This window comes from Bolinopsis microptera, chromosome 12 (genome assembly GCF_026151205.1).
Source record: "Bolinopsis microptera isolate Bmic1 chromosome 12, MBARI_Bmic_1.0, whole genome shotgun sequence".
NCBI lineage: Eukaryota > Metazoa > Ctenophora > Tentaculata > Lobata > Bolinopsidae > Bolinopsis > Bolinopsis microptera.
The window spans coordinates 233535-371059 of record NC_087083.1 but is presented as its reverse complement, the minus strand read 5'-3'; the positions used below and the strand labels follow the sequence as shown (position 1 = coordinate 371059).

The 137525-nt window shown below is 38.1% G+C and overlaps 5 protein-coding genes across 15 annotated transcripts; 2 read left to right on the top strand and 3 right to left on the bottom strand.

Annotated features, from left to right (window-relative positions):
• Positions 1-2706: 2706 nt before the first annotated feature.
• Positions 2707-19678, bottom strand: LOC134823834 (uncharacterized). 3 transcript variants are annotated; one of them, XM_063835431.1, is made up of 13 exons: positions 19556-19678; positions 15773-15885; positions 15079-15381; positions 8593-8769; positions 6375-6444; positions 5678-5813; positions 5388-5531; positions 4986-5133; positions 4574-4711; positions 4057-4331; positions 3708-3850; positions 3432-3538; positions 2707-3306 (listed from the first exon to the last, which is right to left on the bottom strand). In XM_063835431.1, exons 2-13 carry the CDS (start codon positions 15863-15865, stop codon positions 3217-3219), a joined length of 1824 nt encoding a protein of 607 aa, XP_063691501.1. In that variant the 5' UTR covers positions 15866-15885; positions 19556-19678; the 3' UTR covers positions 2707-3216. The 3 variants fall into 3 exon arrangements, with proteins under 3 accessions (XP_063691501.1, XP_063691503.1, XP_063691502.1); XM_063835433.1 differs by having other exon boundaries at positions 15733-15885; positions 19556-19665; XM_063835432.1 differs by lacking the exons at positions 15079-15381; positions 15773-15885; positions 19556-19678 and adding an exon at positions 12614-13074.
• An 8027-nt stretch (positions 19679-27705) lies between these two features.
• LOC134824472 (uncharacterized) lies at positions 27706-35322 on the bottom strand. Its single transcript, XM_063836376.1, has 6 exons — positions 35241-35322; positions 34755-34944; positions 34283-34442; positions 34045-34074; positions 33376-33473; positions 27706-28863 (listed from the first exon to the last, which is right to left on the bottom strand). Exons 1-6 carry the CDS (start codon positions 35320-35322, stop codon positions 28353-28355), a joined length of 1071 nt encoding a protein of 356 aa, XP_063692446.1. The 3' UTR covers positions 27706-28352.
• Positions 35323-36147: 825 nt separating this feature from the next.
• LOC134824600 (mitochondrial carrier homolog 2-like) lies at positions 36148-62988 on the bottom strand. Of its 8 annotated transcripts, none has more exons than XM_063836507.1 (12): positions 62959-62988; positions 50444-50559; positions 48460-48561; positions 48020-48169; positions 46282-46424; positions 45903-46011; positions 45642-45734; positions 41993-42092; positions 41662-41769; positions 41135-41209; positions 37733-38059; positions 36148-37325 (listed from the first exon to the last, which is right to left on the bottom strand). In XM_063836507.1, the coding sequence occupies exons 2-12, from the start codon at positions 50546-50548 to the stop codon at positions 36988-36990; spliced, it is 1650 nt and encodes a 549-aa protein (XP_063692577.1). In that variant the 5' UTR covers positions 50549-50559; positions 62959-62988; the 3' UTR covers positions 36148-36987. The 8 variants fall into 8 exon arrangements, with proteins under 8 accessions (XP_063692577.1, XP_063692576.1, XP_063692580.1 ...); XM_063836506.1 differs by lacking the exon at positions 50444-50559 and adding an exon at positions 49706-49844 and having other exon boundaries at positions 62959-62985; XM_063836510.1 differs by lacking the exon at positions 41135-41209.
• LOC134824096 (uncharacterized) lies at positions 59312-61516 on the top strand. 2 transcript variants are annotated; one of them, XM_063835814.1, is made up of 2 exons: positions 59312-59528; positions 60225-61516. In XM_063835814.1, exons 1-2 carry the CDS (start codon positions 59462-59464, stop codon positions 61361-61363), a joined length of 1206 nt encoding a protein of 401 aa, XP_063691884.1. In that variant the 5' UTR covers positions 59312-59461; the 3' UTR covers positions 61364-61516. The 2 variants fall into 2 exon arrangements, with proteins under 2 accessions (XP_063691884.1, XP_063691883.1); XM_063835813.1 differs by having other exon boundaries at positions 59313-59528; positions 60219-61516.
• On the top strand, positions 61768-124616 carry LOC134824471 (uncharacterized). Its single transcript, XM_063836375.1, has 30 exons — positions 61768-61886; positions 63014-63126; positions 90595-90683; positions 92456-92562; positions 101043-101106; positions 101333-101399; positions 101887-101969; positions 102093-102162; positions 102480-102636; positions 102905-103026; positions 103323-103457; positions 103613-103705; positions 104065-104156; positions 104378-104434; positions 113659-113720; positions 114070-114219; positions 114496-114567; positions 114673-114766; positions 114922-115045; positions 115687-115791; positions 116276-119022; positions 121090-121148; positions 121725-121785; positions 122068-122166; positions 122319-122442; positions 122583-122811; positions 123004-123161; positions 123331-123438; positions 123591-123695; positions 123819-124616. The coding sequence occupies exons 1-30, from the start codon at positions 61843-61845 to the stop codon at positions 124235-124237; spliced, it is 6009 nt and encodes a 2002-aa protein (XP_063692445.1). The 5' UTR covers positions 61768-61842; the 3' UTR covers positions 124238-124616.
• Positions 124617-137525: the final 12909 nt, after the last annotated feature.

Sequence of the window (137525 nt, the reverse complement as noted above, 5' to 3'; positions counted from 1 at the left end):
GCTAGCTGCGAATGATTGACATCGTGAATCAATTTTGAGTTTGACCTTAACTTTAAATATTTACCATACCATTAAAATCGAAATCTGAAATCAGTATTTACAAATGTTTATACATTTGTATATACAGAACGGTCGAAATCTAATCACTAATCTAAAATCTTGCCCCAAAACGCGCGCCTAATTGCATAATATTAATTTACTGGGCCGGGCCGCGCTCAGCCTGTCATTCCGCCTAATCTCTATTCGTTTATGAACATAATAGCCTGAGGTCCCCAGGTAAAATATTAATATGTTACATTACTTTTACTTTATGCTCTACAGTCGATTTCTTCTTCGAAATTTTTCTAAAAGGGCCCCTGACAGTTGAAATTTTCCTGATTCAATGTATTTCGAACGTTGACAGTTGATTCCGAATTACCCCACATGACATGACATATAATAGGTTGTATCACGTTGCGACCCCCACGGTCGTTTCACTATGTGTAGCGTCTTCGACGCTACAGGGGGAGCCGCGCACTTCGTGCGCGGCGGGTCATACAACGTATGACAAATAATAGGGTTAAATGCTCCCTTAGCGAGATATCGACAAAAACTGTCTCGATCACGTGATATACAATATATAACCAATAATATAACGCCGGAAGTTTGTCTAATTTCCAATTTCTTGTTTCAGTTAGGGATCGGGTTATATAATAAACTAATAGAGTTGGGATCAAATAATATGGTTAGGCCGTTATGGTTTCGGGTAGTCATTCAGAGTCACCTAGGGTAGAGGACGTGTTTAAAATTAAGTTACGTGAAAGTCAAGTGTAGATTGATTAATCATCATCCCTCGTCGACGGTCTTGGATCAATATATTATATTTGAAACACATATTTTACGACTACGAGTACGAGTATCACCTGTTAACAAAATTTGTCCGTTGTTAAATTAAATAAATTAACCCGGCGCGTATTATTTTGTCATTTGAGTGGTACTTACAGATCATATTCATAAGGTGTCTGGGTGCCACTTCGGCCCCCTCCCTTTTTTATTGTTATTGATAACTATTGTTAAAAGTGAAAAGTGAAAATGAAAACGCTTTGACATTTGACTTTGAGCTAGGAACTCCAAAGTTTAGAGGCACATTTAGTTTGACAATTCAAGTGATTTCCCTAAATTTAAAGTTGATTGTTTACAATTTGAATTAGGCCGAGTTATGATCATTTTAAGATTTGGTGGATACTTGTGACTTGATCCCGACACTTAATCAGTGCTCTCCATATATTTTTCAAATAAATAGATATTTTAATTGATGTTTTGGGACAAAGTGAGAGTCTCCACTCAGTTTTTCAAACAAATAGTTGTCGACGTTTCGGCCCACGCCTTTGTCATGGACGAGAAGTTACAATTACAAATTACTTCTTAAAATTACATAGCTCAATAAATGTCATGTAATACTAATCAATTTGTAGTCAGTATAGTGTTGTAATTAGTTTAAACTAATTATACAACACTACAAATTTATTACATTTATTGAGCTATGTAAGAAGTAATTGTATTGTAACGTCTGTAACGTAATACTAATTGTATTGTAACGTCTCATCCATGACAAAGGCGTGGGCCGAAACGTCGAAACTATTTGTTTGAAAAACTGAGTGCATGGAGACTCTCACTTTGTCCCAAAATATCAATTATATGAACGACCCACTCAAAAAACATACTATTAAAATAAATATTTTGTTGCGCAAAAAAATTGCTTTTAAATAAAAACGTTTCTAGACCTGAAATTAATTTGGACAGCATTAAATTTTCACAAATTTTAATGCTGTAGTATAAGGGAATTTAGGGCAGCACTCAGCCTGTGATTCCGCCACAGCTTTAAATTTAATTTGTTTATGAACAGAGAAAGCCTGAGGTCCCCAGGTAAAAAGTAATACTAATATTATATAGTACATGGAGCGGAAAAGAGTGAAAAATCCTAAAAATAAAAGCATTTTTATTTATAGCATAGATTCATCACAGCCCTTTGTTCTTTACCCTAATTCCTATATGCTATAACAATAGGAGTATGTGTCAAATTAAGTCTATAATTCAACAAAAAAGTAATTGGGATAATTTATTTCTACAAGTACATGTTGATGTATGATGTAAATTGTAACTATTTTGATTTCGACAGATTTCTTTTGTTAAATTTAGTTGAATCCCTTTTATGCTGGTTTTAATATTAATTGCACGCTACACTTTATTTTACCTGGGGACCCCAGGCTATTATGTTCATGAAAATAATAGAGATTCGGCGGAATGACACTGACAGACTGAGCGCCGCCCAGTGGCAGTAACACTTTATTGTAATTGTATTCATGGATGTAATTGCAACAATGGAATTTTTGGTCGTTATGCTCCCACATTATTAATCTGATATAAATCCACTTTTACATACGAGTACGACAACTTGAACTAGCGCCTCATCGTTATAATAAGGCTGACGCTAAAGAAAATATAACACAGAGCCCACTATATTTAAATAGGGCGATTAAATTATTCTCTGTAGATAAACAAGGAATCTGAAATATCTATAGAGCTATATATAGACTTTATTAGTGTACTATTAATAGCACGGCCTAATTTCATTAGAAATAAGTACTAAAAGACCAATCCGAAACTATAGGCCAGATTTTACGCGGCTGTGAAAAAGTACTAGCAAACAATTAATACAAACTGACTCCTGGCATTGTAAAAAATCAAAATACATTTCACATCATTGATAAATCAAAACAAAATTGTTGCAATTATACGAATATACGACTTATTAAAAACATTGTCACACAAAAAACCGGCTTCTTTAAAGAAGATATGAGCGTATTATTATCATTAAGTATATTCATACTATCTGACACGTGTCTTACACTGTGAGGGTGGACCAGAATCATGTTAACGTAACGATTACTTGCAAGGTAGATAATCTGGCAAAATTATAAGAGAAGCAGTTGTTTGGACGACGTACAGGTCATTATGGCCCACCCTAATGTATAAGTCAGATAAACTGAGTGTGAGAAATCTGTATTAACAGTTCTATAATTGAATGTGTATGCAAATAACTTAGTGATGTATTGAAAATAACATCATCACCATCAGTCGGTCTTTTGATTCATTCACAACTTCAACAAAACAAACGTGTATCAACAAGCTCTCTTAAAATGATTTGAAAGGAACTTTGAGTGTTAGAGAAGATTGTCAATGTCCTTCGATACTCTGTTTTATCGAGTGGATCTGTTGGGAATCTGAACATGCGATAACTGAGTCGAGCTTTAGTCGCTTAGCTTCCTGAAATGCAGGAGTTATTGAAACACAAGGAAATATTTTTATTAACATATATAAGGGCATTTGTTTTCAACTTGGATAAACGCCAGGTTAGCATTAATTAAAACAACAGCTGCAGACAGTATTACCTGTAATGAGTCGTTATCTAAGTCCTTGTCATCGTCGAAGTGGTTTGGTTCCTCATCTTCTTCCGCTACATTGCGGGGTGACACTGGCTCTGATCGCGGTGAAGTTCCTGTAAAGTGCAGTTCAGAGATCGGAATTTAGTTGTAATAATTGTCGTGCAATGGTTGATCAAGTTCCTCTGGAATTTAGGCCAATCACAAATAATATTCGTTCGGAGATTTAGCCTTGTCCACTATTTGCCTACCACACTATATAACATATATCTAATGTTTTTATACCTGATTCTTGATCAGGACTTCTTATTTGCTGGCGAACACGTGACCTCTTCTCTTCTTCTGATTGGTCCACTTGATCAGAGGTCTTTCTCTCTTCTCTTCGGCTTGGAGACTGCGGTTCTAACAGTAACTCCGACAAACTTGACCTGGAGAATTAAAAGGTTAATAAATGTTTTATTGGATCTAGGATCGTCATATTCTAGTACGCAATTGGAAAGACTAAGCAAGTACTTAGTGCATATATGGTTTTTGAATAAATTACTGCCTTATAGAATTAAGATAAAGTCGATGCACAAAAAAATGCAATTTTTTTTCTTAGCAAATGGAAACAAAGAGCAAAATATTCGCTCACTGCTGCTGCTGTACTCTATCAAGATCCAGAACATTCTGAGGAGAACTGATCTGGTCCCCCACCTCCTGCACTCCGGGAGACTCCAATGAGGCCATTGGTGCGTCTCTCGGTGCTGTCATGGTAACCTCACGTGATGTTATGTGAGGCTCACGTGACGATGTCATGGTGACGTCACGTGTTGCTAGCTCGGCTAGGTCGTCCATGCCGCGTGTTAGATCTAAGTTTTGGAAGTAGAGGTCAGGTCGGTGGAGATCACTGGGCGTTTCAAACATCATCTGAGGAAGGATAAACATAATTTATAAATAGCAGAATAGTGTTAGTAATCAGTACATGCTGCAGCTGTAAATAGTGAATACTGCTTCTACTCTTTACAACTAAAATTTATATAAATCTCCATAAATCTTACTTAGTAACGGTTACTTAGTAACGGTTACTTAGTAACGGTTACTTAGTAACGGTTACTTAGTAACGGTTACTTAGTAACGGTTACTTAGTAACGGTTACTTAGTAACCGTACCTTTCTATAGCTAGGTTGGGAAGGGTAAGTGTGTCTCATATTAGATCCTCTAGTGTCCGGGAGAAAGGGAGGTTGGAGCTGATTCAACAAGTTCATCCCCAGGTAAGGAGGATGTGTCATCAACAGATGGGGCTGAACCTGAATTAATAATTAAATGAGGTTTTTATATCCTGCTCATATGATTAACCAAAAATACAAGGAAGGTGGTTGACCATGTCAGCGCGGCTGGCTGTGATTGATATGAGCAAATGATAAAAGTGAACAGTGCAATGAAAATATTTCAAAATATTTCAACGTAACAATAAATTACATTTCACCATCGCACCCCAAAATGTCTGACGTATCACACAGAAGAAAGTGAACAACTGAGAAACTAAAACAGAAAAACCCAAGCCTTAGTGTAATGACCCACCAAGTTGATCTGGTGTCTGTTGTCGGAGGGATGTTGCTGCTGCATGATATACTGATCTGGTTCTGTCTTCATCACCATCTCCTTCGCCTCTTCCTCATCTCCGGACCCACAGCTGCTTCCTTCGTTCTCTGTGTCCTTCTCTCCTCCACTGCGAATATAGCTAAAGATAATTCCTTGTGTTTGAAATACTTTGTGTTTGAAATACTTTGTGTTTGAAATACTCTGTGTTTGAAATACTTTGTGTTTGAAATACTTTGTGTTTGAAATACTTTTGGGAAACATTTTTAACGAACTTTGACTTGGACGGACCGTAAACGAACAGACTTCATTTAAATGGACAATCAAATGAACGCTATGGCCTCCAGCATTCAAATAAAGTCCCGTTAAGGTACAGTTACGTACCGTTTTGATTTAGTCTCAGCGGCTCTGTCTCTTTGTCTCCGATTCTTAAACCAATTCGAGACCTGTGTTAGGGTCAGACCTGTAGACTCTGCTAGTTGTCGCTTATCGTGGGGGCTCGGGTACTTGTTCTGTGCGTACCAGTCCCTGAGGGAGACAGGTTGAAAATTCAGAAAAGTAAAATTTAAGAGCATTTCACTAGTTTCACTAGCCTTTTTATTGCCGCATCAGATAAGGAAGCCTTCCCCCCCCCCCGGCCCCCTCAGCCCCCCAGCCTGAGTATAAACACATACCTAAGTCTGTTGCGGCTCTTCTCCTTGAAGCAGTAGGAAGTCTCCTCCCCATCCCAGATAGTAGCAGGTAAAGGATATTTCCTCCTTATCCTGTACTTATCTACAGCCCCCAGGGGTCTCCCTCGCGCTTTCTCCGCTGAAACGTTCGTTAGTTGAAAAAGATAATTTTTTAGAAAAGACAAAAAGGAAGGAACTGTGTTCCGGAAAGTCGTAACTTAGAAAGAACGACTGGCCCTTACTCCAACCTTAACTTGCCCTATTTTTCTTACTAGTCAAACCCAATCAATTTTAAGAACTTTTTTATCACTGGTCGAAAGTGTTCCATTTTGCCGACTCTGGTACCCTATGATGCTTATTGCTCACAGCGGTGAGGTATAAAGCGTACAATAACGGGAAAAGACCATCTCACCACGATTCATATACTTAAAGTTAAAGTTAGTCTTTTCTCAGATTTGAAACGTTGAAAAATGTACTTTGCTACTCAACATCAACTTTGGGTTCGTCAACCTTTTTTCATGTACAATTTTAGAGCAGAATAGTTTTTTCAGTGGGCTAAACACCAATAAATCATCACATATCATTTGAGGAGAAGGGCGTGCGATTCCTTCAGACTATGATGAGGTGGACTACCAGACACGTGACGGTCACGTGCCTGGTGATGCCACTGAAACAAAACACATCTTCTGATAGTTTATACCTTCAATGTAGTGAGATTTGAGCCAGATTTGTTGCAGCTTCGCGTGAGAGTTTGGTGAGTAATTCCGACTCTGAAACGAGGAAATGGTTAGATTAGTTTATCTTAGATAAGTTTATGCTTTATACCAGAATTAAGTCTAGAAGTGGGTTATAGAATCATGATTCTACCTACTGAAATGAGATAGCTTCCAATAAGCACTACCCCCGAGCACCAGCAGGTAGGAATGTAATAATGATAATTCATGAATGAAGTCTGCTAAGCAAGGCTTATAACGTGACCGTATAAAATATCTTTTACTCTCTCAACTACATTTTAATCGAATTAAAATCTAGACTTTGTCTTATCATTCTATGAAACAATGTACAAGTGTTCGCAGTGAATTGAAAGTGGAATGAACTGAGATAAAATGAAATGAAACAGAGTAATTACACCCATCTACCCAACATACTTTAAAAATATAAACAAGCTTTACAAACCCTAATGTTATAATAACCACCTGATAACACACAGATAACACACCTTTTTATAAGTACAGGTGAAACTAAAACCGCAAATACCAGCTGCCCGACATTTCACTCTTCAGCAGCTTGCCAGCCAGCTGGTATACTTTATACTGATAACGAACACACAGCTCGCAGTATATTGTACTGGGGAGGGGTCTTTGTGGTAGAAAAACTTTAAAATTGGTGAAAATTGATTACCAATTAAATTAAATACCATAGCAGGTCACTCACAAAATTTACGTTATGCTGTTACGGTAACCAGATGAACCCTGTTAAAGCCTGCCGATAAACATGCATCTGATAAGTGATAACGATAAGTGATAACGATTTGGTTTATCCAGTATAAATTGTTGGGTTTCCTTTTAAACAAAGTTCTTATAAATGTGCAAAACCGCTCCCCCTTTAGCGTACTTGTACATTTTCTGTGAGGCAAATTGTATTTAGATTGTACTTTATTGTGCGTCTCCCTGATTGACAACTACAAGTGGTACAGGGGGGACTGATACTTATTACACTGTTGACAGACATTGAGAAGTGACACACGGTTAACACGCTGCTAACACACGGTTAACACACGAGTTAACGCACGGTTAACACAAGGTTAACACAAGGTTAACACAAGGTTAACACAAGGTTAACACACGGTTAACACACGGTTAACACACGGTTAACACACGGTTAACACAAGGTTAACACACTGGGCACTGCTAACACACGTTTAGTCATGCCCACTGGACATTGCCCAGCCATATGTTTTGTATTATGTGAGAACTTCATGATTACTCAATTCTTTCTAATGAATGAGATAAATCGGCCGCCAATTAATAAGGTTTCTAATTCATCCGGACACTGGTGGAGAGGTAAATCATATTTTCTCTGGCACGTGACAGCGATTAACCAATCAGCTATGAGCATTGACAATCAACACCCAGAATCATTGCTCGGTGTCAAATAATATAGTTCATCAGCTCCCCACCAGTATTCAGATTCCATATCTTAAGGTCACACTTTCGTTGGAGTAACCACTAAATTAACGAGTGAAAACAAACGTTTTTTATCGTTACTTCAATACCAGATAACGGGTGGACATATTTTCACACCTCGACGTTTCGTCACCAGGGACGAAAGAAAATCGCGATTATTTTGCCCAAAAATCGCGATACCGCGACAAGCCAAACAGACGACACATAAAATGTGTCGCAAAGAATGGGAAAATCGCGATCCCGCACATGCCGCGATTTCCTTTTGTCCCTGTTCGTCACACCACGTTCAACCCAAACCCAAAACCTTTGCCCGAATTACATATTATAAAGTCGTGAATGAAATGCCCATCCCCTCTCCCAATCCTTCCTCTCCCTTCTCAAGATGCCCCCCCCCCTTCTCTCCCCCTCCCCCTCCTCAAGATGCCCCCTCTCTATCTCTCCCCTTTCTCAAGATGCCCCCCTCTATCCCTCCTCTTTCTCAACATGCCCCCTTCTCCCCCCTCCCCCTTCTCAAGATGCCCCCCCCCTCTCTCAATCTCTCCCTCTTCTCAAGATGCCCCCTCCCCCTCCCCCTTCTCAAGATGCCCCCCCCCCCCCTCTCTCAATCTCTCCCTCTTCTCAAGATGCCCCCTCCCCCTCCCCCTTCTCAAGATGCCCCCTCCCCCTTCTCAAGATGCCCCCCCCCCCTCTCTCTCCCTCACCCCATCAATCCCTCTTCCCCAGGTTACTCACAGATAATATCCTGTAAACTTCAGCGTAGTTTCCCTCGTTAAAGCACACCTCCGCCCTTGCCTTCAGAACACTCTCGTTGTTCATCAGACTATTATCATGACAGGGCAGGGTCCAAAGGAAGGCTGCTAGCCGCTTTATGTTGCCGCTTTGCTGCAGTGCCTCGCATACACACGCCACCTGTCAGAAGTACATTTTAATTATAATTATACGTATTTAACGTACTTTATTACGTATTTTGATGTGAAATATACGTTAACTAAGGCGTGTTTTTTTCACTGATTCACACATTTTTAAATTCTTAAAGTAATCAAATGAGATAATTCTTGATTTCGGCATAATCAGTACAAATCAACACCATGCATGGTATTTTTACGATTTGGCATTGAATGGCCTGTAGAGTGAAGAACTTAATCTTTAGGTTGTCCATCCAGAAATTAATTTCAACTTAAAAGTGTCAAACACTGAGAAAATACTATTAAAGGACCAGTTAACTGAAAAATTTGTAGTCTCCAATTTGGCTAAGATTTAAATCAGCTGTGACAAACTGGTAAAGAATCGTATCGCCGAAAGAACCAACTCTCTATCGTACGTGTAACGCGTGTTATTGCAATAATAAGCTGTGGCCTCGTGACGTCATAAAGTCCCTCAGTGCGCGCTTGCATAGCGTAATTTACATTACAAATGTTTATCATCGTCAATAAAACACATGTAACTCACTCAAATTTTAGAATTATGACTATTACCCTAGTTCTCCAAAATCCTTATAGTTTTGGCTATAATTCTAACTAAAGGAATAGCTGATTGGATGTACAGTGCTCACGTCATGATTTTAAACAGTGATATAGGTTCTTGAACAGTGGCGGGTGAATGTACGGTTAGAAAGTTTCTGCTATTACAACTTATGTCATATGTGATAATTTTGGATTGCTTTCATTGCTTAATTACACAAGCAGCTAGGGAGACTGTACCGATTATTTTTGTCCATGAAACTCTAACGAATTTAGAAAGGATCTAGATAAGTAGGAGTTTGTTCAATTCCGAGAGCAATTATATTTATAGCATATAGCGAAATTTAAAACTTTAATCCGCATGTGTCAGCCAGTACAGGAGACAAGAAGTCTGGCTACTTTACGGCCGTTCCTCTGGGACCATTAGTAGAAGTAGCTTCTATCAGAACAGTGCCGTGGGAACAGAATTCCCGCCAAAATACCCGGTCTCGGGTCTACCAAACAGTGATACTGTTCGGAGTGTACGGTGTGCAGTGTGTTTTGAATTAGACTTACGGCTTACCTAGTTGTTATCCTAATTGCATTATCATCGGTACATAACATAAATAAACTACTGGTAAGTTTAAATACCAAGTGCAAACGTGTTCAGTCAATCGACCCACTGAACAATTATAGAATTTCCAAGACCCTATTATTCTCTGGCCATATATTACGGCACGATCGATTGTTAGATGGCTAAACGACCAACGTTATAATCTATACAATTCTAAAACTATGAGCTAGCACTTTAATCTAAAAATACACTTTTAATATTACTCCTGATTTTTACATTTCACGTAAAACATTGTCGCCACAGGTTGATCATGGACACTAACAGCTTAATTTGAGATAAATGACTTATGAGTTTCTCTAAAGTTAACTCTTAAGTTGTGTACTCCAGTCATTTATGGACATTTATGGAAATGAACCTGCAAATGTTCAAATACTCACGAAACTTTGCACAGACCTTCCTGAAGGTATGAATAAACGATTTTCGTTTGGAGACATTTTTTTGACCGTGGAAAAAACCCAGGAGGGCCACGCCCATATTGACCCAATAACGTAACCGACCCCTTGCTTCTGAAGGTCGTAGAGGCTTCAAAATAGGCTTAAACGAAGCCGCATTTGCATGTTTATATAGGAGTTATTGAGCAACACATGGCCTAAAATCCTTACTTTTCGAGAAATTCGCCAAAAACCATTTTGGGCGTGGTGCTAAGCCCATTTTCGATAGGATCGTGATAGAGTCTTTAGACAGGGTGCAAAAGAACCGCAATTAGCATATTAATATATGACTTACGAACAAACATATGCCTTAAAGTGCTTACTTTTTCAGTTATAGGCGAAAAACTGATTTTCGGTTCCAGAAATCATACAAAACTATGGGTATCTGGTAACTTGGGCTATGAAGGCCCTAGGGGTTTTTGAATGTGTGCAAATTGTGCAGAATGGCCATGTTTATATACAACTTATGAAGCAACATGTACCCTAAATTACTTACTTTTCGAGTTATTTGGGGGAAAAGATTGTATTATGTCCATTTTCTACCTGTAAAATACATTCTCACGAGCTCTTCTGCGCGCGGGAGGGACTTTATGACGTCATCGCCAAAATAATACAAACGCTATTTACACGCGTTAGAGAGCAGTTAGAGATTTAGGAATTTCGACTCGTTGCTTAGTTTGCTATTTGTCACAATCTGTCAAAATATGAGGATAACTTTTTTTTCAGTTAACTGGTCCTTTAATATTTCCCTTACAATCCACCCCACCGTATAGATCTACCAGAAGTGCGCATTTTCTCTACCAGAAGTGCGCATTTTCTCTACCAGAAGTGCGCATTTTCTCTACCAGAAGTGCGCATTTTATCTACCAGAAGTGCGCATTTTATCTACCAGAAGTGCCCATTTTCTCTGAACTATCCTCCGCCTGTTATAGTACTACAATATTTGTCAGTTTGTCACAGGAACCGTTTAATGTACACGTAGTACTGTGTATGTGCGGAGTTGTCGACACTTGCTATAACTTCTGTACAATGTTCTCAGTGATATTAGTCTGGTATACACACCTGCAATGTGTCTTACATCCCGTACAGCGATGGAGCAATGTGAGACTAGACGTGTTTCACAGGAAGCATACCTATTGATTTAACCTATTTATAGGTTACACTAATTCTGAAACCTATTTTCAGGTTTCTGATAGTTTATTTTGAACCTGATTGCTTACATCATGTACAGTAATGGAGCAACGTGATACAAGTCGTGTCAGGGTTTCGCAGAATAATAGGTTTTACAGGGCATATCTAGAAGATGTGTAGTAGTTGTACAGCAATACGAAGGTAATGGGACTACTATTATAATCTAGAGGTTGTTGGAAATGGAATCCTATCTTTAGATTTATAACTGGAAACCTGTCTGTAGGTTTTACTAAAAACTTAGTATGTTTAGGTTTATATGCTGATTTATTTTGAACTTTTTCAACGGTTAAAATGAGCGTTTAAACTTGATCAACTGACAATGATTCAGCGAGTGTCTACTCATCAAAGGGATGAGGAAATCACATCATCAATATTTGATCAATAGAAATTGACGAGTACACAATCTCAGCACGATAATTAGAATCACACGACAGATATTGATTGCAAAAGTGTACGTTGTAACCCGAGATGGCAGATCAGTGATTGAATGTTGGGGAACACGTCCTGTAAATCACCGTTTTACGGTGATCCCTTGTAAATCACCGTTATACTGTGGTGGTGAGCCACTAAAATTATCACCGTGTGATAATTCCGTATCAAACAACAATATCACCGGGCAAATCACTGGTGTTATATCACCAGGGTAACAAGATTCGCCGTTAATAATTAGGATTTCATTTCAATCACCAGGATCACCTACAAATCACCAAGATCACTTTAAAATCGTCTACAAATTACAAGGATCACCTACAAATCACCAGGATCGTCTACAAATTACAAGGATCACCTACAAATCACCAAGATCACTTTAAAATCGTCTACAAATTACAAGGATCACCTACAAATCACCAAGATCACTTTAAAATCGTCTACAAATTACAAGGATCACCTACAAATCACCAGGATCGTCTACAAATTACAAGGATCACCTAGTAAAAATCACCAGGATCACCTACAAATCACCAGGATCACCTAGTACAAATCACCAGGATCTCCTAGTAGTAGTATAACAAATCATTAGGATCACCTAGTACAAATCACCAGGATCATCACCGTACCTGTCCCGCGGTAAACTTGAGATGCTCGCCCACATACGGCGTATCATAGATCTGCTGTCCCCCACCACCCCGCTGATCCACCGGCGACGAAGACGAATGGTGGTGATCAGACCAATGCTGGTCTGGCTCTGGTGTCGGTGATCTCAGGGGGTCGTCGGCGGCGGCGGATGTCGTCGTCGGTGGCGGCGGTATGGCGTGTTGGTAACTGTGGTAACGCGATCTAGTGTGAATAGGGGATCTTGACATTCAGCTGCTACGGGCCGCTCTCTGCTGTGTCACTTGATATAGTAGTAGTAATACGATAGGTGCTCAAACACTATGCTTATGTTACGCAGTATAGCTGACACCCAATACACTGAGATTTAGGGTTTACTATTTCAGCGCCAGGAAGAGCGAAAGCTACTACGGTTACAACAAGTACACGGCTGGGTGTATCAAATAACTGCTCTCCAGCTCTCAGCGAAGGTCTTGTCATCGCCGAGCGCCTCTTCCACGAGGGTTTCCCGCCTCCTCCACGGACCTCTCTCCAGCCCGGCAGAAGCCGCGTCATGTGTGTATCACGTGGTGTCCATGGTAACTCACGTGCACCGAAGACTGGGTTAGCACGGCTTATACAGAGTCACGGGGTGCGGGTTTTGGTAATGATTCAATTAGTAGAACTGATAAGAGCGATGAGTAGATGGGGGTAAGACCCGGAGCCCGGGGTCCCCTGCATTTCTCACTCTCAATCCACGGCCAGACCTCTCATCCTATCTTCTCATCAACCTTTCTTTCTCTCTCGTCAACCTCCCACGACTATTTTCGTTAACACACCGTCTCGTCGCTGTGTGTCGTGTTAAAGTCCTTGGCCCAGGGCCCAGGCTGATGTGGCTATTGTGGTGTTATTTACTCCGCAAAACATAAATTTACACGATAACACTTTGGGTCACGTGACTGCGAGGATAATTCTCTGTGTAATTTGCAGGGCTCCCTGGGAGAGTGAGAGAGGGAGGCAGAGAAGGGGCTGTATAATTCTCAGGGGCTCATTTAATTATCTTTCCTGTTTTTTATCACTGGTTGAAGTTTTTTGTTATCTGTTAGCTCTGTTTTCAACAGTTGAAATAGAAGTGTCGGAGAATAAGCAGTCGCAGCACAAAGTCACCCTTATAACTGGATAATTCAGATTCACAGTAATCGATCGTTTATTATTATTATTTAGCATTACCACGCACAAGAGACTTATTGCCAATTAACACCAATTAACACACATTCCTTCACATTCTTCAGCTAACTAACGCTCGATCTTCAGCGGACCCGTCAGAGACAGCAGTCCCTGAGTAATCACCTTCAGCCCTAGAGTCACCTCTCACCCTCTCTTCAGCTCTCTCTATCTTTCTCCGGCTCATAAATTCAATTTGGTGACTACTTGGAGTTTCTACTGAGGTGTATTGATCACTGATCTCAAAGCTCGACTTCAGGATGAAATCATGTGCTTTAACTGATTAGCTTGAGAATGTAACATTGAGGAAGGTTACATTTTTGACCCTCACAAGAGACAACAGGGGAAATGTTATGACTTTAAACAGTCTGAGCCAGAAAGAGAGAGGAGTTGGAGACAGTTTGAGTTAGGGGATGGAGGGAAGGGAGGTAACGCAGGGAGGGACAGCAAAATAGGGATAATATGGGCCATTTTGTATCAGCCACCGTACGTTATCCATATGGCGCCTCATACGGCCTCTAGGCGGCCCCTATACGACCTTTATATCAATATGGTGATAGTATAGTGAACGTATGTTGGCCTTATGTTGACCGTATTTTGGCCGTATGTTGACCGTATGTTGGCCGTATGGTAGCCGTATGGTGGCCGTATGGTGGCCGTATGGTGGCCGTATGGTAGGCGTATGGTAGGCGTATGGTGGCCATATGTTGGCCGTATGATGGCCGTATAGTGGCCGTATGATGGCCGTATAGTGGCCGTATCATGGCCGTATCATGGCCGTATGGTGGCCGTATGATGGCCGTATGGTGGCCGCATGGTGGTTGTATAGAGGACGTAGGGGGTAATTATCATAGTAAGAGTGATCAAGATTGATAGAGGGATGGAAAATCTGGCTGAGGCACCTATTCACCTAGTAAAAACGGCGGCGTACAATAATAGCAGATAGGAAGAAAAGGGACGAAGAAAAATAATATGGGAAAACGGGTAGAAGTATATACAGTATACACAGATGGGATGATTATAACGGGTAGAAGTATATACAGTATACACAGATGGGATGATTATAACGGGTAGAAGTATATACAGTATACACAGATGGGATGATTATATGTGGGTATAGAGGACGGTAGGGTTTAAACACGAAAGGGAATGGAATAAGGAATGGATAGAGAGGAGAAAAGAAGACAAAGAGTAACGAATTAAAAATAGGTATTCTGAAAAAGTGCAGACAAAACTATCTTTAATCATCTAAAATAAATATAATCACCTGTATCTCTATCAATTTATCAATCAGTATCTTTTTCTCCTCCTCTGTCTTAGCAATATTATCTAACCCTCCGACACCCAATTTCTGCAACAGCTTCTCAGCTGAAAAGATGTTATCAACATCCGGAGGTGGATCGGAGTCCATGTCAGAGCTGATCGTTCCGGCGTTTTGAGATGGATTCTCGTTTTCAATCCCCGTGATGTTAAGGGTTTCAGTTGTGGCTGAGCTTGGACCACTGGAGGAGAGAAGGTCGGCTCCTTGTTTCAGGATTTCGGTTGAAGCGTTTATAACTGCTTCGAACTCCTGTAAAATAATTATGGTAATTTTAAATTAGAATTAGAATCTTCCTTTGATTAATCGTGATGATGTTAATATTCAGTGACAACATCTAATTTGTATACCACTCATTTTTGAATTTATCATCGGTTTTTATTATATTATTACCACGACCGTCGTTAATAATTCGAAGTAAGTTGTCTGTAAAACTATTAGATATAAAATTTTATGGAAATGAACTGTTTGTAAGAACGGTTGCAGAGGTTATTCACTATGAAAATTAACCCGTCCAATAGAATCCTTTGTTGGTTTTGTCCATAGAATCCTTTGTTGGTTTTGTCCATAGAATCCTTTGTTGGTTTTGTTATGAAAATGAACCTGTATTATAATATGGCAATTAAACTGTAACAAAACAAACCTGTTCGTAAGTACGCTTGGAGGTGATGTTCAAGGTATCCACATCTACATCAACCTCTGTTTCCTCCTGCTTGATCACCACTGTAGACGACATCACGGGAGATGTTACTGGTCCTGGTTAATAATGTTGAGTTAGATGGTTGTTCACCAGCCACCAGGTGAATGCAGTTCACCTGCACCTCCTATAAATTGTTCGTTATGAACAGTGTTTAGTTATCACCATCACCTCCTGTTGGCCGGAAAAACATATTGTGTATTTCCTTTCGTGCGTCCAAATACAACACATTAAAACTCATTACTGAGGCTTCGTGTTGAAGAGGAGATATTTGTACAGAATCAGACCAAACAAACTTACAAAGCACACATTGTTTGGTTCAACTGTGGAATGTGGATAGAACAGAAAGTTCAGCGGGAGGAGTTATCCTGTTATATAAACAATATACATAATAAACAATAAACATGATCAGGGTTCAAGTTTATACAATTTCAGACAAGGGATTAGAGACGTTATGTGATATGAAATTAACACAATTAAGTGCTGTACCATTTTATAATGGATTAGAAAATTCGTTGGCTATAACGAATAAACTGGATGACCCCAACTAGCTGGTAGTGACTGGTGGTACTAGCTGGTACTCGTACTGCAGTCTACAACTAGCTGGTACTCGTACTGCAGTCTACAACTAGCTGGTACTCGTACTGCAGTCTTTACCAACTAGCTGGTACTCGTACTGCAGTCTACAACTAGCTGGTACTCGTACTGCAGTCTTTACCAACTAGCTGGTACTCGTACTGCAGTCTACAACTAGCTGGTACTCGTACTGCAGCCTTTACCAACTAGCTGGTACTCGTACTGCAGTCTACAACAAGCTGGTACTCGTACTGCAGTCTACAACAAGCTGGTACTCGTACTGTAGTCTTTACCAACTAGCTGGTACTCGTACTGCAGTCTACAACTAGCTGGTACTCGTACTGCAGTCTACAACTAGCTGGTACTCGTACTGCAGTCTACAACTAGCTGGTACTCGTACTGCAGTCTACAACTAGCTGGTACTCGTACTGCAGTCTACAACTAGCTGGTACTCGTACTGCAGTCTACAACTAGCTGGTACTCGTACTGCAGTCTACAACTAGCTGGTACTCGTACTGCAGTCTACAACTAGCTGGTACTCGTACTGCAGTCTACAACTAGCTGGTACTCGTACTGCAGTCTACAACTAGCTGGTACTCGTACTGCAGTCTACAACTAGCTGGTACTCGTACTGCAGTCTACAACTAGCTGGTACTCGTACTGCAGTCTACAACTAGCTGGTACTCGTACTGCAGTCTACAACTAGCTGGTACTCGTACTGCAGTCTACAACTAGCTGGTACTCGTACTGCAGTCTACAACTAGCTGGTACTCGTACTGCAGTCTACAACTAGCTGGTACTCGTACTGCAGTCTACAACTAGCTGGTACTCGTACTGCAGTCTACAACTAGCTGGTACTCGTACTGCAGTCTACAACTAGCTGGTACTCGTACTGCAGTCTACAACTAGCTGGTACTCGTACTGCAGTCTACAACTAGCTGGTACTCGTACTGCAGTCTACAACTAGCTGGTACTCGTACTGCAGTCTACAACTAGCTGGTACTCGTACTGCAGTCTACAACTAGCTGGTACTCGTACTGCAGTCTACAACTAGCTGGTACTCGTACTGCAGTCTACAACTAGCTGGTACTCGTACTGCAGTCTACAGCTAGCTGGTACTCGTACTGCAGTCTACAACTAGCTGGTACTCGTACTGCAGTCTACAACTAGCTGGTACTCGTACTGCAGTCTACAACTAGCTGGTACTGGTACTGCAGTCTACAACTAGTTGGTACTGGTACTGCAGTCTACAACTAGCTGGTACTCGTACTGCAGTCTACAACTAGCTGGTACTCGTACTGTAGTCTTTACCAACTAGCTGGTACTCGTACTGCAGCATACAACTAGCTGGTACTCGTACTGCAGTCTACAACTAGCTGGTACTCGTACTGCAGTCTACAACTAGCTGGTACTCGTACTGCAGTCTTTACCAACTAGCTGGTACTCGTACTGCAGTCTACAACTAGCTGGTACTCGTACTGCAGTCTACAACTAGCTGGTACTCGTACTGCAGTCTACAACTAGCTGGTACTCGTACTGCAGTCTACAACTAGCTGGTACACGTACTGCAGCCTACAACTAGCTGGTACTCGTACTGCAGTCTACAACTAGCTGGTACTCGTACTGCAGTCTACAACTAGCTGGTACTCGTACTGCAGTCTACAACTAGCTGGTACTCGTACTGCAGTCTACAACTAGCTGGTACTCGTACTGCAGTCTTTACCAACTAGCTGGTACTCGTACTGCAGTCTACAACTAGCTGGTACTCGTACTGCAGTCTACAACTAGCTGGTACTCGTACTGCAGTCTACAACTAGCTGGTACTCGTACTGCAGTCTACAACTAGCTGGTACTCGTACTGCAGTCTTTACCAACTAGCTGGTACTCGTACTGCAGTCTTTACCAACTAGCTGGTACTCGTACTGCCACAGTCTTTACCAACTAGCTGGTACTCGTACAGTCTTTTCGGTACAGATTCCACAATAGCACAGACGCGACCCCAGGTCATTAACTAGCATGAACCCGTCTAACCCTAAAGTGGTATCAAGACTCAAGGGACTAAAATAATTATTAGCACTAAAAATTCTTGTTCCTTGGCCAATTTGTATTTTGTCATGCTGATTTGAAAGAAATTAAAACATTTGAACCAGTCAAAAAGTTTAAGTTGTATATCTTTTACGGTTTTTGCGGAAAGTCGTGTTTGGTGAATAACGGATGCCCCTTGCGGCTTTGAGATCTTGGGCCCAATCAGTATTCGAACTCGTAACCTCAGGAATAATAGGCCGGTGACTGTAGACTATAATCATAGACACTAATAGACCTGTGAGTTTACCGATTAAAAAAAGGCATTACAAATAATTATGGTGATATTCATACGAACGTGAGCTCATATACCCAGCACTGAGCACAGTGCTTCACCAAATAACCAGGTTCCCACACAGCCTGCAGCTATAAGTTTTAAGGTAATTAATCAAGTTAATGACTTACTTAATTAGTTATAATAGTTTCCGGAAAGGAGTCATGTGACCCATTAATGGTCATGGTTGCAACTTAAGTCGCTCAAAATGTGTGTTTATTATGTTGCTGTTTGCAAAAAAAACTTGTCGCACATATTCTAACTGCTAATTGTTATATTATCATTTACTAAATTATCAACTATCAAATTAAACCATCGAAAAACCATACAAAATAAAAACACCAAAACTGACACATATTTTAAAATATTTGGTGCAAATACAAAGTTATATCTAGATGCTGCAAAGTCTAAGAGAAACGCCAGAGTTTATAACCGCTAATGATTTAAACCTGATGACATTATAAACTAACGATAAGATTATTTGTTTTTTTAAGTACCTAAAAGTACGTGAATTTAGATCGTTTCGTGCGTAAAGTGCGTAAAGTGCGCACGAACCAACTATGCTTCAAAATATTCGGCGCATTTAAAGCTACATCAACATGCTGCGACTTCAAACGCCACGGTTTGTAACCGCTAATGTTTTAACGCTAATGACATTATAACTATATGCTAATGATCGGCAAGTACAGTCGTCAAAACACCATCATCTTTCATTAGTACTTTTAATTGTGTTTACAATAACCCCGTCTGTAGTCATTAGTGTCAAGTGTGACAGCGGTTGCACACATACCAATTACCTGAACTTTCTTCAGTCTGAACACAAGAAAAGTTTATTCCCGGAGGATGGGTTTTTAGGGATCACAGTCGCTGGTTGTCGTGATCTTCTGTGACAGCCATAGAACTGGCTATATAAGTAAGCTGTAAGTCACAGTAAGTAAACTGTAAGTTATATTACTTAATACCATTATTATATTATATTACTTATAGTTATATACAGTAACTTATATTACTGTAAGTAAACTGGCTATATAATGAATTTGAATTATGTCGGTCAGTTTCATTGATTGCGATGCTTATCACATTGCGTCCAAGACGCTTCTGCCTACTGTGAATTTTCGATCCGTACAACGAAATTTAACGGGAAAGTGACGTTATTCAATTAAAATTAAAAAGACATTAACGCTCTTCGACCAAAATTGTCGACAAATTTTCAGTATTAATGAGTTATTTATTTTAACGGGAGAGTTCAGATTCAACGAAATACGCCGCTTTTTTAAGAGTTTGACCGTGAATTAGGGACAAGTTGGACTATCACAATTATGCCAGAATTAGAACTATGATAACCACAAAGCAGAAAGGAGGACGGATTTTCTCCCCCTCGATTATTGAAACTAAACTTCTCGACAGTAACTTTCCATCTTTAATGTCAAAGTCATAAACGAGGGTTAGGAACTTAAGATACATAACGTCATTTCTATTTTAAAGTAGCGGGAGCCGGGAAAAAGTTAAAACATTTCGACATTTATCAATAGGTTAAATAATCATACAGACAGTACAAACATTGATAAAAGCTATATCAAACCGTAATAATCCACTATATATAAGTATAACCATATTGTGTATAATATCTAGATCTATTATATATATCTTGATGCTGAACTGGAAGTTGATGTTAATAACACGGCCGGTGTTCTAGTAAATAATGTACAGCTATATAAAATGTATAACTATATAAAAATGTATAACTATAGCCATGTAACCAGTACAGATATAAAGGTATAATCATTATCATGATGTTATTCACACCAAAACGTTAATAATTCCTGGTCTGGGCCTGGTCTAACTCTAACTCTAACAAAGCTGCTATAAAATTCCAGGTATGCGTGGTTTTAGGAGTGCAATCTTGAAGGATCCTTTGTGGAGTTCCGGTTCAGAAATAATTTATAAATAATTGTATAAATACAATTGCAAACTGGTTTAAAAGTGCAAAACCTACTTTTACGTTTAGAAAGTTCAACCGTAAAATTAACGATTCTAAAACTTTTTCGTGTCACTCATTAAATCGCGAACTATAAAAAGAGTAAAAGCTCAAATTAAGACATAGGGACGAAAAACGAACGGTTACAAAAACTGCCAAATCAGCCAAATTGTGTAGATTGCATTATACGGGGAATGGGGATAACATTATTTTCATCTTATCTCTTCTAAACTTTATAAGGAGCTAGCAATGGGCAACAACCCGAAAAAGCTGAACTAAAAACCCAAATACAAAGTAACACATTTTACCGATTACAACTCTGAAGTCACACCAGATTACAGTCTCACAGCGAAACTATACCTCAACAACATACACAGCAAAATTGTATACTGTATATTATACTAAATAACGGAATAAACTCAACGCTGCTATCCAATCTTTCTCTAAAAACAGAATCACACAAGGCTTGCAGTATATTCTGCACCAATTTGCTCTGTCGAAAGAAATATGTACTGCACAACAACACTACAATGGAGGTAGGATAGAAAGCTATTGCAATATGTACTGCACAACAACACTACAATGGTTGTAGGATAGAAAGCAACATATTGTACTACACAACACAACAAATGAGGGTAGGATGCTTGCGGAGGTAGGATAGAAAAATAAAATTGTGTCCGGCTTAAAGGCGCACACTACTGTGTGATTCACAGAGTTGTAAGCAGTGCAGCCTGGTGAGATAGCCGGAAACGTAGCTATCAAATTACCTGATGAACTATCCGTACAATTAGATTACAAGTTGGTCACGTGACAGTTTGGTAACTATTGCTGTGTGAGGGCAACTGTGGGGGTAACTGTGCAGGTGTACACACTGTATATGTATACTTGTATTGATGTACTCTATACTGGTTAACACAAACGCAAGCTATACAATACGAGGACAACTCTGTACATGCTCAATGTGAGAGAGAGAGGGAGCGGTGTGTCACGTGGGCTGCTCTGCGTGTCACGTGATCTCATATCAAGCTGCGTTTAGCGCTGCCATAGCTACCACGTGACAGTTGCTTAGTGCGCGTCACGTGGCCCACGTGCAAGCTATTTTGTAATATGATAGTTGTGCTGGTGGACGCCTATATTAATTAAACATTTGCTTGATGTGTGAGCAAATGGGCCGATACATGTACATATTATAGTGCACTCACGTGACAGCAAGCCAATAGATTATATTACAGTATTACAGTTTTACTATTTACTGGCGTGCTCCACGCACCGGTGGTTAATATTGTAATGCTATGACATGTTTGTCGCGTTTTTTTTTTTCACAGCAACACCTGCGGGCAACACTCGCAACGTAATAAAATAAAAATACCACGAGTATGAAAATAATACAAACGATTTTAAAACTTATCTATTGATCTCTCTCTCTCTCTCTCTCTCTCTCTCTCTCTAGCTCTCTCTCTCTCTCTCTCTCTCTCTCTCTCTCTCTCTCTCTCTCTCTCTCTCTCTCTCTCTCTCTCTCTCTCTCTCTCTCTCTCTCTCTCTCTCTCTCTCTCTATCTCTCTCTCTCTCTCTCTCCCACTGGCTGAAAACACAAAGCCCGGGAGTGGGTGTCAAGTGTCGAGGAAGTGGCAGATCAGCCCCCTTTTAGTATAATGACCCAGCAAATTGCTTGGCAGGGTTAGCCATAATTCTCAAGATTCTGCATTTAGTGAAACCTGAGAACGAGAGACAATGACCACAATTATTGTGATCTGATGAACCCATGAGCGATCAGTCAGTGCGATTCTTTGCAGCAGCACGCGTATATGTGCATTATATAATATATATGCATTATATGTGCATGCTATACAGGATGGAGGGTATAATATAACTCTCAATATTAAAAAGTATCACGTGCTCGATAATTGAAAGCTTGTGTATCTGTATACTCTCGCCCTGTGGAATGTTATGTTATATGTGATATGTGAAAGTTGAGCTATTATAATGACAAAGATGAGCTCCACGTGTGGGAATATATTTGTACAGTATGTTAATGTACATGTATTACTATTTTAAGTATTGCGCTAATATAGAAAGAGTAACCTCTTCAGCTCTTTCCTCCCCCTGTTTCTCTCACTATTGATGTTTCGGCTCTTTTCTCCCATTATTGATCAATCGACCATCTTTCTCTCCCTCTCGATTTTTTTGCCCTCTTTCTCCCCTTCTCTCCATCTCGGTCTATTCGCCCTCTTTCGATTTTTATCTCTGATCTATCGGCCATCTTTCTTTCCTTTTCGATTTATCGACCCTCTTTCACTCCCTGTTGATCAATCGGCCCTATTTCTCTCCCTGTTGATCAATCTGCCCACTTCACTTTTGAAGAAATGCGTTGTAGCAAAGTATTTAAGCTCGCATTGTAGACTTTAAGAAGGCTTTCGACAGTGTACATCGTGGGAAAATGTCCAAGATTCTAGAAGCTTACGGCATTCCAGTCAAAATCGTACGCGTAGAGCTTATACGGCTCATGTACGAGAAGAGTGAAGACAATGGCCAAAGTTGAAATTCCTAACTCCAGACGGAGAAACGGAATTGTTCGAGATACTAGCACTAGGTGTGTTACAAGGTGATAACTTAGCACCTTACCTCTTTGCAATAGGCATCGACTACTGTATGAGGCAAGCCATAGGTGATGATGCGGAGCGACTTGGACTCACTCTCGAACGTAGAAAAAGCAGAAGAGTGGAGCCCAAGATCATCACCGATGTGGACTGCATGGACTTTGCAGATGATATAGCACTTTATATATCTGAGGACATGGACAAGGCTAACGAGTTCCTGCTCTGAGTAGAATCGGCGGCAACGAGCGTGGGGCTACACAAAAACGAAGGCAAGACCAAGGTTATGACATTGAATAAGGAGGATCGATCTATAAGTGACCTCCAAAGTCGATCTGGGAAAGCAATAGAAAATGTGAATGATTTCATCTACATAGGTTCCTGAATTGAGAGCACAGATAGGGAGATAAGGGTTAGAATTAGAAAGAGAAAAGCATGGAGTGCCCTACTGCATAGTGATAGACTGAAGGATATCTGGAAATCCAAACTCTCAAACTCAAAGAGCCTGAAGATTGGATTGTTCATAGTGGCTTGTGAGTCAGTACTGCTCTACGGATCAGAAACCTGGACACTGACAAAGCTCAATACAATACAAGAGAAAAGTTTGGACGGGACATACACAAAGATGCTGCACGTATGGTGCTGGGTATCTCATGGAACTGGAAGGACAAGGTCAGCAATATAACTTAGTATGGTAGCCTTCCAAGGCTGTCAAACAAGTTACGAAGCAGGAGATTAAAAATGGCATCAGACATCCTGAACTGTTAGCCAGTGATTTAGTTTTATAGGAGCCTATGCATGATAGAGCACAGCAAGCCCGACCAAGACAAAGCTACTTGTTTATGTTACTGGAGGAAGTTGGGACAAACTCTAAAGAGGAACTGCGAACCCTGATGCGGGACAGAGATATATATCAATATGGAGGGCGTTATCTGACGTAGATTAGGACTTAGTTCCGCCGGGGTTCCGCCATAGTAGTAGTATAATAGTCGTAGTATGGTAAAGCTAGTTACCTTAAGAACGACAAATTTAGTCTACCATAAATTTAGTCAAACTTTTGACTAAAATTGTTGTAAACCAAATTTCATGCTCATTTAGTCTCAAGACTAAATTTTTCGGCGACTAATTTTAAAGCAGACTCGGCCAAATTTTTAAGCAGACTCGGCTAAATTCTAAATATTTTTGTAGCATATACGGAATCACGATTTTTCACGTTTGCCGCAACAAATCGCAATTTTTTCAGATCCAGTTCTCCGCGACAAATTGCACATTTCCTTTAAATCTGAAAACCAAATTCGCCTATTTTCCTTCAAATCTGTGGGCCAAATATTGCGTTTTCTATAAATGATATTGATAAATCTATAAAAATCTGAACATGCTGAACGCCTAATTTTTTCAGAGACGGTAGATTATCAAATGTTACATATGATCTCAAAACATGAGGCAAAACGGATTAGAAATGACGAAGTAATCAAGCATTTTCTGTATCTCGTTAACAAAATTGACTGGGTGATTATGTGACACCGTGACACGACACCTTAATTGGGCAACCTTAACAATTCCCATAATGTTTAACGGGGTGGTCAACGGGGTCACCTTATCACGTGTGATTAGGTAAACCAATCACCTGATCACACGTAATAAACAAAATCGTTATGCTTCATATCTCGTTCATCTGAGGAGCTACAGTTCTAATTCTTTCAGGACAAACGTAATTCGAATGGCCAAACACAATTCAATAATATTTAGCTCGATCTGACTATCCAAACTATCAAATAAATGTGAAAATGAACCTCCATTTGAAAAAAATGAACACGAATATTTTTCGAGTTGACAAATTTCTCGAACCAGTGGTGGTACTAAGTCATACCAGAAAGAAGTATTTAAATTGGGCACTCAGTGACTGAGCTATTAAGGCCGACGTATGGGTACTGACTTTTGGCCCACCCTGTATATGAAACCAATCACATACACAGCCTTCCAAATAGAATGTAGGTACGAATATAATGTAGTCCGGACTTCAGAAAACCGAAAAATATTTTCGGCTCATAATGATCAGAGTAGCATGAAACATGAACAAAAGTAGTTTCCAGGAAAAAATTGAAAAATTTTGTTGGCCCCTTGACCAGATTGTATGGGGGGGGGGGGGGGGGGGGGGGGGTGATGGCCCCCTGCCCCCCCCCCCCCCTGTAAACGTATTTCATTCGTTAATATTTGATTTCATGGCAAGATTTGGATAAAAATTGAATTTAACAAAAGCTAAAGTTTACACAAATCAAAAATGTACTAGCAGGAACCCGTTTAAACTTGGTGTCCCGTGTCAGGAGATAACGTCAACAATATTTTATTTTATTCATTTAGTGATTTTGACACCACTTATATTATTGGGGTCCAAATTTCCAAAATTATTATTCCTTGGCAAATTTTTAATTTCTTTATACTGGTTAAAAAGTTGCTACATATAGACATACTATACATGGCCATTCGAATTACGTTTGTCCTGAAAAAATTAGGGCTGTAGCCTTCCCAGATGACCGAGATATGAAGCATAACGAGTTTATTCATTATGTGTGATCAGGTGACTGGTCTACCTAATCACGTGATTAGGTGACCCCCGAACCCGTTAACCACCCCGTTAAACATTATGGGAATTGTTAAGGGTGCCCAATTAAAGTGTCGTGTCACGGTGTCACTTAATCACCCAGTAAATTTAGTTAATGAGATACAGAAAATGTTTGATAAATTCGTCATTTCTAATCCGTTTTGCCTCATATCTCTTCATGTTTTTAGATCATATGCAACATTTAATAATCTACCGTCTCTGAAAAAAATTAGGCGTTCAGCAGGTTCAGAGAAAACAATATAGGTGTTTATTATATCACGCGACGGGCGTGGTCTAAAATATTTGATATTCGAATTTTCAAATTTTGACGACGGAATCCTCGAACCAGGAAGTACAGTATGCCATCTGCAAAGCAACAGCTCTCAAATATGAAACACGGCGGAGCTATTAAGGCCAACGTATGTCCACTGACTTTTGGCCCACGTCCTGTATGTATATAGATAGATGTATATATTAGAGTTAACTCATAACTGTTAAGGTCGGGATCAGATAAGATCGAGGGTATTAGGCTAGGGATTCGAATAGTCAACCAGGGCCCCTAGGGCCGGGAACAGGTTAAAAAATTCACGTGACAGTTGCAACATGAGTGTAGAGTGATTAATCATCATATCCAAAGAGACTGGAGACATTCGTTTTTAGAAACATTTAATGTGTACTAGGATCAAGACCTCATAAAAATTCCTAGCGAGACTGTGATGGTGACACTGCTAATGGATTTATTACTACGTTGTTTATTTTTATATCATCGTCACATGCAAACGGACTAGGACTTAATCTCGTTAGTTTTAGATTATATTTATATTATATTACTCAGTTAGTTATATGTTATATAAATAATAAACGGTTCTGCACTTTGGCGAAGGCTTCAGCGTATTAAATTTTTACCATGATTTTATAGGCTTCACCGTCTTTAATTCATCGCAACCGGCCGTTTTTAAATTTGCTGCGGGCTGCCTGGAAGAAGTAAGGTCAGAGTGTGGGGTGACCTTTAAATAATATCTATTTTTATAGACCTGTTTTGTGTTTTGGCCTTTTTAATTTTCCACTTTTGAAGCCTTGTCGTCTTTAGTTATTTTCATTTGAAGGCTTTGTCTTTATATAAAGCGTGTCTTTATTAAACTAACCCGAACCGAGTGTATTTACATTTAACATGGCTGTTTTAAGTTTTTGCAGTGCATCAAATGCTAATTTTACGCGTCGATCCACGCAACAAAATTTGCGGGGCAAATTTCGACGCAACTACAAACTAGCAACTAGACTCTGAGTCTAATACCTGGAGACCCAGACTTAGAGTTCACAAACGGGCGGTCAGCCTGTCCCGGCCCCAGCTATTAGCAATTGTTTGGTCCAATATTACATTATTCAATAAATTTCTGCTTGCAGTACCCACGTCACATGATCACCAAAGCCTTGTTTTGGAAATTTTCTTGGTAATTCCTGATTCTGTGATACATCATTTGGCACAGTCGGACAATTAAATCACTTGTATCACGTATTTGTGTTAAATCCGCCTATAAGTATTGATATATTAGAGCCGACCGTGCATGATTTGAATCGGTATCATATACACACGTACTGACGCGCGCCTGTTATGCGCGCAGCATCCAAGACAACGACTCATGTGGACTTTTCAGATATTATCGTATACAGCGCGTTACATCCACCTCAGAAAGTAGACCCTTTCAAGCAAGTGAACTTGATCTTCAGGATTTGTTACCAGTCCCCAAACAGTTCTAATAGAAAGTCTGTACTGCTAATAAACCTATCATCAATACAAGTATCTTAACATCATCGGTTAACAAAATACTTCCAAAAACACTTCCGTCACCGGTGGAAAGCAGATAATAGGAAAGTCGAGAGAAATAATTTTGTAATTAAATTATTATACCAACAACCAAGTCGTAAATATACTGCTTACAAGATAAAGAGTAAAAATTGAAATACTAACCATAAAATATGCATAAAATATGCATAAAATATGCATAAAATGCTCTGAAAATATTTCAACAGTTTAATTTTTTGACTGTGTTGATTCCGGTACTGTTTCAAAAATATGTAATTTGAATTAAGCTAGTTGTGACTGTAACATAGGTTATTTTAATAGGCTGAAAGGCTCGACAATATAAATGAACGTTTCAAACAGAGATCCAGATGACCGTTCATAATTCAACATTTCACTAATCTCAACGTAAACAAAACAAAACTGAACATGTATTTGTTTTATTTGCTTCATCATGGTAGACCTTTCACTGCACAATGCACAAACTTTTGCATTCCTGAACATCTTTAATGAATTATTTCACAAAAATCCAATTTATTTAGCACCACAATATTTGTGATGTACTGGGTTCTGAGCTCTGTATTGCTATTTCACGAATTAGGATCGCTATGATAGGAATTTAGGAACCATCCCCTAGATCAGTGACAACATCAGAGTCTGGGATATTCTCTGAATTTTCACACAAGTTCTCTTTCTGCGATTGGGCCTCGTTAGCACACGTGATCTTAAGGCCATCCTCAGATTGATTAAGCTCAACCTCTGTGTTCTCAGTTTCAATCTCTTTTTCTGTTTCCCTTTCAGAAGTTTCCTCCGTTTCTTCCCCTCCGACTTTTTCTGACGGTTCCGGTGTAGAGACAGGATTAATACCCTCAGCAGACTCTTCCCCTCTTATCTGCTCTGTTATCTGCTCTGTTATCTGCTTTGTTATCTGCTTTGTTATCTGCTTTGTTATCAGCTCCTCCTTTACTTTCAGCTCTGGCAGCTCACTTGGTTCAGTGCTCTGTTCTGTTTCTTCAGAATGCTCCGTTTCAGCACTATCTTCTGTTTCTCCCGCCCCCTCTTGTTTATCTTCTTCTTCCTCCTCATCATACTCGAACTCGTCTTCGTGGTACGCTAACTCGTGCGAATACCTGAGGATAAATAGTTCAAATACCTGTTGATTATTTACCAAAATCGAGTAAACTAATTAAATACTTAATTAGATTAAGTGAATAACCATTTTAATTACCATTTAAACCAATAGTCTATGTTAAGAATATGATTGTAATTTCAAATAAATAAATAATTAAATAAAGTCCAATTTTATACAGCAATTTATCGATACATATTTGTGTCAGTTATTTTTTTGGTCTTCCAATGGTTGTAGATGCGTAGGTGATCATAAAGATCACCGCTGACTAGCAGTTCTGTGCTCTCACTATAAAAGCCAGGGCTGTGAATCGGAGGTACCCCGCTAGTGCCCCCCTGTCAGTACCTAGTCGATTAAGTCGACCTTAGCCTCTCTGCAACAAGTCCTCCTGATGCCTCCACGTGGTGAAGACTGGATACTGGACGATGGATGGTGGTGAACTCCAGGCAAGAATCAGGATGGGCGACGGGTAGATAGCTGACCCCCGGAGAGACAAGATAGGAACGTCAGTTGTCTCTCGAACTCCTAGCCTCTGAAGATGAGAGGTGCGGAGCATCAGCTGGAGGTGTTGGTCATTATATCCTCTGACTTTCCACTACGACCCAAATGATTGGACCACGCTCTGGTGGAAAGGATGACCCCCCATACCCGGGGTAACGGGCAGTCAGGGAGAGGGCTAGCTCCTGCAAAAGTTTAGCTTATGCTGACACCCTAGCCCCCCTAGCTCAGGGACAGGAGTGGCTACCTTCGGGTAGTGTCGGAGAAGAAGAAGAAGAAGAAGAGGAACTCACCACATCATTTACCCTGAGCAGACAGTTCGATTGGTTAAAGTCTGATAAAAAGTTCAACTCAAGTTGATGTTCCTGCGGTTCAAACCCAAATGTTCCGGTAGCGTGGCTTTGGGAAATGACCATTTGCCACCATGGAGGGGACTCCATGGGGTCATTTAGCTATTTGAAAAACAACTATGATGAATTTAAACAGCACTAGGGTTAAAGCCCCTAACACGAATCTTGTGGAGGGTCGGCAGTTTTATGACTTGGTTGGCTTAAAACCCAATCTGGGAGGGCCAGGCGATGATGTACTGTCGTACCCAACACAGCACAACAGGATAAGTACAGAACCGGAAAAGAAGAGCAGTAATAGTGGCAGCGTTGTGTCGTGTAGTAGGAAAACGTTCATCGGGACACTGAACGTTCGTACTGTTAGGGAACAGTACAAGAGGATAGAGTTAGCATCGCTCTTCCTTGAGAGTAGAGTTGCAGTTTTAGGGGTACAAGAGCACCGGATTGTGCATGAGGAGGAGATCAAGATCCAGAGTTTTGAGAAGGGTGTGCACCTGGTGACCACACCTGCTTGGAGAAACACCCGACAAGCTGCTACTGGTGGAGTTGGGTTTATGCTGACCAAGCAGGCCTACAAAGCAGTGAGTCTCATGAAATCGTTTGGGAAGCGAATTTTTCTCATATCCTTTGATGGAAACCCACGGCTTACAGTAATAACGGTGTACAGTCCCACTGAAGCAGCATCAAATGAAGAGGCAGAGGACTTTCACGAGGGACTAAGATCTGCATTAGGAGAGGTACCAGCCCATCATATGCTATTGGTTGTTGGTGATCTTAACGCCCATCTTAGCAGATTGAATGAGGAGGATTCAGGTTGGTACTGGCATCGAGTATCCAACAGAAACGGATCGCTTCTCAGGGATACTTTGTTGGAGGGAAACCTTGAGGCAACTAACCACCGATTCCAGAAACGTCCCGGTAAACTATGGACGTATCTCTCTGACGGAACACTGAGTAAGAGTCAGATTGATTACATCCTGATAAGGAAGAAGTGGCGTAACTCAGTCAAGGACACTGTTGTCTCCAATTCTTTTAACTCTCTTGGGTCGGACCACCGTCTAGTAGTTAGTTCAGTCAAACTCAGCCTGCGAAAGTGCCAGAATGCACCTAGTAGAGTAGTAAGATATGACTACAGACTGCTCAAAGAGAATAAGGAGTTGCAAGCCTTGTATTCTGTGGAGGTGAAAAACAGATTCTCTATGCTACTGGAGGAAGAATCTAGTGAGCAGAACGATCCCACGATTCAGTACGGAAAGCTTATGGATGCCGTGAAAGCAACCAATCATAAGTTGCTTAAGCCCATCCCAAGAAGGCAACGTAACAACCCCTCCCAAGATCCTAGGGTATCGGAGAGGAGGAGAACTCTGTTTCAGGCCAAAGACGCATATCATGAGAATCCTACAGAGGAGAGTAGAGAGGTAGTAAAGGAGTGTAAGGATGCACTTGCAGTGAGCTACAAAGAGGTTGAGGAGGAGACTCTTGTTTCTCGGATCAGGCGGGCTGAGGATGCTGCTGACAGGTGCAAGAATAAGGAAAGTTGGGACCTTATTAATGACATAAATGGCAGGAAAAGCAAGCCATGCAGCCTGGTTGATGGAGGTAGTGCAGAGGGGAGATTGAAGAGCTGGAAGGACCACTTCACTAAGCTCCTGGGTCAACCACCATCTGTACCTGACCAGGAAATAGTTATCCAAACCATCCACCCCCAGCAGGATATAGAGACTGGTCTGTTTTGCAGGGAGGAGTTAGCGGAGGCGAGGAAGCAGATCAAGGAGGGTAAGGCCTATGGTGATGATGGCATAGCTCCAGAGATTCTCAAAAGAGTGGACATGGACGACCTGATTCTAGAGTTCTGTAACAGCGCTCTGGTTGATGGAAAAATCCCTGATCAATGGCGGCAACTCAACATCGTGCCTGTGCCAAAGAAAGGAAATCTAACTAAAGTGGATAACTACAGAGGAATCGCTCTTACGTCCATTGTTAGTAAGACCCTGAATCGTATGATCCTTAACAGAATCAAACCAGCGATGGAGAAAATCCTGAGGATCAACCAAAACGGATTTCGGGAGGGACGCAGTACCACCAGCCACATTCTGTGTCTAAGGAGGATCTTGGAGGGGGCTAGAGACAAAAACCTGACCGCCCTTCTCTTGTTCATCGATTTTAAGAAGGCCTTTGATAGCATTCATAGGGGTATATTGATGAAGATACTCCTGGCATATGGGATACCAGAGCCCATTGTTAGGCTGATAGATGCTATGTACAAGGACACCATGGCACGAGTCATCACGGAGGATGGTCTGACTGAAGCTTTCCTTATACTTGCTGGAGTTATGCAGGGAGATACACTGGCGCCCTACCTCTTCGTGATTGTCATTGACTATGTGATGACAACAGCACTTAGAGGCAAAGATCTGGGCTTCACTGTCAACCCCAGAAGAAGCAGGAGATACCCAGCAGTTAAGATGACAGATGTCGACTTTGCTGACGATCTTGCACTGACAACAGACACCGCAGAGCAAGCGCAAGATCTTCTCCTCAGTGTGGAGCTGGCTGCTAACTCCGTTGGACTTCACCTCAACGAGAGTAAGACGAAGTACATCAGAGTCAATCTCTCTGAGTCTGACTCTACCGTCATTAAAGCAGCAAGTGGGCAGGAGATAGAGCAAGTAGATGACTTTGTCTACCTTGGAAGCAGAATAATGAGTGCGGAAAAGGACTTTGATGTTAGGAAAGCAAAGGCATGGGGGGCCTGTCATCAGTTAAAGACAACCTGGAAGTCTGGAATGCGCAGGGACTTAAAGATCCGTGTCTTTCGAGCAACGGTTGAGCCCGTGCTCCTGTACGGCTCTGAAGCTTGGACGATAAGCCAATCCATGACTAAGCGGATCAATGGATGCTACACTAGAATGCTCCGGATGGCCTTGAACATACGTTGGCCACAAATCATCAACAACAGTGATTTATACGGCAACATCCCCAAGCCATCAGCGATGATAGCCTCCAGAAGAATGAGACTGGCTGGACATGTAGCCAGGCATGACGACCTTCTGGCAAACCAACTTCTGTTCTGGGACCCTCAGCATGGATACAGGAGACCGGGGAGGCCCCACCTTACGTTTCTGGACATGCTAAAGAAGGATACCAGCCTTTCCTGTGTTGAAGAGATAAGATCTGTTATGCTTGACCGCGACGTGTGGCGAGGAATTGTAGTTGCTCGGACCAAGAAGCCGACTTAAGTCAGTAAGTCATTTAACAACAACAGCAACAACTAAGGTAAACTATGATCAATAAGTCGTCAATGTATCTATTTACATAATATGTATTGAATAAATTAGCAGTTATTTGAATAAATTCAATTTACATAAAATATCGATACATGATCTAGATTTAGACTACTTAAAAAAAGAAGTTAGCGACACATCTCGTATGCGAAATGAAACATTATCTGTTATTTCCTATGCAATCAGTAGTACTTGAGCTCAGGTTTAATTGTGTCCCGTGGATATACATGTGTACAATTTAGAATGTCATTAAAATGTTTAAACATGACTTAGTCCAACATCAAATTGTACCAGAAATTAATCAGTACGATTGACTTCAAAAGGTGAGATTGTTGTATTAACAACATGTTAATCATATAATTAATTAATTAATTAATAGCATACCTTTTTTCAATGGTCCAGAAGTGTTGCCCGCAGAACTGGCATCTGTATTCCTTACAGTTTGGTGTGTGTTGCCACAACTCTGATTCTGTAGCAAATACCTAACGGAATATTTGAGTTATTTCAATGTTGAAATGGTGAAATGCAAGATATTTAGTGGTGAAATGGTGGTTGAAATTTCAAAAACAACCCAAAATTCAGATTGAAAACATCTTTGATATTTTAACATTTTAAACAACCGAATAAGTAATATACCTATTAGTCTAACTAGCAGGAACCCGTATAATATAACCCTAAACGGTGTCAAGACTCAAAATACTAAAATAATTATTACCTATTTAATTGGCGTTTTTGACACCACTTGGGGGTCCAAATTTTAGGCTCTAAAATCATTATTCCTTGGCCAATTTTTTATTTTTTCATGCTGATTTGAAAGCCATTAAAGCATTTGACCCAGCCAAAAAAGTTCCAGTTGTATATCTTTTACGGTTTTTGCGGAAAGTCGCGTTAAAGTTGATGCCGTGGTGTCAGTAAAATGGCACAGATATATATATATATATATCGTCTCGCTTTATATATAGTAAGATATACGTACTACCTAGTCTTAAGCCAAAATTTCTGATAATTCTAAAATAACTCAGTCTGAGAAAACCAGCTTATCACTGAACCTACCATAGGACAGGTACTACAGATAATAAGAACCTACCATAGGACAGGTACTACAGATAATAAGAACCTACCATAGGACAGGTACTACAGATAATAAGAACTTACCATAGGACAGGTACTACAGATAATAAGAACCTACCATAGGACAGGTACTACAGATAATAAGAACCTACCATAGGACAGGTACTACAGATAATAAGAACCTACCATAGGACAGGTACTACAGATAATAAGAACCTACCATAGGACAGGTACTACAGAGGATAGTGGGTCTCAAGAACTTCCTGTTTCTGTACTTCTTACTGATAAGGGCTTGGTCTGATTTGAGGTGAACACGTGATATGTGGTGCTTCATTAGCGGTCTGTCGTCAGTTCGGAACATGCACTGTCCGTAGGAGCATCTGGGAGGGGGTTAGATTAATTAATAAGTTAATTTAATATTAAAGTAATAGCTTAAATAAGTTTTTAAATAGATAAATAAATAAAGTACTACCTGAAGCAAATAAGTAAATAAATAAAGTCAAAGTTTATATAAAACTCTATATATCCGACGAGGTTTTTTTTTAAAAATGTACAAGAAGCTTTCTTGGGTGCAACGTATAATAATACACATTACAATGTTGTACATATTATAGTCGACTATAATTGGGGTATATCCAGTACAGTAGTGTAGAATTACACGCTCCTAAAATAATTAAATTCCATTCACTCACTTGTAAATGGGGTTGAATCTGTAATCTGAATCATGGTGTATCAAATGATCAGACAGCTGAGCCGGACTATCAAAGTGGTACCCACAAATATTACATTTCACTATCTCTATCCCGCAGCTGACGCGCCGTTTCTTCGCGGGGTACCGCTCGTCGTCGTAGTCCTGGGAGGGATCCTCGCGCGGTCCTACTCCTGTGGTGTATCCTGTTATATTCCTAACCCTTCATCATATCTTTAGAAAATGAGCGCTTAATTAACAATTCTTCTCAAAAAATGAGCTACTCATTATCCTGTTATATTTCATATCTTTAGAAAATGAGCGCTTAATTAACAATTCTTCTCAAAAAATGAGCTACTCATTATCCTGTTATATTTCATATCTTTAGAAGATAAGCGCTTAATTAATGATTCTGCTCAAAAGATGTTGAGTTATTCGTTATTAGATCTTTTAAAAAACTAACTATCCAATTAATGGATTATCTAATTACCTGTGTGCCAGATAGTGTCTGGTTTAAGATGATTGGAAGGATTTATAGGTTCTATTTTTCCTTCCTCCTTGCCTTGTGACATGCCCTACCTACTGTGAAAATTAACTAATTAATTAATTAACTAAATAAATTAACGTGAATTTGGGCAGTCTTATAACTGGGTCTACTTAAGTTGCTGAAGTTGGTGTCATTGCTGAATTCTGCAAAATGCTTAAAAAAATGTATATTTAAAACAATCACAGGTAAAGATCCAAGAGTTTTTCAAATTATTATGATACAAATTTCTCAGATTACTTATTAGCTTATTGAATATCAAAATTCGGCTCGGATCAGTACTGACTACTGCAACTGACCTATCAAAGTTTTGATAGATAAAAAGTTTTCTATAGAAAAAGTTTTGATAGATAAAAAGTTTTGATAGAAAAACGTTTGTGATAGAAACGTTTTTGATAGAAAAAAAGTTTAATGATAGAAAAAAATCGATAGAAAAAGTAAAACACTTCAGGTTACAAACAGTAGTAAAACTTTTTAAAATTAAAAACAATCACAACAAACCATGGGACCCATCAGAAACCTTCCCTCGCAGAATATAACTAAATATCATAATAATTATGAGTGCGCACTTTATAACTTTAAGAGCTGACGCAATGTGGAATGGGCCATAATAAGCTTCATTCTTAGGTGTATTGTACATGTGGGATTTCAGCAATGGTAGCTGAAGGAGGGACAACTTCACATTTATTGATATTGGCCCACCCTTAATACTTGCAGTTTTCGAATGAAAATGCCGGGAAAAAAGAAAGAGTTTTGACTATACTTATCTATCTTTAGGTAAACGAAAAATTCTTTTTGAATTGTAAAATATTTTAAAAAGTAGTCGTTTTTACAACGTTGTCAAACGAGGGGCAAAGAAGTAATTTTGTAAAACCAAAACTTAAGCATTAAGCAAACAAGACATTTTAAAAAATAATTGCACAAACCCTACGTAATATTGTGAACCGTGTATGCACCTTATTTAACCATTAAAATAATGACTCTTAACCTGCAATCGTAAACTGAGAGTCGTTCAAAAACGCCTGTAGATTATAAAGGAGCTCTGATAAACTTACATATTAATAAATTAATAACACAACTATTTGCAACTAAGAGTAAGATAAAGAAACTGCAGCATTTTATAACCCGTACTTCAGAAAATCTTACCAATCAGACCTTATAATATATTATATAGAGAGTAATGATAGTTAATTAATTGATTAATTACGGGACATTATAATTACTTAATTGATCATAATTACTGGATAGTACTGAATATCGTATTTAAAGATGTCCGATCTCAAATTGTATAAACTTCTTGAAGAGATGCACTTGCAATTAGCACTTAACTGCTTCACTGCATCCATCATCCATGCGGCAAAATGCGACTTCCGCAATTAATATCAAATTGAATTTGATAACGAGCAGCCGTTCAAACTTCAAGTGTGCCATATTATAATCTCACGGACTTAAAACTATGCTTCTAAGTCAATAGGGATTTCTTATCGAGAATTTAAGTGTTTCCTTAATCATATCATACCAGCCATACCTACCCAACCCACAATAATACCAGACATACCAGACATACCGGCCCGCTTCCACAAAATATGTTCAATCCTTAACCAATCCAGCACGAGTAATACCACGTGATTGACAACCTATTATACCTGGACAATGGACATATGGCACATGTGATATGAGAAATGGAGAGATTCTACTCTGAGGCCACTGCTTGTAGTCCACATGTCCCGTCTGGACAAACAACATCAACAACTGCATCGATAACTGCAGGGGCTGTTTCGACAACTGCGTCGACAACTGCAGGAGCTGTTTCGACAACTGCATCGACAACTGCAGGGGCAGCATCAACAACTGCATCGATAACTGGTTCGGCTGCATCAACAATTGCATGGACTGCATCGACAACGGCAGGAGCTGCTTCGACAACTGCATCAACAACTGCAGGGGCTGCTTCAACAACTGCATCGACAACTGCAGGGGCAGCATCGACAACTGCATCGATAACTGGTTCGGCTGCATCGACAACTGCATCTGAAAAGTTGGTTTGTGTTATCTGATTTACATTGCTTCATTTCTTAAATAGCCATCTCCCTGAAGCTGAGATGCTCATGATTTAGTTTTAAGGAAACGCAAATTATAAGGACAAAATCTTAATACAAAACCAATCAAAAGGCTTTGAATAAACTGAGCAAATGAAATAATGATCTACAGGTTCCTGCTTGCATGCACATCTACAACAATCTTTAGATTTGACTGAAAACTGTCGCTCAGAATTAATAGAATAAGAATCAAATTTGCACAGCAATAAACACAAAGACATCATCCAATATTTTCGAAAAGAAGAACAAGAAAACTATAGTCAATCACAACAAAGCAATTTCAGGATTTATCACTCAGGATATCACTCAGAACAAGTGACAATAGGTTGCTTTATTCACTTAGAGTTGTCAGAGTAGAATTCATCTCCACAGCTACAGCAGGAACGTCAGCGATGACCAAGGTGTCAGTAGCCTTCACATGTGCATCAGCGATCGCCCAAGCTACTGCAGTCATCGGGGAAGCTTCAACAGGGATCACAGATGCTGCATCAACTGTTGGAACTTCAGCGATGGCAGGCGCTTTGATAGTGAGTAAATGTGCATCAGCAATCTTCCATGCTTCTGCAGTGTTCGATGGCGCTTCAGTGATGGCAGGCGCATCAAGAGGGAGCAAAAGCTCTTCAGAAATCTTTAAAGCTTCTGCAGTGTTCGGTGGCGCTTCTGAAACTGTTCTAACTCAATACATTGCTTCAGTTTTCAAAGTTAAATTCTTGATACACCGAGGAAATTTCAATAAAAAATATTCCAACAAAAAATTTAGCAATTATCGATGCAATGGATGCAATTCTAAATTTTCGCAAAGTTAATAAATTGTTATTTTAAATTGGTACAAAAAACCCATGCATATGAGTGTGGTAATTTATAAATTCAATCATCTTTATCTAAAAGCAAAAACATGCAAGATGTACATCAAAAGAGGTATCTTTAAAGTGGAAAATAAGAATGCTGAAAAAGTGCATCAAGAGCAAATTACACAACAATGGCAATGCAATCACGACATGGTACATGTTAACAAGTTATTACAATAATGATCGATATCACGGATGTAAACAGACACAATACAGTTTACAACATGCAGTTAACAGCAAGAACTTCTGTGTAGAAATACGTAAAGTTAAACTATTCAAGGTAATACTTCTCATTAAAAATACTACAACTAACATACAATCCGAATGTTATAATATAATGTATGATCTGTACAATCCAAAGCGTGAGCGGACTAGCAGACATTATATATTGCATTATTATACGTTCAATTAGTACATTTTATACGTCAAAACAAGTATATGTACAAAGAACCAAGTTTTTGCTTTTGAAATGATACAATTTAAGTGCGAATCTGCAATCCCCATTTTTGTCCGTAAGTGTTGGACATTTAAAACTTACCAATTCACATTTTAAACAAAAAAACCCTGACATACCCTAGGCCCTGGATCAACGAATAGGGCACTGATGCTGAGCGCACGTGCAGGGCTAGCCGCACACGTGCTGTGCGCGGCTCTGTTCATGGTGAGTTTTCAGAGCTGGACACAGCACGTGCAAGTAAATACCAGCACGTGCAGAGCCGCGCACAGCACGTGCAGCACATGCCGGGCGCAGCACAGCATCTTTGTGCACGTGCATACCTTGACAAGGTTACAAGTTGAATGTTCGTTGTTCACAAACTGATTTTGGAGGAGAATCTGAAAATTCAATCACTGAATAATCAGTTTTTAAACGATAATACGAAGTTCATTTTAGTGCCAAAATGATCGACATAAAAAATAATAGTGCAGTGGCCAGCAATAGCAGCAAATCTGGGGAAACTTGGTGGACATTGACTTTTTTCACACAATTTGAGTATGTTGATTTCAACATTATGTTGCAGCTCATTGTGGTTAATCTCAATGTTGGAGTGATGTTTTTCTGGTGCACAAAACACTGCAGTACGGTTATGTTGAATAATTGTGGTTAATGGGTCATCTATGTGGCCACTATGGTGGTTAAAATACCAGTTTTAGGGTTAACCACCATTTTGAGATATACTATTATGAACTGAGTAGTCATTATATTGAGATCATATCATGGTGCAACTATCACAAAAGTTTTCAAACCTCATGGGGGGCATTTTGTGGTCCTAATGGTGGTTAAATTGAAGATGAACGGTGAGCTATAAATATTGCTCTGATTATAGATGTATAGTGGTGGTATAGTGGTGGTTGTTCATTTGTGCATGGATGATAATTTTTTATCACAAATGTGCAATTTAATAGTATGGTTGATTTGAGGTGGTTAATATTCGTAAAAAGTGCTAAAAAGATGGTTAAAATGTCAAAATTTGTTGTTAACCACCAATCAAAACATTATTAATGATTTTAGTCAACATTTCATGGTCAACAAAGGACATTTGAAGGGTCTTGATAAAAGTTATCAAGAAATGTTGTCATAAAAGTGGTTAAAAGGGCTATATTACTTGCTAGGCTGTTGAACAAGGCATCTATTAAAGTGAAAATTAACCACAATATGAACTTCAGATAATGGTTTGCTATCCAAATGAGTGTATATTTGTTTGCAAATGCATAATTGACCCCAATTTCATGCATTCCGATCAATGTGCAGCTAAGGTGGTTAAAATGTCTCGAAAATACCCTATATTTGCACTAATTAACCATTTTTAGAGCACATATTAGCTTTGTAAAGCTATAGCTGGCCATGCTACATTATCTAGATATAACTACCTGCTCATTTATATGACCAGAAACATTGCTGAGTCCTATGTTGCGTCCATCATGGTTAATAAAGGTCTAAAATTGACCAAAATCAGTGTTTTTGGTCGTTTTAACCGCCATACGGCCACACATTTTGTTGCATTATCTTTAAAATCACTTATTATCCTTCAGCTATCTCTCATAATCAAATATCAAAACAAAATAAGGCACCAAAAGGTCAGATTGTGCTGAATAATGGTTAATTTGTGATGGCTTCTGTTGACCGAAGGTCCCAAATCAACATGTTTTAACCACATTATGGCCACATCTAAGGTTTTTTGGTATTGGGACCATAGCCAAAAGTTTTGGGCACCTGGATGGTGTACTCTGCTTTTGGAATTATGGTGATATCTCAATGCTGTGCCATTCCAGGTGGTTAAGTACGCGCGCGCGCGCGCACGCATACACTTTTGGGTTTTTTTAATATACCACAGTTGGTGGTTAACCGTTTTACATTACACCTTCACTAAAAGTATTGGGCACTCTAGTAGTGACATAATATATAAAGAAATTAAGCATAAACTAAATATGTTGGCCTACAGATGGTTAAGTACGCGCGCGCGCGCGCACGCATACACTGTAACATAAACACATATAAACCACTCCACAGACCACATTTATTAACCTTTTTAATTTCTTTCTTCAACTATGTGTCAATGAACCGTTTCTGTTCAATAATGACCATCAATTTTAACTGTAACACTCATATCTTCAGTGTAGTAAGAGTTTGAGTGTTAGAAGTACAAAAAAATGTCCACTAACAAATCAGTCATATTTCGACTACTTAACCACCTAACTCAGCAACAAAATGTTCTGGGATTTATTTCGTTGCACTATCATGAAGCTATGACATTTTTGGACCTATGTAAATATTCAGATTACTAGAATTCATAATTTGTGATTTTTAAGGGGTGGTCAAATGCTTCAAAGTGGTGTATTTCAAAGTTTCCCCAGATTTGCTGCTATTGCTGTGGCGTTTATGTGAAGCTCTCACGAAGATTTGCGTTATGATTTAAGGGCACTGGTGTAGGGAACAAAGGTTCATGCAATATGCTCGGAGACTGTCTGCCTGAAGAAAGAGTGAATTTTGCCAGATAATTAAAGGTAAGCTAGATATTATGTTGTGATATCACATGTTTAAACATACGATCGTAATTTTAAATGGGAATTTTATGTAATAAAATTACATGTTATATAAAAAAAATTACATAAATTATGAACATAGATAGCTTAGCTAAGATGATAAAAAGTAGCAGAGTTTTATACATTTAAAAAGTATCACTTAACCAAAATCACAACATTGAATATAAATCAATTAACTTGTGAACTTTACGATCAGTTTCAAGTGCCGGATCTTTTGAGTTAAAACACTAGTTTTAAGTTAAACGTCACATCTGAACGGACACGTGATGCATCACGTGATATATCACGTGATGAAAACTAACATGTGATGTAAACTAACACGTGATACAAACTAACACGTGATGTAGTGATGTAAACTAACACGTGATGTAAACTAACCGACGAAGGCAGCAGCAGGTGTAGGAGGAGTGTGCCATGACTGGTCGGCTGCTTTACGTGCGAACATCAGGTTACTACCTCTTTTAATGTTACCAGAGTTCCACAGAGCTGTGCAGAAGGTTTATTTTTAAATATTATTTTATTTAAAATATTATTTTATTTGAAAAATAACAATAAAACATAATTTGAGCGTTCATTATTTGTATATTATTGTATATTTAGTAGAAGCTTGTTCTTTTAAGTTGATACATTTTTTGTCAAAAAAATTGAATAGGGTACAGTGTGATAAATAAAATTATTTCTTTTTGTTTGAGATATGAAGTTGACGTACCCTTGATACAAGCGAACCATCCCTCCTGAGTACCCTGTACAGCAGGGAGATCAGATACAGCTAACCCGCAGTTGTTAACCGTCATTATCGTTGTAGTCAACTGAAATAACAGCATTTAAATAACTGAACGTATTGCTGCTAACACTGACTTTATTTCAAAAAACGTAATGTGAAATTAGGTGCTAATCAACAGAAATCACAGCTTTCTATTGGTTGTTTCAACGCAAGGTCTCTTTGCAACAAAACTTGTGGCATACTAGAAATGCTTAAGGATAACTCGATCTCTATCTGTTGTATCACGGAAACTTGGCTTAAATCTAATGATCGGGCAAAGTTTGCCGAAATTCGTGATTTTGGGTTTGATATTATCAGTGCCCCTCGAAGAGGTAGGGGAGGTGGTGTTGGTTTTCTCTTCAACCCCAAAGTGATTTCGCCTGTACGCAATGATGTTACTAAATATTCATCTTTTGAAGTACTTGAATGTGTCATTAAAACTGCTGGTGAGGTTATCAGGCTATGTGTAGTTTATCGCAGCACTCAGGCCAAAACAAAATATGATGAAACAAAAATATCTAAGTTTATGGATGACTTTGATGGATACCTGGACAATCTTCTGCTTAAAACTGGCTCTCCAATTATTTGTGGTGACTTTAATTTCCATGTTGAAGACATAAACAATAATGTTGCCCAGAACTTTATTGCTCTTTGTGAGAGCAAAGGCTTCCTTCAGCATGTCGACTCTCTTACTCACATCTCTGGTGGGACATTGGACTTGTTATTTACTCTAGGCTGTGTAAGTGACTCATTGTCTGTAACAGATATAATGATGGTAGAGACAAGCACTGGAACCAGCTCTGATCACTATCTAGTAAGTTTTCAGATCCCAGTCGCATTCGATTTTCATAAAGCTCGTACATATGAAGAAAAAGATGTCAGAGAGCTAAGCCAAATTGACATTATAGATAAGTTCAGGGAAGATCTGTTTTGTTCAGAGCTTAACCTTTCTGAATATCAATCCTTAGACGAGGCTGTGAACCTTTATAAAAATGTCCTTGAACAGGTGCTGGACAAACATGCCCCACTTATTACGAAACGATTTACTGCTGAAAAGTCTGATTTTTGGGATGAAAAATGTCAAATTGCTGTCAGAGAGAGGAGAAAAGCAAAACGAAAAGCCAAAAAGTATCCAGAGAATGATGAGTTTAAAACTACTCACTTTGAAAAGTGTGTTGACGCAGAAATCACCATCAATCGAGCTAGAGATAGCTACTATGATAAACAGCTCAGTTCTTGCAAAGGAGACTCGAAAGGGACCTACAAAGTCATAAATAAACTTTTAGATAAAGAATATGGCTCCAACAAACTGCCAAATGGTGAAGATATCGAAGTGGCTGAAAAACTCAAGACTTTCTTTGACAAAAAAGTAAAAACCATTTACTCTAATATTGAGAAGGAAATTCAAAACACTTCCCTTAACGGTCAAGGTACCAAAAACTCTACTTTGATAGAGAATACAAAGTGTAGACTTGATCAGTTTAAGGAAGTCTCATTATCAGAACTTGAAACCTTAATTAAGAGTCTTCCCAATAAATCAAGTGTACTCGATGCCAATGTGGCGCTGGCTCTTCAAGAACTGCTTACCCGAGCTTCTCCCAATCATCTATTACATCGTGAATGAATCACTAAGAGTCGGAAAGTTTCCATCTGCCCTAAAAGAAGCATCTATTAGGCCTGGACTCAAGAAACCTACCTTAGATGTTGATGAGCTGAAAAACTATCGACCGATTAGCAATCTAACCTATCTGTCCAAAATACTAGAAAAAGTAGTTCATTGCAAATTAAATGAATATGCTGATGTCAACAACCTATTTTCCCCATATATCAATCAGGCTATAGAAAATTCCATAGTTGTGAAACTGCAGTTACAAAGATACATAATGATATTCTAATGATGATTGATAGCAAATCGAATGTTGTGCTTCTACTCTTAGATCTATCAGCCGCTTTCGACACCATAAACCATAATCTCCTTCTTACGAAACTCAAGAATGCGTATGGTATTACAGAACTAGCACTCAGCTGGTTACAGTGTTACCTTAATAATCGCACATTCAAGGTTAAAGTTAAAAAAGCCACATCTTCTGAATGCTATCTGGATATTGGTGTACCTCAAGGATCCATTTTAGGACCACTACTGTTCATATTGTATACCAGAGATCTTGAGGAAATTGTCACAAAATATGGTTTCTCGATACATTTGTATGCAGATGACACACAGGTGTACTTTGCTTTCGATGTTCACAGTTCTAATCCTGATTTAACAGCTGTGAAAAATTGCTTTCTGGAGATAAAGCAATGGATGACAGTTAACTTCCTAAAACTGAATGATGAAAAAACAGAGTTCATTGATATAGGACCATATGTCAGCCCAATCCATACAATGGATTTAGGAGACCTCTCAATCTGTCCTGTTAGCAAGGCCAAGAACCTGGGATTCCTTTTCGATCACCAAATGAATCTGGACTCTCAAATAAATGCTGTGTCCAAAGTATGTTATTTGAATCAAAGGGACTTATCAAGAATCGGTTCAAAGCTTTCCCATGAACTAAAAGTTCAGTTAGTTCACTCCAATATTCTCTGTTTCATAGACTACTGCAACTCAGTCTATTATGGTATAACAGAAAAGAATCTCCATAAGCTACAAAAGATACAGAACAATGCTGCTAGATTTATTTTTGGTCTTTACGGAAAAAATATACGTGAACCTATCATGCATTACCTCAAAAAGCTCCACTTTTTACCTGTTCGGTTCAGAATCAAGTTCAAAATATCACTTCTGGTCTTCAAGTGTCTTAATAACATAGCCCCTCAGTACTTACAAGGACACATCAATCTAAGGGAAGTACGAAGACAAAGTTCCAGACTAGATGATGACTTTTATTTGTTGAAAGTTCCTCCTGCTCCTCATTTCAGACGAACGGATGCTGCATTTATGTTTTGTGGACCAAAAATTTGGAATGAACTACCCTACTCAGTGAGATCATTATCATCTGTAGAATGTTTTAAAAATGCTCTAAAGACGTTTTATTTCCACCTAGCTTTTGATAATATTTCTAATATTTGTCCATAAAGTCTGAACTGATATGAAAGTGCATAATTTTGGGAACTTCATGCAAATATTTGTTCATAAAATCTGAACTGATAAAAGTCCATAATCTTGGTATTTCAACACTAAGTCTCGCTTGAATGACTTAAATGTACATCTTTGTTGGGTATATTTTAATGTCGAAGCGTGTAATAAATGTTAGAATTTATTATTTATTATTTATGAATGTAATATTTACATGGGTATTGGGTAGTTACATATTATTTTGAAGAGTTCGAATTTTAAATTTTAATTGTTAAATTGAAGCGCAAACTAAACATTAAATTTGAATATTCAGCCAGCTATTAAGTATCAATGTTTGAAACACCAAAATATCAAACATTTGTAAAAACAGCTACCTAGTTCTATAGAAACTTTACTACAACTGACCTGTAGTGGGTATGATAGGAAGCTACCTAGTTCTATAGAAGTTACACTACAACTGACCTGTAGTGGGTATGATAGGAAGCTACCTAGTTCTATAGAAGTTACACTACAACTGACCTGTAGTGGGTATGATAGGAAGCCGTGAATAGCAGAAACAGGAAGAGTAGTTTTACCTTCTGCCGGGGCTGGAAGTCCTAACTTCTTGTTTATCTGAACAGGTTATTTATTATTATCTGAATAAAATCCTGCAAAATAAGGTTTAGGGTCTAGGCGTTTTGTCAGGAAAATAAACAAATTATGGAATGAAGAACATTCCAAGGTTTCTATTAACTTAAAATGTCAAGAATTACCAACTGCAACCTGTCAACTATTACTAACCTCCATTTTCTCGACTATCTCTTGAATGAGAACCTCAATAGCTTTACCAGATACCTCTCCCAATAAATGTGGGATTATACCCGCGTAGAACCCTAACAGACCTTCCTCACTGAGATAATAATTATAATATTAATAACTAAAGATATAACGTGAATTATCAATTAATATTGATTATTGAAAAACTTTTCACGATAATATTCAAGCGTGCCGTGATGTCCCCTCTGATAGCAGAGAAACTTACAATCTTAATCCCTGCAAAGCAAAGTAATTTGCTCAAATATTAAAATACCTCAACTCAACAACCAAGTTGAGATAAAACCGTTTAATAACTAAATAATTAATTAATTAAATAACAAATTTACTGCATTCCTCAACTCACGTGAAGATAGTAGCAATAGCACCAGTGACAGTACTGTACTTATCCTCTCCCCCAATAAGTGAAACTATCATCCGGTTTGTAACAACTAACAGAGGATGCGATGTTATCACTGCTAGAGCTGTTGCTGCGCACTGCCTCCCTACCTAGTCAGGGTTTACTGTTAAAACCTATTTTGGTAGATCCATTGACAGTATAGTATCCTGCTGTCCTACATTGTCAAAGTTTTTTATAGGTTTTACTGTTACTACATCTGACCGATAAATATTTATTGATAAAGTGCTGTATCAAATTTTACTTTATTTCTTATTGTATTTATTTATCTGACCAAAGCTGTCCACGCTTCAGCTGCAGAGGGTAATTATAATGACGTGCTTCTTTCATTTCTTAAATGATAGATATAAAATGAATCATAATTAATCTCAATCTTAGTACAGAGTACCTTAGTTCCCAAAAATTTGTGTGCCATTATATTGAGCACAATTTATTTGAGCCCGAAAAATTTGGGCAGAAAATTTGAACTCATTTGGGCGACCGAAAATTTGGGCACAAATTCTTCGAAAAATGAACGATTTCCACTAAAATTTCAGTTAGATATTTGCCTTAGTTCATTATTATTCCAGTCATTTTGCTTTCAATTTTAAGCATGTAGGTGGTAGTCTGAGTTGTTTCACATTATGAAATTTACGATCTGCCCAGTAACTACTAAAAAATACTGTGATGATGGGCACAGTACAAAATGATAGATATACAATAGTGATATTTAGTCTCTCAATCAAATAGTTTAGTCTATTTACACTCAGCATATCTTATCATACCCCTTTCACATACAATTATCATTATGACGCCTCACCAGATGGTCGAAAGGTTTGAAAGAAAATTAGAAGGTTTACATCATGATCTATCAAACTAAGCGGCACATACGCTTAGCTTTGGGGGAAACAAAGGTGTACATAATTGTGTGTAGCGAACTACTGTAAAGTGTAAACCCGGACCAAAGGTCAAGTCTAATTTTAATTAACCAGCTAATATGACCCATCATCTACAGCCCCTGGACATATCTATCAATGGACTGGCTAAGAAATTCATGCGCAATAAGTAAGAAGATTGGTACGCGAAAAACATAGTGTGTCAGCTCAATGGAGGAGTTTCATCAGACAGTGTGAAAATTGATACCCGCTTGACAGTGATCCGTGAAGTACACGCTCGTTGGATCAACGAACTTTTTGTATATTTAAAAGGGAGGCCAGATGACATAAGGAAAGGCTTTGAGAAGTCGGGTATAACTGATGCTTGTAGATCAGACTTTACGGTGGATGATAATCCATTTGCAGATCTTGTTTAAATCTCTAGCTATCCGTACCTCGCTCTAGCCATTTGTTTTATTAGTAGCTGTTACCTGTTCCAGTTATTTCTATTCATTTAAAATATAAGCCTTTTTACTTGGTGAAGCCATGAATGACAGATTAGAAAACTAAAATTTCAAATATTATTTCACTTGGATATGAAGAAAAAGCCATCTTTCTATAGATTTCAGGGCCACAGGCCAAATGCCAAAAGTTTGGTTAGCAAAAAATTTAGCAGACGGAAAAGATGTATGCAATTAATTTGGTCTGCAAAAAATTTGGGCGAGAGGCCCGCTCAAATTTTTTGTCGCCCAAATTTTTGGAAATTAAGGTACTATAAGAACTGATCAATTAAACAATTAACTAATGAACTTTAAATGAGTTAATGAGTTTACCTCAGAAGCAATCTGTTCAGGAGGACACTTGCTAGTAGAAACTGGAAGTGCCGCTAACACCTCACTCCTGACAGAGTTTGTAATGAAGACCCCTCCTAGTCGGGGTGTCAGACCTCGGTAGAGGACTAGGCGGGATCCTTCTTTGTCTGCCTGGAGATTAGCTAATTAGTTAAAGAGTTAGTTTTTAATTAGTTAATTAGAGGGGATTACACTATTTACTAGTGGCAGAAAGATATAACGTTATCTCATATATTAAATTTCTTCCCATTCAAATGTCTCCCTTTAAAAATTGTTTGCAAAAAAAGGTCGGGTTTTCTAAAATTGTCCTCATTGGTACCAAATTTCCTCGCAGTTGCCGTGTTTCTGGATGTAGAAAGGTTATTTAATATGATTAATTTATCATTGCAAACGTGGAAATTTTTTATAGATAATAAACTCACCAAATATTTCATGTATTTGAAGATGTTAGGATAGTAATAACCCCCAGAGAAGAAGAACATGCTCGGTTGCCTGAACGTCGGAGGAAGTGGCTCGTAACCAACCTGGAAATATTTTACTTTGTTATTAATCAATTAAGTAATTAATTAATTAATTAAGTTATAGTGATAAGAACACGAATAATCAGTTTGATGAAAATTCGTTAACTGTGATCGACGGGTATTATATACAAAGAACACTAACCACTGCTTGATTACCGGTTAATTATCGGTTAATTACAGATTAATTAGTAATTACTGCTAATTACAGGTTAATTACTGCTAATTACCGGTTAATTACTGTTAATTACTGCTAATAACCGGTTAAGAATGTATAACCGACTTTATGATGCTTCTACTAAACACTACCTTACTTAAACATAGTAAACTGATACATTACAAATTCAAACTACCTTTAATTGCAAGCTTCGTTTAACGCTGATTTAAAAGTTTGATTACCTCTATCTCGAAAACTCCTTATTTACTTATTTGAGCAAGTACATTTATATACCCTTATTCAATAAGTGTAATATTCCATTATCTCCTAATATCACAGGGACATGATATTACAAGTGCACATACAGTACAAATTGATAGCATATTTCAAATGCTTCACATAACAAGCAACTAGCTGTGACCTGTTAACAATACAATACATATAGCTAACTATACATAACTATACATATAACTTAATATAGCTGAATAACGGTGACAAATGTTCTTATAGCCGGAGTACTCCGGCTCATAATGTAGCCAGATCGGGAAACAAAAAGTTAATGACTTCCCCGATTCCTCCCAGAAAGTTAAATGAGGTTTTAAATACTTCTAAAGTTCTAAATGACTATCAGCACCAAGGTATTTTAGTATGTCACCGCAATCATACTAATCATATACCTCACATGATATTGCTAGTGTTTTGCAGGATTCTTCATATTTGGGGAACCTAACTTATGACATTCGGTAAGCTTTTTAACGACGAAACGAAACGAAACACAGTATTTACTACCCCGCTACTATGCGACAAAGATATTGTATAAAATATAAAGAAATAATTTACACACTACGGTGCCCATGTCTGAGCGGCTCTCCTCAAAAAACTTTCTTTCCTCATCGGAACAGAAAGTTTTAATTAAATTATGAAAATTTTGCTTTATTAGTAAAAAAACTTTTCTTGTACAACAAAATATTTTCTGTTTTATTACTTAGCTACCTGAAGCAGAATGGAGATAGTATGGAAAGGCTTGCAAATCAAAACTTGTGCTAAACTGCCGGCCATTCTGACGGTAGGGTTCTTGCCAGCTTCCGAGCGTAACATTCGCACTATGTCACCGTCTACATTAACCATGGCTATAAACGGGCTGCTTTAGATGCGGACCATTTGGGTGTTAGGTGCAAATTATGCGGCAAATTATGGGGGGAGGTTTTGATTTTTATTGTAAAGTTTTAAATTATACAAAACAATAGAGGAAATGTTGTGTGTGGAAATTGAAGCTGAGTCGGTTGGTTAGTCACGAATTATTGTGGTAAACTAAAGTGAGGCTTTGTGGATATCTGTACTCTTGTGACCTTCAAATCCACAGACAATACTAATAGGGATTTATTGAATAGGTATTTTGCATAATTATTTTAATTCATTCTGTGAATTACCATAAAAGAGCAATATATCATTAAATATCATTTGAAAGCGTAATTGTATCACATAAAAAGCGTTGTTTCTTAAAAACAAAGAATTAGATCAAATAGTGTTCTGAAAGTGAAAAGTATAGAGCATACTCAGGAGAGTGACCTCTTCACTAGAAGCGCACTTAACTTGCACTAAATGTGCAGTAAATGTGCACTTAACTTGCACTAAATGTGCATTAAATGTGCATTAAATGTGCACTAAACGTGCACTTAACTTGCACTAAATGTGCACTAAATGTGCACTCTACATTAACTCTATACTAACTTGAATAAGTATTTTGACGACATTGACCGGCTGTAGAAGTGCAGTGTACACACAGTTCACAGTAAGGTCACCCACCGAGGGTAAACCCCCAAAAATCCTGTCCATTGTCCTTTGCTAACACGGGGGAGGTGGTTAGTTTTCATAGTGTGCAGATATTTGCTGGATTAAACAAGAGTATGGACTTTCGACGAGAGACGAAGAAATGTGTTTTATGTTGAAAATATTTTTTTCTGAAGAGATGGAAAATGGAAATGGGGTCCTTACCGTACGAAAAATAATCATTATATAATTATTATAATTTTCTACGGTTATTATACCTAGATAATTGCAATTTATGACAGTTTAACACTGATCATACATACTGATCGAAATGACATAATGAAACAAAGTATTCAGATGGTTTTTCAGTACAAAACTATGACCACTGCATGATAGAAACAAAACATAAACAGTAAACATTGATATAACTAGAGCTATCACTGAACTGATTTCATGATCAGGAAATTTAAATTTATAACATTGCTACTGAGGTTCTGCATTTTCGATAAGGAACGTTTTAGCCACTAGATGATATTATAAACTTATTAAACTGTATACGTAACCTATTTTTAATGATAACGAACGATGTGGAATATCCATTTCAATTGTTTGGTATGTCTTTGAACTAGCAAAGACTTGGTGAGATAATGTTGACCATGTTGGCACAAAATCAATACATTTCAAACAAAGAACGTTCTCAATCAAAGAAATAAATAAATTACTGTTTCAAAAACTGATCAAGAAAAGGAAAATTGAAAGCAGGCAGTATCAATCCAACGTTAGGAATATTACAATTAAAACTGGCAACGTTTAATAGTATTTACTTTAAATATTATATACAAGATGGTCTTTAGTGTTACAACAATTATACCACAATAAGCCTAACGACTCCTAAATTGAAATGCATCTATTCGAATGAAGAATTTTGAGATTATTCGTCGTCTTCATCCTCTTCATCCTCTTCTTCATCATCTTCATCATCTTCATCTTCAGGTTCCGCTGCTTCATCTACTAGAGCATTACGCTCAGCTCTTATCTTGTCTAAAATAGAGAGTTCAGTAAATACTAGCTTGAGATGAAAAATATAATTCTTAAAGCAGATGTACCTATGAAAGTTAATCTACTTTGTAATTTCATTTTAATAACAAAATCATTCATTGAATCAATGAGACAGTTTTAAAAAACTGTAGTATCTAAAATATAATTTGCAGTTAAAATGAACTCACCCCAATCGATTTCACCAAACTTGGGCTTAAATAGATCAGACGCGTATGCCTGAAAAGGATGGCAATTTAAGAATGCTGAAGAAACCGGTCCACTTTTTAAATTAAATTTTGTAGAACTCAAGGAATTTCGGGGAACACTGAGTAGCTTCAACAGCAGATTTAAAATAGGTTACCATAGCAAGCATTAAAGAGCAGACACCAAATCCAGATGCAAAGAACAGTTTCTGTTGAACATATGGCCAGGGATTCTCACCATCAGGATTTCGAGGAGGTCCATTGTGAAACCTGTGAAATAATAGAGAAAATGATTTATGAGGGAGTAATTAATAAAATATCCCCAGAAAATGGTACAGTACAAACAACTTGATAGTAATCAATAGGGTGTAATTTGAAGGTTTTACCTTCTCATGCAAGATCTTTGAGCACCTCTAACGCTGGACATTAATCGTGATGCAAGCACCCTTGAAGCCATGACTGTCAAATAACAATTGGGGTAAAATTTTACAACTTATGACAATGTCATCTGAAACATAAACATAATCAGCAAAAACTTGGAGCAAATAAACAAAAATCACTAGTAAACAGTACTGTACACCATGTGAAAAATTGAATTCATCGGTTTTGAGAAGTAATTATGCTAGTTGGTAATGATCAATTGTGTTTGGACACACAGTTGCTGAATACCTTAGGCTGGTGACCAAGGATGTGAGGATTGAGCCCCTTTTAACACCTATAGAATCGGCCAACTTCCAACAAAAGGGCAACAATGCTGATAAGGCTAGGCTTGATATATCAGCAAGAGGAGTGTGGAGCACATTTGAGAGGACTTTCTTTGATGTGCGCATTTTCAATCCTAAATCGCCTATATATCAAGGTAAGACCATGCCACAGCTCTACACTCTGCACGAGAATGAGAAAAAGAACCAGTACATGAACCGAGCAAAGATGTACAATAAGCATGAGAGAGAGAAAGAAAGGAAATATGGAGACCGCTGTGTACAGATCGAAAAAGGAACCTGCAATGGCCTTGTATTCTCGACCACCGGAGGTATGGGCCCACAGGCTACCAGGATACAAAGGATACAAGGATACAAGGATACAAAAGTGATAATTATTTTATTGAGTTCACAATAGTTATAATTCTGAAATAATTTAAGTTACACACTTCTAATCATTTACAAATGTGTAGGGATAAAATAGAAATGTTATAATATAATGCTATTTTCTTTAAGTAAATCAAATTTGTATGGTTCATGAGTTTATTTTGAGTTCCTAGAGCATTATGCACTTGCCAGTATTTGAGTGGAAATCTGGGCTCTTATAATAGGCTGTATATTGTTCCTTAAACGAGTGGCAACACTTCTGGCAGCCAAGACCAGCCAGGACAAAAGCCTCATCATGGCAAATCTTAGACTTCGTTTGCGATTTGAGCTACTCAAAACAGTTTTGATTGCAGTGAGAGGACACAGAGGACGGTATTATGAGAAAGCAATACCTGTTGACGAACTGGACCTAAAACCTGTTGACGAACTGGACCTAAACCTTGCACACACCACCAGCGATGAAGACAGGGGTGATGATGTTGATGATGAAGATGAGGAAGTTGATGATGAGGTGGAGAATGTAGAGGAAGAGGTTTCAGAAGAGTGAGCTGAAAAGAAGACAAGATTCTATTCTAATTTATTGATTATTATATTTATTGAAATAAACATATAATATCCATTACTCCAGGAGTGATGACAGGATATATATACAGTTACCATGTCTTTTATCTAATTTTTATCAGCAGATTTATAAATCTGCTGTTCATTTGTAGTTATTACCTTGCTAGTTATGAGTAAATTTTTGCCTTCCATCAATTGAGTGCAGCTTTCAGTTTTAAAATTTTCAGTTTATTCAGATTTTTCGTTTTCGATATTGCAAATTTTTAATAAATCATGTTCAGATTATGGTGATAATGGATGTAAAGGTACTTCAACCGAATTAACAATCCAACCGTGTGTATGACGTGTCCCAGTAGCCAATCATAATATATGTATTTCTACCGGTGGCACATACTGGATGGCGGTTAGATGAGTACACTACTCTCACAAGCATCTCGAGTCTCTCGGTGATCCTGCCTCCACACCACACTCAGTCTGGACTCCCTTCCGGCCGACCGAACTATTTTCCTAATATCTCCTAATATAACTTTGATCGAACAAGCCTAAATTCATGATGCACTATAAACTTGATTTGAGACAGAAATTTTAGACAATTTATCTGCTTACGTGTAATTTCAAACTCTTATCAGTTACCATGTCTTTTATCTAATTTTTATCAGCAGATTTATAAATCTGCTGTTCATTTGTAGTTATTACCTTGCTAGTTATGAGTAAATTTTTGCCTTCCATCAATTGAGTGCAGCTTTCAGTTTTAAAATTTTCAGTTTATTCAGATTTTTCGTTTTCGATATTGCAAATTTTTAATAAATCATGTTCAGATTATGGTGATAATGGATGTAAAGGTACTTCAACCGAATTAACAATCCAACCGTGTGTATGACGTGTCCCAGTAGCCAATCATAATATATATATATTTATTTTTTTAAAGAAAAAAAAAGTACATTCGAACCGAGTGCAACAATTGGAGAAAGGGTCATTCGTCCCCCTTGTATTTACCACTACAGGAGGAATGGCACCGGAGGCCAAGCGTTTCATAAGGAGACTTGCTGTGTAGATAGCCACCAAGACAAAGGAGGACTACAGCCAGGTGATGTGTAACATCAGGACACGCCAGAGCATGGATATAATGAGGAGTGTGCTAGTAGCAGTTAGAGGTGTACGTGGAAAGGCAAAGAAGGCATGGACTGCCCCTATATCCAATGTCTCCTTCAACCTGATACCTGAGGAGAAGAGCTACGAGGGATAGATGATATCTATTGCTCAGTATTTACGATTGTGCTCTGCCAATTGCATCACTTGATTTAATTTATTGTATTTAATGTAATTTATTAAAAAATGGCACACAATTGTTATGAACAAAGGTTTGGACACACAGTAAGACGGCACAAATACAGGTGAATTCTTCGTAGATTTACGATAATTGGTAATGATATTTTGAGTAAACTGTATTGATCCTTAATGATTAACCATGGCCTTTCCACAATTCCCCGTTTAAGTGATTGATTGGGAACTGGGTTTTACTACCCCAGTTAATGTTTACTAAAATAGATATTGAACAGCAATTTAATAAGATAAAAATCGTACCAGCGTACTTTAAAATCTGTATAATTCATGAAATTAAAAGTAGCTATGACCATTATATTAAGAGTTAAATATATTGTTTATATTCCCCATCATGGACTAGTGGCTCAACAAAACTGCGTCGGAAATTAAAGCTCAGCTAAAGCCTGAAGACTATTCAGTCTTGTATAGAAAATAACTACAGCTACCAATATGTCCCTCACAAACATGGTCCAAAACATATCAAAACACACACTCAAAAAAAGTTGTCAACCGTTGCTCTCATCGGCACAATAAATTTGCCCGTCCTTTATGTAAAACTTTTTGGTCGGTTCTGCAAGTGCCCGCTTCTTCATGTCCTGTACCAGATCTTTCCGGAGCTTCCTCTGTTCGACAGACCGATCAGGGCTCAAGAAAACTGTCTTAAACTTCTCACTCTGCCGCAGGTTCCTGGCATTCCTCAGAATCTGATTAACGATGAGCGAGTTTGAGGTGATAACTTTAACTGGTCGCATTGAGTCAACCGTTTTCTTTTTTCCTATTCTCTGAGCCTCTACTTTTGGCTTTATGCCAATAGTTTCCAGAACTTCACTGACTTGAGATTCGAGCTTCTCTTCGTTTTCCTCAGGCAGACCGAAGATAAGAAGGTTCCTGCTGCGGTCCTCCTCTGCAACAATAGTCTTGACTACAGACGTCAATGCTTCCGGGCTGATTACTGGAGACTGTGCTGGCAAACTTTGAACGACTGAGCTGTAAGATTGGAACTCCGCTTTCACTGAATCAGCAACTGAACTTGACACAGTTTTCTTCAACGCTTCAAGTTGCTCAGTCTTGCAAGCTGATAGCTCGGCCTGAACACTGATAACCTGCTCTTGCTTCTCAATTAACTGACCCTGAAGTCTGGTCAACACATTCTTATACGCTTCAACGGTCTCCATAAGATAGTTCGTATACTCAAAAGATCGACCACACACATCGACAATCTCCGGCTTATTCAGTCTGTTGAAGTTCTTAGCGTCCGCAATGTCCTTTAACTTTCCGTAAGGCTTGCAAAATTTCTTCAGAGTCTCTTTGCTCCAGGTGAACATCTCATTCCACATGTAATTGATACTTTCCAAGTCCAAATCTGCCATCGTAAAGATCAGCACAACAAGCTAGCAGCGCAGTAGCGGTGTGAAGTAAGTATGACGAAGTAAGTATGACTAATAAAAACACTTTCATCTGTATATCAAAGGAGCATATCCTAGCAGTTTGACACGGTCTGACTTGTACGCAGGGCACCTAAGTACAAACAAAGGTCAAGCAGCCACTCTTAGAACTGAAGTAAAAGAAATGGTGACTTAAACTCTGTTAATATTAAAGACTGTTGCTTTGTTGATGAAACCTCCTCAGTTGACCTTGTTGTGGTCAATTATCTGTGCTCTGCGTAGTGCATCACACGAATCAGTTTTTAATCTATTAACTTATTACACATTTGTGCTCTATTTAAAAAAATTGTTTGTTCAGGCCATGACCTTATAGTCAGCCAATTGGCTATTGCTGAAATTGAATGTAATTTATATTTTATTTTATACTTTATTGGTTTTTTTAAAAAAATTTGGTGGGGCTGAATCGGTTGGAGCAGGATGATCGTGAATCATGTGACAATCAGAAAGAATGGTAATCACAAATTGAATAGACTAATTAGATTTAACTCAGATGTGACCTAACATTTTATACATCTAATAAAGTCCTTTGTGTGTCCATACTTTAAATTGAAAAAGAATTTCGCTCCGGTTAAACCACGCACGATCAGATTTCCCTACGATGTACTTGTACCATTAATTCCTTTGAGTGAAAAGTGTGACTTGAAAAAAGTGCATCATATTTACATAGTATGTTTTTTATAAATGAGTAGGATTCGTGCATGGTATAAAAATTGACGATTTATTTGAATAATGTAGTTCCGCACATCAACAATAAATGAATCCAGAAAATTGCGGAAAATAAATTTGCGCGTTGCGAATGAAGAATTTCACAAAAGACGCTTCCTATATACATAATTATATGGGAGTGGTCTATATTGCGAAGGAGCAGACTTTTGTCATAAAGCAAGGCCGTCGGGTCACCTCATATATCCAAACCCGACTACTTATTCCTTAATTGACGATGTCAATTCATCTCAGCTCGGCGCGGCGCAGTAGCGCATCTCGCCGATGTCGCTGTGAGAAGCCTCATTGAGTGCGCGGCGCGGCACAGTAACGCATCGCGCTACAAGTAAAGCTATTATGTTCATAAACATAAATAAAGATTTGGCGAAATGACAGGCTGAGCGCCGCCCTGAAATAACGCATACAGCTATAAACTTATTCCCTACAATCTTTTTGCCTCCAGCAAGAGCTGTAGGGAAAAAAAATTGAAGCTGTGTTTCACTTACAACTTAGACACAATTTACTTGGAGGACTTCGCCGCTTCAACGCGCCGCGCGAACTAGCATTCTTGCTTCGCATCGAAGTAGCATTCTTGCTTCGCATCGAAGTAGCATTTTTGCTTTGCATCGTCGTCGATCGTTGCTCTGCTTCGCAGAGCTGAGCAACGATCTCGACGGATTGACATCGTCAATCAAAAACGAGCCCAAATTAAATTTCTTTCTGTGCAATTATCAAATTGCACCAATATAAATAGACAACATACTGCAAGGCTAGATATTAGCACAAGCTCTTTTTTATCGCAGCTGTATAGTATATCCACAGATGTAAGGGTAGTTTACTTTCAAACCCGATTAAACAGCGACAATTGAGTATCTCACCGATAAGATGTACCAAACACATGAAAAGAACCCAGGAAAAGTTACTGGCTGGTGGTGGTATATAATTGGTTTACTATAGTTGGTTTAATTTAAACAGACGGCTCGACCTCGCGCGCGACATCAAGCATGATTTGCACACGTGGCGCATTCCAATGTTCAAGCAGCTACCACGTGACACAATTCAGCCAATCAAAGTACGTTACATGAATCCGCAAAGTTTTGACACACGTTGCATGCCACTTTTCGCGCCGAAGGCAAAGTTAAAGTTGTCCACATAAATGTATTTGTTAGTTAGTCAGTGGATTTTTAAAATATTTTCAAATTACACAACATAAATTTTAGTGTTTACAGTTTAGCCTGCAGGCCCTTACCTGGGGACTCCAGTGTCCACTGTCCAGGCTATAATGTTCATAAACATATAGAATAGAGATTCGGCCGAATGACAGGCTGAGCAGTGAGTCCAGTAAAATAAATTGAAGCATATTAGACTTTTGTCTAAAAACATTGTTGACATGATATAAACAATTTAAATTTTAACTTGGAGCCCCAAGACCAAGGGTAATTTTTGATTGTTAAGGGAATTTTTTGAATTCTTAAAGGGTTGATTTTATATAGGGTCAATGCTATATTATGTGTATATTGTTTGAAAAATTTTATATTAGACTTTTGTCGAAATGCACACGAGACTACAATAAGGAATTTTGAAGGAATACATGGTAATTTAACAAAACTTAACAGAACTCTTCATCCACGCCAACAATGCAATTTTTATTTGGTTAAAGTATGAGACTTGTCTTCAAAAATTTATCTAGACTAGCATTTCGGTGTGCATGTGCAAAAGCTTTCGAGCCTGTACATCCCTTGTATCACGTGGTGACCCCCACTGTCGCATCACTATAGTATCGTCTTCGACGATACAGGGGGAGCCGCGCACTTCATGCGCGGCGGGTCATACAACGTACGACAATACATCCCTTGCCTTGTAGATCAAGAAAACAACAAATTTCAAGAAAACAACAAATTTGTTACACGAAAAATGTTACACGAAATGGGAATAATATTTTACACATCTATTTGTTAATTCTGTAAAATGTGCAAAAATTAAATTTTCTCATTGAAAGAAATTTTTTGTTTAATTGAATCCTCATTATGTTAATTTACTGGGTCTTTAAACCTAGCATTAATTTAAATTTTTAAATTTTGTAAAAATATTTATGATAAGTATAAGATAAGTTTTAAACTAATTACAACACTACAAATCTATTACATTTATTGAGGACGTTATAGAAGGAGTTTATTTAATATAGTTAAAGGAGTCCTAACTCAATTAAACAATTAATAATCAATTAAACAAATAATCAAAGTTTTAGCACATTTTACAGCATAAAATTTAAACAAATGAAAACATATAATGCTCTTAGTGGTAAATGGCTGTTTGTTCTGAGCTGTATGATTTTTTGACAATCAACTAGCGGGGCAAGGAATGTACTGGCTGGTAGCTTTTGTACACACCAGAACGCTAGTCTGGTTGATTAATTAATTAATTAAGTCACTCTCCTCACGTCCGTAAATGGAGTTTTCTTTGTATCATGTATGATGATGTCTGTGTCATTGTAATTTGATTCGATTTGATTCGATTTCAAAGTGACTTGATTTGAATTAGTTTAACTTATTCATAGTATAGCTTATAATTAATAATTTGCCTAGAACCGTTTCTTTACATATATTAGCTTAGGATACAATGTTCGTACGAAAGGCTTCATATCGGTCTCGGTACACACCCCGTACTCTTGTTGCTGCCTCCTTCGGTTAGTTTACATCATATGTATTCGAATGAAATTCTAACTTTTTGTTTTGTTTCCTATCTGTTTTGTGTGATCTTTTAGATGTATACTTTGTTTTACTGACTAAGTCTCCTAGCATATTGCATAAATCGTTGTTTCCAACACCAGTGCCCTTAAATCATAAAGCAAATCTTTTCGTTTAAAATAATTATTCAGTGATTACATTTTCAGATTCTCCCCCAAAATCAGTTTGTGAATAACAAACATTCAATTTGTACAAGGTATGCACTGATAGGTTCTTCACATCTGGGTGCCCACTGGTTCCATTATCGTGAACCGGCAGTGGCAGTGGCGTGATCAAAACATAACAAACACTGTTCAGTTTCGGAAAAAAACATCTCAGCTGCTAAAGGCTAAAATTTCCAAAATTAACTTCCTGTGGGAGATATCATGGCTCAGTAGCGTGGCATTATCCAATCACAGCAACTTTGAGTTATTTGCTATTGATGCACCTTTTCAGCATACTTCTTTTTAACTTAGACATGCCTTTTTTAACATATTGTCACCTTCATGTCTGTAGTTCGCACTCTGATCTTGCTATTATGCTTAATAGAGATGATTAAATTACCATAACCCTATTCAGATGCATTAATTTTTTGCCAATTTAAAATCATAAGAATTTAACAAATGGAACAATATATTTAGTAAGAACAGTTTCAGAAGTGCCATCGAACACTGCAGAAGCATGGAAGGTTGCTAATGCACATTTGATGACTAAAACGCCATCAGCCACTGCAGAAGCATGGAAGGTTGCTGAAGCGCATTTGCTTTCTTTAAATGAACCTGCCATCGCCAAAGCGCCATCAGCCACCGCAGAAGCATGGAAGGTCGCTGAAGCGCATTTGCTGACTATTGACAAACCTGCCATTGCTAAAGCACCATCTTTCACCACAGAAAATTTACACAGTAGTACAATAATGAAAATGATGAATAATTTAAAGAAGCTTCAATCTGCTGTAAAGCATGTGGAAGAAGCGTGGAGGAAAGCTGAAGTGCATTTGATGACTACCAAAGAACCTGCCATTATTAAAGCGCCATCAGCCACTGCAGTAGCATGGAAGGTTGCTGAAGCGCATTTGCTGTCTTTAAATGAACCTGCCATCACCAAAGTGCCATCAGCTACCGCAGAAGCATGGAAGGTTGCTGAAGCGCATTTGCTGTCTTTAAATGAACCTCCCATCGCCAAAGCGCCATCAGCCACCGCAGAAGCATGGAAGGTCGCTGAAGCGCATTTGCTGTCTTTGAATGAAGCTGCCATTGCCAAAACGCTGTCAGCCACTACAGAAGCTTGGAAGGTCGCTGAAGCACATTTGATGTCTTTAAATGAACCTGCCATTGCCAAAGCGCCATCAGCCACTGCAGAAGCATGGAAGGTTGCTGAAGCGCATTTGCTGTCTTTAAATGAACCTCCCATCGCCAAAGCGCCATCAGCCACCGCAGAAGCATGGAAGGTTGCTGAAGCACATTTGCTGTCTTTAAATGAACCTGCCATCGCCAAAGTGTCATCAGCCACCGCAGAAGCATGGAAGGTTGCTGAAGCGCATTTGCTGTCTTTAAATGAAACTGCCATTGCCAAAGCGCCATCAGCCACTGCAGAAGCATGGAAAGTTGCTGAAGCTCATTTGCTGTCTTTAAATGAACCTGCCATCGCAAAAGAACCATCAGCCACCGCAGAAGCATGGAAGGTTGCTGAAGCGCATTTGTGCACAATTAAAGTAGAATCTGCAATCCCTGCTGAAGTGTCACCGATAACTGCAGCAGCTTGGGCAATCGCTAAAGCGCATGTGAACGCTATGTGAACGCTATGTGAACGCTATATTATGTGAATTAACTAAGCATAAATATTCGATAATGTTGAGTAGAATAGAATATCATTGGTATGTCTGAAATGGTTTGTAAATATATATATATGTATAAAGGAATGTAAAATAAAATTTATTGTTTCATTAAAAGCTTTATCGTTTCATTGCTACCAACAGGCTGGTGATTGCTGCCTGATATTGCTGTGGACATGGAATCTAATCTGACGAAACTAAATGACTGATAATCAGCCTGTGCCACTTGTTTTTAGTGATTTCCTGAGTCTTTTGTGAATTGAAATTGCATTGTTATATTTATAAACTTTTATCTTGTGAATGGAAAGGTAGAACTAGAGAATAACAGTAAAGTTCAACTAATCAACTGGATGATTCTAACTAGGATGAGCTGATGAAAAAGTCATTAAGCGTTCTTTCTGCACGATGCTAGATAACTGAGAGAAAAGCTAGAGATTGACAATATGGTGCCTGACACAGCTGTCCAAGAAAAGAAGTCTTGTTCATGGTATGTGTATTTTACTGATTGTAAACGTCATGGTATGTGTATCTTACTGATTGTAAACGTCATGGTATGTGTATCTTACTGATTGTGAACGTCATGGTATGTGTATCTTACTGATTGAACACGTCATTGCTGTCTTTTGTGAAACTCAAATTTATGTTTTTTGGCTCACTATTTGAATTGATGTTAAGTAACAGTTGAATTAGTCTTAAAGATTAGTATAGATTATTCTATCGTTTATAAGTTTATATTGACCAGTGTTGATACACTACAAATTATGATATTTTCGATTAATTACCTTTACAATCTTGAGTGAATCTAGTTTTTAGAACATTCTAGTTTATCTCCAGGCCAACTAATTTAAAAGAGTTTATTAACTTTAAACAAAATTTAAGAACATGAGACATGTATGCCTTTAAGGTAAACCATCACGACTATAACTAATAAGTATTGAGCTCAATAAAATCCACATTGTTACAATGTTACATAGTAACTGTTTCATAAATACTTGAAATTATTCTTTGATCTGGTTTTTTAATTCACAACTTTAGCCTCTACGCTAACACTGCCAACCACCATGATCACATGGCGGTCACATGTTGGTCACATGTTGGTCCCATGTTGGTCACACGTATCTGTATCTCATTCATTTGATGGCATATCTTTAAAGACTTATGTGAGTAAATATTCGATCAAATCGATCAAGTTCGAATAAATTTGAGCTTGTATTAAGCATTATCTAATACATGTAAAGCTTGAAAATGGTGAGAAGGCTGTACATATTTTCGCTATAAACCGGAGTGTTTTTTTTAATTGATAATTTATGCAGAATATGTCACGTCATGACTTGGAAAGGATAGAACAACTATGAAAACAATCTTTCATAGTGAACACTTGGACCTTACCAACAATATTCACAACAACTACTAAATAACTTATTTAAAGAGATAATTCCATCACTTTATTCCAACTATATTAAGACACAATTAAACTACCGGACTACGATCAACGATGTATGGGGACTTGCCACCCCATGGCAACATTAAAATACATCGACTCTGTTACATCGTTTCCTCAAATTATTTGTTATATAGTAGTGTTGAAAGTATTAAAATATAACTCCTTCTCAGTGAGCACAACACCACACTGTTCTGGTGTGGGCCGGGTAAGAACATTCCAGTCCTACACTTCAGACCTGATGTTTGTCTTTATAAGAACACTGAGTGCTCCTGCAACAAGATGGGTGAGTTAACAGTTCTTGGTAGGTATCACTGTTGTTTTGTCTTTATAAGAACACTGAGTGCTCCTGCAACAAGATGGAGGAGTTAACAGTTCTTGGTAGGTATCACTGTTGTTTTGTCTTTATAAGAACACTGAGTGCTCCTGCAACAAGATGGAGGAGTTAACAGTTCTTGGTAGGTATCACTGTTGTTTTGTCTTTATAAGAACACTGAGTGCTCCTGCAACAAGATGGGTGAGTTAGCAGTTCTTGGTAGGTATCACTGTTGTTTTGTCTTTATAAGAACACTGAGTGCTCCTGCAACAAGATGGAGGAGGTAACAGTTCTTGGTAGGTATCACTGTTGTTTTGTCTTTATAAGAACACTGAGTGCTCCTGCAACAAGATGGAGGAGGTAACAGTTCTTGGTAGGTATCACTGTTGTTTTGTCTTTATAAGAACACTGAGTGCTCCTGCAACAAGATGGAGGAGGTAACAGTTCTTGGTAGGTATCACTGTTGTTTTGTCTTTATAAGAACACTGAGTGCTCCTGCAACAAGATGGAGGAGGTAACAGTTCTTGGTAGGTATCACTGTTGTTTTGTCTTTATAAGAACACTGAGTGCTCCTGCAACAAGATGGAGGAGTTAACAGTTCTTGGTAGGTATCACTGTTGTTTTGTCTTTATAAGAACACTGAGTGCTCCTGCAACAAGATGGAGGAGGTAACAGTTCTTGGTAGGTATCACTGTTGTTTTGTCTTTATAAGAACACTGAGTGCTCCTGCAACAAGATGGAGGAGGTAACAGTTCTTGGTAGGTATCACTGTTGTTTTGTCTTTATAAGAACACTGAGTGCTCCTGCAACAAGATGGAGGAGGTAACAGTTCTTGGTAGGTATCACTGTTGTTTTGTCTTTATAAGAACACTGAGTGCTCCTGCAACAAGATGGAGGAGGTAACAGTTCTTGGTAGGTATCACTGTTGTTTTGTCTTTATAAGAACACTGAGTGCTCCTGCAACAAGATGGAGGAGGTAACAGTTCTTGGTAGGTATACCTGATGTTTTGTCTTTATAAGAACACTGAGTGCTCCTGCAACAAGATGGAGGAGGTAACAGTTCTTGGTAGGTATCACTGTTGTTTTGTCTTTATAAGAACACTGAGTGCTCCTGCAACAAGATGGAGGAGTTAACAGTTCTTGGTAGGTATACCTGATGTTTTGTCTTTATAAGAACACTGAGTGCTCCTGCAACAAGATGGAGGAGGTAACAGTTCTTGGTAGGTATCACTGTTGTTTTGTCTTTATAAGAACACTGAGTGCTCCTGCAACAAGATGGAGGAGGTAACAGTTCTTGGTAGGTATCACTGTTGTTTTGTCTTTATAAGAACACTGAGTGCTCCTGCAACAAGATGGAGGAGGTAACAGTTCTTGGTAGGTATCACTGTTGTTTTGTCTTTATAAGAACACTGAGTGCTCCTGCAACAAGATGGAGGAGGTAACAGTTCTTGGTAGGTATCACTGTTGTTTTGTCTTTATAAGAACACTGAGTGCTCCTGCAACAAGATGGAGGAGGTAACAGTTCTTGGTAGGTATACCTGATGTTAGTCTTTATAAGAACACTGAGTGCTCCTGCAACAAGATGGAGGAGGTAGCAGTTCTTGGTAGGTATCACTGTTGTTTTGTCTTTATAAGAACACTGAGTGCTCCTGCAACAAGATGGGTGAGTTAACAGTTCTTGGTAGGTATACCTGATGTTTTGTCTTTATAAGAACACTGAGTGCTCCTGTAAGAAGATGGAGGAGGTAACAGTTCTTGGTAGGTATCACTGTTGTTTTGTCTTTATAAGAACACTGAGTGCTCCTGCAACAAGATGGAGGAGTTAACAGTTCTTGGTAGGTATACCTGTTGTTTTGTCTTTATAAGAACACTGAGTGCTCCTGCAACAAGATGGAGGAGGTAACAGTTCTTGGTAGGTATCACTGTTGTTTTGTCTTTATAAGAACACTGAGTGCTCCTGCAACAAGATGGAGGAGGTAACAGTTCTTGGTAGGTATCACTGTTGTTTTGTCTTTATAAGAACACTGAGTGCTCCTGCAACAAGATGGAGGAGGTAACAGTTCTTGGTAGGTATCACTGTTGTTTTGTCTTTATAAGAACACTGAGTGCTCCTGCAACAAGATGGAGGAGGTAACAGTTCTTGGTAGGTATCACTGTTGTTTTGTCTTTATAAGAACACTGAGTGCTCCTGCAACAAGATGGAGGAGGTAACAGTTCTTGGTAGGTATCACTGTTGTTTTGTCTTTATAAGAACACTGAGTGCTCCTGCAACAAGATGGAGGAGGTAACAGTTCTTGGTAGGTATACCTGATGTTTGTCTTTATAAGAACACTGAGTGCTCCTGCAACAAGATGGAGGAGGTAACAGTTCTTGGTAGGTATACCTGTTGTTTTGTCTTTATAAGAACACTGAGTGCTCCTGCAACAAGATGGAGGAGGTAACAGTTCTTGGTAGGTATCACTGTTGTTTTGTCTTTATAAGAACACTGAGTGCTCCTGCAACAAGATGGAGGAGGTAACAGTTCTTGGTAGGTATCACTGTTGTTTTGTCTTTATAAGAACACTGAGTGCTCCTGCAACAAGATGGAGGAGGTAACAGTTCTTGGTAGGTATCACTGTTGTTTTGTCTTTATAAGAACACTGAGTGCTCCTGCAACAAGATGGAGGAGGTAACAGTTCTTGGTAGGTATCACTGTTGTTTTGTCTTTATAAGAACACTGAGTGCTCCTGCAACAAGATGGAGGAGTTAACAGTTCTTGGTAGGTATACCTGATGTTTTGTCTTTATAAGAACACTGAGTGCTCCTGCAACAAGATGGAGGAGGTAACAGTTCTTGGTAGGTATCACTGTTGTTTTGTCTTTATAAGAACACTGAGTGCTCCTGCAACAAGATGGAGGAGGTAACAGTTCTTGGTAGGTATCACTGTTGTTTTGTCTTTATAAGAACACTGAGTGCTCCTGCAACAAGATGGAGGAGGTAACAGTTCTTGGTAGGTATCACTGTTGTTTTGTCTTTATAAGAACACTGAGTGCTCCTGCAACAAGATGGAGGAGGTAACAGTTCTTGGTAGGTATCACTGTTGTTTTGTCTTTATAAGAACACTGAGTGCTCCTGCAACAAGATGGAGGAGTTAACAGTTCTTGGTAGGTATACCTGTTGTTTTGTCTTTATAAGAACACTGAGTGCTCCTGCAACAAGATGGAGGAGGTAACAGTTCTTGGTAGGTATCACTGTTGTTTTGTCTTTATAAGAACACTGAGTGCTCCTGCAACAAGATGGAGGAGGTAACAGTTCTTGGTAGGTATACCTGATGTTAGTCTTTATAAGAACACTGAGTGCTCCTGCAACAAGATGGAGGAGGTAACAGTTCTTGGTAGGTATCACTGTTGTTTTGTCTTTATAAGAACACTGAGTGCTCCTGCAACAAGATGGAGGAGGTAACAGTTCTTGGTAGGTATACCTGTTGTTTTGTCTTTATAAGAACACTGAGTGCTCCTGCAACAAGATGGAGGAGGTAACAGTTCTTGGTAGGTATCACTGTTGTTTTGTCTTTATAAGAACACTGAGTGCTCCTGCAACAAGATGGAGGAGGTAACAGTTCTTGGTAGGTATCACTGTTGTTTTGTCTTTATAAGAACACTGAGTGCTCCTGCAACAAGATGGAGGAGGTAACAGTTCTTGGTAGGTATCACTGTTGTTTTGTCTTTATAAGAACACTGAGTGCTCCTGCAACAAGATGGAGGAGTTAACAGTTCTTGGTAGGTATCACTGTTGTTTTGTCTTTATAAGAACACTGAGTGCTCCTGCAACAAGATGGAGGAGGTAACAGTTCTTGGTAGGTATCACTGTTGTTTTGTCTTTATAAGAACACTGAGTGCTCCTGCAACAAGATGGAGGAGGTAACAGTTCTTGGTAGGTATCACTGTTGTTTTGTCTTTATAAGAACACTGAGTGCTCCTGCAACAAGATGGAGGAGGTAACAGTTCTTGGTAGGTATCACTGTTGTTTTGTCTTTATAAGAACACTGAGTGCTCCTGCAACAAGATGGAGGAGGTAACAGTTCTTGGTAGGTATCACTGTTGTTTTGTCTTTATAAGAACACTGAGTGCTCCTGCAACAAGATGGAGGAGGTAACAGTTCTTGGTAGGTATCACTGTTGTTTTGTCTTTATAAGAACACTGAGTGCTCCTGCAACAAGATGGAGGAGGTAACAGTTCTTGGTAGGTATCACTGTTGTTTTGTCTTTATAAGAACACTGAGTGCTCCTGCAACAAGATGGAGGAGGTAACAGTTCTTGGTAGGTATCACTGTTGTTTTGTCTTTATAAGAACACTGAGTGCTCCTGCAACAAGATGGAGGAGGTAACAGTTCTTGGTAGGTATCACTGTTGTTTTGTCTTTATAAGAACACTGAGTGCTCCTGCAACAAGATGGAGGAGGTAACAGTTCTTGGTAGGTATCACTGTTGTTTTGTCTTTATAAGAACACTGAGTGCTCCTGCAACAAGATGGGTGAGTTAACAGTTCTTGGTAGGTATCACTGTTGTTTTGTCTTTATAAGAACACTGAGTGCTCCTGCAACAAGATGGAGGAGGTAACAGTTCTTGGTAGGTATCACTGTTGTTTTGTCTTTATAAGAACACTGAGTGCTCCTGCAACAAGATGGAGGAGGTAACAGTTCTTGGTAGGTATCACTGTTGTTTTGTCTTTATAAGAACACTGAGTGCTCCTGCAACAAGATGGAGGAGGTAACAGTTCTTGGTAGGTATCACTGTTGTTTTGTCTTTATAAGAACACTGAGTGCTCCTGCAACAAGATGGAGGAGGTAACAGTTCTTGGTAGGTATCACTGTTGTTTTGTCTTTATAAGAACACTGAGTGCTCCTGCAACAAGATGGAGGAGGTAACAGTTCTTGGTAGGTATACCTGATGTTTGTCTTTATAAGAACACTGAGTGCTCCTGCAACAAGATGGAGGAGGTAACAGTTCTTGGTAGGTATCACTGTTGTTTTGTCTTTATAAGAACACTGAGTGCTCCTGCAACAAGATGGAGGAGGTAACAGTTCTTGGTAGGTATCACTGTTGTTTTGTCTTTATAAGAACACTGAGTGCTCCTGCAACAAGATGGAGGAGGTAACAGTTCTTGGTAGGTATCACTGTTGTTTTGTCTTTATAAGAACACTGAGTGCTCCTGCAACAAGATGGAGGAGGTAACAGTTCTTGGTAGGTATCACTGTTGTTTTGTCTTTATAAGAACACTGAGTGCTCCTGCAACAAGATGGAGGAGGTAACAGTTCTTGGTAGGTATCACTGTTGTTTTGTCTTTATAAGAACACTGAGTGCTCCTGCAACAAGATGGAGGAGGTAACAGTTCTTGGTAGGTATACCTGTTGTTTTGTCTTTATAAGAACACTGAGTGCTCCTGCAACAAGATGGAGGAGGTAACAGTTCTTGGTAGGTATCACTGTTGTTTTGTCTTTATAAGAACACTGAGTGCTCCTGCAACAAGATGGAGGAGGTAACAGTTCTTGGTAGGTATCACTGTTGTTTTGTCTTTATAAGAACACTGAGTGCTCCTGCAACAAGATGGAGGAGGTAACAGTTCTTGGTAGGTATCACTGTTGTTTTGTCTTTATAAGAACACTGAGTGCTCCTGCAACAAGATGGAGGAGGTAACAGTTCTTGGTAGGTATCACTGTTGTTTTGTCTTTATAAGAACACTGAGTGCTCCTGCAACAAGATGGAGGAGGTAACAGTTCTTGGTAGGTATCACTGTTGTTTTGTCTTTATAAGAACACTGAGTGCTCCTGCAACAAGATGGAGGAGTTAACAGTTCTTGGTAGGTATCACTGTTGTTTTGTCTTTATAAGAACACTGAGTGCTCCTGCAACAAGATGGAGGAGGTAACAGTTCTTGGTAGGTATACCTGATGTTTGTCTTTATAAGAACACTGAGTGCTCCTGCAACAAGATGGAGGAGGTAACAGTTCTTGGTAGGTATACCTGTTGTTTTGTCTTTATAAGAACACTGAGTGCTCCTGCAACAAGATGGAGGAGTTAACAGTTCTTGGTAGGTATACCTGTTGTTTTGTCTTTATAAGAACACTGAGTGCTCCTGCAACAAGATGGAGGAGGTAACAGTTCTTGGTAGGTATCACTGTTGTTTTGTCTTTATAAGAACACTGAGTGCTCCTGCAACAAGATGGAGGAGGTAACAGTTCTTGGTAGGTATACCTGTTGTTTTGTCTTTATAAGAACACTGAGTGCTCCTGCAACAAGATGGAGGAGGTAACAGTTCTTGGTAGGTATCACTGTTGTTTTGTCTTTATAAGAACACTGAGTGCTCCTGCAACAAGATGGAGGAGGTAACAGTTCTTGGTAGGTATACCTGTTGTTTTGTCTTTATAAGAACACTGAGTGCTCCTGCAACAAGATGGAGGAGGTAACAGTTCTTGGTAGGTATCACTGTTGTTTTGTCTTTATAAGAACACTGAGTGCTCCTGCAACAAGATGGAGGAGGTAACAGTTCTTGGTAGGTATCACTGTTGTTTTGTCTTTATAAGAACACTGAGTGCTCCTGCAACAAGATGGAGGAGTTAACAGTTCTTGGTAGGTATCACTGTTGTTTTGTCTTTATAAGAACACTGAGTGCTCCTGCAACAAGATGGAGGAGGTAACAGTTCTTGGTAGGTATCACTGTTGTTTTGTCTTTATAAGAACACTGAGTGCTCCTGCAACAAGATGGAGGAGGTAACAGTTCTTGGTAGGTATCACTGTTGTTTTGTCTTTATAAGAACACTGAGTGCTCCTGCAACAAGATGGAGGAGGTAACAGTTCTTGGTAGGTATCACTGTTGTTTTGTCTTTATAAGAACACTGAGTGCTCCTGCAACAAGATGGAGGAGGTAACAGTTCTTGGTAGGTATACCTGATGTTTTGTCTTTATAAGAACACTGAGTGCTCCTGCAACAAGATGGAGGAGGTAACAGTTCTTGGTAGGTATCACTGTTGTTTTGTCTTTATAAGAACACTGAGTGCTCCTGCAACAAGATGGAGGAGGTAACAGTTCTTGGTAGGTATCACTGTTGTTTTGTCTTTATAAGAACACTGAGTGCTCCTGCAACAAGATGGAGGAGGTAACAGTTCTTGGTAGGTATCACTGTTGTTTTGTCTTTATAAGAACACTGAGTGCTCCTGCAACAAGATGGAGGAGGTAACAGTTCTTGGTAGGTATCACTGTTGTTTTGTCTTTATAAGAACACTGAGTGCTCCTGCAACAAGATGGAGGAGGTAACAGTTCTTGGTAGGTATCACTGTTGTTTTGTCTTTATAAGAACACTGAGTGCTCCTGCAACAAGATGGAGGAGGTAACAGTTCTTGGTAGGTATACCTGTTGTTTTGTCTTTATAAGAACACTGAGTGCTCCTGCAACAAGATGGAGGAGGTAACAGTTCTTGGTAGGTATCACTGTTGTTTTGTCTTTATAAGAACACTGAGTGCTCCTGCAACAAGATGGAGGAGGTAACAGTTCTTGGTAGGTATCACTGTTGTTTTGTCTTTATAAGAACACTGAGTGCTCCTGCAACAAGATGGAGGAGGTAACAGTTCTTGGTAGGTATACCTGATGTTTTGTCTTTATAAGAACACTGAGTGCTCCTGCAACAAGATGGAGGAGGTAACAGTTCTTGGTAGGTATCACTGTTGTTTTGTCTTTATAAGAACACTGAGTGCTCCTGCAACAAGATGGAGGAGTTAACAGTTCTTGGTAGGTATACCTGTTGTTTTGTCTTTATAAGAACACTGAGTGCTCCTGCAACAAGATGGAGGAGTTAACAGTTCTTGGTAGGTATCACTGTTGTTTTGTCTTTATAAGAACACTGAGTGCTCCTGCAACAAGATGGAGGAGGTAACAGTTCTTGGTAGGTATACCTGATGTTTTGTCTTTATAAGAACACTGAGTGCTCCTGCAACAAGATGGAGGAGGTAACAGTTCTTGGTAGGTATACCTGATGTTTTGTCTTTATAAGAACACTGAGTGCTCCTGCAACAAGATGGGTGAGTTAACAGTTCTTGGTAGGTATCACTGTTGTTTTGTCTTTATAAGAACACTGAGTGCTCCTGCAACAAGATGGGTGAGTTAACAGTTCTTGGTAGGTATCACTGTTGTTTTGTCTTTATAAGAACACTGAGTGCTCCTGCAACAAGATGGAGGAGTTAACAGTTCTTGGTAGGTATCACTGTTGTTTTGTCTTTATAAGAACACTGAGTGCTCCTGCAACAAGATGGAGGAGGTAACAGTTCTTGGTAGGTATACCTGTTGTTTTGTCTTTATAAGAACACTGAGTGCTCCTGCAACAAGATGGAGGAGGTAACAGTTCTTGGTAGGTATCACTGTTGTTTTGTCTTTATAAGAACACTGAGTGCTCCTGCAACAAGATGGAGGAGGTAACAGTTCTTGGTAGGTATACCTGTTGTTTTGTCTTTATAAGAACACTGAGTGCTCCTGCAACAAGATGGAGGAGGTAACAGTTCTTGGTAGGTATCACTGTTGTTTTGTCTTTATAAGAACACTGAGTGCTCCTGTAACAAGATGGAGGAGGTAACAGTTCTTGGTAGGTATCACTGTTGTTTTGTCTTTATAAGAACACTGAGTGCTCCTGCAACAAGATGGAGGAGGTAACAGTTCTTGGTAGGTATCACTGTTGTTTTGTCTTTATAAGAACACTGAGTGCTCCTGCAACAAGATGGAGGAGGTAACAGTTCTTGGTAGGTATACCTGATGTTTTGTCTTTATAAGAACACTGAGTGCTCCTGCAACAAGATGGGTGAGTTAACAGTTCTTGGTAGGTATACCTGATGTTTGTCTTTATAAGAACACTGAGTGCTCCTGCAACAAGATGGAGGAGGTAACAGTTCTTGGTAGGTATCACTGTTGTTTTGTCTTTATAAGAACACTGAGTGCTCCTGTAACAAGATGGGTGAGTTAACAGTTCTTGGTAGGTATCACTGTTGTTTTGTCTTTATAAGAACACTGAGTGCTCCTGCAACAAGATGGAGGAGTTAACAGTTCTTGGTAGGTATACCTGATGTTAGTCTTTATAAGAACACTGAGTGCTCCTGCAACAAGATGGAGGAGGTAACAGTTCTTGGTAGGTATCACTGTTGTTTTGTCTTTATAAGAACACTGAGTGCTCCTGCAACAAGATGGAGGAGGTAACAGTTCTTGGTAGGTATCACTGTTGTTTTGTCTTTATAAGAACACTGAGTGCTCCTGCAACAAGATGGAGGAGGTAACAGTTCTTGGTAGGTATACCTGATGTTAGTCTTTATAAGAACACTGAGTGCTCCTGCAACAAGATGGAGGAGGTAACAGTTCTTGGTAGGTATACCTGATGTTTTGTCTTTATAAGAACACTGAGTGCTCCTGCAACAAGATGGGTGAGTTAGCAGTTCTTGGTAGGTATACCTGTTGTTAGTCTTTATAAGAACACTGAGTGCTCCTGCAACAAGATGGAGGAGGTAACAGTTCTTGGTAGGTATACCTGATGTTTAGTCTTTATAAGAACACTGAGTGCTCCTGCAACAAGATGGAGGAGTTAACAGTTCTTGGTAGGTATACCTGATGTTAGTCTTTATAAGAACACTGAGTGCTCCTGCAACAAGATGGGTGAGTTAACAGTTCTTGGTAGGTATCACTGTTGTTTTGTCTTTATAAGAACACTGAGTGCTCCTGCAACAAGATGGGTGAGGTAACAGTTCTTGGTAGGTATCACTGTTGTTTTGTCTTTATAAGAACACTGAGTGCTCCTGCAACAAGATGGAGGAGTTAACAGTTCTTGGTAGGTATACCTGTTGTTTTGTCTTTATAAGAACACTGAGTGCTCCTGCAACAAGATGGAGGAGGTAACAGTTCTTGGTAGGTATACCTGTTGTTTTGTCTTTATAAGAACACTGAGTGCTCCTGCAACAAGATGGGTGAGGTAACAGTTCTTGGTAGGTATCACTGTTGTTTTGTCTTTATAAGAACACTGAGTGCTCCTGCAACAAGATGGAGGAGTTAACAGTTCTTGGTAGGTATACCTGTTGTTTTGTCTTTATAAGAACACTGAGTGCTCCTGCAACAAGATGGAGGAGGTAACAGTTCTTGGTAGGTATACCTGATGTTAGTCTTTATAAGAACACTGAGTGCTCCTGCAACAAGATGGAGGAGTTAACAGTTCTTGGTAGGTATCACTGTTGTTTTGTCTTTATAAGAACACTGAGTGCTCCTGCAACAAGATGGAGGAGGTAACAGTTCTTGGTAGGTATACCTGTTGTTTTGTCTTTATAAGAACACTGAGTGCTCCTGCAACAAGATGGAGGAGGTAACAGTTCTTGGTAGGTATACCTGATGTTAGTCTTTATAAGAACACTGAGTGCTCCTGCAACAAGATGGAGGAGGTAACAGTTCTTGGTAGGTATACCTGATGTTAGTCTTTATAAGAACACTGAGTGCTCCTGCAACAAGATGGAGGAGTTAGCAGTTCTTGGTAGGTATACCTGTTGTTTTGTCTTTATAAGAACACTGAGTGCTCCTGCAACAAGATGGAGGAGGTAACAGTTCTTGGTAGGTATACCTGATGTTAGTCTTTATAAGAACACTGAGTGCTCCTGCAACAAGATGGAGGAGGTAACAGTTCTTGGTAGGTATACCTGATGTTAGTCTTTATAAGAACACTGAGTGCTCCTGCAACAAGATGGAGGAGGTAACAGTTCTTGGTAGGTATACCTGTTGTTTTGTCTTTATAAGAACACTGAGTGCTCCTGCAACAAGATGGAGGAGGTAACAGTTCTTGGTAGGTATACCTGATGTTTTGTCTTTATAAGAACACTGAGTGCTCCTGCAACAAGATGGAGGAGGTAACAGTTCTTGGTAGGTATACCTGTTGTTTTGTCTTTATAAGAACACTGAGTGCTCCTGCAACAAGATGGAGGAGGTAACAGTTCTTGGTAGGTATACCTGTTGTTTTGTCTTTATAAGAACACTGAGTGCTCCTGCAACAAGATGGGTGAGTTAACAGTTCTTGGTAGGTATACCTGTTGTTTTGTCTTTATAAGAACACTGAGTGCTCCTGCAACAAGATGGGTGAGTTAACAGTTCTTGGTAGGTATCACTGTTGTTTTGTCTTTATAAGAACACTGAGTGCTCCTGCAACAAGATGGAGGAGTTAACAGTTCTTGGTAGGTATACCTGTTGTTTTGTCTTTATAAGAACACTGAGTGCTCCTGCAACAAGATGGAGGAGTTAACAGTTCTTGGTAGGTATCACTGTTGTTTTGTCTTTATAAGAACACTGAGTGCTCCTGCAACAAGATGGAGGAGGTAACAGTTCTTGGTAGGTATACCTGTTGTTTTGTCTTTATAAGAACACTGAGTGCTCCTGCAACAAGATGGAGGAGTTAGCAGTTCTTGGTAGGTATACCTGATGTTTTGTCTTTATAAGAACACTGAGTGCTCCTGCAACAAGATGGAGGAGGTAACAGTTCTTGGTAGGTATCACTGTTGTTTTGTCTTTATAAGAACACTGAGTGCTCCTGCAACAAGATGGGTGAGGTAACAGTTCTTGGTAGGTATCACTGTTGTTTTGTCTTTATAAGAACACTGAGTGCTCCTGCAACAAGATGGAGGAGTTAACAGTTCTTGGTAGGTATCACTGTTGTTTTGTCTTTATAAGAACACTGAGTGCTCCTGCAACAAGATGGAGGAGGTAACAGTTCTTGGTAGGTATACCTGTTGTTTTGTCTTTATAAGAACACTGAGTGCTCCTGCAACAAGATGGAGGAGGTAACAGTTCTTGGTAGGTATACCTGATGTTAGTCTTTATAAGAACACTGAGTGCTCCTGCAACAAGATGGTGAGTTACAGTTCTTGGTAGGTATCACTGTTGTTTTGTCTTTATAAGAACACTGAGTGCTCCTGCAACAAGATGGAGGAGGTTAACAGTTCTTGGTAGGTATCACTGTTGTTTTGTCTTTATAAGAACACTGAGTGCTCCTGCAACAAGATGGAGGAGGTAACAGTTCTTGGTAGGTATCACTGTTGTTTTGTCTTTATAAGAACACTGAGTGCTCCTGCAACAAGATGGAGGAGGTAACAGTTCTTGGTAGGTATACCTGTTGTTTTGTCTTTATAAGAACACTGAGTGCTCCTGCAACAAGATGGAGGAGGTAACAGTTCTTGGTAGGTATACCTGTTGTTAGTCTTTATAAGAACACTGAGTGCTCCTGCAACAAGATGGAGGAGGTAACAGTTCTTGGTAGGTATCACTGTTGTTTTGTCTTTATAAGAACACTGAGTGCTCCTGCAACAAGATGGAGGAGGTAACAGTTCTTGGTAGGTATCACTGTTGTTTTGTCTTTATAAGAACACTGAGTGCTCCTGCAACAAGATGGAGGAGTTAACAGTTCTTGGTAGGTATCACTGTTGTTTTGTCTTTATAAGAACACTGAGTGCTCCTGCAACAAGATGGAGGAGTTAACAGTTCTTGGTAGGTATCACTGTTGTTTTGTCTTTATAAGAACACTGAGTGCTCCTGCAACAAGATGGAGGAGGTAACAGTTCTTGGTAGGTATCACTGTTGTTAGTCTTTATAAGAACACTGAGTGCTCCTGCAACAAGATGGAGGAGGTAACAGTTCTTGGTAGGTATCACTGTTGTTTTGTCTTTATAAGAACACTGAGTGCTCCTGCAACAAGATGGAGGAGGTAACAGTTCTTGGTAGGTATACCTGTTGTTTGTCTTTATAAGAACACTGAGTGCTCCTGCAACAAGATGGAGGAGGTAACAGTTCTTGGTAGGTATCACTGTTGTTTTGTCTTTATAAGAACACTGAGTGCTCCTGCAACAAGATGGAGGAGTTAACAGTTCTTGGTAGGTATCACTGTTGTTTTGTCTTTATAAGAACACTGAGTGCTCCTGCAACAAGATGGAGGAGGTAACAGTTCTTGGTAGGTATACCTGATGTTTTGTCTTTATAAGAACACTGAGTGCTCCTGCAACAAGATGGAGGAGGTAACAGTTCTTGGTAGGTATCACTGTTGTTTTGTCTTTATAAGAACACTGAGTGCTCCTGCAACAAGATGGAGGAGGTAACAGTTCTTGGTAGGTATACCTGATGTTTTGTCTTTATAAGAACACTGAGTGCTCCTGCAACAAGATGGAGGAGGTAACAGTTCTTGGTAGGTATCACTGTTGTTTTGTCTTTATAAGAACACTGAGTGCTCCTGCAACAAGATGGAGGAGGTAACAGTTCTTGGTAGGTATCACTGTTGTTTTGTCTTTATAAGAACACTGAGTGCTCCTGCAACAAGATGGAGGAGGTAACAGTTCTTGGTAGGTATCACTGTTGTTTTGTCTTTATAAGAACACTGAGTGCTCCTGCAACAAGATGGAGGAGGTAACAGTTCTTGGTAGGTATACCTGTTGTTTTGTCTTTATAAGAACACTGAGTGCTCCTGCAACAAGATGGAGGAGGTAACAGTTCTTGGTAGGTATCACTGTTGTTTTGTCTTTATAAGAACACTGAGTGCTCCTGCAACAAGATGGAGGAGGTAACAGTTCTTGGTAGGTATCACTGTTGTTTTGTCTTTATAAGAACACTGAGTGCTCCTGCAACAAGATGGAGGAGTTAACAGTTCTTGGTAGGTATCACTGTTGTTTTGTCTTTATAAGAACACTGAGTGCTCCTGCAACAAGATGGAGGAGTTAACAGTTCTTGGTAGGTATACCTGTTGTTTTGTCTTTATAAGAACACTGAGTGCTCCTGCAACAAGATGGAGGAGGTAACAGTTCTTGGTAGGTATCACTGTTGTTTTGTCTTTATAAGAACACTGAGTGCTCCTGCAACAAGATGGAGGAGTTAACAGTTCTTGGTAGGTATCACTGTTGTTTTGTCTTTATAAGAACACTGAGTGCTCCTGCAACAAGATGGAGGAGGTAACAGTTCTTGGTAGGTATCACTGTTGTTTTGTCTTTATAAGAACACTGAGTGCTCCTGCAACAAGATGGAGGAGTTAACAGTTCTTGGTAGGTATACCTGTTGTTTTGTCTTTATAAGAACACTGAGTGCTCCTGCAACAAGATGGAGGAGTTAACAGTTCTTGGTAGGTATCACTGTTGTTTTGTCTTTATAAGAACACTGAGTGCTCCTGCAACAAGATGGAGGAGTTAACAGTTCTTGGTAGGTATCACTGTTGTTTTGTCTTTATAAGAACACTGAGTGCTCCTGCAACAAGATGGAGGAGGTAACAGTTCTTGGTAGGTATCACTGTTGTTTTGTCTTTATAAGAACACTGAGTGCTCCTGCAACAAGATGGAGGAGGTAACAGTTCTTGGTAGGTATCACTGTTGTTTTGTCTTTATAAGAACACTGAGTGCTCCTGCAACAAGATGGAGGAGGTAACAGTTCTTGGTAGGTATACCTGTTGTTTTGTCTTTATAAGAACACTGAGTGCTCCTGCAACAAGATGGAGGAGGTAACAGTTCTTGGTAGGTATCACTGTTGTTTTGTCTTTATAAGAACACTGAGTGCTCCTGCAACAAGATGGAGGAGGTAACAGTTCTTGGTAGGTATCACTGTTGTTTTGTCTTTATAAGAACACTGAGTGCTCCTGCAACAAGATGGAGGAGGTAACAGTTCTTGGTAGGTATCACTGTTGTTTTGTCTTTATAAGAACACTGAGTGCTCCTGCAACAAGATGGAGGAGGTAACAGTTCTTGGTAGGTATCACTGTTGTTTTGTCTTTATAAGAACACTGAGTGCTCCTGCAACAAGATGGAGGAGTTAACAGTTCTTGGTAGGTATCACTGATGTTTTGTCTTTATAAGAACACTGAGTGCTCCTGCAACAAGATGGAGGAGGTAACAGTTCTTGGTAGGTATCACTGTTGTTTTGTCTTTATAAGAACACTGAGTGCTCCTGCAACAAGATGGGAGGAGTTAACAGTTCTTGGTAGGTATCACTGTTGTTTTGTCTTTATAAGAACACTGAGTGCTCCTGCAACAAGATGGAGGAGGTAACAGTTCTTGGTAGGTATCACTGTTGTTTTGTCTTTATAAGAACACTGAGTGCTCCTGCAACAAGATGGAGGAGGTAACAGTTCTTGGTAGGTATCACTGTTGTTTTGTCTTTATAAGAACACTGAGTGCTCCTGCAACAAGATGGAGGAGTTAACAGTTCTTGGTAGGTATCACTGTTGTTTTGTCTTTATAAGAACACTGAGTGCTCCTGCAACAAGATGGAGGAGGTAACAGTTCTTGGTAGGTATACCTGTTGTTTGTCTTTATAAGAACACTGAGTGCTCCTGCAACAAGATGGAGGAGGTAACAGTTCTTGGTAGGTATCACTGTTGTTTTGTCTTTATAAGAACACTGAGTGCTCCTGCAACAAGATGGAGGAGGTAACAGTTCTTGGTAGGTATCACTGTTGTTTTGTCTTTATAAGAACACTGAGTGCTCCTGCAACAAGATGGAGGAGGTAACAGTTCTTGGTAGGTATCACTGTTGTTTTGTCTTTATAAGAACACTGAGTGCTCCTGCAACAAGATGGAGGAGGTAACAGTTCTTGGTAGGTATACCTGTTGTTTTGTCTTTATAAGAACACTGAGTGCTCCTGCAACAAGATGGGTGAGGTAAGCAGTTCTTGGTAGGTATCACTGATGTTTTGTCTTTATAAGAACACTGAGTGCTCCTGCAACAAGATGGAGGAGTTAACAGTTCTTGGTAGGTATACCTGATGTTTTGTCTTTATAAGAACACTGAGTGCTCCTGCAACAAGATGGAGGAGGTAACAGTTCTTGGTAGGTATACCTGATGTTAGTCTTTATAAGAACACTGAGTGCTCCTGCAACAAGATGGAGGAGGTAACAGTTCTTGGTAGGTATACCTGATGTTTTGTCTTTATAAGAACACTGAGTGCTCCTGCAACAAGATGGAGGAGGTAACAGTTCTTGGTAGGTATACCTGATGTTAGTCTTTATAAGAACACTGAGTGCTCCTGCAACAAGATGGAGGAGGTAACAGTTCTTGGTAGGTATCACTGTTGTTTTGTCTTTATAAGAACACTGAGTGCTCCTGCAACAAGATGGAGGAGGTAACAGTTCTTGGTAGGTATCACTGTTGTTTTGTCTTTATAAGAACACTGAGTGCTCCTGCAACAAGATGGAGGAGGTAACAGTTCTTGGTAGGTATCACTGTTGTTTTGTCTTTATAAGAACACTGAGTGCTCCTGCAACAAGATGGAGGAGTTAACAGTTCTTGGTAGGTATACCTGATGTTTTGTCTTTATAAGAACACTGAGTGCTCCTGCAACAAGATGGAGGAGGTAACAGTTCTTGGTAGGTATCACTGTTGTTAGTCTTTATAAGAACACTGAGTGCTCCTGCAACAAGATGGGTGAGTTAGCAGTTCTTGGTAGGTATCACTGTTGTTTTGTCTTTATAAGAACACTGAGTGCTCCTGCAACAAGATGGAGGAGGTAACAGTTCTTGGTAGGTATCACTGTTGTTTTGTCTTTATAAGAACACTGAGTGCTCCTGCAACAAGATGGAGGAGGTAACAGTTCTTGGTAGGTATACCTGATGTTAGTCTTTATAAGAACACTGAGTGCTCCTGCAACAAGATGGAGGAGGTAACAGTTCTTGGTAGGTATCACTGTTGTTTTGTCTTTATAAGAACACTGAGTGCTCCTGCAACAAGACGGAGGAGGTTAACAGTTCTTGGTAGGTATCACTGTTGTTTTGTCTTTATAAGAACACTGAGTGCTCCTGCAACAAGATGGAGGAGGTAACAGTTCTTGGTAGGTATACCTGATGTTAGTCTTTATAAGAACACTGAGTGCTCCTGCAACAAGATGGAGGAGGTAACAGTTCTTGGTAGGTATCACTGTTGTTTTGTCTTTATAAGAACACTGAGTGCTCCTGTAACAAGATGGAGGAGTTAACAGTTCTTGGTAGGTATCACTGTTGTTTTGTCTTTATAAGAACACTGAGTGCTCCTGTAACAAGATGGAGGAGTTAACAGTTCTTGGTAGGTATCACTGTTGTTTTGTCTTTATAAGAACACTGAGTGCTCCTGTAACAAGATGGAGGAGGTAACAGTTCTTGGTAGGTATCACTGTTGTTTTGTCTTTATAAGAACACTGAGTGCTCCTGTAACAAGATGGAGGAGGTAAGCAGTTCTTGGTAGGTATCACTGTTGTTTTGTCTTTATAAGAACACTGAGTGCTCCTGCAACAAGATGGGGGAGGTAACAGTTCTTGGTAGGTATCACTGTTGTTTTGTCTTTATAAGAACACTGAGTGCTCCTGCAACAAGATGGAGGAGTTAACAGTTCTTGGTAGGTATCACTGTTGTTTTGTCTTTATAAGAACACTGAGTGCTCCTGCAACAAGATGGAGGAGTTAACAGTTCTTGGTAGGTATACCTGATGTTTTGTCTTTATAAGAACACTGAGTGCTCCTGCAACAAGATGGAGGAGGTAACAGTTCTTGGTAGGTATCACTGTTGTTTTGTCTTTATAAGAACACTGAGTGCTCCTGCAACAAGATGGAGGAGGTAACAGTTCTTGGTAGGTATACCTGATGTTAGTCTTTATAAGAACACTGAGTGCTCCTGCAACAAGATGGAGGAGGTAACAGTTCTTGGTAGGTATCACTGTTGTTTTGTCTTTATAAGAACACTGAGTGCTCCTGTAACAAGATGGAGGAGTTAACAGTTCTTGGTAGGTATCACTGTTGTTTTGTCTTTATAAGAACACTGAGTGCTCCTGCAACAAGATGGAGGAGTTAACAGTTCTTGGTAGGTATCACTGTTGTTTTGTCTTTATAAGAACACTGAGTGCTCCTGCAACAAGATGGAGGAGTTAACAGTTCTTGGTAGGTATACCTGATGTTTTGTCTTTATAAGAACACTGAGTGCTCCTGCAACAAGATGGAGGAGGTAACAGTTCTTGGTAGGTATCACTGTTGTTTTGTCTTTATAAGAACACTGAGTGCTCCTGCAACAAGATGGAGGAGGTAACAGTTCTTGGTAGGTATACCTGATGTTAGTCTTTATAAGAACACTGAGTGCTCCTGCAACAAGATGGAGGAGTTAACAGTTCTTGGTAGGTATCACTGTTGTTTTGTCTTTATAAGAACACTGAGTGCTCCTGCAACAAGATGGAGGAGGTAACAGTTCTTGGTAGGTATCACTGATGTTTTGTCTTTATAAGAACACTGAGTGCTCCTGCAACAAGATGGAGGAGTTAACAGTTCTTGGTAGGTATCACTGTTGTTTTGTCTTTATAAGAACACTGAGTGCTCCTGCAACAAGATGGAGGAGGTAACAGTTCTTGGTAGGTATCACTGTTGTTTTGTCTTTATAAGAACACTGAGTGCTCCTGCAACAAGATGGAGGAGTTAACAGTTCTTGGTAGGTATACCTGTTGTTTTGTCTTTATAAGAACACTGAGTGCTCCTGCAACAAGATGGAGGAGGTAACAGTTCTTGGTAGGTATCACTGTTGTTTTGTCTTTATAAGAACACTGAGTGCTCCTGCAACAAGATGGGTGAGGTAACAGTTCTTGGTAGGTATCACTGTTGTTTTGTCTTTATAAGAACACTGAGTGCTCCTGCAACAAGATGGAGGAGGTAACAGTTCTTGGTAGGTATCACTGTTGTTTTGTCTTTATAAGAACACTGAGTGCTCCTGCAACAAGATGGAGGAGTTAACAGTTCTTGGTAGGTATCACTGTTGTTTTGTCTTTATAAGAACACTGAGTGCTCCTGCAACAAGATGGAGGAGGGTAACAGTTCTTGGTAGGTATCACTGTTGTTTTGTCTTTATAAGAACACTGAGTGCTCCTGCAACAAGATGGAGGAGGTAACAGTTCTTGGTAGGTATACCTGATGTTAGTCTTTATAAGAACACTGAGTGCTCCTGCAACAAGATGGGTGAGTTAACAGTTCTTGGTAGGTATCACTGTTGTTTTGTCTTTATAAGAACACTGAGTGCTCCTGCAACAAGATGGAGGAGGTAACAGTTCTTGGTAGGTATACCTGATGTTTTGTCTTTATAAGAACACTGAGTGCTCCTGCAACAAGATGGAGGAGTTAACAGTTCTTGGTAGGTATCACTGTTGTTTTGTCTTTATAAGAACACTGAGTGCTCCTGCAACAAGATGGAGGAGGTAACAGTTCTTGGTAGGTATCACTGTTGTTTTGTCTTTATAAGAACACTGAGTGCTCCTGCAACAAGATGGAGGAGGTAACAGTTCTTGGTAGGTATACCTGATGTTAGTCTTTATAAGAACACTGAGTGCTCCTGCAACAAGATGGGTGAGTTAACAGTTCTTGGTAGGTATCACTGTTGTTTTGTCTTTATAAGAACACTGAGTGCTCCTGCACAAGATGGAGGAGGTAACAGTTCTTGGTAGGTATACCTGATGTTTTGTCTTTATAAGAACACTGAGTGCTCCTGTAACAAGATGGAGGAGGTAACAGTTCTTGGTAGGTATCACTGTTGTTTTGTCTTTATAAGAACACTGAGTGCTCCTGCAACAAGATGGAGGAGGTAACAGTTCTTGGTAGGTATCACTGTTGTTTTGTCTTTATAAGAACACTGAGTGCTCCTGCAACAAGATGGAGGAGGTAACAGTTCTTGGTAGGTATACCTGATGTTAGTCTTTATAAGAACACTGAGTGCTCCTGCAACAAGATGGAGGAGGTAGCAGTTCTTGGTAGGTATCACTGTTGTTTTGTCTTTATAAGAACACTGAGTGCTCCTGTAACAAGATGGAGGAGGTAACAGTTCTTGGTAGGTATACCTGATGTTAGTCTTTATAAGAACACTGAGTGCTCCTGCAACAAGATGGGTGAGTTAACAGTTCTTGGTAGGTATCACTGTTGTTTTGTCTTTATAAGAACACTGAGTGCTCCTGCAACAAGATGGGGGAGGTAACAGTTCTTGGTAGGTATACCTGTTGTTTTGTCTTTATAAGAACACTGAGTGCTCCTGCAACAAGATGGGTGAGTTAACAGTTCTTGGTAGGTATACCTGTTGTTTTGTCTTTATAAGAACACTGAGTGCTCCTGCAACAAGATGGAGGAGGTAACAGTTCTTGGTAGGTATCACTGTTGTTTTGTCTTTATAAGAACACTGAGTGCTCCTGCAACAAGATGGAGGAGGTAACAGTTCTTGGTAGGTATCACTGATGTTTTGTCTTTATAAGAACACTGAGTGCTCCTGCAACAAGATGGAGGAGGTAACAGTTCTTGGTAGGTATACCTGTTGTTTTGTCTTTATAAGAACACTGAGTGCTCCTGCAACAAGATGGAGGAGGTAACAGTTCTTGGTAGGTATCACTGTTGTTTTGTCTTTATAAGAACACTGAGTGCTCCTGCAACAAGATGGAGGAGGTAACAGTTCTTGGTAGGTATCACTGATGTTTTGTCTTTATAAGAACACTGAGTGCTCCTGCAACAAGATGGAGGAGGTAACAGTTCTTGGTAGGTATCACTGTTGTTTTGTCTTTATAAGAACACTGAGTGCTCCTGCAACAAGATGGAGGAGGTAACAGTTCTTGGTAGGTATCCCTGATGTTAGTCTTTATAAGAACACTGAGTGCTCCTGCAACAAGATGGAGGAGGTAACAGTTCTTGGTAGGTATCACTGTTGTTTTGTCTTTATAAGAACACTGAGTGCTCCTGCAACAAGATGGAGGAGTTAACAGTTCTTGGTAGGTATACCTGATGTTTTGTCTTTATAAGAACACTGAGTGCTCCTGCAACAAGATGGAGGAGTTAACAGTTCTTGGTAGGTATACCTGATGTTTTGTCTTTATAAGAACACTGAGTGCTCCTGCAACAAGATGGGGGAGTTAACAGTTCTTGGTAGGTATACCTGATGTTTTGTCTTTATAAGAACACTGAGTGCTCCTGCAACAAGATGGAGGAGTTAACAGTTCTTGGTAGGTATCACTGTTGTTTTGTCTTTATAAGAACACTGAGTGCTCCTGCAACAAGATGGAGGAGGTAACAGTTCTTGGTAGGTATACCTGATGTTAGTCTTTATAAGAACACTGAGTGCTCCTGCAACAAGATGGAGGAGGTAACAGTTCTTGGTAGGTATCACTGTTGTTTTGTCTTTATAAGAACACTGAGTGCTCCTGCAACAAGATGGAGGAGGTAACAGTTCTTGGTAGGTATACCTGTTGTTTTGTCTTTATAAGAACACTGAGTGCTCCTGCAACAAGATGGAGGAGGTAACAGTTCTTGGTAGGTATCACTGTTGTTTTGTCTTTATAAGAACACTGAGTGCTCCTGCAACAAGATGGAGGAGGTAACAGTTCTTGGTAGGTATCACTGTTGTTTTGTCTTTATAAGAACACTGAGTGCTCCTGCAACAAGATGGGTGAGTTAACAGTTCTTGGTAGGTATCACTGTTGTTTTGTCTTTATAAGAACACTGAGTGCTCCTGCAACAAGATGGAGGAGGTAACAGTTCTTGGTAGGTATCACTGTTGTTTTGTCTTTATAAGAACACTGAGTGCTCCTGCAACAAGATGGGTGAGTTAGCAGTTCTTGGTAGGTATCACTTTTGTTTTGTCTTTATAAGAACACTGAGTGCTCCTGCAACAAGATGGAGGAGTTAACAGTTCTTGGTAGGTATCACTGTTGTTTTGTCTTTATAAGAACACTGAGTGCTCCTGCAACAAGATGGAGGAGTTAACAGTTCTTGGTAGGTATCACTGTTGTTTTGTCTTTATAAGAACACTGAGTGCTCCTGCAACAAGATGGAGGAGGTAACAGTTCTTGGTAGGTATCACTGTTGTTTTGTCTTTATAAGAACACTGAGTGCTCCTGCAACAAGATGGAGGAGGTAACAGTTCTTGGTAGGTATACCTGTTGTTTTGTCTTTATAAGAACACTGAGTGCTCCTGCAACAAGATGGGTGAGTTAACAGTTCTTGGTAGGTATCACTGTTGTTTTGTCTTTATAAGAACACTGAGTGCTCCTGCAACAAGATGGAGGAGGTAACAGTTCTTGGTAGGTATCACTGTTGTTTTGTCTTTATAAGAACACTGAGTGCTCCTGCAACAAGATGGAGGAGGTAACAGTTCTTGGTAGGTATCACTGTTGTTTTGTCTTTATAAGAACACTGAGTGCTCCTGCAACAAGATGGGTGAGTTAGCAGTTCTTGGTAGGTATCACTTTTGTTTTGTCTTTATAAGAACACTGAGTGCTCCTGCAACAAGATGGTTGAGTTAACGGTTCTTGGTAGGTATCACTGTTGTTTTGTCTTTATAAGAACACTGAGTGCTCCTGCAACAAGATGGAGGAGGTAACAGTTCTTGGTAGGTATCACTGTTGTTTTGTCTTTATAAGAACACTGAGTGCTCCTGCAACAAGATGGAGGAGGTAACAGTTCTTGGTAGGTATACCTGATGTTAGTCTTTATAAGAACACTGAGTGCTCCTGCAACAAGATGGAGGAGGTAACAGTTCTTGGTAGGTATACCTGATGTTTTGTCTTTATAAGAACACTGAGTGCTCCTGCAACAAGATGGAGGAGGTAACAGTTCTTGGTAGGTATACCTGTTGTTTTGTCTTTATAAGAACACTGAGTGCTCCTGCAACAAGATGGGTGAGTTAACAGTTCTTGGTAGGTATCACTGTTGTTTTGTCTTTATAAGAACACTGAGTGCTCCTGCAACAAGATGGGTGAGTTAGCAGTTCTTGGTAGGTATCACTTTTGTTTTGTCTTTATAAGAACACTGAGTGCTCCTGCAACAAGATGGGTGAGTTAGCAGTTCTTGGTAGGTATCACTGTTGTTTTGTTTTTATAAGAACACTGAGTGCTCCTGCAACAAGATGGGTGAGTTAGCAGTTCTTGGTAGGTATCACTGTTGTTTTGTCTTTATAAGAACACTGAGTGCTCCTGCAACAAGATGGAGGAGGTAACAGTTCTTGGTAGGTATACCTGATGTTTTGTCTTTATAAGAACACTGAGTGCTCCTGCAACAAGATGGAGGAGTTAACAGTTCTTGGTAGGTATACCTGTTGTTTTGTCTTTATAAGAACACTGAGTGCTCCTGCAACAAGATGGGTGAGTTAACAGTTCTTGGTAGGTATACCTGTTGTTTTGTCTTTATAAGAACACTGAGTGCTCCTGCAACAAGATGGAGGAGGTAACAGTTCTTGGTAGGTATACCTGTTGTTTTGTCTTTATAAGAACACTGAGTGCTCCTGCAACAAGATGGAGGAGTTAACAGTTCTTGGTAGGTATACCTGATGTTTTGTCTTTATAAGAACACTGAGTGCTCCTGCAACAAGATGGGTGAGTTAACAGTTCTTGGTAGGTATACCTGTTGTTTTGTCTTTATAAGAACACTGAGTGCTCCTGCAACAAGATGGAGGAGGTAACAGTTCTTGGTAGGTATCACTGTTGTTTTGTCTTTATAAGAACACTGAGTGCTCCTGCAACAAGATGGAGGAGGTAACAGTTCTTGGTAGGTATACCTGATGTTTTGTCTTTATAAGAACACTGAGTGCTCCTGCAACAAGATGGAGGAGTTAACAGTTCTTGGTAGGTATACCTGATGTTAGTCTTTATAAGAACACTGAGTGCTCCTGCAACAAGATGGGGGAGGTAACAGTTCTTGGTAGGTATCACTGTTGTTTTGTCTTTATAAGAACACTGAGTGCTCCTGCAACAAGATGGGGGAGGTAACAGTTCTTGGTAGGTATACCTGTTGTTTTGTCTTTATAAGAACACTGAGTGCTCCTGCAACAAGATGGAGGAGTTAGCAGTTCTTGGTAGGTATCACTGTTGTTTTGTCTTTATAAGAACACTGAGTGCTCCTGCAACAAGATGGGTGAGTTAGCAGTTCTTGGTAGGTATACCTGTTGTTTTGTCTTTATAAGAACATTGAGTGCTCCTGCAACAAGATGGGGGAGGTAACAGTTCTTGGTAGGTATACCTGTTGTTTTGTCTTTATAAGAACACTGAGTGCTCCTGCAACAAGATGGAGGAGTTAGCAGTTCTTGGTAGGTATCACTGTTGTTTTGTCTTTATAAGAACACTGAGTGCTCCTGCAACAAGATGGGTGAGTTAGCAGTTCTTGGTAGGTATCACTGTTGTTTTGTCTTTATAAGAACATTGAGTGCTCCTGCAACAAGATGGGTGAGTTAGCAGTTCTTGGTAGGTATCACTGTTGTTTTGTCTTTATAAGAACACTGAGTGCTCCTGCAACAAGATGGGTGAGTTAGCAGTTCTTGGTAGGTATACCTGATGTTTTGTCTTTATAAGAACACTGAGTGCTCCTGCAACGAGATGGGTGAGTTAGCAGTTCTTGGTAGGTATACCTGTTGTTTTGTCTTTATAAGAACACTGAGTGCTCCTGCAACAAGATGGGGGAGGTAACAGTTCTTGGTAGGTATACCTGTTGTTTTGTCTTTATAAGAACACTGAGTGCTCCTGCAACAAGATGGGTGAGTTAGCAGTTCTTGGTAGGTATCACTGTTGTTTTGTCTTTATAAGAACACTGAGTGCTCCTGCAACAAGATGGAGGAGGTAACAGTTCTTGGTAGGTATCACTGTTGTTTTGTCTTTATAAGAACACTGAGTGCTCCTGCAACAAGATGGAGGAGGTAACAGTTCTTGGTAGGTATCACTGTTGTTTTGTCTTTATAAGAACACTGAGTGCTCCTGCAACAAGATGGAGGAGGTAACAGTTCTTGGTAGGTATCACTGTTGTTTTGTCTTTATAAGAACACTGAGTGCTCCTGCAACAAGATGGAGGAGGTAACAGTTCTTGGTAGGTATACCTGATGTTAGTCTTTATAAGAACACTGAGTGCTCCTGCAACAAGATGGAGGAGGTAACAGTTCTTGGTAGGTATCACTGTTGTTTTGTCTTTATAAGAACACTGAGTGCTCCTGCAACAAGATGGAGGAGGTAACAGTTCTTGGTAGGTATACCTGTTGTTTTGTCTTTATAAGAACACTGAGTGCTCCTGCAACAAGATGGGTGAGTTAGCAGTTCTTGGTAGGTATCACTGTTGTTTTGTCTTTATAAGAACACTGAGTGCTCCTGCAACAAGATGGGGGAGGTAACAGTTCTTGGTAGGTATACCTGTTGTTTTGTCTTTATAAGAACACTGAGTGCTCCTGCAACAAGATGGAGGAGGTAACAGTTCTTGGTAGGTATCACTGTTGTTTTGTCTTTATAAGAACACTGAGTGCTCCTGCAACAAGATGGGTGAGTTAGCAGTTCTTGGTAGGTATCACTGTTGTTTTGTCTTTATAAGAACACTGAGTGCTCCTGCAACAAGATGGGTGAGTTAGCAGTTCTTGGTAGGTATCACTTTTGTTTTGTCTTTATAAGAACACTGAGTGCTCCTGCAACAAGATGGAGGAGTTAACAGTTCTTGGTAGGTATACCTGATGTTTTGTCTTTATAAGAACACTGAGTGCTCCTGCAACAAGATGGGTGAGTTAACAGTTCTTGGTAGGTATCACTGTTGTTTTGTCTTTATAAGAACACTGAGTGCTCCTGCAACAAGATGGGTGAGTTAACAGTTCTTGGTAGGTATCACTGTTGTTTTGTCTTTATAAGAACACTGAGTGCTCCTGCAACAAGATGGGTGAGTTAACAGTTCTTGGTAGGTATCACTGTTGTTTTGTCTTTATAAGAACACTGAGTGCTCCTGCAACAAGATGGAGGAGGTAACAGTTCTTGGTAGGTATCACTGTTGTTTTGTCTTTATAAGAACACTGAGTGCTCCTGCAACAAGATGGGTGAGTTAGCAGTTCTTGGTAGGTATCACTTTTGTTTTGTCTTTATAAGAACACTGAGTGCTCCTGCAACAAGATGGAGGAGGTAACAGTTCTTGGTAGGTATACCTGATGTTAGTCTTTATAAGAACACTGAGTGCTCCTGCAACAAGATGGGTGAGTTAACAGTTCTTGGTAGGTATCACTGTTGTTTTGTCTTTATAAGAACACTGAGTGCTCCTGCAACAAGATGGAGGAGGTAACAGTTCTTGGTAGGTATCCCTGTTGTTTTGTCTTTATAAGAACACTGAGTGCTCCTGCAACAAGATGGAGGAGGTAACAGTTCTTGGTAGGTATACCTGATGTTAGTCTTTATAAGAACACTGAGTGCTCCTGCAACAATATGGGTGAGTTAACAGTTCTTGGTAGGTATACCTGTTGTTTTGTCTTTATAAGAACACTGAGTGCTCCTGCAACAATATGGGTGAGTTAACAGTTCTTGGTAGGTATACCTGTTGTTTTGTCTTTATAAGAACACTGAGTGCTCCTGCAACAAGATGGTTGAGTTAGCAGTTCTTGGTAGGTATCACTGTTGTTTTGTCTTTATAAGAACACTGAGTGCTCCTGCAACAAGATGGAGGAGTTAACAGTTCTTGGTAGGTATACCTGATGTTAGTCTTTATAAGAACACTGAGTGCTCCTGCAACAAGATGGAGGAGTTAACAGTTCTTGGTAGGTATCACTGTTGTTTTGTCTTTATAAGAACACTGAGTGCTCCTGCAACAAGATGGGTGAGTTAACAGTTCTTGGTAGGTATACCTGTTGTTTTGTCTTTATAAGAACACTGAGTGCTCCTGCAACAAGATGGAGGAGGTAACAGTTCTTGGTAGGTATCACTGTTGTTTTGTCTTTATAAGAACACTGAGTGCTCCTGCAACAAGATGGAGGAGTTAACAGTTCTTGGTAGGTATACCTGTTGTTTTGTCTTTATAAGAACACTGAGTGCTCCTGCAACAAGATGGAGGAGGTAACAGTTCTTGGTAGGTATCACTGTTGTTTTGTCTTTATAAGAACACTGAGTGCTCCTGCAACAAGATGGAGGAGGTAACAGTTCTTGGTAGGTATACCTGTTGTTTTGTCTTTATAGGAACACTGAGTGCTCCTGCAACAAGATGGAGGAGTTAACAGTTCTTGGTAGGTATACCTGTTGTTTTGTCTTTATAAGAACACTGAGTGCTCCTGCAACAAGATGGAGGAGTTAACAGTTCTTGGTAGGTATCACTGTTGTTTTGTCTTTATAAGAACACTGAGTGCTCCTGCAACAAGATGGAGGAGTTAGCAGTTCTTGGTAGGTATCACTGTTGTTTTGTCTTTATAAGAACACTGAGTGCTCCTGCAACAAGATGGGTGAGTTAACAGTTCTTGGTAGGTATCACTGTTGTTTTGTCTTTATAAGAACACTGAGTGCTCCTGCAACAAGATGGAGGAGTTAGCAGTTCTTGGTAGGTATCACTGTTGTTTTGTCTTTATAAGAACACTGAGTGCTCCTGCAACAAGATGGGTGAGTTAACAGTTCTTGGTAGGTATCACTCTATTAGTATGATGTTGGTAATTTTGTTTCTATAACTTTTACTCATATTACTAATTGCGCAGTTTCAAGTGGGGTCGGGCTGACGTATAAGTTTGTAAAGACAGAGTGTAGACTTCTCAGGACTCTATTGGAGGGGCATGGTTTCAGAGAGGTTAGTTAGAGAGTTCAGGAATGTTGTTAGTTAGTTGTTAATTACTTATTAATTAGTTGTTAATTACTTATTAATTAGTTGTTAATTAGTTGTTAATTGGTTGTTAATTAAATGTTAATTAGTTGTTAATTAGTTGTTAATTAGTTGTTAATTAGTTGTTAATTAGTTGTTAATTAGTTGTTAATTAGTTGTTAATTAGTTGTTAATTAGTTGTTGATTACTTATTAATTAGTTGTTAATTAGTTGTTAATTAGTTATTTAAACCAGAATTCAGTAAAAACAGTTTTATTATTCCTGTAGTCTGATTATATAATTAGTAATTTATTGTTACCCGAATATTTGGTTTAGTGCACTTCTGTAAAACACACACACATTTTAGTTCTAGTACCTTCGAGTGCAAAGTAAGCCCACACATAACCCTGGTCACTGGTATTTTTAGTTAGAGCTGTACTTATCCAATCACTGCACCTCATTCTGGAACCACTAGAACTCTCTTTTTCTCTCTCTCTCTTTCTCTCTCTCTCTCTCTCTCCAACTAAACTAGAAGAAATCTGTGGTAATTTTACGTTGTCCTTCACAGATACAATTAACACAACAATTACTCATAAACTCAATCAGCAACTACAAACTCCTCCAACTCATGTAGTCATTCTATTGGTCATTCTATTGAACACCTCTGTATAATACCACACATATAATAACTCTCTCTCTCTCTCTCTCTCTCTCTCTCTCTCTCTCTCTCTCTCTCTCTCTCTCTCTCTCTCTCTCTCTCTCTCTCTCTCTCTCTCTCTCTCTCTCTCTCTCTCTCTCTCTCTCTCTCTCTCTCTCTCTCTCTCTCTCTCTCTCTCTCTCTCTCTCACTCTCTCTCTCTCTCTCTCTCTCTCTCTCTCTCTCTCTCTCTCTCTCTCTCTCTCTCTCTCTCTCTCTCTCTCTCTCTCTCTCTCTCTCTCTCTCTCTCTCTCTCTCTCTCTCTCTCTCTCTCTCTCTCTCTCTCTCTCTCTCTCTCTCAGGTGAGGAGGGGCGTGTGAGCAAACTCTCAATTGAGAACTCCCAAACCTGTCGTAACGTGCTGCTCATTCTCGTCACTCTTTGTGGACCTCTGGTATATTCCCTTTGTAGTTGTACAAAGAGACTGTACATATAATCGAGTTCATCATACTCCACCCATACTAGCGATTGACCAGAATTAGCTTAATACAAGATCAGCTACAGTAATGCAGTATTATAGTTGCATTGAACGTACTATTCCGCTCCAACTTATCTCTCTCTCTCTCTCTCTCTCTCTCTCTCTCACTCTCTCTCTCTCTCTCTCTCTCTCTCTCTCTCTCTCTCTGCTTCACATTTCAAATGATCACCTCAATTATCAGGGGGTTGTGCGTGTGTGTGAGTTGTTGCTTAAAACTTCATATGTTATTGGCAGCTGATAACTGTCTGTAGAGTGTGGTGACTGGTGATGTCACGTGATGTCACGTGACAGTGTGATGACGTCACGTGAATTACGGGAATGTGTGAATCAGTGCTTCAAAACTTCAGATATCATTGGCTGCTGATAATTGTTTTATCGTAGCTAGGTGATTTATTACTTTAACACTTTTGTAATATCCTCTGGTGAGTTAAAGTAGATGGGGTATCGTGGAATACTACAAATACTTTATATTTAGGACATATCAGTCCTTATTAAGGACATAATATCAGTCCTTATTAATTGCTAATTGCTAATTGCTAATTGCTAATTGCTAATTGCTAATTTCCAATTGCTAAATCCCCTCCAGATTCACCAGAACAGTAACGACTTCAACCTAATGTGGTGTGGGTGTCACGTTAAACCCTACACTCTACGAGGACTCACTGAACTACAAAAAGTCAACCACTTTCCCAGGTCAGATAATATTTTGTGAACTTATAGCTTTGAGTTTAAATAACTTTTAAAATAATAGACCTGGACATTTGTGGGGATGTGAACCTTATTTGCTTTGATACTTATCAGAAAAACATTTGGTTCACCTCCCTTACCGTCCACAATCCAGACCTATACATAATTACGAAATTATATCTACTGAAATCTTCTCGTGCATAAATGCTTTTCAAACAAAGTTACAATAACATAAAACACAGCTTTCTGAGAGGGATCTACTGTATTGTTATCATGATGTACTAGTCATCATCCTTAGGCGGCACTCTTAGTTGGTTACCTACAGATCAGTTTAGTTATAAATCTATGACAAGCATCAGCCAGAATTTCTAATCTTAGTACTTTTCACAACCAACTTGGAATGGAAATGAACTTTTAACCGATTCATATTGAACTTGCGAATGATGATGTTGGTTGTTTATTTTTGATATTTAATCCCTTCCTCTGATCGAAAACTTGGGTCATTATATAATCATATTATACAGGGACAAAAGGACAAAATGATTAAATATAAAATTAAATGTAAAAATACGTCAACTGAGAGTTGTATATACTAATTTATTTTTATGACTGAATCAATATCCTAAATCCTTAATCTGTTCATCTCTTCAATAGTTACCCAGCTTAATCGAGCAAATCTATGACAAGCATCAGATAAAATCTAATCTTAGCACTTTTCTTAACTAACTTTTAATCGTATATTAATGGGCGAGGTAGGTGCTGTGTGGTCAATAGATTCAATGAATCATGCTTACTCAAATTAAAATTTAATGCAACTTTAGGAGGCATACAAATATATTTCCAACGTGAATGTATTAAACTTTGTGACATTTACGAGCACATGTTTGTCTTGATGAAACGGGATTATTTAAAAATTTGGAGATTAATTTTTCTAAATTTATCAAAGTGCTTATTAGAAATAAAAACTTTTAAGCTTCTCTAATTTGAGTAGTCGCCAGGAGCTTTTGCAGGCATACAACAACTAACGTGTTAATAAGATTTTATCTTTTCAAATTACAAATTTTTCACATTAATCCACTCTGAATTAATCACAGTTTCTTACTAATGTTTCTCAACATTAGCTTGTTGATATTTTGTAGCCTATAACTGCGCGTGTATTGTTACTATCCTTACCATGCAGAGAAGTACAATTCCAGAGAACCATCATCAAGTCACGTGACATCATAAAGTCACGTGACATCATCAAGTCACGTGACGTCATCAAGTCACGTGACATCATCAAGTCACGTGACATCATCAAGTCACGTGACATCATCAAGTCACGTGACATCATCAAGTCACGTGACATCATCAAGTCACGTGACATCATCAAGTCACGTGACATCATCAAGTCACGTGACATCATCAAGTCACGTGACATCATCAAGTCACGTGACATCATAAAGTCACGTGACATCATCAAGTCACGTGACGTCATCAAGTCACGTGACATCATCAAGTCACGTGACATCATCAAGTCACGTGACATCATCAAGTCACGTGACATCATCAAGTCACGTGACATCATCAAGTCACGTGACATCATCAAGTCACGTGACATCATCAAGTCACGTGACATCATCAAGTCACGTGACGTCATCAAGTCACGTGACATCATCAAGTCATCAAGTTATATCACGTGTGTCAACTTAACATGTCACCAGTGTCACCTCCCAGTCTCACACAGGTTGTCACATGCAACAGTGATCTATTAGAGGAGAGACACAATAATACATAATAGCTGCGTGCAATAAATACTGGAGCTATTTGTACAGGCACAGATTACCGTATGTTTGCATGTACGATCTTTTTATAATAGATAATAAAATCAATTTTTAGTGTAAGATTCTATTTATAATATATAATAATAATCTCCACTGCTCTCTCATTAACGAGCTATGTGTAATATTTATCATCAAGAGAAGAAGCGACAACAATGATACCCTCCACACATCCTCACTGCAATACTCACTTTTAGCTAACTCCAGAAACTACATACAATACTCCACACATCCTCACTACAATACTCCACACATCCTCACTACAATACTCACTTTTAGCTAACTCCACACATCCTCACTACAATACTCACTTTTAGCTAACTCCAGAAACTTTACTATTGTTTAAAATACAGGGTGTTGCAAGACTCGTGTGTAAACTAATTTAAACGCAACTTGATAAGCACAACGCGCTACACTTCTAGTACATAACGAACAAACTTTACCTCAACTCTCACTGTGTTAAACAACCAGTACAATTGTAGTTCAGAGCGGTTCCTTGCAAGCACACGTTGTTGCAGTGCAGAGTTTTGTTAACAAGCAGGCGGGAGCGTGGAGGTCTGGTGGAAGTGGAGTGTGAAGTAGAGGTCTAGTGTGTCACTTGTTCTGTCACTTGTTGGAAGTGGAGTGTGAAGTAGAGGTCTAGTGTGTCACTTGTTGGAAGTGGAGTGTGAAGTAGAGGTCTAGTGTGTCACTTGTTGGAAGTGAAGTGTGAAGTAGAGGTCTAGTGTGTCACTTGTTGGAAGTGGAGTGTGAAGTAGAGGTCTAGTGTGTCACTTGTTGGAAGTGGAGTGTGAAGTAGAGGTCTAGTGTGTCACTTGTTCTGTCACTTGTTGGAAGTGAAGTGTGAAGTAGAGGTCTACTGTGTCACTTGTTCTGTCACTTGTTGGAAGTGAAGTGTGAAGTAGAGGTCTAGTGTGTCACTTGTTCTGTCACTTGTTGGAAGTGGAGTGTGAAGTAGAGGTCTAGTGTGTCACTTGTTCCTTCACTTGTTGGAGGTGTGAAGTAGAGTTCTGTGGCACTGCTGTGTCACTGTGAAATTCCATTACCATCCCGCTGTCAATGTTGTGTCACTGTGGCGTCACTCCTGTGACACAGAACAGTGTTTTCTGTGAGAGTGTTGGATTTAGCAAGCAGGAGTCAGAGTTCTGTCTGTTATTGGACCTTTAGTGTGAACTGTGTTTTAGAATATTTCTACAGAAATGAGATATTGTCAGGATAATAAAAACGGTTTGAATATAAACCAAACAGATGAGCCACGTGCAGCGAGCATTAAGTTTCCGGATTAAAACTGCCAAATGATTTAGTTTCCGGATTGAAACTTCCGATTAGGACCGGACTATAAAATGACATTTTAAAAGGTAAAATTCACACCTCACTCATATAGTCATATCGATTTAAGGCAGATTAAGAAGTATAGATTATCCTCGTCGGAGCAGCAAATATTTTACTTATGATGTAAGAAAGTTCATAATTTAAAATAATATCATGATTATGCAGAATGTGCTAGGTGTGTAAATTTTAATATTTTGAGCATCAGATTTACAGATTAGCATGATCATATTTCTTATTGATAGAGAGAAAAGAGTTACCTCTTTATAACAGTTTAGGTTTCACTGAAATAATACAGATTAAAGAACCTTTTTTTATAAGTTATAATTTCATCGACTCCATGCAGAGCTAAAAATTAGTTTTTTTATCATCCTTCCCGACCTAAGAAGATTAACACAAGTTATTGAAAAGGCTCTAAAACAAATAGCGTGTCAGAGCTTACGCGTTTCTAGAGCCAACTGTTCTGGAAATGTTAAACTGTTTAACAATTTAGTTTCATTGAATTATATATTGTGTCCTATAAGTCCTATAGTCACAAAGTCCTACAGTCACACAACACATAATAGCACACGGTTGAGACACAACACAATATACACTGTACTACACAAGACATTATAATGGACATTGTCAACAAACTCATGATTTTCAAACCAACATGAACGTCAGAGTTTATTAGTAAAATATTTAAATAATAATAATAATAATAAAGTCGTAAAGAGAGAGGAGAATGCACTCACCACTTATGTGGTGAGAAGTAGAGACCCAGAACTGATTGCTCTGAAGGACTACTTTGTCAAAGACAAGATACTCTTGGGTGAAGAGATAGAGAAAGATATCGACCGAACACAACGCGAGGAAATCCGCAAGGAGAAGTGGACTGCTAAAGTGATGCACGGACAGTTCCCAAGGCAGATGATGGGTATAGCGGACCCGTTAACCTCTTGGAACTGGCTCACTCAACAAGACTTGAAGAAGGAGACAGAAGGATTGTTGATAGCAGCCCAAGACCAAGCACTTAGGACGAATTATGTGAAGCACAGGATTGACAAAACACCTGGCTCTTCTCCCCTCTGCAGACTCTGCAGAAATCATTACGAGACAATAGACCACATACTGAATGGGTGCCCAAAACTTTCACAGACAGAATATAAGTGTCGGCATGACAAAGTAGCTGCCGCATTGCACTGGAGTCTGTGCAAGGAATACGGCTTCCCACGCAGTAAAAGGTGGTACGAACACCGGGCAGAGAAGGTGCTGGAGAACGAAAAAGTCAAGATATTGTGGGACTTCCATGTCCAGTCGGACCACGTTATCGAACACTGCAGACCGGATCTCCTCCTGGTAGACAAGGTAACCAACGCAGCAACCATCATTGACGTTGCAGTCCCAGGAGATACCCGGATCCTGGATAGAGAACAAGAAAAGATACTGAAATATCAAGACCTAAAAAGAGAAATTAAGAAGAACTGGAATTTACGAAAGGTCACAATCGTCCCTGTGGTGATAGGCGCATTAGGAACTATCACCATTAACTTTCGTAAACACCTCGACGCAGTCCACTGCAATCTGAGCATCTCTAATCTCCAGAAGACAGCTCTGCTAGGATCAGCCAGAATTCTCAGGATGGTCTTAGACATATGATATTATTGAGAGTATAATACACTGTAGATACTCTATATTTAGTTTATTCTTCACTGGATACTGTAATAAACACTTTTTACCTGGTCCTCTTATTTCTCTTCCCTTGCTATGCAAGCCCTGTCTCTTGTTTATACAATTTTTAACCCGTATATTGGGTAGACTGTGTAATTGTTATGTATTTTATATTAAATACAGTTTTGTGTACAAGTAATTATTGTTATTTAATGGACTAAGGGGTATACATGTGTTGGAGTTTTTCTCTTATTCTTCTTCTCTTGCTCTGCATGCCCTGATTCTTGTATAAACATGATGTTTGTTTAAATATTGTATATTCTTGTATTGATTGTGGTATTTTGTGGGTCAGATTCAGCAATACCCAATGGGTACTTGCTGAATCACTGTTTTATACACTCTGTAGCCAGTCCCTGTGTTCCGTCCCTTGCCCTGCAAGCCCTGTTTCTTGATTATATAGCATTGATTTATCGTGTATTACATTGTAGTATGTAATAAACATTTGTAGTAGTGTAGGATTGTTTGAATTTCTTTTTGCTAGGTTTTATAATATTTATTTGTATAATTTGTGATTGTTTCTCCCGGTTTTCTTCCCTTGCGTAGCAAGCCCTGTCTCTTGTAAAAACAACCTCGAAAGATTTGTAGATACACATAGTCTCTACACCTTTACCCTCTGGTCCCTAGGGTCAGCTGATCCCGGGCCAGAGGGAAACTACCGACTGCCAAGGTTTGACGCCTAGGCAGTCGAGACCTCTTATTGAGACCCTTTATAATAATAATAACAGAGTATTTATATCCCGCTCATATTAGCAACTAGTAACCAAGAATGGTACTAGCTACTAATGTCAGAGCGGCTCTCATAACAAAGAGAAAACTATAATAATTTAGAATTCTCCAACAAAAAATTCTCATTTTCCTTTAAGCTGCTTTATTGGTAACACTAACGTTTAAAAACTATATACGGCAGACATGGTGGTACAATCAGACATCAGATGGAATAAACTATAAGAGAAAAATAATAATCTCGACACATATTGGTTACCTTTATTTATTCAAAAGAATTTAATTAATTAAACTTCATTATACACTCTTCTTTATTTGTAGATCAAAACAACAAACACAAACTGTGGCCTGCATCCCCGTCAAGACCACACAATCATTTAATGAGTTGCTCGAAGGTAGTAGACCGGGCCGACGGATCCCCAGTCCGATTTCCCTGAGTATTGTCGCACCCAATTAAGGGAACTCGCACACTACATCACCCTGTACCCAACAGCTTGCAAGCAAGCTGCCGTTCACCCACCGGTTCACTGAGGTACAGGTAGATTACCGAAGCATGTGCTACCAACTCTGCAATCATGTGGTACCGGCCAAGGATACAGATTATAAAAATAAAAACAAGCCAGGGCATGGCAAATGGCATTCTAGTCTCTCCGTGTAAGTGTAACTATACACACAACTCATGGCAGTTAAAAAATCCCATGGAATAATCTACAAACTAAGGCCAGGTTCTAGGAACTTTCTAAAAAAGAAAAAAGAACACGAATATAAATACGACTAGGTATGTTCTAAATGATTGAAAAAATGGGTTTTTAAAGCCCGTTTAAAAGTATCAATGTTGTTAGCTTTTCTTACCGTATACGGTAGCAAGTTCCAGAGTTTTGGGGCTGCGTTGCTAAACCTCCTATCACCTAGCCTGATTTTACTGAGTCTACTGACCATCACCAGACAGTTGCCGTGTTTTAGAATATGCTGCCTGGGAGTCAATCTGAAGAAGATCAGACAGATATGGTGGTGCTTGGCTGTACATAACCTTATACGCCAGAAGACAAATCTTGAAACTTATTCGTTCTTCAATGGGGAGAATGTGTGCTTTTTTGTAGTATTCAAGAAGATCTACATCACGGTCATCGATGTTATAGATGAATGGTAAATAATATTAAATAAATAAAATAAAAGTATTAGTAAAATAGCTAGATCATCAGTGATACGTACAGTTACAGGGTTGGAATGTCACTGTTTGGAATGTTACTGTTGTTGATGCTGGGGGTTATTGATCAATCTTGGTGCAACAACCACGAAATTATTTTTAAAACTGAAAACCGAATACAGTGTTATGTATAAAAACTAGCTGACGAAAAGAGGAGGTTCTAGATTTTAATTCTAAAAACTTTTTAAAAAAGAAGATGGTCTTCACTGAGTATTGGATTATCTTACTAGTGGCTAAATCTAAGTAAATCTACTAATTAAATCTACTAATTAAATCTACTAATTAAATCTACTAATTAAATCTACTAATTAAATCTACTAATTAAATCTACTAATTAAATCTACTAATTAAATCTACTAATTAAATCTACTAATTAAATCTACTAATTAAATCTACTAATTAAATCTACTAATTAAATCTACTAATTAAATCTACTAATTAAATCTACTAATTAAATCTACTAATTAAATCTACTAATTAAATCTACTAATTAAATCTACTAATTAAATCTACTAATAAAATCTACTAATTAAATCTACTAATTAAATCTACTAATTAAATCTACTAATTAAATCTACTAATTAAATCTACTAATTAAATCTACTAATTAAATCTACTAATTAAAGCTACTAATTAAATCTACTAATTAAATCTATTAATTAAATCTACTTATTAAATCTACTAATTAAATCTGGCTAATTAAATCTACTAATTAAATCTAAATGTTTTCCTGTTTTCATGCTCACATTCTTGTCCTTCTTGTCGAAATGTCAAGCAGATGTCAACAAGTGGTAGACAAGAAGAAAGATCGCAGTCACGTGCTAACCACGTGGTAACCACGTAATCAGCACGTGGTAACCACGTAATCAGCACGTGGTCAGCTCAGTTAGCAGCTCTCTGCATGTTGTAGACATGTGAACAGATTACAAACCTCAAAAACAACTTAAAAAGTTTGTATATCTATATTAAAATGATTCTTTTCAGAGAATCTTTACTTGTAGTACATTCAGTAACTGAACAAATTAATCATGTCCTTAAAAACGCCATTAATTTATTAACTTATTAATTTATTAACTTATTAATTCAATTGCACACTGATACGTTTTAGAAATGCACAGCCCTTAAAACCACGACACAAACTCCAGATTTGTGTAGCTAGCAGTATAGATTGCTTGTGATATTTTATGTTATAATTTATAAGGGCAGACTACTAATATTGCTGCACATTTACTTGCGGTTAAAAGTACAATGTAGCGATTTTAAGAATTTTAAAAAGTAAAAAACGTGGTTGTATAATTGGATCAGTGAGAATCGCTGCTTGCTTTTGCAGATCAAGTTTTTTTCTTACTCGAAAGGATGAATACATTTGCTGTAATTGAAAAATTTGCATCCAAGTTCACAACAAGTATAACAATGTAGTGATGTTTAAAACTTTTAAAAGTGAAAAACGTGGTTTTATAATTGGAACACTGCTTGTTTTTGCTGATCAAGTTTTTTCCTGAAAGTCTATAAATTTGCTCTAATTGGAGAATTAGCAAAAACGAAAAAATAACAACGTAACAGATATATTAGCAAATTCGTTAAAATTGTCTGGAAACAACAAAATAAGAAACATCCTAGTATATTCCCGAGCATCTCTTCTTCTCCATAGGACTGAACTTTAATCCACAGTTTTCCTCAATCATCTCTTTCAGGTCGTACGAAATAACAAGAAAAGACAGGATGTACAAGAACTACATGCGAATGAGGCAGACCATGGTAAGATAATCTTGAATTTCTCTCAATTTCTCTCAAAATATTTGGTTCACTTATTACCTATCATTAGTGGTCAAAATATGAGTTTCTTCCCTAACTACCTAGTTAATATGATTGATCCCTACGGTTAAACTCTACACATATTCTGTGCGTTTAACCAGTTAATTTTGTTCGTCTGTCAGAAAGTTCCGTGTAGTTTGATCTCTGAACTATTTCTACTCTTTTTCAGGGTGCCAAACATTTCGATTTTCTCCCCGTCACATATGTGCTACCTTCAGAAGTGAACGAATTTTACTGTGAGTTTTAGCTACTAATAATTTGCTTATTATGAATGACATTTGGAATTTGGACAACATATCTTTAATCATAATTTGATGCCGTGGTGCAAAGGACCTTTTTAATTGTCAACAATTTGATGTGGATGTGAAACGATTGAATGTGTTCATGAAGCAAATTGCTCATTTCAGATATTGATAATTTTCCAATCTGCAAAAATATTTTGCAAGTCCAGTGCATGCGTTATTGATTAAACGCTAATCAGAAATGTCCTTTGGTGGCAATTTGTTCGCGGCGCACCACTTTTTAGGAGCGCGCTAAAAACTATTTTGGTTTAAAGTTCAATTTCAGCAGTGAGTATCAGAAAATCACGTTCGTTATTTTTGCGCGCGCCTTCGTACGTTTTAAATCTATAGTAATCATTCAAAATAATATACAGGACGTGACGCTTTATATTTTGATTCATGTAACCTGACACCTGCCATGTTTATAAAACGACTATTTCAGCCTGTTTCCAAAGAGAACGAGGTTTCTGGATTGCTAAACCTGTTGCTTCTTCTCGCGGGCGGGGGATCAGTATCATCAGCCATGTGAGTATTTACCATTCTAATTAACAATTAGCTCGCTATATTTTTGTATAATAACATTAAAATTTTAAATTTTAAAAATGCATGCATACTTTACAATTTGTTTTATATTTTTGAATTTTCCAGCCGAACCAAGTGAACCTGGAAGAACAAGTGGTCGTATGTAAATACATCAGTAACCCCCTTCTTGTAGATGGTGAGTTTGTGATGAAGCTTACATTTTTTAGGAATAGCATTTTTAAATGAAAAGATAATTTCATTATTTATCACCGACCAACTATTAATTAAGTAATTACTATTACAATATAATCTAACTTTGTTTCAATATCATTGAAATATATCTGGTGAGTGCTAAATTATCTGCCAACCGTCTTCAAAAAATATCCCGTAGTCTACAAAATATAATAAACAGATTATTTAAGTTTGCTACTAAACAAAACTTTTGCTGGACTCACAATCAATCATTTAAATAATCAATCAGTAATTAATTGATTATAATAATTAACTCCCCAGGCTTCAAGTTTGATCTACGGATATACGTTATGGTGACCTCGTTTGACCCTCTACGAATATACATCTTCAACGAGGGCCTAGCTCGGTTCTCCACTGTGCGATATGACGGGTCACCCCTCAACCTTAACAATATGTTCATGCATCTCACAAACTACAGGTTTGATATTGTTAAAATCGTTTTCATCATTTGTCCAAAAAATGTATACCTTCAGGTGAAATTTTGGGCACATTTTAATCTCTTGTTAGAATGTGTACGTTGTCTGACCCGCTGATCTTCGGAGGGGAAAATGTTTTAAATCTTATAAAACAATATTATTAGTTAGATATCGACCTGCGACATGTTCATTTGTCCTTGTTGAGTTTGAATTAAATTATTGATTGTTGATAATGTAAAATATTATTATCAAAATTAAAATATTTTTCAGCGTTAACAAGAAAAATGCGGGTTATGTGAAGTGCAGTGACCCGGATATAGAGGATTATGGCAACAAGTGGTCCATGTCAGCACTACTGCGGTATCTTAAGAGTGAGGGATACGATACAGCAAGTTAGTTAACTAATTCAGTAATTAATTACTTATTACTAATCCAGTATTATTATCTAGAAAATGTAATGTGATTTGATTAGAGTTGGTGAATTTCTTGTCATAATTTTAACTTTGCTGTGCTTTATCTATCACTGTGTTTAAACACAGCCGCACTGTTTCAATTGGAAATTAATTTCGGTTTAGTTAGCGTGCAAATTACTCGACTCAATAGCTTGACGGTCTATAAACCAGTTTATAAGTAATAGGGATAAAAAATATTTCCTTGTGTTTCAGAACAGCTAAAACTTCTCCCCCAGCTATGATGATGCGTGTAGAGGACCTGATCATCAAGACGTTGCTTTCTGCGGAGGTTCCAATTGCAAATGCGTGTCGCATGTTTCTTCCTCATCGAGAAAACTGCTTTGAGCTCTTTGGTTTTGACGTTATTTTCGGTGGGTCAAAAGTTGAAATATAATGTTTTCAAGCTGTGATAATTATATTAGGGCGAATATTGATAATAACATTGATCGTACAAGGAGAAAGGAAGCAGAGTTAACACAAAAGTTTCCTTTTCTCTCGTGTACTAACTACCTCCTTGTACCGTTAGATGAAGATAAGAAACCTTGGTTACTCGAGGTGAATCTCTCTCCTTCTTTAGCCTGCGAGTCTCCTATTGATCTCAAGATCAAGTCTAATCTAGGTAAATTAATTAATCTCCATGTTATAGTACAAGATTAATTCGCTTAGTTGGAATCATTTTCATTCTTTTAATAATACAATTTAACTTTTTTGACCATTTATCAGTACCTGTGGAGTGTGGATTTCTTTTCATTCGAGGATGTTTTCCCATTCCTACTTGATAATTCAACATAATTATCTACTAAAATTCTCAGTCAATTGCTCAACTAACTAATTAAATATGTCGTACCCTCCAGTGAGCCATATGCTGACGTTAGCTGGTGTAGTAGCACTAGATTTAATATGTCGTACCCTCCAGTGAGCCATATGCTGACGTTAGCTGGTGTAGTAGCACTAGATTTAATATGTCGTACCCTCCAGTGAGCCATATGCTGACGTTAGCTGGTGTAGTAGCTCTAGATCCGTATAGTAGACGAGATCAGTTCGGGAGCACTGGACGGAAGAAGTCTAACGTGAGTTTATTTTAAAACGATTAAAATGTTTTCTTGGGTTACTGAAAATATATGTATATATTTTCAAATTATTTTTGTGTGTTTTAGTTTATGATAATGATTCGTTTCTCGTGTTTCCAAACCTTTCTTTCACCTAAAAGATCAACTCCTAAAAACATCATATTTCTTGTAAATTTCTAAAATTTCACTCAAGTCCCGTGATCACTCATTCACCACTGCAGAAGGCAAAGCCGCAAGTTCAACCCTACACATACACACAGTTTAATCCGGAAATTAAGGTTTGACGTGCTGCTGTACTTATCTCTGTTCAAACACAAGGATTTATTTCCTGAACTGTGATAGACATTGCTACAGTGACGTGCTATCAACTTCGTTGTAACTTTTCCCTCAAGAATTTGTGATTGTCAACAAACACAACATACAAAAGCAGATTTCCCGACTGATTTCGTTATATATTTTAATTCCACTAGACCTAGACTGGTTTAGAGGTACTTTGTTTGCTATAGTTTCATGATGTTTTTCGTATTCTCAATAAGACAATATACTTTCAAACCTTAACTCTTTTTTCTGTGACGTTGATCCTTGTACCAATGTTTCGTGCCAAACATACAAAGTACAAACGTACAGACACACAGACAAGCTTAATAATCGGTGCAAAACCAATTCAAATTTTTCCCTGACTTTACCAATAAAAAAACATATTTCCACTTTTACTAACCTTATATTAAAGTATAAACACTATACAACGTTAAAAATACCTAATAATAAAACTATTAATAACGTAAATAATGCAACAGTTAACCTATACTTATTAAATAAACTACAATTCTAACACTAACACTACAGTTAACCTATACTTATTAATTAAACTACACTTCTAACACTAACACTACATTTAACCTAAACTTATTAAATAAACTACATTTCTAACACTAACACTACATTTAACCTATACTTATTAAATAAACTACATTTCTAACACTAACACTACATTTAACCTATACTTATTAAATAAACTACATTTCTAACACTAACACTACATTTAACCTATACTTATTAATTAAACTACACTTCTAACACTAACACTACATTTAACCTATACTTATTAATTAAACTACACTTCTAACACTAACACTACAGTTAACCTATACTTATTAATTAAACTACACTTCTAACACTAACACTACATTTAACCTATACTTATTAATTAAACTACACTTCTAACACTAACACTACATTTAACCTAAACTTATTAAATAAACTACATTTCTAACACTAACACTACATTTAACCTATACTTATTAAATAAACTACATTTCTAACACTAACACTACATTTAACCTATACTTATTAAATAAACTACATTTCTAACACTAACACTACATTTAACCTATACTTATTAAATAAACTACATTCTAACACTAACACTACATTTAACCTATACTTATTAATTAAACTACACTTCTAACACTAACACTACATTTAACCTATACTTATTAATTAAACTACACTTCTAACACTAACACTACAGTTAACCTATACTTATTAATTAAACTACACTTCTAACACTAACACTACATTTAACCTATACTTATTAATTAAACTACACTTCTAACACTAACACTACATTTAACCTATACTTATTAAATAAACTACATTTCTAACACTAACACTACATTTAACCTATACTTATTAATTAAACTACACTTCTAACACTAACACTACATTTAACATATACTTATTAAATAAACTACATTTCTAACACTAACACTACATTTAACCTATACTTATTAATTAAACTACACTTCTAACACTAACACTACATTTAACCTATACTTATTAATTAAACTACACTTCTAACACTAACACTACAGTTAACCTATACTTATTAATTAAACTACACTTCTAACACTAACACTACATTTAACCTATACTTATTAATTAAACTACACTTCTAACACTAACACTACATTTAACCTAAACTTATTAAATAAACTACATTTCTAACACTAACACTACATTTAACCTATACTTATTAAATAAACTACATTTCTAACACTAACACTACATTTAACCTATACTTATTAAATAAACTACATTTCTAACACTAACACTACATTTAACCTATACTTATTAATTAAACTACACTTCTAACACTAACACTACATTTAACCTATACTTATTAATTAAACTACACTTCTAACACTAACACTACAGTTAACCTATACTTATTAAATAAAGTACACTTCTAACACTAACACTACAGTTAACCTTTACTTATTAAATAAACTACACTTCTAACACTAACACTACATTTAACCTATACTTATTAATTAAACTACACTTCTAACACTAACACTACATTTAACCTATACTTATTAATTAAACTACACTTCTAACACTGACACTACATTTAACCTATACTTATTAATTAAACTACACTTCTAACACTAACACTACATTTAACCTATACTTATTAATTAAACTAAACTTCTAACACTGACACTACATTTAACCTATACTTATTAATTAAACTACACTTCTAACACTGACACTACATTTAACCTATACTTATTAATTAAACTACACTTCTAACACTGACACTACATTTAACCTATACTTATTAATTAAACTACACTTCTAACACTAACACTACATTTAACCTATACTTATTAATTAAACTACACTTCTAACACTGACACTACATTTAACCTATACTTATTAATTAAACTACACTTCTAACACTAACACTACATTTAACCTATACTTATTAATTAAACTACACTTCTAACACTGACACTACATTTAACCTATACTTATTAAATAAACTACACTTCTAACACTGACACTACAGTTAACCTATACTTATTAATAAACTACACTTCTAACACTAACACTACAGTTAACCTTTACTTATTAAATAAACTACACTTCTAACACTAACACTACATTTAACCTATACTTATTAATTAAACTACACTTCTAACACTAACACTACATTTAACCTATACTTATTAATTAAACTACACTTCTAACACTGACACTACATTTAACCTATACTTATTAATTAAACTACACTTCTAACACTGACACTACATTTAACCTATACTTATTAATTAAACTACACTTCTAACACTGACACTACATTTAACCTATACTTATTAATTAAACTACACTTCTAACACTAACACTACATTTAACCTATACTTATTAATTAAACTACACTTCTAACACTGACACTACATTTAACCTATACTTATTAATTAAACTACACTTCTAACACTAACACTACATTTAACCTATACTTATTAATTAAACTACACTTCTAACACTGACACTACATTTAACCTATACTTATTAAATAAACTACACTTCTAACACTGACACTACAGTTAACCTATACTTATTAAATAAACTACACTTCTAACACTAACACTACAGTTAACCTTTACTTATTAAATAAACTACACTTCTAACACTAACACTACATTTAACCTATACTTATTAATTAAACTACACTTCTAACACTAACACTACATTTAACCTATACTTATTAATTAAACTACACTTCTAACACTGACACTACATTTAACCTATACTTATTAAATAAACTACACTTCTAACACTGACACTACAGTTAACCTATACTTATTAAATAAACTACACTTCTAACACTAACACTACAGTTAACCTTTACTTATTAAATAAACTACACTTCTAACACTAACACTACATTTAACCTATACTTATTAATTAAACTACACTTCTAACACTAACACTACATTTAACCTATACTTATTAATTAAACTACACTTCTAACACTGACACTACATTTAACCTATACTTATTAATTAAACTACACTTCTAACACTAACACTACATTTAACCTATACTTATTAATTAAACTACACTTCTAACACTGACACTACAGTTAACCTATACTTATTAAATAAACTACACTTCTAACACTAACACTACAGTTAACCTTTACTTATTAATAAACTACACTTCTAACACTAACACTACATTTAACCTATACTTATTAATTAAACTACACTTCTAACACTAACACTACATTTAACCTATACTTATTAATTAAACTACACTTCTAACACTGACACTACATTTAACCTATACTTATTAATTAAACTACACTTCTAACACTAACACTACATTTAACCTATACTTATTAATTAAACTACACTTCTAACACTGACACTACATTTAACCTATACTTATTAAATAAACTACACTTCTAACACTGACACTACAGTTAACCTATACTTATTAAATAAACTACACTTCTAACACTAACACTACAGTTAACCTTTACTTATTAAATAAACTACACTTCTAACACTAACACTACATTTAACCTATACTTATTAATTAAACTACACTTCTAACACTAACACTACATTTAACCTATACTTATTAATTAAACTACACTTCTAACACTGACACTACATTTAACCTATACTTATTAATTAAACTACACTTCTAACACTGACACTACATTTAACCTATACTTATTAATTAAACTACACTTCTAACACTAACACTACATTTAACCTATACTTATTAAATAAACTACATTTCTAACACTAACACTACATTTAACCTATACTTATTAATTAAACTACACTTCTAACACTAACACTACATTTAACCTATACTTATTAACACTAACACTACAGTTAACCTATACTTATTAATTAAACTACACTTCTAACACTAACACTACATTTAACCTATACTTATTAATTAAACTACACTTCTAACACTAACACTACATTTAACCTAAACTTATTAAATAAACTACATTTCTAACACTAACACTACATTTAACCTATACTTATTAAATAAACTACATTTCTAACACTAACACTACATTTAACCTATACTTATTAATTAAACTACACTTCTAACACTAACACTACATTTAACCTATACTTATTATTTAAACTACACTTCTAACACTAACACTACAGTTAACCTATACTTATTAAATAAAGTACACTTCTAACACTAACACTACAGTTAACCTTTACTTATTAAATAAACTACACTTCTAACACTAACACTACATTTAACCTATACTTATTAATTAAACTACACTTCTAACACTAACACTACATTTAACCTATACTTATTAATTAAACTACACTTCTAACACTGACACTACATTTAACCTATACTTATTAATTAAACTACACTTCTAACACTAACACTACATTTAACCTATACTTATTAATTAAACTAAACTTCTAACACTGACACTACATTTAACCTATACTTATTAATTAAACTACACTTCTAACACTGACACTACATTTAACCTATACTTATTAATTAAACTACACTTCTAACACTGACACTACATTTAACCTATACTTATTAATTAAACTACACTTCTAACACTAACACTACATTTAACCTATACTTATTAATTAAACTACACTTCTAACACTGACACTACATTTAACCTATACTTATTAATTAAACTACACTTCTAACACTAACACTACATTTAACCTATACTTATTAATTAAACTACACTTCTAACACTGACACTACATTTAACCTATACTTATTAAATAAACTACACTTCTAACACTGACACTACAGTTAACCTATACTTATTAAATAAACTACACTTCTAACACTAACACTACAGTTAACCTTTACTTATTAAATAAACTACACTTCTAACACTAACACTACATTTAACCTATACTTATTAATTAAACTACACTTCTAACACTAACACTTCATTTAACCTATACTTATTAATTAAACTACACTTCTAACACTGACACTACATTTAACCTATACTTATTAATTAAACTACACTTCTAACACTGACACTACATTTAACCTATACTTATTAATTAAACTACACTTCTAACACTGACACTACATTTAACCTATACTTATTAATTAAACTACACTTCTAACACTAACACTACATTTAACCTATACTTATTAATTAAACTACACTTCTAACACTGACACTACATTTAACCTATACTTATTAATTAAACTACACTTCTAACACTGACACTACATTTAACCTATACTTATTAATTAAACTACACTTCTAACACTAACACTACATTTAACCTATACTTATTAATTAAACTACACTTCTAACACTAACACTACATTTAACCTATACTTATTAATTAAACTACACTTCTAACACTGACACTACATTTAACCTATACTTATTAAATAAACTACACTTCTAACACTGACACTACAGTTAACCTATACTTATTAAATAAACTACACTTCTAACACTAACACTACAGTTAACCTTTACTTATTAAATAAACTACACTTCTAACACTAACACTACATTTAACCTATACTTATTAATTAAACTACACTTCTAACACTAACACTACATTTAACCTATACTTATTAATTAAACTACACTTCTAACACTGACACTACATTTAACCTATACTTATTAAATAAACTACACTTCTAACACTGACACTACAGTTAACCTATACTTATTAAATAAACTACACTTCTAACACTAACACTACAGTTAACCTTTACTTATTAAATAAACTACACTTCTAACACTAACACTACATTTAACCTATACTTATTAATTAAACTACACTTCTAACACTAACACTACATTTAACCTATACTTATTAATTAAACTACACTTCTAACACTGACACTACATTTAACCTATACTTATTAATTAAACTACACTTCTAACACTAACACTACATTTAACCTATACTTATTAATTAAACTACACTTCTAACACTGACACTACATTTAACATATACTTATTAAATAAACTACACTTCTAACACTGACACTACAGTTAACCTATACTTATTAAATAAACTACACTTCTAACACTAACACTACAGTTAACCTTTACTTATTAAATAAACTACACTTCTAACACTAACACTACATTTAACCTATACTTATTAATTAAACTACACTTCTAACACTAACACTACATTTAACCTATACTTATTAATTAAACTACACTTCTAACACTGACACTACATTTAACCTATACTTCTTAATTAAACTACACTTCTAACACTGACACTACATTTAACCTATACTTATTAATTAAACTACACTTCTAACACTAACACTACATTTAACCTATACTTATTAATTAAACTAAACTTCTAACACTGACACTACATTTAACCTATACTTATTAATTAAACTACACTTCTAACACTGACACTACATTTAACCTATACTTATTAATTAAACTACACTTCTAACACTGACACTACATTTAACCTATACTTATTAATTAAACTACACTTCTAACACTAACACTACATTTAACCTATACTTATTAATTAAACTACACTTCTAACACTGACACTACATTTAACCTATACTTATTAATTAAACTACACTTCTAACACTAACACTACATTTAACCTATACTTATTAATTAAACTACACTTCTAACACTGACACTACATTTAACCTATACTTATTAAATAAACTACACTTCTAACACTGACACTACAGTTAACCTATACTTATTAAATAAACTACACTTCTAACACTAACACTACAGTTAACCTTTACTTATTAAATAAACTACACTTCTAACACTAACACTACATTTAACCTATACTTATTAATTAAACTACACTTCTAACACTAACACTTCATTTAACCTATACTTATTAATTAAACTACACTTCTAACACTGACACTACATTTAACCTATACTTATTAATTAAACTACACTTCTAACACTGACACTACATTTAACCTATACTTATTAATTAAACTACACTTCTAACACTGACACTACATTTAACCTATACTTATTAATTAAACTACACTTCTAACACTAACACTACATTTAACCTATACTTATTAATTAAACTACACTTCTAACACTGACACTACATTTAACCTATACTTATTAATTAAACTACACTTCTAACACTGACACTACATTTAACCTATACTTATTAATTAAACTACACTTCTAACACTAACACTACATTTAACCTATACTTATTAATTAAACTACACTTCTAACACTAACACTACATTTAACCTATACTTATTAATTAAACTACACTTCTAACACTGACACTACATTTAACCTATACTTATTAAATAAACTACACTTCTAACACTGACACTACAGTTAACCTATACTTATTAAATAAACTACACTTCTAACACTAACACTACAGTTAACCTTTACTTATTAAATAAACTACACTTCTAACACTAACACTACATTTAACCTATACTTATTAATTAAACTACACTTCTAACACTAACACTACATTTAACCTATACTTATTAATTAAACTACACTTCTAACACTGACACTACATTTAACCTATACTTATTAAATAAACTACACTTCTAACACTGACACTACAGTTAACCTATACTTATTAAATAAACTACACTTCTAACACTAACACTACAGTTAACCTTTACTTATTAAATAAACTACACTTCTAACACTAACACTACATTTAACCTATACTTATTAATTAAACTACACTTCTAACACTGACACTACATTTAACCTATACTTATTAATTAAACTACACTTCTAACACTAACACTACATTTAACCTATACTTATTAATTAAACTACACTTCTAACACTGACACTACAGTTAACCTATACTTATTAAATAAACTACACTTCTAACACTAACACTACAGTTAACCTTTACTTATTAAATAAACTACTCTTCTAACACTAACACTACATTTAACCTATACTTATTAATTAAACTACACTTCTAACACTAACACTACATTTAACCTATACTTATTAATTAAACTACACTTCTAACACTGACACTACATTTAACCTATACTTATTAATTAAACTACACTTCTAACACTAACACTACATTTAACCTATACTTATTAATTAAACTACACTTCTAACACTGACACTACATTTAACATATACTTATTAAATAAACTACACTTCTAACACTGACACTACAGTTAACCTATACTTATTAAATAAACTACACTTCTAACACTAACACTACAGTTAACCTTTACTTATTAAATAAACTACACTTCTAACACTAACACTACATTTAACCTATACTTATTAATTAAACTACACTTCTAACACTAACACTACATTTAACCTATACTTATTAATTAAACTACACTTCTAACACTGACACTACATTTAACCTATACTTCTTAATTAAACTACACTTCTAACACTGACACTACATTTAACCTATACTTATTAATTAAACTACACTTCTAACACTGACACTACATTTAACCTATACTTATTAATTAAACTACACTTCTAACACTGACACTACATTTAACCTATACTTATTAAATAAACTACACTTCTAACACTAACACTACAGTTAACCTATACTTATTAATTAAACTACACTTCTAACACTAACACTACAGTTAACCTATACTTATTAATTAAACTACACTTCTTACACTGATACTACTACAGGGATCGTACTCCATGTCAGTGGACGGCACAAACGCAGCTCCGCTATCTAACGAAGACCTCAGGTAGAAACATAACAATAAATTTAATAAAATTTAACAACAAATTTAATAAAACACTGAACACTTACTCACTGTAAGAAAAAACATAATGTACAAATCATCGACCAAAATCTGGCGCCTTGAAACTTCCTCAAAAATATCTTTATATGTTGATCAAAGATTCGCCCTGATTGCGTTCAAACCATGAGAAAATAGATTTATCCATTTATTATTTTGAATTTTTAAATTTGCTTTGCTTTTTTACTTGAAGTGCATAGTCTTAGCCCATCGCAGAGATAATATATCCAATCAATGGGATAATTAACCAATTAATTAATAGGTTAATTAACCGACTCATAAAACAATTTCCTAGGCTGGTACGACAAACTAAAGAAGAGTTCGTGAGAAAGGGAGCTTTTTCTAGAGTGTTCCCCACTGAAGAGTCGTGGGATCTGTACAGTCAGTTTCTGGAGAACAAGACCCACTATAACTTCATGTTACATTCACAGCTTTATCCTAACAGGTAGTTATTAGCATGATAATTAGTTAGCAGTTAGCAGATATTAAGCTGTAAGAAGTAATTAATATAGCTTATTGTGATTAACATAAACAAGCATGTCACATGCACAATTGTTTTCTTATTTCTGAGAAGAACAAGCGAACATAGCTGACACCTATGTTATGATTTTAAGAATATAGTTTACAGAAGCCTGAATAATTTTAATAAGTTAATTAAAATACTAATTAGCCCGGATTATTTCTAGTAATTTAAATTGTATACTGAAATACTAATTTCGAGATTCCCCTTCACGCACAGATCGAAAGAGAAAAGCAGACCGAACTCAGCAGTCGTCTCTATGAACAAGTTCAGGTAAGTTTATAATAAAAAAACAGCGATTAAATCTAATAATTTCACATAGATCAGTTAATTAATTATCTTACTATCCACCATAACTCATCTCATCCTCAATTTCAGGGACATGAACTCCAGTGCGAACAGAACACACAACACTATTTACACTGGGGTTAAAGACAGATACATCAGATACGAGAAGTCTTTACAACCACTGGTGAGATATTAAACAGACAAACAGACAATCAAAGAAGTAAACAGGAATACATACTAATTACCAACCGAAGAAGCACCATACCATCGACCCTCAGTCTGACATACAAACAAACAGACACACAGAAATTCATCACGTGACCTCTCTCTCTCTGTCAGGGATCAGTAGAGGACTATCCCCCGGACGCGCTGGTAGATGCCATAACCCCGGACTTTGACCTCCCTGACGACACCACTGACACCACCACCACTAGGGATGAGCTGGATACAGAGACTAGTTCAGGTTCGTTACGTGGTGTTTTTTGTGTTTATTTCACTATGTTTCACTTCTTGCAAAGCTACACTGTTCAATGTTTATTTCACTTCTAACAGAGCTACAAAAACTAAATACTTGTTTAAACACGCTGATTAAGCTATTATTTTCTTTCTCATTATGTGTCCGAAGACTGCAGACAGTCGCAAAATCAAAATGTAACTTCAATTATCCCAAATATCCGCTATCATACCTGATTTTCGCCCTTATGCCTTGTATCTGTTTATTAACAAAGGTGATGTACTATAAAAAGGTCTGAAGTTTGAACCCTGATCGCATGCGATAGTCTAAATTCTGCTGATTCAAAACCATGAAACAATCTTGTCAAAGATGATGCAGTGAAAAACTGGAACAGCACTTTCCCAGCTGAAACAGCCTTTTTAATCCTTTCGCCCGTTTTACCTTTTCATTGATACTTTCTAAAAGTGTTTAGTTAAAGTTTTAAGGAAAATTGTTGGCGTTTCGATTTGCAAACCTGACTTTTGCATTCATCGTTCATGTGATTATTTACTGTTGGCCACGTGACAATAAACAAGTACACCTGCCAATAAATAAACACACGTGACCATGCGTGCATGTAATTAGAGACCTTGGGCCTAATAAAAGAACAGTATATTCATGCGAGTTTGATGGGATAAGGAGGACTATTGCGACCCAAACTTTAAAAGATACAGGGAATAAAGCATGCTCTCCAGACTCCGCAATTGATTCCCCAGGTTTACATTCTTTTCTGTTTTCTCCACTTTTTCTTTTGTTCTGTGAAGCTAGTTTCTCTTTGGGTTTCACTTTTGTTTTTGTTCTGTGAAGCTATTTTCTGTGGGTTTCACTTTCGTTTTGTGAAGCTTTATAATTTTGTTTTAATTTCGTGAAGCTAGAATTTGTTGTTTTGTGTTTCTTTTCCTTGATTTGTGTCATTTCTTTTTAATGCACATAGTACATGTTAAACTTATTCTGATATTTCATTTCTGTTTCTCTGAAATTCGTAGTTTGATTTATTTGCAGCATCTTTTCTTCAAGTTCTTATTAAATAACTCTCGGCTAAACCATAACTCCATCTAAGATCGTTCTTCTTATCTTGAAACATAATCGTACACCCGTCTCAATGTTACATTCCAGCATTCTTTCTATTTCTCTAAATATACCCCGCATCTGATTGTGTTAGCACTCCTACCAAACTCACTGAATCTAACACGGATCCAGATATCCCCACAGACGCCCGACCCCTCGTGGAGATATTAGCTGGAATCAGACGAGGTTGTCTCCGGCCCCTCTCCTTCCCAGAGTGCTACCACCCCATATATTCTCCTCCCTTCTCCTCTACCTCCTACGACAGACACACCTCTGTCTTCACACCAACCTACACCACCTTCAACCCTAAAACTCAGACGTTCGAGTTACCTCTGAGTAGGAAGGAGAGGGTGGCTCAGTACAGTGTGTATGTTGACCAGATGAACAAGACGAACAGCAAGGTGAATCTGGTTGATTTGAAGTGTTCTAAGAGTGTACTCAGGCTCCTGCCTCAACGTCCTAGAAGTGGTGATGCGAAGAAAAGGCTTGAGGAGAGGGGCCCTATGATGCTGGATTCGAGCCAAAAAGAAAGGGAACGTCCTGGGTCCTTGACTTTGCGTGCCTTCCCGTCTGATATCAAACCGGTAGAGAAGAGAGGGTATGAGATCAGGATGGGGACCGAAAGACGGACCAACCGTCCTCAGGAGCAACCCTGGCGCCAAGAAGGAAGGAATGCAGATCGTCACTCTCTGGATAGATCACAACCAGATATGTTGTCGAGCAATAAAACTATCACCAGTGGAAACACCGTGACCTCTTCTAAACCAAGGTACCAAAGTGACCGAACAAAGAATGTCGACCCGCGTCATCAGCGATATGACTCCAGGCAGTCTCTTACTAAGAGCCCTAGCCTCACTTCTCGGCAGAAGTTATCAACCGCTTATATCTCCAGGGAACCAACCCGACCAGCAATCCCTCAGCGACCAGCTGTACAGATTCCCACCGAGAGAAGGGTTCCTAAAACGGAGAAGGCAATCGGAGTGGAGATCATTAAGCAGGGGCAGCTAGATTTCGGGTATAAGAAGATTGCTCCAGGAACAGTTCTGACTTATGCGAAGTTTCTGGAAGAGCAGAAAAAGAGGGGTACTCGCCCTGCCAGTTGTCAGACTTCATTACATTCTAGTTTTGATGATGTGCCTATAAAAAAGGTAAAAGGTAAAGGAAACAAAGCGAAAAACGCCGGAACACAAAAAGGAGCAGAAAGCAAAAAGTTTACCACCAAAGGAACTGGAAAACCAAAAAAGGGTGGTAAGAAACAGGAAGGAAGAACGACTAGTGAAGTTTCTTTGACAAAGGTAGCCAGCAAGAGCAGCCTCTCAAAGAATCCCCAAGGTAGTTCCTCCACCCTAAACAGGAGCTCTAAAGCTTTAAAAGTGGACGACGTCAACGAAAAGCCACAAAAACAGCAACCTACAAAGATCAAGAAAACTGTTTCTCAAAACTCGGTGCAAAAACTTGCTCAATCTGGAGGGACAGAGCTGAAGCAAGCAAGAAAGAAGAAGGCTCGACCATCGTCTGCCAGCAGCCGCAGATCCACTGATTCTAGGAAGAGTGCTTCTCTGGAAACTAAACAGAAGGCAAACATGCAGGGAGTGAAACAGAAAACAGGAACAGAGGAAACCAAAGTAGTCGCAAATGATCGAGAAGATAGACAGAAAGTGGAATCTCAGAAAGAGGAACCTCAGAGACAGAAAGAGGAATCTCAGAAAGAGGAACCTCAGAAAGTAGAATCTAAGAAAGTAGATCCTTACGACGCCCCAGGGCTATATTGTAACGACTGCGTAACAAAACAAGTCGCTGAAGCCATCCCAGAAGCCATCCAACCAGACCTTGAGCCAATCCGAGAACCGGACAATCAAAACACCTCCACAACCGAGGAAACTGGTGTCAATGTGTCTGTGTTCACACGTGACAACATCACGGTCTCCCCACGCGACGTCACGGTCTCGCGCACTATGAACAACGACAGAATGACAATCCTTGTTACAGTTCCCCGTACATCCGAGGCTCTATTTAATAAAACCAAGATCGGTAAAGTTGAGATATCCCTAGCGGATAGTGATATCTCGGTAACCTCCCAATCATCTTCGGATAGTCAAACAACTCGGAGTAGTTCTAAAACTTCACTTTTTTCTTCCCAAGATGACGTTCAACCCATGCAAGTAGAGCAAATAAATGAGCCCAAATCTCCTCCAGTGCCCCGGAAAACTATCTCCCCTGATATCATAACCTCTGATAACTACAAATCTCAAAAGGAGAACTCCCATTCTAAGTTAGAGGTGGTTGACTCTGGGTACGGCTCTCCTGTCAACCTATTAAACATGAAGAGAAAACATGTTTCTGTTGAGAGACCCAACTCTCGGGATAACGACAAAGCAGGCTCTGTTAAATCCGGTAAGTACAAGCCAAAATCCTCTCGCAGCCGCAACTCTGTGGCTTCCTCTAAGAAATGTGCAGCAACCCGGAAAGCCAGTGCCGCATCCGAAACCAAATCCTCTAAACCATCCCCGTATGGTAACGGCTACATAGTGGTTCAGACTGAGACGGTACGGAGTAACAACCGACCCTCGGCTCGCTCCAGGAATGTTGCCGAGGCAAGTCCTTACGGTTCGTCCTACGCTCGCTACCGACCCCCGCAACGCAGTCGCGCGACAGTCCCAAGACAGCCGCAAGACAGCCGCAAGAAGTCCCTGGGACCACGTCATGCTGCGCTCCGACGAAGGATGGAAGAATACAGTTCCAAGATATCAGTTCAGCGTTTGGCATCAAACTCGAAAACCAAAGATTCGTTACCGAATCTTTATAAGGAGAGAAGGGTTGTGAACTACTTTAACAGTGATCTAGCTTTAAATAGGAATAGAATGTTGGTTGGTAATGTCGTTTAGAAAGTTTATAAATATGTTTATGTTTATAAATTATGTGTACATATAAAATCTAAGTTTTGTTAAGCATATAGGTACGGAGTTGGTGTAGAAGTGTTACTTATTGGAGTATTGTTAATCAATTAATTAATTAATTATAGTATTCTGAGATTAAGGGGAGTTCACCCTGATTTTTTGTGAAACTTGGTTTCGAGATAATTGACCAACAAACTAGGACCGGTGACCGAACTTTTGAGGGGGTCCCGGACCCCAACCGCCAAACGGTGCCTGCGGGGCAGCCACGCCCATATTTGGTCCAAATTAGGCCCAATATAGCCAAATAACCTGAACATTGTTTTGAGCGAAATCAGTTTCGCAAATATCACGAACTAAGATATGGGCGATTTTGTTAATTTTTTGCGATTATTTGAACACAGAATCCACAGTTAGGTAGGCACTGAGCTGATAATCATAGAAAATGTGTAGTATAAGCTTACCTTCCATATAAAGTTGGTTTCATTCAAAAATATTGATATTTGACCAATTTATGGGCCAAAATCGATCAAATTTGGTGCGTATGCCCAAATATGGGTATATGGTTTTTGGTTCATAACTCAGTCATTTTTTTTCCCAATCTTGATGAAAATTCATATACGAGTTCAGCTGTTCAGGGTACCACCAGCTACTGCAAGTAGAGCACCTAAAATCTGGGTTTTGGATATGTTCAGGGTATTTAGCTAAATTGGGCCTAATTTGGAGCAAATATGGGCGTGGCTGCCCCGCACCGTTTGGCGGCTGGGGTCCGGGACCCCCTCAAAAGTTTGGTCACCGGTCCTAGTTTGTTGGTCAACTGCTATCTCGAAACCAAGTTTCACAAAAATATCAGAGACTTTATCTTAAAGTTAAATCTTTTAATGCAAAATGAAGTATACTCAGATTGCCCATTGTGGCAACATTTAATTTTATAGGTTTTAATAAAATAAAAATTCTAAAAATGTTTTAGGCGAATCTTTAAGATCAGCTTTTCGGAATTATCTTAACTTTACTTAATTATTCCGTTTTTCTACCGCTGATCAGTGATCAATCAGTAAACAATCAGAGCTTTCAATTTTTCAATTTCTTAGGAGTTGAGGACCCTTAAGTTCAATTGATAGACTTTACGGCATTAGTTAAGAATTATGTCGTGATTTTGAACAGAATACTTAAGCATGTATAAGTATAACATTAAAGATTTTAATACTGTGTGGTAAGGAGGTGAGCCACATTTGTGGGTTTTGATTTACCAATACTAAAAGCTGATTGGTTAATCGCTGTCACGTGTGAATACGAATAAGCCCCCCCCCCCCCCCCCCCCCCCGCCGTTGATTTTAGATGATATAAAGTGTATCAGATTCTCATCACGTGGACATTTCTTATCGCTCGCTTAATCAATTAGTATCCGTCTGTGATCGCTTTTTTCGGATTAAAAACTATTATGACTGGATCTGATATAAGATTTGAAATTGTTTTATAATTAAAGATGTGTAATTAAGCCTTGGGGCTTGATAACATTAACAAGATTGGGGTTTCTTGAGTTTTCCATTGCAAAGATGTTGAATGTTGATTGTTCGTCAGATTTATAGATCTTTATGTTTGAAAATTAGTTTCTTATTTTCATCAGTTTAGTGAAAAAATAGTCAATAAATAATGAACCTCCCACTACAACTGAGCAACTGGTATAAATCCATTAGTTTAATGATCAACTTAAAATTTCAAATGAGGTGCTCAGGTGCCGGCAAAAAAATCCACTCTTAAATAAAAACGTGAGCTCTATAATAAACATAAAGTGTGACATTTAAATTTGTGGTTGTATTGGGAAGTTAACCAGTTGAACTCAGATGTTAAAAAACAGAACAGGACGAAAGCCCCGCGAGCTAAATCTGCTAAAGGTTTGTTAAGTTTTACAAAGTTGTTATTTAGTTAAAACTTAAAATTGGGTGAAGATTGAGTTAAAATTAAGTTTGAGTTTAGATATAATTAATTATGGATCTAAAAATGTCGTGTACTCTTGTAACTTGTTATTGATTAACAATTTGCTGTATTCAGGCGGTCGAAGCACAGTCAGTCTTGGAAATAAACCAGAGGAGAAAACAAATTTGTCAGAGGTTTGTTTATTTTACGTTTCATATTGGAATACCCAACATACATATTTACATATACAGTGAGTAGTGAACAGTGGCGAAACGTACCTGTGGGACGCTGAATATGTAATCATATGATGAACATATAATTGCTATATATACATTGTATTTGGGACACCAAAAGGGGAAACAAAACCCCTATTTGGGTTTCCCATTAATTATTTTAAAAATTGATATAATATTATAACTAACATAATGACTTTCTCCAAACAGGAGCTAGCTGCACCCGACCCGCACCCCCCCCCAAAAAGGGTTTTCCCCCCTTCCTCCATTCGATCCCCCACCGAAGTGGAGAAGGTTTTCCCCTGTTGCCCGAAATTTTTTAATATTTATAAATATTTTTAAAATATTTTTAAAATAATATTTTTAATATTTTAATAAAAATTTAAAATTTAATTTAATTTCTTTTACGGGCCCTACTGCAGTTTTTAAAAACTTTTCAAAACATCCCAAATTTTAAATTTTTATAATTGCACTTTTAACGCGGAAAGTAAAAGCGAGGGATTTATTTGCAACATCCCTTTTCCCCAACCCGAAAAGGAAATTTCTAAACGGGGATTGGGGCGAACAAAATGACGATCACGCGTATGAAGGGCAAATGGTATGTTTTAATCCATATCTTTACTCCATAATCCATATTTTTTAACTCCTTATTTTCTTTCCTCCCAACCCTTTTATTTCCTGATGGGAGGGAAACAGTGAATTTTTAAAGGGTTGAAAGATATTTTTTTTATGGTGCCCTCCTTTAATTCCCCCACACCGCATCTATTGATTAAACATACTTTTTAAATTAAAATACTTTTAAAAAATTTAAAAAAGTACTATTATATCAATAAAACTTTTTTTAAATTTCGCACAACCTATCTACACTTACTACTTACAGGATACGGTTGTCAAGTTCCTGAAACGAGCTAGTGCTAACCTTCACCTACAAGTGTTTAGAGTTATCGTTCCGAGCAGAAAACTTCCCATTTCTGACCAGGTGATTTTTTAGCAGAATTTGTATTGTGAATAATATTATTAGATAGATAGTTGACAGATAAAATCATCATCTGACCCTTATAAATATTTGATGATTATCATAATATTAATCCAGTATTCGTTCATCAAGTGCTATTTCATACTTTATATCAGAGACGAATCCTGGCCAAGGAGTTAGGAGACTTCATCCACATATACGGCAAGGAAACCCAGCAGCTAGCCCAGAAAGCTCTGATGAGGAAATTACTTCTGCAGTCTAAAGATGACACCGACCCAGGTGCGCCAATGAATAAACTTGAAGTGTGAACGACATCATTTTTTGATTTTTTAGTTCATAAAATTCGCATCAGTTTTAATTGGTAGTTAAACTGTTACTTTAAATTTAAATATTTACGTTTTGACACCCCTTTCAACCAGTAAACGAAGGAGATCTACAAGAGTTCCTCTCCGTGGTAGAAGAGCCTGATCTAGAGACGGTCCTGACCTCCTACACCACCGCTCACCCCTCTTCTGCTCTCTTTCTCGGAGAGGTTAAACATGAGGATATCAACTCTCTTATTAAAAGGAAGGAGGCTAGGAAGTCACTTGGCGTTACGAACCAAGCTGAGACGAGCGAGGAAAAAATATCAACGTCCGCTCTAAAACCGTAAGTAAAGGATAATCACAAAATAATAATCATTATTGTTTGTATGTATTGCAGTTGACTGCATGCTTGACATGAAAGAAAAGCAAATCTGCAGAGCTCATAAAACCTATTATATTAAGCGAATCTTTCTATCTAATACAGAAACATTAAAGGTTAATGAATATTTATAATCTAACACATCCCTTACGTCAGCCCAAAGGAACAAACAAAACCATCTTCTTCTTCGACACAAAAGTCCTCCAAAGACCGTCAATCTAACAACCCCAAAACACCACGTGACCCAACTGGGAAAGGTGACAAATCACGTGATACACCGACCCTGGCTAAAAGCAGCAGTAAACAGAGTACGGGTACGTGCGTGGGAGTTAAGGGAGGGAGTACAACTTTTAAAAGTGAAAGAAAAGTGAAATAAAAGTGAAATAAAAGTGAAATAAAAGTGAAATAAAAATGAAATAAAAGTGAATAAAAGTGAAATAAAAATGAAATAAAAGTAAGATAAAATAACATGTTACTTTACAGGAACGATAAGCAGTAAACAAAGTATAGGAACAGTAAGCAGTGGTTACAGTAGCTATATCAGCAGCGGTGCAGGAGATTCTGGCAAACAGAACCGACCTAAAACTGCGGGTTCGTTTAGTTTCACTTTCACCCAGACAAACAGAATTTACCTTAACTTGATAATCTTCCTCACTTCTTCATCCTCAGTCGACCAGATTTGAATTTGTATTTATTTTTTCTTATTTAATAACGTTATTTTATTTATTTATCCTTACCACTAGGTGTTTCAAGAACTGTTATAAATGAGGCACTAAACCGCCTGAACAAACGTAACGATTCTAGAAAGATGTCTGTAACGACTGATGACTCAACAGCCAAAACAAAAGGTTCGATCCTCAATAAAATGAATTCAATTGCGACAGATCTTACAAATAATCAACGGTTAATAATGGCAAAATTGGTAATTAATTAATTGATAATTGATCGATTAGTAATACAACCTGTCCCAGGTCGTATGATGAAGAGGTGGAGTAGTGAAACAAATTCACCCTACATGGCAAGCGTCTCCTCCACCACCATCACATCCTTACCCAACAAGAATAAACCTCCCAGCAGATCACGCGACAAAATCAGAAAATCTCAGTCACGTGATTCGCATCATCCTACACGTGATAAATCTACGTCACGTGACGCGCGCGGTAGCTCTGCACGTGATAATTCAGTGTCACGAGTCGGTAGTAAATCAGCGGGTGCTAAGAAAATACCAGTGTCAGCGAGTGATAACGCGTTAATTGTCACGCGTGAGGGAGATCAGATTGCGAGAAAAACTGCCGCTAACCTAAAAAACCCCCGAAGCAAGCGTTTCGTTCAGAGCGTATGGACAGAGGAATTTTGCAAACTCATGGATCTGCGAATGTATTCTCATTGAGGACGAAATTATAATAATGATAGTTATAAAATGCATGGAGTAAAGATGGAGATTTGATTATCACAATTTTAAGTTCATGTTTACAGTTCAGAATATAAGATTTGTTTATTCCATTTATTCGACCAAATTTGTTCGTTTCCTCTTTTGGTCAGTTCTCGACTAACGAATTAGGAGCAAGTGTACTTGGTACTAATTTGGACAAATTGCAAAGGAATTTACATGTTACATGACGTATGAGGTGCAATTATCATGGACAATTGTCCCAGGCCCCTGAGGATTGCATATGAAGCTTTAAGTTGGATTAATACATTTCGTTCGCGTTGACCGAAAGTATTTCTATTATGGGGTCGTTCACATATTACGTAATCATTTGTTGGAACATTTTTACCCCCCCCCCCCCCTCCTCCGTAATCAGTTTTACACATAGCTATTGTGTCAAAATTACACTAGCGTTAATCATTCGGAAACCCCCCCCCCCCCCCCCTCGGCTAATTACTTAATATGTGAACGACCCCTATTTGATAAATAATTCTCAAAATGGAAGTTACATTTTGAATAACAAGGTTTTTATATGAGATCGAGAGACTTTTAACAACGGAACCATTCGTATTTCAAAATCAAAAACCATTTTAAGCTTAGAAAGTGGCGCTAAAAAACACTGCCATCCGAAAATATGCAGCAGTTTATTTCCCTTTATCTATTTTCAAGTTGACGGGACGCAATAAAGTTTGTTTATGTTTATGAATTTTCAGATTTTCTGTATGATCTTTTTGTACATATTTAGTTAGCGGCACCACCTGTCACTTGTGTTAGCGGCACCTAGTTAGCGGCACCTAGTTAGCGGCACCTAGTTAGCGGCACCTAGTTAGCCGGTTAGCGGCACCTAGTTAGCGGCACCAGGCACCTAGTTAGCGGCACCACCTGTCACTTGTGGCCTGGTGTTAACCTAATGACTAGAATGTTTATTTGTCAGACCATTAGACCATAGCATAATTCTCATTTTTTGCTAATTCGCGGTTCCGCATTAAATTTAATGTGACAGCTTCTAATTTCCAATGTGGGGAATTTTTTACCGAATTTCGAAAAAAACGTTGCTAATGCTGGCGCGTAGATTTTGCAAATTTCGTAAAAACCTCAACATATTTTTTAAAATGTCTGTTATTTCTTTAACAATGAATTAAAATTTACTTTGAACTAAAAATAAAGCTGCTAAACAACAAGTGTGCCAAATAACTCTACTGCTACACTTAGGCAGTGCGCCATCGACAGTGAGCCGCGCGTGCCGACTGTAGGATGGTTTTTTAGCGCTAATTTCGGCCAGCACAACTTTCTTCAAACAAATAGATATTGAGTATCCTTCCCGACCTCCAATTGCAACAAAAATTGGTAAGCTTACTCAGACTTACAAGGAAAGTGTCCGAAAAATTTAAAGCATATCCAACCATCAGACATTATGTTACAGCTAAAAGCAGCGTATTTTGCCCCATTTTGATCACTATATCAACTCCGATATCCACCAAATTTTTCGGACAGTTGTGAAAGCCCTATTAGTATTGGAAGGTCGTCGCCAATTTCCAGAATGATTTCATTTAAGGAACTGAAGATAAATCCGAATAATACGACAAAAATGGTCAAATTTGGACGAATTTGGTCAAATTACGCGACGTTTACAGCTACTTTTGCTCCAAAAGCCGCGCACCATCAAATATGGCACCTAGGCGAAACTCACTAATCTTTCCAAAAAGGTATGACAAATTTGGTATTGTGAAAATTCTCACAGTCTCTAGAAAACAGTGGTGCAAAAATTTTTAAAATCCGAGCAAGTTTATTTTTATCGTGCACCCCCTACTACACTCGATCTTCGAGATAATTTTTCTTAAAAGGCTCCCGACAGTTGAAACCAACTTGAATTGATGTATTTTTAAAGGGGATATATAGGACGCGAGGGCGGAAGGCTAGTCGTGAGGGTGGAGGTCACGAGGACAGAAGACTCAAGGGCGGAAGTTTCCTAGAATGATTGAACCATGAGATTGAGAGAGATGATAGGTACCTGTGGGTGAGAAATAAATAGCACTCCTTCTGAACAATTGACAGTTTATAGAGTCAAATAAGAAAAAACTTAAAACATTTGTATCGTTGCGGAAGACAATAAACGCATGTTTTTTTGAGGAAAGCTCTTGCTAATAAAGTAATAAACACTTTTGTATCACGTATCGTATTACTTTTACTATTACATGTTTCAAACCCCCCCCCCCCCCCCCCCCCTACAGGAATTAAACTGGAATTAAACTGGAATTAAACTGGAATTAAACTTAAATAGTCAGAGGGAACACTAACGAACCCGTCGTGACAATACATCAATGAAATAAATAACATAATTATAAAAAAAAATCATAAAGTAGATGGACCCATAGACCACGTATAAAAAATTACTTGCACTACAATCTGTACGAAAAGGAAACAAGATCAAATATAATAATTTAACCGGATTAAAGTGGGTAATGCACCGATAAGGTTAATAAATTATGCAGAGAGGGTTCATAAAAATTCACAAAGTTACTCCAAAAGTCAAAAATACACTATCAAGAAAGATTACACACAAACTCAAAGACGGGCGTAAATTATGCAACTGTAACTCCGAATGAAAACAGTTCGAACACTCATTTAAGGGACACTGGGGTAGTTAGAATGTCCTTAAGACAGTGACTCGGAATCATTACCGGATGTGTTAGATCAAGTGGAAGACGATGTTGGTGTCTTTTTCGGATTTCTGATCGATGACAGCTGCTGAGAAAACTGCCCAGTTCTTCTATGTGGGCTGATTTCATCATGTCTTTGTAGTTCCTGAGAAGTAAAAGCCCTTTGAGGTCATCTGAGAGAGAAGATCATACTGAGTGGTACATGGGGCACTCAGTAAGGCAGTGTTCCCTCGTCTTCAATAATCGTGCCTTCAAAAAAGGAAGGTATTCGAAGCCGAGAACGTGATCCCTATCGCAGCAGAATCTGCATGCTCTTGGCCAACTCCGCCTCCTTCGTGTAACGCCCTCTTTCTATCATCAGGTCGTGGCTGCTGGAGCGGATTTTAGCTGTATTCGTTCGGAATTGCCTGCTCTTCAGATTGAGGTACTGCTCTTCTCCAAATTCCTCCTTGATTTGGTTGTAGAACTGCATCTTGGTTTGCGATCCCAGGTCCACCCTCCAGTCACTGATAAAGACATCCCTCATGGTGCCATGAGCTGCTTCTGTTTCATAATGAGCCACAGAGCTAAGTTTCTCGTACCAGGAGAGGTTAAGATTTTTCTGTTCCTGAAACGCTTGAGATACTAAAAAATTGACACTGTTCATCTCAGAAGAAGCTCTGGAAAGTCTTCCAAAGTATCTGAGGCATTGTGGCAGAAACTGAGAGGGCCCAGGGCATCCTTCCTGTATCCCCGTAACAGAAGTTGTTTTTAGTTTTCTTGTGCACACCCAGTACCCATTTCAGCATTTTGAGGTGTGTTGTCTCAAGACTGTCTTTTGCTGCAACTTTTGATAGGTTGTGTCTTTGGCTGGGTTCACGCGCCATTTCTTTCATGAGGGTGAGTCGAGGGTAGCCATATCTGACAGGCGTAAGTTGCTACCGGTTTCACCAGACAGTCAATTAGCTTTAGCATGGTTTTGGTGGTCAGAGCTCTGGTGTCTACCATGCGTTTTATCGAAAAGAATGCTCGAAGCGCCTTCTTCCTCAGTTCGTTCATGGCGCATTTAAAAAGATCCATTGAGGCTGAGCTGGATACCTAGATAGCAGTAGGACCTTGTTGGAGAGATGTCGAGCTGTCCAAGCTTGAACCCGTACGAGCAGTTTAGCACCCCGAGCTTGAGTTGAAGACCATTATTTTAGTCCTTATCAATGTTGATAGATAGCTCCCATTTGCTTGCAAATTCATTTAGGCAGTCAAGCTCTTTCTGAAGCTTTGGTGGTCGAGAGCTAAAAGGATGAGATCGTCGGCCCAGAGCAGGTGGTTGACTGGGAAGCCATTTAAGTTCAGGGACAGAGAGATCTTCTAGGGCTGCTAGATAGATGGAGAGGTCGTAATGTATATTTTTAAACAATTCAGGAGACATTGGATGCCCCTCTCTGTTTCCAATGGTGACATCAATGGTCTCCGATAGTTTTTGGATCAGTTTGATGCGGGTCACCGAGTTGCTGTACATGTTCTTAAGGCAAGCGAAGAAGTTCCCTCCGATACCAAGGTGATTTGAGGTTTATACATGAGTGCTTCTCTGCACACCGTATCGAACGCTTTCCGGTAGTCAACAAAAACAAGCAAACACTCTCTTTTTGAGCTTTTTCGTGTATTTCTTCAATGATTGTGGTAATTGTAAGGATGTGATCCGAGCACTGTGCACCCGCTCTGAAGCCAAGTTGGTGGGGGAAATCGGGGCAGATAACTTTGCGGAAGTCGATAAGTCTTTCAAGGAGGAAGAGAAGCAATAGCTTCCCTAGACAGCTTCCAACAGTTATTGCCCTATAGTTGTCAGGGTTCTGTTTGTCGCCTTCTTGTGGAGAGGGGTGGTTATCGAACAATTCCATGGGTAAGTCCCCTGTTCCAGGCAGCCGTTGAACAACTTGAGAAGAACTTTCCTTAGCAAAGTTTGGAGTTCTTGAGCATCTCGTTCGATATTAGGTCCAGTGATACGCTCTGTTGTTTTTGAGTTTGTTGATCACCTTTTCAAGCTCTTGTAGAGTGAACTCCTGTTAAGATTTTCCACTTCAGTTGGTAGGTCAGGGTGGCTGCTCCCATCATTGCTTGCGTTGTGGGCTTGAAGTTCACGGTGGGATGGATCCTTGCACTTTTGGTTGTAGAGGTCGTTGAAGAATTTGTGAAAAGCAAATAGGTCGTACAGATCGAACGTCTCAGGATCTCTACAGGAGGACGAGAGATCTTTCAGAGCAGACCAGTTGATGTCATTGCCATTGTTTATTTTCTCGTTCAGTTGAAAGAGATATGCGCCTTTTTTGGATCGAACTTGAGCCCTGTATTCCTTTTTTCGGAGGTAAAACTTAGCCCGAGTAGGTTCCACTAGCATGGGATCAATGTACGGGTTGTTCTTTACTCTTTCGATCTTGCAAACTTGACGTTTTGCCTTTCTGCAGTCCCAATCGAACCATTTGTTTTTGTTAGTGTGAAGACGGCCACTTTTTTGGGTAGTGACCTGGCTGGCTAGGTTAATGTAGGTTGTAATCACAGAGTCATTGTATTTCGAATGTCTTCGGGGCAGGTGATGTCATTTGCTAGGAGCGATTCGACCTTCTGCATGAATTGGGCATCATTCTGGGCCGACTTGAACTTTTCTGATGTACCAAACCCAGTGCTAGTGTCTTTGGTCCACTTGAAGGGCTTCGGCACTGGTGCTAGTTTCCGTTCACGTTCTTTATAGAGGTTGTCATCAAGAAGATTCACCCCATGGTTTGTGGTGAGGGGCGGTTGATATCGGTCTGTGGTCTGAGTAAGGCGTGATATCGCCCACATGGAAGAACCTAACCCGATGGTGGATATCTCGTGAGACACAGATGTAATCAACAGTGATGGCTCCGTGACGTTGAATGCATGTATGGCTACCGAAAATGTCTCCAATAGTCCTTCCATTAAGAATTATCATCCCTGCTGTTTGGAGAAGCTCAATGAACGGTTTGCCATTCGAATTCAAAATTCGGTCCTGATTGTTTCTTGGTGTCAAGGCTGTTATGAATTGAGGAGGGTCGAGATCGACATGTATATTCCTAGATTCGCAGGGAATAAGAAAATCTTTCAGAGTACCGGTCCGTGCGTTCATATCTCCAAGTATGGCGGCATCTTCTGTGTCGGGAATCCTGGATAGGCACTCCTCAAGTAATAACTATAGGGGGGTCGGGGTTCATTGCGAGTACTGTAGTGTTGTAGTTGTTCCTCTAGTCCTGCTTGCTTCCTTGACTTGTAGTCAGCTTCTTGTTGAGCACTGGAATGGTAGGATGCCGAACGAGAATAGGAAATAGACAATTGTAATTCATCGGCACCACGACGGTAGTACATATAAATTTTACAGTACTTAACTTGGGGAAAAGTAGCTGCAGCCTGCGCTTGTAGGTGTAGAGTTTCCAGAGGTAGAAAGGGAGCTTTCAGAGAGTAGTTGGGAGGTTTTCCGCGAGAAAACCTCGGAGGGATCATCATGGTTGGTATGAGCTCCATTAGGAGGTGACACGTGTCGAGGTTAGTGTTGAATATCGATCAGCGTGTAAAATCAAACGGAACCAAAGCGCGTACATATATGTGTACATACATCACTTTTTGACCATTGTTAATGGTCTGGCCCGGCTCGCGCTACTTCGTAGCACGTGCCATCGGGCACGCTACTTAGAAGAAATTTAGACGAGTAACATCCATAACATCACTGTATGACATTATTTATAAAAATTATTCTTTTTCTGGATTCATTTCTGGATTCATTTATTAAATTACTCTTTTGGACAATCGTTATAAATATGTCACATGGTCCAACCCTTCTGGAACATTTTTACGCGCACGTATTGTACAACTACTCTAAATGTAATGGTATAAATTGAAATGCAGCGATGAGCTAATTCAGCTTCCATGAAAGTTGTTGTGTGATCGAACGTGGTTTTTGTGCATTTTTTTTGCAATATTGCAAGCACTGTACCTTTCAGCCCAAGTTTAAAAGTACGTACCGTACATCTATTTTTAAAGGTACGTACCGTACGTATTTCTCATCTTAGCTTCCTCCCTAGCTGTGACCACGGGTTTTCTAGTCTTAATATAAAATTGACATTTTGCAACATAATAATATTTACGTAAACAGTTTTGGATATGTATGACTATGAGCACTTGAGTAGTGAAACGAACATTTTTGTCAAAACTGGTAAAATTGATTGAACACGAACATTATTTCAATTTAGACATGATTTGAAAAAATCGATGGTTACTAGAAATGCACAATATTTTTAATATCCTAAGAGATTACAGATCAAAATTAGATACCGGGTTCAATGATCAAATATCCTAATTATCAATACTTAAATTCGCAAAAATATGCACAGATTAGTAATTAAGAACATAAATGCGGAGTTCGTTGATTTTTGGCGTAGAGTTCGTGGAGTTCGTTCAAAATTTGGAGTTCGTTAGAGTTCGTTGGAGTTCGTTAGTCAATTTTTCAAAAAAAAACATGGAAAATGTTTTTTTTTTAAAGTAATCAGCTCAGGATTGAATAGAAACTATTGGCGCCAGAATGTTCCAGTCGATCGACCAGTCCTTGTACTGTGAAATGTACAGTGTACACGCGACGCGTGGTAGAAGTTTCGAGTACCAATATATTTAGTTGTTTTACAATCGTATGTTATGTGTTGAATTGGCTGAATTGTAAATACAATTTCTGTTTAATTTCATTTTACGTAAGTTGTACAAAACGAACTCCTCAAGAGTTCGTAATTTTGGGTTGATGAGTTCGTAGAGTTCGTTGTCACTGAGGAGTTCGTAGAGTTCGTACGTATCATCTATGATTAAGAATAAGATTCACACACTTTCTGTGCACAAATAGGAAATCGTCATGAAAAATAGTAAATAAAAACACAGCCGTTTCCTTGACCATGATTGTAATTGCGTTACAATAATTCAAGATTTCCAGCATTGACCGTGTGTTCCAGTGCTCCAGGCAACTGCACCGTTCTTTTTGTAGAGGACAAGGTTGCCATCATCCTGCATGATCAGCCTGTCACCTCCTCTGTTGTGGACGTTAGGTGACCAGACTGGCACACGGTTGTGTTTGTACAAGACAAGGTTATTATCTCCTTGGAAATACAGACCTTTCAGTACTCCTTTGTTTCTGGTTTTAGATGCCCAAATAGGCCGACTAGCTTCATTACAGTAGACGACCAGGTTGCTATCAGTTTGCATGCTGAGACGAAACTTCCTGTTGTTTGAGTACATTGTCTCCCCTATCTTCAGAGCAACGAAAGTGCTAGATCCTCCAAAGCAAGTGTTTCCGCTGCAGCAGCCTGAAGCAGTGTTACATCCTTGGCTGACACTACTCCCTCCCTCACATTCTTGTCCACCATTTGCTGGGGCAGGGTTAGAACAGCTTCTTGATCTTGTCTGGGATCCAGTTCCACATTCAGCTGAGCACGCTGACCAGTCTCCAAAGTCGGTCCATCCACCGTTAACTGAACATTCCTGTGTGTTACACGCTTGGCTTTGGTTGTCGTCTCCCAAACATTTTTGTCCACCATTTGCTGGGGCAGGGTTAGAACAGCTTCTTGATCTTGTCTGGGATCCAGTTCCACATTCAGCTGAGCACGCTGACCAGTCTCCAAAGTCGGTCCATCCACCGTTAACTGAACATTCCTGTGTGTTACACGCTTGGCTTTGGTTGTCGTCTCCCAAACATTTTTGTCCACCATCTGCTGGGGCAGGGTTAGAACAGCTTCTTGATCTTGTCTGGGACCCAGTTCCACATTCAGCTGAGCACTCTGACCAGTCTCCGAAGTCGGTCCATCCACCGTTCTTAATTACTAATGGGTTAATTACTTCCGCTGATTTGCAGTTATCAAGTGCAGATTTGAATCCAGCTTCGAGGCAAGCATCAAACTTCTTTAAAGTTCCTGGTATTTTCTTATAGATATTGCATCTTTTCTTCAGCTTCTTTATGGTTATCTTACCACCATGAGCGGTCAGGATAGATGATTAGATTTGAAAAATTTTCAAAACGGTATATACAAATCAACAGGATTATAAAACATAAAAATAAAAACCGCTTTGTCGGCAAATGCCAGGGCCCTAACAATCCACTCAAAAAAATTCAAAACAGGACCCAGAAGCTTGTAAGCCACTGGTCAAAAAAAAAGTGAAATCTAATTAAATAAAGATTTTGTTCAAAAATCAAATAAAATCAAAATTACGCGACCAAAATTCAAAAACTCTCATAAATGTGAGAATCTTAGTATCAATCAATATCCATGATCAGAATAAATGAGGAAAAACGCGAAAATCACATACATTACTGTATTACAACAGATGTCAAAAATTGTTATTAACAGAGATCCAATGTGTCCATAATAAAATAATAAAGTTCAACTAGCTTCCCAATCAAAAGGTAGTCAAGACAGGGTAACTAGAGTAGTAGGCAGTAACTTAGTAGTAATAGTAGAGTAGGGATAAATTTGCTATCAGTGAGAAAGATGAGGGAATAGTCAGCATCAGGATGCAGAGAGTTTTCCCGTATGTGTCCATGCTTTAGTTGTAGTGTCAAAGTTGTGACTTCCAGTAAGATCAGGTAATCTGGTGATCTTAAACCCGAGCATCTCGAACCCCGTTTGACTCTTCTCACCCGGTGTCGCACAATACATGTACTGTGCGACACCAAGTGAGAAAAGCAGCTGAAATAAGGTTACGGAAAATGGGGGGGTTATCAAACCCCCACATAGTAAAGAAACGGGGCGTTTAATGAGGGGGAAGTGTTGGAGCTATGCCCCTCAGGGGGTAATTTAAGATTCAAAATAGAACATTAAGCAAGGTAAAACAGCTAAAAACGCAGCTCAAATGATCACACACACTGAATAAGAATTGTCACAAATTGAACATGAACATGCACATGCAGTCGGAATTACCCAGCTTGAATAAGAATCTAAAAAATGTCCAATTTGAACATGTAAATGTACATGCAGTCACATGCCAAAATATCAAAAACATGCAATATGGTAACAACATGCATGGTGTTAACGTGTAACTGAGTATGATTCGGGGTTCTTAGATGCAGTGACAAAAAATGTTTGCGCATCAAGATTGGATGGTTCCCATGTGTTAATTGAACCATGTTAAAAAGAGCTACGAAACAGATAGACTTAATCATCATGAGAAACTAACTTGAGTTGAGGTACGATGGGAAATGAAGGAATGGTGGGGTGAGCGGTTAGGAGCTCACAGTCACAACATGAAAGGATGTGTAGTGTGTACCTCCTTTCAACTGATCACGTTCGTTGATCACGTTACATGAATTCCGAGCAATCTATAAACAATTTCCTAAACAATCCTTCCAATAATCATAACAGAGGTGTAAAATTGAACTCTCTGATAACCAAAACAGAGATGTTAAAATAAACTCTCTGCTCGTCCAAAACTCTATGTGCTAAATATTTCCTTAACTCTCCTGCTATAGCCAAAACAGAGGTGTAAAATTGAACTCTCTGATAACCAAAACAGAGATGTTAAAATAAACTTTCTGTTTCCCTAAAACTCTCTGCTCATGCTCTTAACAATATCTTTAACTATCCTCCTTGTAACTAAAACAGAGGTGTTAAACTAAACTCTCTGCACTACCCTGCTGTACTAAATGTCGTACAAAAATATATGCCCTAAAATACTACCCTTAAATACTGGACTAATACTGTCATGCATATAAACTTAAGATATAAAACCCAACGCCAATCTATATAAGAATCTAAACCGTCCAACGAGTTCCTTGCCATTAGGGCTCCACTTCTCGCGATCTCCTCTGCGCGTCCCTTCGTCTTAGCTTATTTCTGTATTCTCCTCTCTCCACTTCCTTCTTTTCGGTCCTTTCTATTCATTGTTGTAATAAAGGGTTAGATTATGATCAAAATAGTTAGTTTGGAAAATGCCAAAATGACCCTACAACATACGTACCGAAACAGTATTTTCGGCTCATAATGATCAGGGATGAAACAAGAACAAAAGTAGTTTCCAGAAAAACATTGAAAATGATTTTGATTTAGAAAATATTCGGTCCGAGTCATTCTCGATAGGTACAAGGAATGTGCCTCAATATGTAAGTTACTCTCCTTGTTTCTATATAAACATACATAATAATTCTTACAAAACAATTATAATAATTTTCTATTATCACTATAGAAGCCGCACAGACCTACTGATTTTGATTTGAAACCCCACGGTGGAGGGTGGCGTGTGCCGCAATTTATTAATCAATGGTAATTACATGATAAATCAAATTATAGAAGTCACACTAAAATATAATAATGTAAAATAGAATATATTAAAATAAATGCACTACTAAAAGTACTATATAACTAACGGTTTGCAAAACTGGTTGAAGTCGCAATTTGTAAACATGCTAATTACTATTCAATAATAATAGATAAAAAGTTTTGCGCGGCAGATGTAAATTCGGCATTGCATCATGGCGGTGAAATTAAAATGCTATGTTGTTGATAAAAGATCGTAGTCATTTGTCGCGAGTGATCTTTCTTTACGCGTTGTCGCTTACTAACTGGGTGCTGTAGTCTATTTGCGAGCACCCTTCTCTTTGAGACTTTCTTAGCCCAGGTATACTATAAAGTAAGAAATTTGGCCAATTTTCATCGTCTCCTGAGCTTTGCAGCTTGAGGAGTTCGCGCTTAGCTGAATTTTTAAAGATTTCAATTGAAAAGGCAGTACTTGGAATAGTTATATCCTTACTTTGTTTAGTAATAGAGAGCATGGGTCCTTTGAAGAAAAGAGTATTTCTAAATGTTGGGCCGTTGTAAGTTGTGAACCAAGAAAGGTTATGTTCGTATGTGGAATTAAAGGTGGGAATATCGTGAGGGAAAAGTTCTTTGATGGATTTAGGGAGAAGGCTTGGCATGTTCCTTACTTTGTGTAGTAGAATAAGAGCGTTTTTTACAATGACGCTATGGACTGTTAGGATATTATGCAATCTAAACGCACTTTTTGTGTGCTCCGGGGGATTGCCGTCTTTATATCTGTAATTTACATATCCTGACATAACAGCTCTAATTCCCTGCTTTTGCTTGGTGAACAGAGATTCAATGTGACATTTTGAGGCAAATCCCCACACTAAAGAACAGAAATTTAGATGGGATTTGATAAGGCTTTGGAAAATGTTTAGGCGGGCTTTGATAGGTAGAAGGTGCTTTAGCTTATACATAACTCCGAGGTAGCGACCCATCTTTATTCTAACTGCCGTAATGTGTTTTTGCCAAGTGAGTTTTTCGTCTAGGATCACTCCTAAAAATCTTGCTTCAGTCTTACGTTCGATTACAGTGTTGTCAATGGACAAATTAAAGCCGCTGAAGTCGATTCTTTTTCTAGTGAAAATCATGTAACACGTCTTTTTTACATTTAAAGATAGCCCATTAGCACCTACCCAATCTACAAGACATGAAATTAGCTGATTAGCTTTTAATTGTATTTCTTCTAGGGTGGTTCCACTAATTAATATGTTCGCGTCGTCAGCATAAAGGATGAACTTTGCAAAATCACTAATTCCAGGTAGGTCGTTTATATAAATTACAAATAAGAGAGGTCCTAGAATGCTACCCTGAGGTACGCCGTAAACTATGGGCATGCTAGAAGAGAAAGTTCCGTTTAAAGTTACGTATTGAGATCGATTACAAAGGTAAGATCTAAACCATTCGTGCGCGACTCCCCTGATCCCATAATGGTCAAGCTTCTTAAGTAAGGTCTCATGATCAAGCACGTCAAAGGCTTTACTGTAATCGAGCAGGAGCAGTAGGGAAATTTGTTTCTTATTCAGAGAGTGTAGTATAGAATTTTGGGCATTGAGCAGTGCATGTTCGCACGATCTTCCTGGCCGAAATCCGTATTGATTTTCGAAAAGAGAATCGTTCTTATCTAAAAATTCTAAAACACGAGTATGCATAAGTTTCTCATAAACTTTCGAGAATGATCCCAAAAGAGAGATCGGCCTATAATTAGCTACTTCCAATTTTGAACCACCTTTGTGGATAGGAACGACTTTCGCAGTTTTTAGAGCATTTGGGAAGGTACCACTGGAGAACGAAGAGTTAATGACATTAGCTAGTGCCCTGGTAAAGTTTTCGCAGCTGTTTGCAATTTTCAATAGCTCAATTTTACAATCGAGTGTGGACTTGTTCTTAAGCCCTGATATTATCTTTTGGACTTCACCGTGTGATGTAGGCTTAAGAAACATCGAGTTACTACACGAAGCCTTAAGAAAATGCTTGAAACCACCTGGGTCAAAGGTTCGACGGGCAGCGATTTGCCTCTTGATACTGGCTGCAATACCGGAGAAGTAGCCGTTAAATTTCTCAGCGACTGCCAGATCGGAGCTTATAATCGTGCCATCGTCGTCCTTCAGACGGGTGTGTCCGAACTTTTTTCTGTTACGGTTCAGGAGGCCATTGATAATTTTCCATTGACTTTTAGAGCAGTTTTGGTATTTGTCAAACATTTTCTTATAGTACTTTTCTTTGGCTAGATTCACATGTTTGTGACAAAACTTTTTCATTTTATCATACGCG

Excerpts from the sequence above, each read along its gene's own strand:
- LOC134823834 (XM_063835431.1), bottom strand. The coding sequence starts at position 15,865 with ATGTCGTCTACAGTGGTGATCAAGCAGGAGGAAACAGAGGTTGATGTA. Across the intron at positions 15,382-15,772 it reads CCAAGCGTACTTACGAACAG|GAGTTCGAAGCAGTTATAAA; the intron begins GTTTGTTTTGTT and ends ATTATTTTACAG. Across the intron at positions 3,307-3,431 it reads TAGATAACGACTCATTACAG|GAAGCTAAGCGACTAAAGCT; the intron begins GTAATACTGTCT and ends CCTGCATTTCAG.
- LOC134824472 (XM_063836376.1), bottom strand. The coding sequence starts at position 35,322 with ATGTCACAAGGCAAGGAGGAAGGAAAAATAGAACCTATAAATCCTTCC. Across the intron at positions 34,945-35,240 it reads AGACACTATCTGGCACACAG|GAGTAGGACCGCGCGAGGAT; the intron begins GTAATTAGATAA and ends GATACACCACAG. Across the intron at positions 33,474-34,044 it reads TCTGTAGTACCTGTCCTATG|GTATTTGCTACAGAATCAGA; the intron begins GTAGGTTCAGTG and ends ATATTCCGTTAG.
- LOC134824600 (XM_063836506.1), bottom strand. The coding sequence starts at position 49,840 with ATGGTTAATGTAGACGGTGACATAGTGCGAATGTTACGCTCGGAAGCT. Across the intron at positions 48,562-49,705 it reads CTATCTCCATTCTGCTTCAG|GTTGGTTACGAGCCACTTCC; the intron begins GTAGCTAAGTAA and ends AAATATTTCCAG. Across the intron at positions 41,210-41,661 it reads ACCTGCTGCTGCCTTCGTCG|GCAGACAGTCTCCGAGCATA; the intron begins GTTAGTTTACAT and ends CTCTTTCTTCAG.
- LOC134824096 (XM_063835813.1), top strand. The coding sequence starts at position 59,462 with ATGTTCGTACGAAAGGCTTCATATCGGTCTCGGTACACACCCCGTACT. Across the intron at positions 59,529-60,218 it reads TCTTGTTGCTGCCTCCTTCG|TTTCAGAAGTGCCATCGAAC; the intron begins GTTAGTTTACAT and ends TAGTAAGAACAG.
- LOC134824471 (XM_063836375.1), top strand. The coding sequence starts at position 61,843 with ATGGTGCCTGACACAGCTGTCCAAGAAAAGAAGTCTTGTTCATG. Across the intron at positions 103,027-103,322 it reads TGAGGGATACGATACAGCAA|CTATGATGATGCGTGTAGAG; the intron begins GTTAGTTAACTA and ends CTTCTCCCCCAG. Across the intron at positions 122,167-122,318 it reads AACTTCCCATTTCTGACCAG|AGACGAATCCTGGCCAAGGA; the intron begins GTGATTTTTTAG and ends ACTTTATATCAG.